Below are 126438 nucleotides of genomic sequence, written 5' to 3'. Positions count from 1 at the left end.
TAGCATCATATACATGTCACTGTGAGGCAAACCCAACCATTGAGTATCATACAACTGTATGTAATAAAAGTGTCATATTATTGTGGTTTAATATCCGCTTGGTTCCAGACAGGCTTACTATTGCAGCATAAGTATATTACCCAGATGAGTGATGTGAATGTTTTTTACCGGATAAGCTATCTATTGTGTGATAAGTACATTTATTAGAAAAAAATTATGTGAATGCTTTGTTAATGAAAAATGTCTGTAGTTTACACTTAAAATCGACTGTGTCAGGTTCTCGAACGTCTTTTTGGTAAATCATTCCAGAGATAAGGGGCTAAGCAGGAAAAGGATCGACCACCTTTAGGCATTTTTGATATAATGATCTCAGAATGGTCCCCATACAACAGATATTTAGGTCTGTTTCTACACTCATATTATATGTAATTTTCAAAAAATGTACAACTTAGTGGTAGAATACTGCGTTAGCAGTGCAAAAGGTCAAGGGTTCGAGCCCAGGCAGTGCCGGTCTTTCCTATACGCAAACTACGCAATTTGCATAGGGCCCCGCACCACTAGAGGGCCCCCTTGATTTCAGAATTATTTAAAACCATTATATCAAAGAAAAAATATTATTATGTTTAATGAAAACAAGATGCTATAATTTAAATAATTTGCAAACTTTCGAATTTATGCGGGTTTTTAAAAATACTTGATGATTTCTTAAATCAGTGATATACTCGGACAACATGCAGGCAGTTTCTCAATCCGAAGGCTGCAGCCTTTAGAGGTCACATCTGTAGGCTGCATATGCGTCATAAAAACGTATTTCAGAATATTAACAATTATAATGTTGACTATTATTCTTAGTTAATGGTTAATTGTTATATTATGTTTATGACTTGCAAATGAAATGCTTATTTAACTTAAATAAATCAGGCTTGATGACGTATGCAGCGCGCATATGCGACATCCGGAGGCTGCAGCCTTCAAATTTAGAAACGGCTGCGTGCATGACGCAGAAGGGTGATTTGGTAACGATGCGCATATTATATGCTCACCATTGATTTAAAACAAAGCTATCCGTCTGGGGCAGAATAAAGGGGAAAAAACGTGAAGCAAGGGAACAAGATAAAGGATTTGCGCGAGCAGATTACATACAAAGTCAATGCAAAGACGCATCCAGACGCGTCCTCGCACGGGGCGATGCAAATGACGCGAATTGGGCGACGCAATTGCCGCGAAAACACACGCTTTTCCCTTTGAACTTCAAGAACGCGCTCTGGCGCAGGATACTTTGACATCATGAGAGAGAGAGAGAGAGAGAGGGAGAGACGGAGGGAGAGAGAGAGAGAGAGAGGTAAGAATGGTGCCCACGTCGAGAAAACTTATTAGAAGACTTGAAATTTGTAAAGGATTAAAGTATATGTCCCTCGTTTAATTACAGTATGTTAACTTGATAACACTGGATATAAATCATTTTATAGTTTAATAAAATAATGTATTTTGATTAAACAAATCAAACCTAAATATATGAATGTTTTATCTGCTGACCAGAATAGGGAATCTGGTTAATTTATAAGACATGTTGCTGATACAGTACTGTTTGTTGTACCTTATCTTGTTAATTGAGTCTTTTTGGGCATCTTATGACTAGAATTATTTAAGGAGATTGATTCTTTTAACTTCCTTTAAAGTTTGATCAATTGTGCATAATGACATGTGCAACAAATGGATATAGAGTGTCAAACTCATAGATTTGCAATATTTAAAATCAGACACTATTTTTAAAATATTTGGGGTCAACCTCTGTGACAGCTTTAAAGGGACACTTCACCCATTTGTATTAAGCTGTGTATAGTTAGAACTCCAGTCATGTTTTTGAATGGTCATGCATAATTTCCTCAGTTGTCGCTGATACAGGAGAAATACAGATTTCAGTGTTGCACTTCCTTCTTTCAATGATGCAAAAAATCATCATTTTGCATCATTGTAAGCAGGAATTGCAATGTCTTTGTTGAGGGAGTGAGACTACACACACTCATTTTCTCTGTAAAATAGGCACCAAACTCTAAATGTATGTTACATTTCGACTACAAATATGACACACTTTTAAATAAAGATTAATGTTTCTACGGGTGAAATGCTCTAAAGCTGAAACTTATCAAATCCTATCAGAGGTCCAGAATGTCATTGAAACACACCAGTGGCTTTGCTGTCATCAGTATTGAACATGTTACCCCTCGAAGTACCCCTCCCCACAGAGCCCCCCCCCCCACATAACAAATCCCAATTTAACCCCTGTGTATTAACAGTATGTATTAATATTTTTTTATTCATTTAGATCAGGTTAATTTTTTAGTGCTTCTCATAACACATTTTAAATCAAAACAACTTATCAGCAAATGCATGTTTCATGTTATAATCAGCAAGTTTATCAGTCAGGGTTTCAAAGTAATGTGCATATGGGAATAATATACAGCTATAAGATAATACACTATGTGGTTAGTTAACAACTAACTAACAGCAACATTGACTGGGTTTTACCTAGATAGCACAGGTACGTCTGTAAGATGTCTGGTAAAGATCTGGAATACATCTTGTGTGTAAAAACATCTTATAAAGGAAAAGAGCTGCTTTACATACATTCTAAATCAAAAACGTCTTGCAAACATCTTCAATATGTCTATATGACATCTTTTAGGAGACGTCTCACAGACGTATTGCAGATGAGAAAACAATCTAAATAAGACATCTTGCAGATGTAAACGCAGACATCAAATAGACGTCTCCGAGATGTATGTGTGCTATCAGGGTCTGAATGCACTGACAGAGGGCCCCTCACAAAGCTTTGCTTAGGGCCCCCCAGCATCTAGGACCGGCACTGAGCCCAGGGAACACATGTTGACAAAAAACGTATATCTTGTAATGCACTATAAGTCGCTTTAGATAAAAATAATTACATAAAACAATTCTCATCTTTCATGTCTTTATTGAACACACTCAAACATTCAACATTCAAAATGGCAGTGGAAAAAGGGAAAATAAGTATTTGGCAGATTAGCCTGTTTATCAGTAAGGGGATTTCTAGGTGGGCTATTGAACCCTTAAAATTATGTTGTGGACTTGCTCCAGTGTTTTCATACAATTATTGTCTTGTTGCATCACCCACCTTCTACACAGTTTCATCAGAGTAACAGACATTCTCACATTATCCTGAATAATTGTCTGATATAGTTGGGAATTCATCTTCTCCTCAATGATCGCAAGCTGCAGGCCCTGATGCAGCAAAGCAGGCCCAAATCATGATGTTTCCTCCACCATACTTTACAGTTGGCATGATGTTTTCATGATGATATGCTGTGGCCCGTCTATGCCAGATGTAGAGCTGTGTGTTTTTTTTCCACATAGTTCAATCTTAGTTTCATCAGTCCACAAAACATTTAGCCAAAACCACTGTGGATTGTCAATGTGCTCTTTTGCAAACTTCAGGCGTGCAGTAATGTTCTTTTTAATAAGCAGTGGCTTCCTTTGTGGTGTCCTGCTGTGCATACCCTGTTTGTTCAGTGTTTTACATATTGTAGACTCATAAACACAGATGTTAGCCATGATGTTCTAATGATGCCTTAAAATCTTTGGCTGTCATTCTGGGTTGTTTCTTTACTTCATTGATGAGTCTTTATTGTGCTCTTACTGTCATTACTGTCATCTTACTGACTGGGCGCCCACTTCTTGGTAGAGTCTCAAAGCGTCTCCATTTGTAGATTGTTTGTCTAACTGTAGACTGGTGAATTTCTAAAGTCTTTGAAATAACTTTGTAACCCTTTCCAGCTTTATGTAAAGCAACAATTTTTGATGGTAGCTTCTCTGAAAGCTCTTTTTGCTGAGACATGGCTCACATAAGCGTGTTCTTGTATAGAGCAAACTCCAAAAGTTTGAGGTGTTTTTATCATTCAATGTAGCTGTAGTCCACACCTCCAAATGTAATATCTTAACAAGACTCCAGGTGTGCTAAAACCTGGCTTCATTTAGTTTTTTTGAGGTCATTAACTCATGGTTCACATACTTTTTCCACAAGCACTGTGAGCTTTTTTGGTTGCTCTCAACAAAGACATTAAAAGAACAGAATTTTCTGTGTTATTATTTTTAGACACAGTATGTTTGTCAATACCCTTGACTTAGATGAAGATCAGATCACAAATTCATTCAGAAAATATGAAATTACAAAAGATTCACATACTTTCTCTTGCCACTGTATCTTAAAATAAGTTCAACATGCAGCTTCAATTCAGCAATAAAAGAACTAAAAGCAATGAGAGTTTTCCACATGAATCAAAATACAATCCAATGTGAAATTCTGGTTCAAACATGGTTAAAAATCATAAAGACAATAATTGAACCAATTGCATTATATGGCAGTAAAATATGGAGACCACTAAGAACTCAAGATTTTTCTAAATGGGAAAAAGAGGAAGCAGAAACCCAGCAAATTTGTAAGAGCATCCTAAAAGTAAACAGAGCAACACCAAAGAATTCATGCAGAACTGAATTTGGACGATTCCCTTTATTAATCAGCATTCAAAAAAGAGCTCTGAAATTCTACAATCATCCAGAGATCCAAGTTCATACCAGGTCAAGCCCTGCAGTGTGAAGAGCAAAACCTGCACAGATCCGGTGGCCTTTCACAACTCATGCTGAAACTATATCCAGACCAACAAATCCCAATCTGGCCCTACCAAATTATAAAATTACAAAACAAAATTACATTGTCTATTGCAGTGTTTCCCAACCCTGGTCCTCGGGCACCCCCTCCCAGAAAGTTTTAGATGTCTCCATATTTAACACACCTGATTTAACTCATCAGCTTGTTAGGGACACATGTTTACCATTTTAGAAGGAGGCTGATACGTCGAATCAGGTGTTTTAAATAAGGAGACATCTAAAACTTTCTGGGAGGTGGTGCCCGAGGACCAGGATTGGGAAACACTGCTCTATTGGAAAGATGTCACACAATCAGAAAAAAACATGGAACTACAGTATATTTACAACTGGGAGAGGATTACAGACCAGCATAATACCTGAACTGTGTGAAAGATCATAAACTAACAAAGACACTGACTAAATGATCATTATCTGTCCAGAGAGGATGTCACAAACAGAGATGGCAGCCACGAGAGCAGAGACTTTATTTATTGTGCTCACAGAAAGCTGTAGAAACAGGAGAAAACTTTTTGCTACACTGTGATCACAGAATTTCAGCAAATAATACCATGGTATTGATGGCACTATCAAACCCAGAAAAATGTAAATGTATTATGGGAGATAAATTCAGCCTGATCACAACACCAGCAAAATGTGTAACAGCCTGCCATAAACACAGAGAGTCAGCCAGTGTACAAAACTAAAGTCAGATTTAACATCCTAAAATGTCTGAATATATGTACAAAAATGTACTTATGTATTGCATTTATTTTCTTGTTTTTTTTTTTAGTGGCCATGTATTCTAACCACTATTTTGTTTAATGCTCTTGTAATGGCCAATGCTTTGGCAATACTGTACAAGTGATGCCAATAATGCTTATTTAAAATTTGAGAAAGAGAGAGAGAGAGAAAGAGGTTTAATATATCTTTAATCAGTTACGTTACACATTCTACACAATAATACAAAAAATACTCAGAAATATTTACCAATCAAATATCAAAGAATCATCATCACCAACCGCAAATAAGCCACTATTTGCACACCATTTATATGTAAATTCATCCATATTGTCTGCCGTTTTAAAAAATATATATTCTACCCTTATTCGTTATTCAAACAATGCTTGAACATTTTCAAAACATTAACTGTTCGTTCTTCAATAGCAAGCCTACAAGTCTTCCAAATAGGCAATTTTTGCTTGACCAATTATGAAATTGGCAAAAGTACAATCCCATTTATTTGTTTGCTTTGGAATACTTGTATCCATAAATAAAAATAATTTTGTTAAAAACAAATCCCAACCCTATCAAGATCCCTTCCAACAATTCAGAGAGTGGCTCTATGGCATTTATTAAAAACATGGAACACAGTATCGTGCCCATTACAAAAAGGCAATACATTTGAGTTGAATTTTGAGACAAAAACATTAGTGGTAAACACACAATGTTATATTCTCCACTGTAAATCACCTGAGCGTTTTGGAAGGGTACTTTTGTAAAAAAGCCTTCAGGAAGGAGAAAAATTATCAACAGCTGACAGTTTTTCTCTCCATTTAGTATCCCATCTGTCACATAAATCATTAACGTATTTTACACAGACTTGTAATACTTTTTTTGTCTGCTGTTTGAAAGGGTAAACATTTAAGTCTCTCAAACTTCAACAACTTTCCTTCCTGAATCGCTTTAGGACAAACTTCAGGTGACACAGTTAACTCAGGAAAGGCTAGTACAGGCTCACAGGAATAATTGACAAACTGAAAGAGAGGAGGAAGAAGAGCAGCTTTTAGACCAGACATCAACTGCTCCATCACTCTCACAGACCCCAATTCAACTTGACTAGCAATTTCTTCTACTGATCTCCATTCATTTGTGGCTGGGTTAATCAAATGCCCCACTTTAGTGAGTCCTTTTTCCATGCACGTCTATACTATGTAATCAGACATGCAAATATTTCCTAAAAAGGTGTTAAAACATAAGGGTTCGTCTAAGCCATAACGAAACACAACACCAGCAAAATATGTAACAGCCTGCCATAAACACAGAGAGTCGGCCCGTGTACAAAACTAAAGTCAGATTTAACATCTTAACATGTCTGAATATATATACAAAACATTTAACTTGTTTTGAATTTAATTTCTTAGTTTTTTTTGTTTGTAATTGTCTATGTATTCTAACCACTATTTTGTTTAATGCTCTTGTAATGGCCAATGCTTTGGCAAGTGTATGCTGTACAAGTACAAGTAATGCCAATAAAGCTTATTTGAAAATTGAGAAAGAGAGAGAGAGAGAGAGAGAAAGAGAGAGAGAGATATTTTAGATTTTTCAAGCTGCTTTATATAACAATATTACTCATCGTCAACAGTTTTTACAAAAGTGTTTTAAAAACATATTAAAAAAGAAGTGCACAATTAAGTTCATTGTCAATAACTGAGCACAAAGCTCCTCTGTGACACCATATTCCTTCAAAAACATTTAAAGAGTTCATGATTTTATAAAAACGAACTCAATCAGAAGTCTTGATTTGATCATGGCTGAAAACACCCTTTCCACATTATACTCACTTTTTTGCTCAATTTTATCTCTTCTGCTAATATAAATGGCCATTTTGGCTTTGCCCAAAATAAAATTTAACACGTTACACTCATACTTTCCTCTTTGGACATATTTACAACCCAAGATAAAAGTTTGCACAGAAAACTTCTCATTAAAACAGTTAAAAAGATCTTGCAAACAATCAAACAAAGGCTTAAGCCTTGAACAATACAAAAGGTGTGAAAAAAGTCTCCCTCTGAAAACAAAAAGGACATTCTTTGCCAACATCTGGATTTAAAACAGAAATAAAAGCATTAACAGCAACAATGCCATGTAAAATTAAAGAGAGAGAGAGAGAGAGAGAGAGAGAGAGAGAGAGAGAGAGAGAGAGAGAGAGAGAATTCAAATACCCTGTGTGACACTGAACCACTAAAATACATTGTATAGACCAAAATTACATGTTTATGGCAAAGATCATTCAGATATTAAGTAGCCTAAAGATTATGTTCGATGAAAATATTTTGTAAATTTCTTAATGGTAAATATATCAAAACTTTATTTGTCATTAGGACTTTGAATTGGACAACTTTGAAGGTGATTTTCTCAATATTTAGATTTTTGACACCCGCATATTCCAGATTTTCAAATAGTTGTATCGACCAAATAATGTCCTATCCTAACAAACCATACATCAAAGCTTATTTATATCAATCTCAATTCCAAAAATGTACCATTGTGACTGGTTTGTGATCCAGGGTCAAATAGGTTTATGGGATATAAATGATCAGTAGTTCACTATAACAACAGAGTTAATGAAGGTGCTCATGAAGACTGAAAAAATATCCAGTTGAGACTCCTCCCTCTCAGTGATGTTAATATATCTTGGGACCTCCTTAATCAATGAATATATTCTATGGTTCTTCTAAACTCCAGGAGCAATTTCATTCCCTGACAGCATCTTTTTGATAAAGCGACATGGATCAAACAGAAACAAGGAAATTGCAGAGGCAGAGTTCCTTCACTATCAAAAGTTTACTGCTTCCGTCTAAAACGGACAAGCAGCACATAAAGCCTCCGGAGAAAGCCCAGCTGGCGTCGTCTACCGACTCCCCGGAACCCGACGAGGTGAAGTCCCCAGAGAAAGACAAAATCGCGGAAGAACCCAGTAAAAGCGAAAAGCCAGACAAACCTCCGTTTAGCTACAACGCGTTAATAATGATGGCTATCCGACAAAGCCCCGAGAAGAGACTCACGCTTAACGGAATTTATCAGTTTATTATGAAAAACTTTCCGTTCTACCGAGAGCACAAGCAAGGCTGGCAGAACTCCATCCGTCACAATTTAAGTCTTAATAAATGTTTTGTTAAAGTGCCAAGACATTATGACGACCCAGGAAAAGGCAATTATTGGATGTTAGACCCGTCCAGCGATGATGTTTTTATTGGCGATACGACCGGCAAACTCCGGAGACGCTCGGCTACATCCAGAGGAAAACTCGCTATTAAACGAGGACTTCGGTTTTGCCCGTTGGCACTTGGAATCAACGAGGCGGCAAATACCGATAGCAATAAGGTCCGGGACGGATCCGCAACGGATCCAGACCGGAGCTGTCGGCTTCGGAGCAGATCCGTTGCAGATCCGTTCCGGAGCCTATTGCTATACTGGCAAATATCGCCTTTAATATCCTTACACCATCCGCAGTACAGTGCAACATCGCACGGGTTCATGAATCAAGGTCATGGTTACAGTTCTTTTGTCCCTGGAGTGGAGCATTTGGGCAACAGGGATCTGACACGGCCAATTCTGGGAGGTTCTAGCGGTCCACTCGGGTTGACAAACGCTTACAGGATGAGTTCGTCCTCCGTTGGGTTATTATCTGTCCAGTCCGGATACTTACAGCCACCTGCCATGCAGCAAAACACGGTCACCTCTCAGCAGACATTGCTTAATGACACTTTCAGGATAAATTCATCATCTCTTTCCCCCGCTGTATCCAGTGGTTTACATGGAGTTTTGTCCCATCGCGACACCGCCGCAGATTTATTTTAAATTAAACGGACAGGAAGAATAAACTACTAGAGAAGCGGTGTGTCCTACGTTTGCTATGTAATGCAACAGCTATGGTCTGAAATTACTAAATGTTTTGTCCATAAAATTTCAGGTCACTAAATGCATTATTCATTTTATGTGCTTCAAGAAAAGCAGCGCAAGTATTGTTACTTTTTGCGTCTTGCTATTTAAGACCAGACATGTTACTGTTAGAAGTCCAGTGCTAAGGTTTGTTGATTTGTATTTAATGTCACTGTATCTATTTAAACTAATATCACTGCAACAATCTGCAGGCCTACTACAGTAAAAATATTACAATGTGAACTCGCGATTCTTTTTTGGAAAAGGGTCATCAGAAAACAGCAGAGACACTCAAAGATTTAAATTATATTTAGTATTTTCTCCGGTCCCAGATAGACTTTTTTACCTTTTTCTTATTTTTGTCTTGTTTTCATTGCACATATCTAAAAATTCTTAAATCAAAATGTATTTTTTGATGAGCAAAGTCTAAATAAGTCTACAATTTTTGATGAATGATAAAGAAAAAAGTCAAGATATTTTTTCTTACCCCACTGGCAGATTATTTTGCTTGTTTTTTTAAATTATTATTATTATGATATTTGTACTGAAAACAAGAGAAAAATACTAAGTTAAAAAGTTATGTTTCATGTGTCTGACATTTTTTAAATAGTTTTATGTCAGTGATGATGTCCTTATGCTGGATGGTGAAGCATGACTATGTTAAATATAAAATGACTTAAAATAGGATAAACACGTCGTATTTACTATTTCTTTAAATGTATAATATAAGATTTTGAGATCGAAAAATACATTGCATTCGCCCCGTTAAACCATCTTTTCGACATACATAGGTTTGCTGGGCACAATATTGTCTTTTAAGTTTTGCAACATAAAACAAAAGTAACACTATTTGCATTATTTTCACTATTCCGTTTCCTTCTTACTGTATTTTTGCAACCTAATCTCACGGGAATTTGCAGTCACGTATTTAACTAATAACTTCATACAAAGTGAAAACAAAACATACGGCTTTGCATCGTTTAAAGAGTTTGGTATTTTATCTTTGACTTAAATCAGACTATACTTTATATAAAATAAGACGGGATTAACTGTTTTGATAGTATGTTGAGTTCAGTAAACCTAAATGAATAATTGGCAAGCGTTTTTAAGCGTTTTTGCTAATCTGGGCTATGGACAGGTCTATATAAAAAATCTCATTATATAAAAATAAATAGCACGAAATGTTTAACAAACAAATAAATTACTAACGTCCTTACAGTGATGGAGAAATACCAAGAATATCAGGGGGTTATTTTAGCACTTTTAAAAGTTTATCTAAAACATAGGCGTTGCGTGTTAGTACAGTGGTGTTAAACGCTTGACATTTCTGTCTGCTGGCCTTGTGATGTGGAAGATGAAAACTGACGTTTGATTCTGAGACATCTGTGCTTTGAGACATCTGTGCTCAAATTGACCCAGAGAAGACCAACATCATACATATCTCCAGGAAATCAAGTGCGTCTGTAATTCATATGTACTTGTCTTTACTGCTCTTTATGGGGTACAAATCAGTCATTCATATTTTTTCTTTAAAATCTAATAATTATTGTTTATAAATATCTGTGTTTGAAATAATGAATGCTTTTGGTTTTGGGCCTATGACTTTTTGCATGGCTTTATAGCATGCCTGTAATTTACCAAACTAGGAATGTTTAGTTAGTTTCTTAAATATCCTAATATCTATTTGAATATTAATTTGTGATTGTTCATTGCATCGTGTCAACCAGGGTCAGGGCTTTTTATGTATTTGTATGCTTTTATATTGCTAAAAGCATGACAGCAATTTAAACGTAACCAGATATGTTAATACATTTGAATTTTTTTCTAGATAAAATACGCCCCATAGTCTGTGCATGTCATGAGCAAGCATCTGACTATTTTACACACGTTTGTAGCTATATTTTAACCGGCAATTAAGAAATACTTATTCATTTATTATTAATATCTCCTTATAAATACTTTTAAATTGATTATTATAAACCACAAATTTTAACAAAAATACAAGATAATAATAAATACCCTTAAATAACATTTATGTGAGAGTCTCCCATTTCTAAATAATAATTAGAACTCAAACCGAATTATTCTTAAATCCTGTGATATTGAAATTTATATAACATAGCGTGAACAAATGAGGATGTTATTAAAAGGTGATTATGATATATTATAAAAAGATTAAAGAGATTATGAAAAAAGAGTTTAACTAGTTTTAAGCATATAATTTTACTAAAGGATGGAAAAAAATCTTAAAACCGTTTAAAAATAAATATTTTTATTTATGTCTCGTGTACATTTAAGTAATTACAAAAAAAGGAATAATAATTAATTGACTTGTAAATTATGCCTAAAACAGATTTTCTTTTAGTATTTTAATATTAGCATGACAGTAATGTATTTTTAAAATTATTTTAAACCCGCAAAAAATCGAAATAAATTGAATTAAGAATTCAATTCAAAAGTCATTTGTTGTAGACTATAAATCGCAGAAATCTGGACAAAAACCGCTTAACATAAAAAAATTTATTATACTTGATAAATTAATGATTTAAAAGCTCGGGTAATGTTGTGAATCAGTACATTTAACACTGTATTATTGAAACAATACTTAGTTAATGTATTACATTTTATTAATTAATTTGTATGTTACTATTTATTCTTAATATTTTTTTATTTAAGAAACATTTAAATAATGCTCTACACATCAGGCACATGCAGAGTGGGGTGCTCTGGGGGCTGGAGTCCCTGCCCTTCTCAAAAAATAAGGAAATTATTATATATGTTTATTATATGTTTTAATTGAGCTTTTTCTACACAAGTTAAGTGTTGGCTTCCTTGCCCAGACTGCAGACATTAGCTTAGCTTAGCGTTTAGTAAATTCTGCAAATTCTTTATGTAATGTAAAACTCCTGCTCTCATATATCTTTTAGTTCTTTTAAGGACCATTTCCATAAAATTTTCATTTACATGGAAACCATGAAAATCTCTTCTTTCTCTTGAGACAACTGAAGTAAACTTTACGTTCATGAAAGATTTTGCATGTGTAAAGATGACATGCACATGCTCATTGTGGTTATAATATTTTACCTCAGAATGCCCATAAATATAAAGCAGTCTTGATCAATGACCTATACCCAGCACCTACTAATGCATACACATTATATATACAATTATATTTACAGTTATAACATAAAGCTAATAGTTCACAATTTTCCCATTTTAAAAGGTCTTAAAAACAGCACACATTTATCCCACTAAGCAACGTGTGCTTTGAAAAAAAAAAAAAAAAAATATATATATATATATATATATATATATATATATATATATATATATATACACTTTTTGACAGTACTGGATTAACACTAAATAAATACATATAACCAGTCCAGATAAAAATCAGTCAAAGATCTCAACATGGATAAAACGGTGAAGCTCAGTCTGTACTGTACTGTGTTCTGTTTGTGATATGGGCAGGATTTTAGTTTTGTTTCTTGTTTGTAAATGTTGCATCAAAAAGTTTTGATTCATAACAAGTTTCAGATGTCTAGAGTTCCTGGTGTTCTTCCGGTATAACGGGTGCAAATATTTTACTGAAGAAGACCCACAACTCTATTAAAAACCATTACGAACCATTACCACAAAACCATAAAGCATTGCTGGCTTTAGACCATCAGATTTCCTGCAAGTGATACGAGTGTTTGATCATTTCATGTCTGGATTCTTTCTGTAGACAAACCACCATCCTGTACTAATGCATTATATTTACCTTTGCCTACGCTGTGATGGTCTGCTTGTGATAAAGAATTCTCAGATGTTAAAGCAGAGGTCACATGATCAAGCCATTATCATTTCTCTAAACTTTACCATCTGCCAGGTCCATGCCAACCAAATTACCAGATTGTCATTAACTACTCTTGTGATTTATGTATGCATACTTTTCATATAACTACACTAAACTCAACAACTGAACAATCTTATGGAAAAAAGATTTTGTATTTAGAGCACAACACTGACTGTATATACTGTGGTTTGATGTTAAAGAATTATTCCACTGTTTGTAATGATATTTAAACCGTTTGAAATTCCCTTCATTAACCTTCAATATGTTTAATGAGGGTACAAGTGTAAAAAATGTTGCAAAAACAGCAACATGTTTTTAAAAGCCTCTTTTGTGTGAAACCTAATTTAGCCACGGATGCAGAGCCCAGGATGACAAAAACCTTTAAGCCGTTTGTTTTGAATGTCATAACAGTTTCCCAGACAAGCACAAGCAGACACAGCGCAAGACTGAAAAATGAGAACAGGATATATTTTAAAAACAATTCGGAATAGCTATTATAGTCTGTACTAGATGGGTGAAGATCAGGGTTAAAAGGTTGCATGAGGCATTGTCACTATGCTTTTAAAGATGTGCTCTTAAGAGCAAAGACGGCAGTCTTCTAAAACATTGGTTCTCAAACTGGGGGCCGCGAGATGGTGCCAGGGGGCCCCCAGTTTTATGACATTTCATAAAACATATTAATTTATCATGAATTCTGTGTAATTAAACCTAAAAAAAATAAGGCTACTAACCAACAGCACTACTTTGTATACTTTAATATGTTTTGTCTTATTAAATGTTACGTTTTAGAACAAATTTGTTATAAAAAAAATATGGGGGGCCGCGAAGGAATGCACCATATACAAGAGTCAGTTTAACTTGCATGCACAAAATAAGTGAATAACTATCAGAAATCTGCTTATTTTAGAAACCTGTTTTCATCATTTACTGTTTGCAAATCAATAAAACTGTGTTTATATGGGATTTGGTTGGATTTGTCAGGTTTCTAACAGGCAGTGATCTCACCATCAGTAGTCATAAAAAGTAGGCATAGTCGTTTAAAAAGCTGACGAAAATCTGTCTTAAGCTATATTGTTGTATCTCTTCACATGTCCGCAGAACCACTAATGCTGCATTTACACCAACCGCAGTAGAGGCGGCAAGCGCGAGTGATTTACATGTTAAGTCAATGTGAAGACGCGTTGACGCGCGTCTGGAGGTCCAGACGTTTGGCGCGGAAGATGCGTTTCCGCCTCATTCGCGCGTGTTTGTGCATTTTGTAGGTTTACTCAGATTTGCGGCTGACACCTGAGTTGAAAAATTTTAACTTTGGCGTAATTTCGAGCTGCGTTAACCAATCAGGAGCCTGCTTGCTGCTGTGGTGGCAGCCCCGCCCGGAGTCACCTGGAACTATACAACACAAGTTCTTATTTCTATAGAGGAGACAGGAATTAAAAGGACCTCGCTTGGAAGAATGTCAGTGAGGACATTGGGCAACCTGGTAAGTTGTAATACACATTTCACATTTGAGTCACGTGACGTTTATCGACCCGCGCTGTTTATTTTCCCCCTATAGTAAGGTTACCAAATACAAACTGGTAACTCTCTCGATAAATGCACAATCACCATCAGCCATCTTGCAAACAGACAACCGCATAGCACTTGCCCCTCCCACAAGAAACGGATTTTGCCTCTGACACGTGTCAAATGCTTGCTTTTTCCATGCGTCTACTTCGCTCTACACGCATGAATGCATTCAAACTGTTCAAGCAGCGCGCGAGTTGAAAAATCTGAACTTCGGCAGATTTCCGCGTTGCGTTAACCAATCAGGACCTTGCTGTAGTAGTGACCTGATTACAGGAAGCTAGCGGAGTCTTAGGGGGCGTGCACACCAATGCTTTTACGCCCGTGGCTGGCGCATGTTTTCAATTGTTTCCAATGGAAGCTCTGCGTTTTTCAAATAAGCCACCAGCTAGCGGTTTTCTTCCGCGCTGAAAACCGGCGCTTGGTGGTTTTTCCGTGCTCGGCGCTGAGCCTCGAGAGTTGAAAGAGATTAAACTTTGAATGAAAAGCTCAGCTCGTCATTGTCAGTTCTTAGCGGCCGTCCAATCACAGTGGAGGAGGGGCGGGACAAGTATCAAAGCAACCAACCGTCTCACAGCTGATGTATCAGAGCTACCAAAGCGCTAAGCTGAAAAAGGCTGGAACTCAGCTGAAAAACAGCTTGCATTTGCCGTCCTCCAGGCGTTGTCAGCCACATTTAAAAGTTTTGGTGTGCACAACCCCTTAGCAGAGATGCAGGAGCCCCTCCCATGACGCAGATTTCCGCGTGAATAAAGCGAGTAAACTCAAATGTTCATGCCTCCAACTATGCGCGAATAGGTTGTTTTTGCCGCCTCTACCGTGGCTGGTGTAAAAGCAACATAACACGAGCTTGAATTTTCCACAGTTTCTCTGTCAACTGCTTGACTCAGCGCAGACTTTTATGCATTATATCCGATCGTGACGTTTATCTTTTACACACAAAGACGTGCACATGAACAAAACTGCAAAAAAGCTGCTTAAGGTGTTTACATGTAACACGAAATCGTGTTATGAGCGAAAACGACCTGTGCCGATCAGTTTTTGCTTACGCTGTTTATGGGCTTTTACCAATAAAAGAAAAGCGTTTATGTAATGTTAAATACACTTACAAATATGTCATGTTTATTTAAAAATTAGTTTCTTGCCCAAAATAGTATAATATTGTCCTACTTAAAGGACATCAAATAACCATAGGTCAAAAGTAATCAAAATGTCAAAAAGTGGTGAGATTACATTACACAAAATGTATAAAGAGATTAGGATACAGATTTCAGATTTTGCCATGTAATTTAAAATCAGTAACTGATTACAATTCTCAAGCAGTCTACCCAGCACTGCAGACTGGATAACTTGCTAATGGCTTAAACGCTCTTATCATCAAGGTCAAAATGACTGAAAAACAGACAATCTCCAGACAATACTGGAGAACTTTACTGAAGTATTTACAACCTCAGAAGCGATACACAGTAAATAAGTCGAGGGCAGACGTATGTAGAAACCTGTTATTCATATGTGCCAATGAAGTGTTTCCATCCGATATAAGTCACCAATAGTGGAAAACACAACAAAATGCTGCTCTACATTATCTGTGGAAATGATTTAATGAAATGTTTTTGTCCACACATTTTAATAGCTATTGGTCAAATGTTTTGTGCAGGGAATGACAGATGTTTGTTGTGTAACTATCAGTTTCATAAACTCAAAAGTATTAAAAGATCTCTATGAAACATACATGAAAAGAAAAACTAATGAAAAACATAATACAGCCTTACAGAATAAAGTAAAACCATTCGTAAAGGAAAAAAACGCTCTCTATGGTCCCGCTGAAATAAATAAGCTCAGGGTTTAGCAGTATGATATTGTAATGTGATCTGCTCATAGTCTCTGTTGGTCTGTCGGTGATGGTCTGTGTGGGACTGTATTTAGAGTCCTATAGCCTTGAACGGATGGCATTTGTGTCCCCATCCCAAAGCCCAGCCTCATTCCAGGCACACCACCGGCAGCATTGGGAAAGCCCTGCCTCAGCACACTGGTGTAAGCCGACGTCCCGTAGGCCATCTGAACGTTATAGGGCCGCTGCTGATGGGCCATCGGAAACACGACAGGCTGGACGTGTTTACCCGGAGTGTTGAAGGAGAATTCGGGCGGTGGACTGCTGGGTTTCGCAGGTGTAGAGGTGATGGGGTTCGACTCTTCATGCTGTTTAAACATCGCAGAAGGAAATGCAGCAGAACTGACGTACTCGGACAGATTGAGGGAACCGGTCGGGAGAGCACCGGTCAGAGAGGGCCGGCTCCAGTCGTCTTTGAATATCTGAACAGTAAGTGTGGACACCAGCGTGTTCAAGCGGTTGGTCACGTGGGCCAAAACCATCTGCTCATCAGCGTCCCTGCGAATGCGAACGTGGACGGAGCCCGCCTGTAAACATACACAGAAATAAATGTAGATGGCACCGAGTTAAACAAGATCAATCTGTGTAATTAATACTATTTATTATATTCTATATACTATACATTTAATAAAATAAGCCTTTTATACTGTGTAGATAAAAAAACTGTGACTGGAGAGAGATAGATTGTAAAGATTTTAAAACGACCGTAGATCACATTCAAACTTGGGTCTTTTGTGAGTACTTAGACCTGAATATAATGTGAATGTGTCAGTCTCATGCATTACAGAGACCCCTAAAGTGTGCTTCAGTTTCTTCATTTGTACTTTCATTATTTGTAATCTAGTTGCAATTTTAGTGATCTGGCAACTGTTTACTATGTCTTGTCCACAGAAGAATTTCAATTACTGACTAATAAACCTTTCATTGGCATTAAAGTGGAATTAATGAATCTAAACATAAGAGCCTGATAATAAATTTAGACAGACACAGACAGACAGAAAGACTTGGTATTAAGGTGGGAAAGTCCTGGCTTACAGATGGTTATCAATGAATAGAAAAACATCTACACACCAGAGAGCCAAAGCCAATGGTCCAGAAATGCTCGTTTCTGACTTCAAGAACGCCATCCAGTGTGGAGACCTGAAAAATCAATAATCACTCCATCAAAAGATCAGCTGAGAGTAATAAAATAACTTTACATAAGAGCGACCAGGTACAATAAATGACTAATCAATAATAAATCAGACCGACTGTAATAAAGGTAGACTGGCTCACCTCTCTGAGAAGTTTATCCAGCTGGCCAATCACATGAGAGGGTGTGGTCTGTAGAAAAGATAACCATGTAATGATATCATTTGCATTAAAGCTAGAACACTAAAGGTAATCTCTTCTGGCTAGTTATCACAGGCAGTGAGGATGAATGTATGTGATGAAACACACCTGAAGCAGAACCTTCCCACTGTACACGCTCATGGGATACATGGTGCCGAAGGTCATGAGAGCGATTGCGACTGCAGAGGCCGTATCCATCGCATTATAGTTACTACACAACATCAACACAACAACTGTGAATTCAATGCATCATTATAAAGACACTTTCATCATGAATACAACGGGTCAATTACAATACTAAGATGTTATTACATAGTTTTCGTTTTTAGTTTCTTGTTTCTAATCTGACCTAAACCACACTGTGAAAAGCACTATAAAAATCAACTAAAGATGTGCACTAACTATTTTTGTGGATGTCTACTATTTTTGTGAGAAATAAGACATTGTGAATATCTAAACACATCACAAATGTACAGTATTGTATCTTAACCTGCTGATTTTTGACCGGTCCATTGTTTTGAAACCTTTAATGTGCTGCGCTGTGCTCAACGTGGTAAAATGTAATGCTCATGAAGATGACAATAAGAAAAGGTCCCATGTCAGTCTAGTGCAGTTTTACTCGTAATCCTCCTGCGGCTCGCCAATATTTAATTTGTGGCTTGTAAATAATACGGTGAAATAATCATCATCAGTCATGCATCATTTCTGTTCTGGACAGATAGCTTTGTTAGAAAACCATACCCATTATATCAAGATGCATATCGATAAACGTGCTCAACTGCATACAGCGCTTGCACAAAGAAATTGTCCTATGACAATAAGAGTACCGTGAGATCAGACTGTTTCTTATGCTTTTGAGTTTTGCACGTGACACAGTGATGTATCACACACCAATCAATCTGTGCAGCCCCACATAAAATTAAGAGCAGAAGGAGGGCACTGCGTACGCACATTATAACAATGCTAAGCATGAAAGGAAATCATTTTGCCTTAGAAATTCGACTGGTAAATGATAAAGAATGACACACCTTTTATATTTAATGATATTGTATGTTCAGGAATAACAGGTTAATAAGCGGACATGATTTTTATGGCTGGATGTAACTTCGGATACTTTGCGGTAAATTTGTCTCGTCTATTGACTTTGTCCTATCATTGTGGCACTGCACTGGCTCTTATGAAAAAAATAGTGAGGACCACTGGACTACTGCATGTATTCATAAACTAAAAACACTGTGCAGTATATATGAAGAGTTTGGTTCCAAAACGCAATAAATCCATTTTGACAAATTTCGGTAAAAACCTGTTTTCTATAACAAGAAAGTTGTCAGGGTCCGGCCATTGTATCCTGTTTAAATATTGTGTCTTGTCATTATGGCTGGGTTCTGACAGTCCCATGTCTTATGTGAAGGCTCATGATCTTGTGTTTAGAGTCATGTGCCTTCGGTGTCTTGTCTCCTGACCCCGCCCCCTTGTTCTCCCTGTTAATTGTTTAATCATTAGTTAATCCCCATCACCTGTTCCTCCCTTGTTATCTTGTTTAGTTTTTGCTATTTAAATCCCTTTGTGTCTATGGTCCTGTGCTGATTCATTTTGTACTGTTTGTGTATTCCAGTTGTGTATTATTAGAGTCAAGTATCTAGTCTAGTCTAGTTTTCATGTCAAGCCTAGTGTTAAGTCTCTGTCGTACGTTGTTTAATGCTGTTTGCCCCCACGTGGGCTTTGTTTTGTCTTATTGTTCATTAAAGTCTTTTGTTTAACCCTTCATCGTCTGCTATTGGGTTCATCTGTCCAAATCCTGACAAAAGTGACAAGATGAAAACCACTATTTTCTGTTACAAACTTTCATAAAGCATCTTTAGGGCCCTATTTTAAAGATCTAAGCGCATTGTCTAAAGCGCACAGCGCAACGTCTAAATGGGCGTGTCCGAATCCACTTTTGCTAATTTAACGACGGGAAAAATGTTTTTTGCGCCGAGCGCATGGTCGAAAAGGGTAGGTCCTATTGTAATGGGAGTAGTTTGGGCGTAACGTGCAGTAAACCAATGAGAGTCACAGCTCTCATTCCCTTTAAAAGCAAGTTGCGCTGGCGCTATGTCTAATCCCTATTTAGATGACGAACTTTGTAAACTGAAAAACTAAGCGGAGGTAGAAGATCCCTAGTTTAAGATTAATGTTAAATAATTGTGTTGTTTTTCACTTGTATTGAAATTGTTATTTTTTTATTAAAACCTTTAAAACCCGTTTTCTTTTAGTCATGGAAGTAAAAAGCAGGCTTGTAATTGCTTTAAATGTATGGCTATCCAATATCATCAAAAATTAATTTACAAGTATGTAAGAAAATGTTCGTACTCTAAAAATACTTTATTTGTAACAAACAGGAGATAAAGAATTTACAAACGGCTCTCCTCACGTTTCAGCACTTTGGACAGCGTTTTTTTTAGCAAAAAGTTTTTTTTAAGCATACTTAAAATGTTTCTCATCTCACCATATCCACAGCTACATCATATACAATAAATCCGTGAGGTAGCATTAAAAAAAAACATTTAAAAACAGATGCATTTGTTTAAAGCAAGCATTTATTTACTTACCAGGCTGCAGGTGAAGCAGCTCTTTGTACCTTCTAACGTCTCATAATTAGTCCTCATTTATGTACAAGAGACTCAATAATAATCTTTTACATTCAATCCTTTAATCTTTCATATTTAAAAGCATTTTTGTGCTGCTGCGCATTCATGTACTTTGTGATAAGCAAACACACGTTGTCCTCCCGTTTATAGGCGCATATTACTAATGCGCTCTTTAAATAACATAAAACATATTGCGCCATTGACTTTAGACTTTAGAGCAGGTTTTTGTTGGTCAATGGCGTAGTCTATTTTAGTTGCCTCAAAATAGCAACGCGCCAACAATGCGCCTGAACACACCTCATTTTCAGACCAGAACGCCCATGGGCGCAAAAGGGGGCGCAAATGCATTTGCTATTTAAACAACGCGGCGCTAAACGTGAAAATTAGGGTGGAAACTAGCGAAAGACACTTGCGTTGCGCATTGCGCTGCATTGCGCCGGGTGTAAGATAGAGCCCTTAGGTTATAAAAACATAAAAAATTCAAATCCATAACTTGATTTTCAAAGATTTATTATAAAAACGAATAATTTTTTCCACAAAATGCAATAAATCCATGACAGTTTTTGTTTCAAAATGCTAGAAATCTATTGAATTCAATGTACAAATGTGCATTCATCTTTGCCATTTTATGTTCATTTAGTTGACTAGTTGTACACACTGACTAAAAAAATAAACATTAATGTCATTAATAAAAACACTTACTTTGTCATATTAAGATCACTGTCATTCCTGCGGTTATACTTGACGCCGTTGCTTAGCATTTTTCACAGCGATCAGCTGTAAAATGTTTTGGACCTGCTCGATTTTCGTAGCCTGGTAATACCATCCTCTGCTATTTTGCTTCGCTTCATAGACAGAGTCTGGCTGGGCATAATTGACAATCGTTTTCCTTCTCGTGGGAGGGGCTTGTCTGAAGTTTAAAATCATTGGTCTAAACGTAAGCCAATTACACATAACATTTGGATATGATGTGCTTTATGCGCCGGATCAGCCGCATCGAATCTCTGCTGTAAAATACACGTATGATGTGAAAACAAACCCCGTCGAGCGAAATACCAGAGTTAACATGGCTATGAACGACTTTTGCAGATTATGTAAAGTAAATCGGGCCATAGCTAGTTGAACACTATCCTTACGGTGGCTTTCCACTCACGTCTAACGGGAGGAAAGCCCCTCTCTCCTCTCAAACTCTTCCACCAGACAACCATAACCATATGTAAATTAAATCTCCCTACCTTATTTTCTGGTTAATCAGGAATGTCACCAAAGAATGCTTGCCCACGCGTCCTCCACCATTAACTGTGAACAATATAATTCCCTTCCATGATTTCTCGATCGTTGTGCACGTCAAGCTGTGCTGCACACAGTTTCTCGCTGACGATCGGTAAAGTTGATAAATTAAACTTTTCCAAAAACTTGTCGGGAACAGGGCAACAACATAATCTCCATTCAAATGTTTAACAAACACTTTTCTTGTTCGGGTTTAAGTTGGCAAGTGCCGGTTCTCCACAACAGAGCTCTCTGTGTCTCCATGTCCACAACAGACTACAACCGTGATTCGGCGTTTAGCGTCTACGTCACGGCTCTCAGCCCGCCCTCTGTTCGTTGATTGGACGGTCGTTTTGAGACCGGTGGAAAGCGGTTTGAATGGGAGGTATCTCAGACTGAGTACAGAAACGTAATGAAATTTAGCGGAAGTACGAAGTCTGACGTAGTCAGGCTACGATTTTCGTTGACTTTGAGTAAAATAATGTAAAGTTATTCATAAGATCCCCTGGGGTCAATGTGTTAGCATGAGAAACTTGATGCTGTCGGGAGATAAGCACCAGTCTCCCGAGTGCTTCGATTAAATTATTAGATGTTGATGACAATCTTTCCCGTCACAGAAAACAACCACAGGTTTATCAATGCCATTAAAGTATTATTTTGTTTTTGTTTGTAGATCACGAAGCACAAAGCAAATAAGGAAAACCAGGACTCCGCCCACTCAGCGCGCCGCCATTGTTTGTTAACATTGCGTGAACAGTGGGCTGTAATTTCTGGAATGGATTCATTGCGTTCTGCAAAAAAGGAGGAGTGGCGTTTATCGCATTTTGGGAAAAAAGGGAGAAAAGATGACAGAATATCACGGCGGATATTGGATTTTGCGTAAAATTAATTATTTACTTTTAAATACTGACCTGATATAATACTGATTTTGGCAGTAACTCATTTTTTTCAAAAACGGCGTTTATCGCGTTTTGAAACCAAACTCTTCATATATATATAAATCTACTTACTTGATTTCAATGAGCACATACGTGATGCCCAGAGCAAACGCTCCAGCGAGGTTTATCAGCACAAAGGGATTCATTCTGGGCAATAAAACGCTGCTCAGAGCTGGGATGAGTCCACATAGACTACACAACAACACAAACACACTTTTATACACTGACACTTGTGTGACGATAAAAAAAAATTAATGTCCGTGTTTGATAAAAGACACCCTGTACCTTCGGCTCAGATCAGCCACATGTTCCTGAAGCCAGCTGGTGCTCGCAGCTAAAGACACAAAGACACAAACTATTACACTGACAAACAGATGGACTTCTATCATGCATCTCTGGAAATAACATTTAACACAACAGATGAGTGTTTTAAACAGATAAAATCATGATGATTTTGAGTGCGCGTCTTTACGGGATCTTTATGTAATGTGTGTGAATGCACGCACAGATTCTGGAAAATCATTGGCAGTGTGAATGAATGACGCATTTTCCATGTATTTTCTGTAATCTCTGTGTGAAAAGGGCTCTACACATTCATGTGAACAGGTAAAATGATATAAAATTCAAACATACAATAAGCTAAATCTGCGATCATTTTTAGTTCTCTTTATCAGCGCTTTTTTATTAATCTGAATGTTGTACTACAATCATCTGCTTGAAGATCAAACAAATTATCCTGAAGCTTGTGTTGAATCACTCAACAACACAGATCAAATAAAGCCCAGGGACACCACATGTATTACACAGAGGTGAATTAAAGTACAAACCTGCTGAGGATAACAAAGAAGATCTTACCTTCAGATACAAAGACAAAAGGCTTGTTCTTGACGGACAGTAAAGTAAAGAGATTAAAAAACAGAGCCACCAATGTTCCCACCAGCAAACGACCACTGGAGAAACAAAACAACAACATCTCACAAAATAATACATCTGAAATACCAACAGCCAAACTGTAGCATGTCATCTAATGTTTTACAACCTTGTTCCTGGAAAGGCACATCAACACTGCAAATTCTAAATGTCTCCATCTTGGAGTATCTACTAATGAGCTGATAAAAAAATGTGTAGTGTTGGTTTGCCTCCAGGAAAATTTTTTGAAAACACTGATATAATGTAATATAGACGACAACAACATAAACAAACGGCTTTCGTGGCCCAAACTTAACATCTGGTAGACTTCCGCATAGAATCAATAACAATGTCCTTCTAGAGCAAATTATTTCTGATAACAAGGAAAATATATGACCTTAGTTCAGATCATAGCTAAAGTGATTTATCCATTACCCTTAGCTAACGTTACTGTGTAAAATTAATGTAAACCATGTTAACTAAAGGTCCTTAAATTCTTGCCTGGCTGCCATATTGCCTAACCTCAGTGATCTATGCCCGCCGTCTCCCCTTGTCTTTAGCAAACCAAAACATTTTATTTTCCACAAGGTATTTGTTCCAGAGGTCAGTTTAGTTACTTGCTAGACTGATAAACAAGCACAGATCGGAAATTAACTTTTGGGCCAGGCGCTTAACCCTGACAACGTGTGTGTCTGATGAAACAGTCTATATGACAAAAAATGACCAATGTGTGTGTATGTGTTGTACTCACGTGTGAACCTCTGGCTGCTCCATAAATCGCTGAACACTGAGAAAAACAACATTGTGTTCAGTCACTGCACAGCCAGAAAGACAAAATACAACAACAACTACTGTACAAAATAACATGAATGTGTATGAAATAACTGAGAGGCTCTTTACGCTTGGCATAAAGATGCATTTTGTATCACAAGTGGAGGAGAGAGACGCATTCATCTTTACACCTGGTGTTTTAATCCATCTCTTTTTGTCCACTTTCCACCACTTATGTCCTGATTACTTTGAGAGGATGATCTGTGGAGTCTGCACAGTGTTTTGTACATGTATATGTAAGAGGCTTCTCTGATATTTCGGCACAATTGATGAAATAAGCTCGCGCAACTTTCACATGCTCGCAAAATGAAACAAATGAAAAAAGTGGAGAGCAGCCGCTTTGGTTTTATCAATGAAAGCCTAAGAAAAACATGTTATGTTGCTCCTCTGAATGTGGTCAAAAGTGGATGAGCTCAAAACGTTTTACACCCAATTTACACCTATATTTAGCGTCCACTTGTGATCTAATCGACCAAAATGCATCTTAATAGAAGGTGTACACAGCATCTAAGACACTTTGTGATAACACATTATTGTCTTTGATATACATCTAATGAGGATTAAATTTTTGTAAACCGAATACATTGTTTGATTTCAAACCTACAGGGCTCTATCTTACACCCGGCGCAATGCGCGACGCAAGTGTCATTGGCTATTTTCCATCCTGCGCAATTATAATTTTCACGTTTAGCGCCACGTTGTTTAAATAGCAAATGCATTTGCGCCCCCTTTTGCGCCCATGGGCATTCTGATCTCTGAACGAGGTGTGTTCAGGCGCATTGTTGGCGCTTTGCTATTTTGAGGCAACTTAAATAGACTACACCATTGACCACAAAAAACCTGGTCTAAAGTCTAAAGTCAATGGCGCAATATGTTTTTTTTGTTATTTAAAGAGCGCATTAGTAATATGCGCCTAAACAAAACGACAACGTGGGTTTGCTTATCACATACATGAATGCGCAGCAGCACAAAAACGCTTTTAAATATGAAAGATTAAAGGAATGAATGTAAAAGATTATTATTGAGTCTCTTGGACATAAATGAGGACCGATTATGAGACGTTAGAAGGCGCAAAGAGCTGCTTCACCTGTAGCCTGGTAAGTAAATAAATGCTTTGCTTTAAACAAATGCATCTGTTTTTAAATGTTTTTTTTAAATGCTACCTCACGGATTTATTGTATATGATGACTCTGTACCTGTGGATATGGTGAGATGAGAAACATTTTTAAGTAATGCTTAAAAAATCTTGTGACTGATCCTGTCCAAGTCCTGAAAGGAGAGCCGTTTGTAAATTCTTTATCTCCTGTTTGTTACAAATAAAGTATTTTTAGAGTACAAACCTTTTCTTACATACGTGTAATTTTTTTTTTGATGATATTGGATAGCCATACATTTAAAGCAATTAAAAGCCTGCTTTTTTACTTCCATGACTAAAAGAAAACGATTTTTTACGTTTTAATAAAAAAATAACAATTTCAATAAAAGTGAAAAAAAGTGGATTTGGACACGCCCATTTAGACGTTGCGCTGTGCGCTTTAGACAATGCGCTTAGATCGTTAAAATAGGGCCCACAGACTGTTATTTTCACAGTTAGTATTGCTTATCTCCATGTATTTTATATTTTCGTAAGCCTCCACTGTAAAGTGAATGTAAGTTAGTGGAGTCACACTACAGCTGGGTGTTTTGTAAACATATCACTGCTTAAGGTGCAGTACACACCAAACCGAATTATATAGAAAAAAATATGAAGTCTTAGATCATTTCTATTTATTTGCCTTTCTATTTATATACATAAATACCAAATAAAGGCTTCTTTCACATATTTTTTTATATTGCTTATAATGCCCACAGTGAGGTGACAAGCACTGTTTAACATTCCCACAGCAGTAAAATACAGATTTCACCTTTCTTTCAGGATGAAGAGAGCACCCAGCTGAACCAGCACAGTAGAGGCAAACACGGCCAACACTTCAAACCTCTCGAATCCAAGACCACAAAACACACAAACAAACACTACATCACTGTCTGAATAATACGACTTCACTGGTGTTAAAGTTCAGCATTTATGTTGAAGTCATACAATGCAAGATTATTTTCCTAGCACAGCCAGCCTATTGTTATAGAAAAATCACTGTCATCTGATCCACAGAAGTATTAAGAAGAACTATTAAAAACGAACAACAAACAACTTAATATCAATACAGATAGCTGCTCATCCTGATATCATTTTATCTGATGATGACACACACAAAACTGTTGATTTTGTGCATAGAAAAGAAAAAGAGTCAACATTAGATATCATCACAACTGGATCAACTCTTATTTTAAAGAGTTTACTAGTACATGGCCATCAGATACAATAAACTTCAACAAACACCAACGTTCTGATGAAATGAATGAGGTTATTTATGTTACTTTAACCAGTGTATCCTTATACTAAAATAAAATCTAAGAACCTGCTTAATGTCAACACATTCATAAAGATAAAGTGTATAAAATGATCCTTACCCAAAAGTGTAGATCTGACTGGGCTTCTTTGTGGTCACCCAAAAACTTAGCAAACAGGTGATTAGACTGTAGACAAGAGATTAAATGATTTACTACTAAACTGTGATTGAACATATTATAAAGAAAGACAGAAATCAAGTAAGAAAATATACAGTAGATTCTAAACATCACTGAACACGAGTGTTTAATATGAACATGAGTGAAGGCAAAGTAAGTTACAGTGAATAGATGTTGTATTTTCTTCTTGGTTCGGTTGGCTTTCACATGGCCAAGTCTAAGAAATGGACCAAAATGTGCTTAAAAAAATCAGATGACATTAGTGCTGCATTACAACTAATCCCAACTAATCGTTTGCAGAATAAAAGTTTTTGTTTACATTATGTGTGTGTGAACTGTGTATAAAAATTATGTATATCTAAACACATACACATGCATGTATATACTTAAGAAATATATACATGTGTATATACTTTTTGATATGTATATCCAATATCTATCTATATATATCTAATATATATATATATATATATATATATATATATATATATATATATATATATATATATATATATATATATATATAAATATACATACTTAAAGGTATTGCGGAGGATTTTCTTTTTCCGGGTGGATCATCAAGACTATTGGTTTTCCCAGTTGTCAACCAGGGCCCGGTTCCCCGATAACCCTCACTCTTAGCGCTTAGAAGACATTTAAAAAGATATATCTTACCAAAGTTATTTATGTTCCTAAGTGTGTTCCCCAAAGTGTCCCTTAGGAAGCTTCTTAACACGCTGCCTCTAAGTTCGACGTAACAATGGCGCTGTCCCAAGTGACGTGCTGAATTATTTGCGATTGATTGCTCAGGGATCGATTTTCCACTTCACGCGAAGGTGCATTACGGTGTTAAGAAAGACAACACTTTATATACAAATGGAACATTACTCAAACTATTCCAGTACCCTTATTTTAACATAGTTTAAGTTATCCGTAAAATATAGACTATTAATTAAAGAATCAAATTGCCAGTAATACAAGTAGACGAACCGGGTATCCCTCTCTAGTCATCCACCATCCTTATCCCGTCGTGCCACTTGTGCCGCTTCTTGACATGGGTTTAACGACTTAAAAAAATGATAAAATACACTTTTATACTAATGGTAAGGTACTTTACAATCAGAATTGATTGGCAAGCAGCTGCAGTTACTTTTGTTTAATGCGGTATTGCTTGCCATTAATGTTTTCAATAAAAAGCAACCTATCTACAATAAAGTTAGATAGAGAATACGGTCTGAGAAGATCCAGCAGCTCCATAATGAGTTGTCTTGGAAGGCGAATTTTTTTAATTTAGCCACGTCAGGCAAAATGTCAAAAGGGTTGCCGAATAAAAAAATTGTCATGGACTAAACGGCTCCGTGGCCAGTGTTGTGTGGAAGTCTGTTCCCCCTATGTTTCCCTTTAGTGTAGTGTTTTTATAGTATTTTTATCATATTATACGTTTATTCTTTATACACATTGAAAGTTTTAATAGCCACTGAGATGTATATGTGTGCATTTATGTAATGTATCTTGATTGTTCTTGATTGTAAGTCAATTATTTTTACAGTATGGATCATATTATATGTATAATGTATATTTATTATGCATGCAAACATAGCTTTTTAAAACAAACAGTAGAGAAAAAAAAGACAGGCAATGTGTTAAAAGACATAAAACTGTCAAATGTATGACATATTTAATAAATTGTATAATAGAATACATGATATTATTGCTTTTTAGTATAACCAATTCAATCTTTAATCTTTCTAAATAAATTATAAATGTAACGTGATGAAAACGGTATAAGAAACATAGAGGGAACAAACTTCGACACAACACTGGTGCCGTCTTTGATTCATTAGTTCAAATACCAAATAAAGTCAACTGCATAAATAGTCTTGTATCCATTGCAAACATATTTTATTATAAGTCTTAAAATGTCCATAACATAAAATCATTGTCAGCATACCATAGTTTGACTTGTACTGCGCTGCGCTGATTTCTAAAGACTGTGGCGATAGCGCTTTGCGCTCAAACAACGCTAAGAGAGAGCTTATGAATGGTCCAGACCAACCTTACGAAAGTATGACTTACAGAAGATATACTTAGCGTACGAACGTTTTGGGAATCGTGCCATAGAGTTAAGGGAGAGGTTAAGGAATAGGTTAAGAACTACTTAGCGTTTCGGGGAACCGGGCCCAGGAGTGTAGTGCAATTGCATTTTTTTAAAAAGTGGAGAAGGCGATTCTTTTCTAAAATTCAAGAAAATCCTCCAGTACACCTTTAATATATACACATATTCTTTTGACTTCTATAGCATTTGTTTTTCGTAAGTCAATGAGTACCATCAATTCTATGGTTACCATCATTTATCAAAATATCTTCATTTGTGTTTAAGAGAAGAAACTCATACAGGTTTAGAACAACATGATGGTGAGTGAATGACATAATTTTTGCGTGAACTATCACTTTAACGTTCATAGTAACTATTTTGTGTTGTCAGGCAATCTTTTTATTTTTTGAATGAAAAAGCAAAGTAGGGAAGAGAGTTTGGCACAACCATCTTTTTTACACAATCAAAAAACACATTTCTGCTACAAATGAACACTTAATGTTTGTTTGTGGGGCCTACCATTATCATTCAATTACACTGAAAGCAACATGAGTGCAAATGTTACCCCATAGGTGGGGTTAATTGTAACAAACACCTGCTAGAAAATTTTATTGAAACACAAATAATACAATAAAATTCTGTTTATATACTGAAGGTGGATATTGTTTATATATCTGCCTAAAATAGATAGACTTCCACACATGCATCCATCCATGATCCTTCATCTAATCATCCTGGTATTATGCAGCAATGCATATCAATAGATTTTTTAAAAGGGCTGCACAATTAAGCCAAAAAACATAATTGTGAATTATTTCCGCTGATATTGTATTTACAGTTATCATTTTGATTATCATTGTATACCTCATTACCATGTACAGAAATCTTATTATTCATTTATGCCTAGGTAAATACAGTTTTACATTCTATGGCACCTTTAATTGTAACACTGTGTCACAACTAACCCCGCTGTGTACATTTTTTTTCAATCCCAGCTATCAGTTTTCTAGGAGTTGCAAATGTTTCAAAATGGTGATATATTTTAGGTAACAAGACAGTGATTAAAATAATATAAGGTTAGATTTGCTCTGGATTTGGAGACTTTAGTGACCTAACCCTAACCCAACTCAGAAAAAAAATGATGCCTCCAAATCACTCTTCAAAACTTTTCACAATATCACAGAAGATCATCTCCTGACAGTAAGAAAAAAAAGACCAAAAGCACAGATTGCTTAGTCCTGTATAAATATCTAAAGTAGATGTGTTACAATTAACCCTGCGTTAGTTTGTGCCCCGCTCCCCCCCCATTTCCTAGGACCTATAGTACTCGCTCCATTATAACACATAAGCGGTGAATTAATATAACACGTAACAACACGACATAACGCAAAGTAATAAAATAAAACACGCAGCAGGATAATAATATAGCCCTGAGTGATTCTATTTATTGGTGACAGAGTGCATTCAGCTGTCTTTCTGGTGGAAACATGAGCCGGTAATGAGGTCTGGCCGAACGTTCGCTCCAGCTACAGTACTGACAGGGAGTCAGTCAGCCCCAGTGAAAAACAGACTCTCAATCCCCCACCCCTCCCCTCTCCACTCCATAATGCCCATTTTAATAGCACAGTAAACAGTCAGAATCTTAATGGGGTGGTTTCCCGGACAGGGATTAGCTTAAACCAGGACTAGGCCTTAGTTAAATTAGGATATTTATGGCATTTTTAAGCATAATTTATAAATAAACATTACTGGTGTGCATCTTAAGACACAACACTCGCAATGATATATTTTTGAGATGTCAGAGCACGTTGTTTTTGATCAACACTAACATTAAAGTTAGTCTGGGACTAACATTAAGCCCTGTCTGGGAAACCGCCCCTCTGTGTTTAGACATGACAGACTGATGTCTTTCACTACAAAAGTAACTTTAGTTAGAAAGTGTGTTGTGTGTTAAAAATAAAATAAAACTCTAAATATAATACACAATATATAATAACTGGTACTCACCTAAAGAGATCGAAGATAGTGAGGTATGTGTACGCAGTTAATGCTGAAAAATAAGAGGTTTCAAATCAGTATTATCTCACTCCAAGACATCTGTAATACAACACAATAAGGTTAGGCGATGACCAAAATCTTATATCACAGAATTCATATTATTTTATGATAAAGATATGTATCACGGTAGGGTTTTCTTTTATTAAGGTCTTTATGTTATTAAAAACCTTTAATGCCATAGAATTTTCATAATTCTCACAATCAACTTATACAAGCATTAAAGGAACAGTATGTAAGAAATTGATATCAATAAATCATAAAATGGCCCTGATATGTCACTAGACATTAAGAAATCATTTTCATTTCAAATACTTATATCACTCACAACAGTGGTCTGGCCAGGATATTGTCATTTAAAAAGTGGAGTTGCAGCCCTCAACTGATGTTTATGTTGTCATGTTGTGTATTGGCCACCAGTTGTGAGATTGCAGTACCAGTTTTGACCACAATCCTACATACTGTTCCTTTAAAAGACATAAAATACCTCAAGCTCACTGAAGATAAACAGTCAGTGATGAAATAAGGATAATAAATAATAATGTATACAGTGGCATGAAAAAGTATGTGAACCCCTTGGAAGGAACTTGTTTTCTACAGTGATTTGCCATTTAGATTTATTGTTTGTGTTTCAATGGCTTAAAATCACGTGATTTAAAACTGCGGTGCTTAAAGGAATAGTCTACTCATTTTCAATATTAAAATATGTTATTAGCTTAACTAAGAATTGTTGATACATCCCTCTATCATCTGTGTGCGTGCACGTAAGCGCTGGAGCGCGATGCGACGCTCGATAGCATTTAGCTTAGCCCCATTCATTCAATGGTACCATTTAGAGATAAAGTTAGAAGTGACCAAACACATCAACGTTTTTCCTATTTAAGACGAGTAGTTATACGAGCAAGTTTGGTGGTACAAAATAAAACGTAGCGCTTTTCTAAGCGGATTTAAAAGAGGAACTATATTGTATGGCGTAATATCACTTTTGGTAGTATTTCGACTCGGCGCAGTAACACCCTCCCTCTCCCATTATGAGAGTGAGAAGGGGAGCGGACTTTTCAGGCGAGTCGAAGTACTCCCAAAAGTGCTATTACGCCATAAAATATAGTTCCTCTCTTAAATCCGCTTAGAGAAGCGCTACGTTTTATTTTGTACCACCAAACTTGCTGGTATAACTACTCGTCTTAAATAGGAAAAACGTTGATGTGTTTGGTCACTTCTAACTTTATCTCTAAATGGTACCATTGAATGAATGGGGCTAAGCTAAATGCTATCGACCGTCGCAGCGCGCTCCAGCGCTTACGTGCACACACACAGATGATAGAGGGATGTATCAACAGTTCTTAGTTAAGGTAATAACATATTTTAATATTGAAAATGAGTAGACTATTCCTTTAAATACATGTACAAAACTTCTGGGTGTGTTTGGTTCACCTTGTGTTCTGATTTGTGTTTGTTTTGTACCAAAATGTCTGCTTGTGGATCAATAATGTGCCATGTGTCTATCTTGACTAGATCCTTGACTAGGAGATATATTTTGTTTAAACCTTATTAAACAGTACTTCAAAAACGTAAGCAAAACAAACAAATAAAAACAGTAAAGACTTTGTCAGAATCAATATGTGGGCTTGGGTGAAAGGATGAGGTAATGATACTTAAATCCCATTTGTAAAAGACAGATAGGGCAATGCATGCATAAATCAAAGAGCAACGACAGCAAAGCAACAAAGATGCGTGTAGTGTTACTGTGTGTGCAGATTAAGGTGACTTGTGTGTATGTTTACAGACCTAATCAATGAAAAAGAAGAGAAGATGAAGACGCAGCGGTAAACCAAGCCTGGATCTTTAGTTGAATATTTAATAACATCTACAGGCTGGAGCATCAAAACACATCTGATCGTCCTCGTATCCTGACCTTCAGCCATCTCTGTTCAACCCCCACGAGAACACAGCGCCATTAAAGACACTAAGTGCTGACTGGTTACTCGAAACATAAGCAAAAACGTTCAAGAGCCTTCGAGCGAAGCTGTAGTCACAGCGGCCCACAGTGAGTATCGCCTTTCCCTGCTGCCCGGTATTTTCGGTAAGAAAGATTTGCAAACCGCAGCGCTCAGCCGTCATCAAGTTCTGGAACAAGCATCGAGCGGCTCGGCTCGGGTGTCTGTCAACGCGGCATATTAAAATAACAATTGATCGCTCCATATGTAAACTAAAAGCTTTATTGACAAACTACAAACCAACACCTGGAAGGGAGGAAGTGATAGGATGCAGGGGGCGGCTGGCACGACCCGACCCAAACTGACCTGATCCGGCAGGTAAACCGAGAACACTGCTGATCTCAAAGACTTCGAGAAATCACAGTGGGGTGGTACGGTAAAAAACATTTCACAGTATGACACATAAGTTTGTATATACAGAATATTAAAAAACTTCATTGCATTTGATGCTTTTGATGATTTGGTCTTTTGATTTGGAAGTAACGTGAAGGAGACTGCAGGCCAGGGTCAGTGAATCTCTGGTGTTTGACGGCATTTATGCATCAAGTCACTTTTGTCCTGTCTGCTATCAGTTTACATAGGTTTAGATTGCTCTGTAAATCTGTTGGTACACAGTTAAACTGGATCTGCACATACATACACACCAAACAAACACATAGATGAAAATTCATAGCGTAGCGTTATCACTGCACATACACAGAAGCACATCTAGAAATGGCTTTAACACAGTTTACATGAGCAGTGCAACACATTGTTAAAAACAAATATTAAGAAAATATTAACGAAAATTGCAAATGATAATTAAAGATTTCAACGTAGGCTGGAAGAAGGTGCATAGTAGCTTATTTCTCCTTCTGTGGACTTAATGAAGTCTATGCGTATAAATTAAAGGCGGAGTCCATGATTTTTGAAAGCCAATGTTGATATTTAAAATCACCTAAACAAACACGCCCCTACCCCAATAGAATCTTCTGTTGATAGACCCGCCCCACACATAAGCAACCCGGCAAGGATGTCGGTTAGTAGACACGCTCCTTACTGCTGATTGGCTGTAAGTGTGTTTTGGTAGTCGACCCGTCTCCTTTTCCAAAGCGTTTTTCAAACATCGTGGACTCCGCCTTTAAACTTTCTTATACTGTTTTACAACAAAACTTAACGCCATTTTTTATTCTTGAAGTGATCTATTTACTGTATGATGATGAGATTAACTGTGTTCGATTGGACTGCCGGCTGAAACTTGAAAACCCAACATGCAATCGTGTGTGCACCCAACAAAAGCGCATGTGCACAAAGCTAAATGAGTTCATGTTTTTTGGTTTATGGAAAAATACACATAAAAATGTCTCAAAACAGCTGTCTTAGGGAATGTCATAGTAAAAAAATGATTATCTTATCCGAATGTAAACATTTTATTCTGGTCTTATAGACATTCATATTGAAATCTCTGTCATTAAAGGGATAGTTCAGCCAAAAATAAAACTTCACTCTTATGTTGTTACAAACCTGTAAAATTTCTTTGTTCTCATGAACACAAAGATAGATATTTTGATGAATGTTTGTAATCAAACCGATCAAAAGCCCCATTTACTTCCATAGTAGGAGAAAATAATACTATTGAAGTGAATGGGGCTCAGGAACTTTTGGTAACAAACATTCCTCAAAATATCTTACTTTGTGTTCATCAGAACAAAGAAATGTATACATGTTTGTAACAACATGAGAGTGAGAAAATGATTACAGAATTTTTATTTTTGGGGGAACTATAAGTTAACTAAACAAGAACAGAAGAAGAAGAAGAGAAAATCACTCACATGGTATGACTGGCTATCTGTATCTTTATAAGAAAGATGAATCCTTATTTTAAATTATAAATCCTTTTTTGCCAAATGTTTATCATGAGTTTAGATTTCCTGAACAACTTTTACGAAAGTTAACATGAGATTAGTGCTGCACAATTAATCGCATCGCAATCACAATCGCGATGTCAGCCTGTGCGATTATATGACAGCAAAATGTTGCAATTATATTAAATAAATTAATGTGTGGACTTGTTAACACATACTTTCTGATAACAGTTTGATGATTTTCCTTGCTGTTTAAAAAAAGAAAGAAAAACAAACAAAAAAGGCAGTGCACGTGTGGCATGCACGTGTGTGGTGTGCGTCGTCACTTATACCAGAGCGAAGATGGATGCAGAGGAGGTTGACAGTGATCTGGTAGCTAAAAAAAAAAACTCTACGTCTGTTGTATGGCGGTATTTTGGATTTAGGATTACTGACACTGAGCAGTTGCTACATCACGTGGCAATACGAAAACATTTCTAGTTTTACAAATACACATTTTAGCTAAACTGTGTGTGGATTTTCCTTAAAACCCATCAAGTTGACTCATGATACCATTTAGTATAATCGCAATCGCACATCGCAATATTAGCATCAATAACTGCAATGGGAAAAATGACCCAAATCGTGCAGCCCTACATGAGATCTTTTATTTCATTAACAGACAGTAAATCAGATGTGAGAAATAGAAAGGTTTAAAATTCAGCCTTGCATTTTGTTTACATCTGTGCCAGTAATCCATGCAGTCAGTGCATTAGCCTATAGGAATTTACATACACATCCTTTTCTTTCATAGACTATGGACCCCCTAAAGTAGCCTTGGCCACCCCCATCTGCCACTGTTTGTATATAGATCTAACCTTACACTGTATTTAAACTTTTAAAAAAATGTTTTTTTATTATACCTTCTAAAATGAAAATCCTAGAATCACCCCTGTTCTCCGCTATTGACTAGTTAATTAAGAGAAACGCTTCCCTGCCAGCAATCCGTATTTCCGCTATTATCCACCAGGTGGTGCGCTTACCCAACTTACAAAACACAGAAGTATCCCCTTTAGGTCAACCAGTTCAAACTCTGTGTATGTTTTGATAATCGCTCTGTGTATTTTAAAAATCGCTGTGAATTTAGGAAAAATGTAATGCATATATTAAACAATGAACGTGCTTTTTGACCTTGCATGCATGTAAACCTTTCCCTCAGAAACACATATTAACCTTTCTAATAATGTTGAGTCTCATAAAAGCCAATAGTGACAGCATATTTTTATACAAATCTTTATTTATGTTTGTCTGAAAGAAGTACTCTGGAATGACACGAGGGTGAGTAAATAGAATTGTAACTTTTGGGTGAACATTGAATAAACTGTCCTGCATTGCACATGTGTAGTGTTTATGTGACAGAGGGTATACTGGGTAAATGCATCAGATTTCAACTTACCCATACTGTTAGTGGAACTGCACCACATCAGCAGACAGGCTGTACACATCAGATTTAATACACCAAACAGAAGAATCCTCCAGGACTGAAACACAAGATATAAGACAGAAATCAACAATCAATCATTTGACTTAACTAACAAATGCAACGTTAAAGTCTAACATTTATTAATCAATAATGTTCTCCTCTCTCTCTCTCTTTCTCTCTCTCTCACAGTGTGTGTAAACACTGACCTCTACTGTATGACACAACACATCTGATCTTAATCCTCACTCAGATCATTATTAAAACATTACAATAATAGACACAACAATAACTCTGAAAAGTAGTCATAACCTAATAATCACTGCTGGTTACTTCACTTTATACTGTGACCAGTTTATAAAACCAGTCCATTTTTTCTTTTAATAATATTTATTAATTGTAATTTAGTGATCACTGATGACCGGAGGTAATAAGAGACACAATAAAGAGATTGTTTGTCCTTACATCAGCTTGTTCTGAACTCATGAGATGAACCATGCAACTGTTCACATTAAATCACTTTGTCTGAAGTTTAGTTTTTATATAATATTCCTTGACTTTTTTATGTCATAACTTATTTGGACTTTTATATTTTTATATGTTTAGTCCCTAGAGTACAGTTGTGTACATGACTTTTCAGTCTTTTCAGTCACTTTTCAGTTTTTTACTACATCCTTGTTGTGTTAATGTAGTCTAATGCCGCCCTCATTTCAACCAACGTTACAGTACAGTACGATTCAGGATGGTAAACCCTTCACAAATAGTCCACCGCCAAACAGTACCCTTACTTGACAGTATGGGTCAACGTCATTCTCACTCGAAGACAAAAACAACAGTTGTTAAATTTACTGACTGACCAGTAATTCTGCAAAATAAATAACTAAAACTAAAAAACAGTGTTTCCCATAGACTAGACTGGTGCTGATCCCCACAGCCCACCCATTCAGAGGGCCAATATATTTGTTTGGTTTTTCGGCACTTAAAAACGAGGTTCCCATTGATTTACTCTTTAATACCTGGTCCTATGTAATTTCACAGCTGGACCGCCAATATCATGTTTGGTCATATTATGTTGAAAAATATCCGAAAAATGTATTCTTAACTGAAAACATATTGTGGATGTGGCATTAGATGAAAATGCAGTCATGCACGAAATATATTTTGTTTCCTTTTTGATAGTGAATCACAGCCCCCCCATACAGTAGTTTAGTCCATTGTTCAATATTTCCAGTTATATGATTATATTCAGGTTTGTACTCAAACACAGTAAAAGTTTGTGTTTATCCACAAAGTGTGTGTGTCTGTGCATGTGTATGATGGTACAGTGAGAAGAAATCTTATATTTGTACACAACACGTTCATATGGGAAGCAGCTTCCAGGTTAATAAACCTTGCGAAGCAGTTTTCTCTTTGTTTCTGCAGTTAAAAAGACAGCCAGAAATCCTGGCTATACTTGCATTATTTTAATAGTTTCTTTATTTTTATTTTATTTATAGATCACTCAGGTTTATCTAATTTAACTACTTGTGTTTTGTTCCCCTGCACTTCAGGCATTTTACACACACATGTTCTGCACCTTGTTACTTGATTCTGACTTAATTTTATTTTTTATAAAAGTAAATTCTGATCTAGTTTAGGTCTGTAAATGTTGGAATGCTTTTCGTTGTAACACTGTCGTGCTGTTGCGTGGTGGCACATGCACTTTAGCTGAAAGCGCCAAATGCTCTGGGTGTCATATTTAAGAGTTCATCAAACTAAACGTCAAAAACAGATTTTTTCAACAGTTATACATTTTAAAATGCATTTAAAACAGGGTGTTTATCTTGTCAAAACTTGAGCTATGTTTCTTTAAATATTGGTGATGACACAAAAAGTATTTGCACCGAACCTATATTTGACACGATTGTCTCTTTTGTAAATTAATATTATGGTTGGTGTTCACTTTCAAATGATAGGAAGGAGATTCCTGAAACAAATGTTATAAGAATCATCAGGTATTTCTGTACCTAAAGTGAATACAGAGATGACCAAAGTCAAAGTAAGCAAGCAGGTATTTCTGTGCAAAATAATAAAGCTTTGGGTCTATAAAATCATTAATTTCAGTATTTTCCGTTAAATGAATTGTATATAAAGCTTTTATAATAATTTACTTTAACAATCACAAATTATATGTCATTTGTGTTTTTTATCATAAATACTTTGAAGCACTAAATCTCAAAATTAAATAAGTTCACTAAATTGGCTTCACATTTGTTATTTTTTGAGGTTTAGTTATTAAAAATATTTTTTTGTTAATTCTTTGTGTGATGATGTTCTGTACATTGTGGCTTTAAAATGTTATGAGGAATCATTTAACAAATGTTTATACTGCCTTTCATTTTAATTTAAAAAAGATGAAAATGCATCGTCAGTTTCGTCTTCGTTCATTACTTGAAAGGCGGTTTTGGTCACTTTATCAGAAAGTTGTGTTGTTCATCTTTCCTTAGCTTTAACTAAATAAATGAATACATTGACACACTTACCCGTCTGTCAGAGGCGACCAACCTACACTCCTGGGAAAATTTTCCCAAGATGGAGCGATGAGTTTTCCGGAAAGGATGTATGGTGCCCTACAGATGAGGAAATACATCATTAATAAGATCAGATTGAACAAAAGCTTTACAACAGACTGCAAGACTTCAGTGCTTACAAAACTTTAGTAAAAGCATACACAATATATTCACACATATGAAAAAAAACTGCATTCACAGCTACAAAAATGTACGGTATGTAAGGAATATTTGAGGACGGGCCTTTGAATTATTAGAAAAATAATGCACACACTTATTTTTCAATAATTTATAGGCCCGGAGTAAATTATTCTGCTTATACTACGGTTACCACACCTCAAGACATCGATCACATGATATATTTAAAGGGATTCGTCCGTTTTTTGTACTTTAATCGCTATTGTGATTAGGACTATTTCTTCCGCGTCTCATCCAACTGCTCTTTTGCTTTTTCCAAAACATCATTTAAAAGCTGGCAATGGAGGCTTGAGCTGTTGATAGCATTCTTCTAATGCAGTTATTAATGAAGTTATTAAAAAGAGAGCGAGATCGACAGAGACACACACAGAGAGAGAGAGAGAGAGAAAGAAAGAAAGAAAGAAAGAAAGAAAGAGAGAGAGTGAGAGAGAGAGAGAGAGAGAGAGAGAGAGAGAGAGAGAGAGAGAGAGAGAGAGCGAGAGAAAGAGAGATTGTGTGAACAAGGCGACCTCTGTGCATATCTAAACAGCTGTGTTATTGCCCTTAGAAAATCGTATGTCATGTTGTTTTTGTTAGCCTGTTATTACAGTTAACTATGCAAATTGATATGGACCTGTAATGCGGTCAAGAGAGCTGCCTGGAACTGTTCCACGTGCGTTTCCCAGAAAAAACTGCACACCTTAGAACGTTCATCAGCCAATAAGATTCAAGCATTTAACGGACCCGTAGTATAAGTGGAAAATAATGTGTTATGAACCAACGGCAACACATTGTATTATACCAGATACACAAAATAACATTGTTTTTAGCAATGAAATAGGTGTACTTTAAGGTTACATTGGTCAAAAACAATAAAGACAATAATCAGACCTGTTTTATTTTAGTAAAAATCTGAACCACTGGCCTGACCGGGCCATTAGAAAAAACCCTTACCGTTAGGCCCTGTTGGATGGTTTGGTTCATGGGGTACAATGCTTTATTACAAAATTATGGGAAGAATTAACTGGAATAATACTTTAAGGCCTCTTAAAAAGTGGACATCTAGAATTTGTGCTGTAACACATACGATCAAACTGAAAATAAAGTTACCGTCTAACATTTCCTCGTCCTGGCCATGCAGACTACATTATGTCAGAAAGTGGCAGAACAAGTTTTTCAGTTACTATTACAAAGTTACCAATCTTAGACATTACCGTAAACATCTGTCAGTCTCTATAAGTTGGATGCTGCTTACATTCACAATTATAAATCAAATCTTACCAGCAGTACATAAGTGTCTGATGATTCATGTTTCTTCCTGTGCACTGGAACATCTGTACATGAAAATAAAACACATTCTTATCTTACTGAAAGCCTAGAAGAGGTTAACGTTAGCTGATAGTAACCGAAATATACACTGTTAGAAACATGAACTTTTAATAACAGTTACACAGAAACGAAACTTGATTTCATTATTGACGGCATTTCGTGATTTGCATTGAACATTTGTACATGACTGACTGTGAGTAAACAGTGACTGACCAGAGTCTTTTATATGAATGACATCCAGCGCCATCATATCAGGTCTGTCTGAAGGAGACATCTTTCTCTCGGTCACTCCTGAGGGCACTACATCAGGTGTACTGCTCACTTTTCTGCTGTAATAATCCGACATATGACTGTGATATGTGTTACTGTGAGCCATCATCACAGACGTGGACGAGCCGTCCAACGCCATTCCTGCTGCTTACGTCACTTCCGACGTGAACTGCGCGTTCCAATCTTTAAAAGAAAAGTCACTTCATTTCCACCTTAATTTTCGTTATTATTTTTTGTTATTGTATGGTTTTTGTTTTATGTATATAATCTGGCAATATTGGAGGTACACACAAAAAGTTCATTTAAAATGAAAATTGATTTTAGTCATATAACACCAAATCAAATCCACTTAAATTACTTTTATTTTGACACTGGGATAATATTTACACCGGAATAGATTGCCTCCCGACAACGCGAATGCCCATGCGCGTCACTGCCCTCTGTCCTCTGTTTCACATAGCAGAGCTGTAGCAACACAAGAGCGAGGCAGAAATCGTGGATTTTAATAAACTTAAAAGTATAATTAACGTTATAAAATAGGCAGATTGAAAATGGCTGGAACTCTAGCACGTAAAGCTGTTGATCATCTCCGCAGTAAAGAGTTCAGAGAATATCTTATGAGGTCAGTCACTGTTTCTCATTGCTGTTACTTGTCAAAATCTATGCAACACGATACTAGTGTTCCTGTGACGTTTTGATTTTATACAGTCTTGTGTGTCAGTATATTAATTGTAAGAAACTAAACATATGAATGTTTCGCCACTGTGAAGGGCATGAGTTGTTTTACCGGCTATGACCTGCACGGGACAGTATAATGTTTACAAACTGTTACAAGGTCCAGAATAACCTTTGACTGTAAAAAAATCAAATGCTTCTCATGCGCTACTTTAATCAAACTGTATTTTGAATTATTTGCGTTGTTGTGTGATACGCCGCTTTTAAACTGAATTAGAATTCCGAAATAAAAAGTCACGATTTTATTTTTTTTGATTTTTAATACAAATGTTTGTCTTTTGTAACCTATAAACTAGTGTGAATCGAAACATCGACTAAATTCCGATTTTATAGATGTAATCATTTTAAAACTTAAAGACTCACATCGACCAATACGGATGAAGGATTTTATGACGTCATTCTGCACTTTCGTGGCACCTTGAACAAAACTAAAAAGTTGCAGAGCAAGTTTTCAGTTGACAAAACCTAATTATTCCAAAACGGGTCTCTCTCTCTCTCTCTCTCTCTCTCTCTCTCTCTCTCTCTCTCTCTCTCTCTCTCTCTCTCTCTCTCTCTCTCTCTGAGAATAAAACTTATTGAGAACTTATAAGCCCAACATTTTATATGTCATTATATTTAATAAATGTGTACATTTATTATTAATAAAATATGTCAAATCTAAAGTGAACTATTAAAAGATTAAAGTGAAAAGGATTTGAGTAATTCTTTACAATAGATATTCAACATGAACTCCTTGAAGTTTTCTTCTTATCACATTTGCGTCACATTATCAACACCTCAACCAGGAATTTTTTACCGTTTCTAACAATATTCTAGTTTTTGTTATTTAATTACTTACAGACATTAAACAGAGATGATTGTTGTGTATTGTCTTAATAGTTTTATTTTGTAAAGTTGTGTGTAGATTGATTACAAACAAGTTGTAACATGATGATTTTATTTTTCTGTCATATGTTGGTCTTCTCTTCCTGTTGGACCTCAGTACAGTAAGTTCTTCTTCTTATTATTTTTTATCTGATTCCATCTGTACTGATAACTCATTACCCATTGATCGCAGATATCAGTCGTTGTTTACTGGGATTAAAGTGGTCTTGATTTTTCCAGCATTTCTGGGGTCCAGTGGCAAACTGGGGTCTGCCTATTGCTGCCATCGCTGATATGAAGAAGAGTCCAGAAATTATCAGCGGCAGAATGACCTTCGCTCAGTGATAACAGCAGCTTGTGTAATAGTCTGGTTGTTGTTGGCAATGTGATGTGAGGTAAAAGATTATTTAAGGTGTTTTGTTTTTGTCATCAGCTCTCACCTGCTATTCGCTGCTGTTCATGAGGTTTGCCTACAAGGTCCAGCCCCGAAACTGGCTTCTGTTTGCCTGTCACTTAACCAATGAAACGGCACAGCTCATTCAGGGCAGCAGACTTATCAAATACAAGTAAGAGAGTTTCTGCTTTATCTCTTTATGAAAGATTTGTGATCAACATTCACCACAAACAGAACAGTCTTTGCTGGAAATATGTCTGTTTTTAATAGATCATGTTCAGGTTTAATGTGATGTTCATTTTAGATTGAAATGTGGTCAGTTTTTGTAATGTTATGATGTAAATCCACATTTTCTTTTTTCTTCCTTAGCATGGAAAAGAAGATGGCCAAGTAGATTCTGCCTTTATGAAGATCAGTCAATCTGTATCGTCACATGTTTTGCCTACATCTGACAGATTTTAACACAAACCAACCATGTTTTTCTTATATAGATTATATAGATAAAATTGATTTCATGCAAATCTTCTCACAGATTCTGTGTCTGTTACATGCATAACTGTTAACTCATACTGTGAGTTCGGATAGTTTGTGATTTAGATTTATTAGATTAATTTATTTCTGGACTATAATGCAATGCACTGTGTATGTTTAAATAAAAATAAATGTACTAGTGTTAAACTTGCTGATTTATGTTGCTTTTAGAAATGCAATCACCGGTAGAAACATTTCCAGGTAATCCAGGATTGCCTGTAGAAGTCATTGAGCTTTCTAAATACAAACAGAGAGAGAGAGAGAGACTAAATATATTTGATAGACATTGTCTTCACTCCATTGTCTTCACATTTCAGCCCAAGAGCCTTTAATCTACGAATATATTTATAGTTACACTGCAAAAAAAAATTATTGGTATTTTTGTCTTGTTTTCAGTAAAAATATCTAGGGGTTCTTGAATTGGGGTGCTTTTTCTTGATAAGCAAAACGACTCAAAAAAATAAGTCTAGTTTTTACAAAAAATATCAAATTTAAGTGATTTTGTGCATAAAACAAGCAAAAAATATCTGACAATGAGGTAATTTTTTTTGCTTATTTTATGCACAAAATCACTTTAATTTGATATTTTTGGTCTAAAAACTAGACTGGGTCGTTTTGCTCATCAAGAAAAAGCATCCCAATTCAAGAACCTCCAGATATTTTTACTGAAAACAAAAATACACAATTTTTTTTTTATTGAAATTCATTTTTTTGCAGTGTAATAATTTACTTATCAGTAATTAATCGTTTTTAAAGTATTCAAGTGTTACTGATAAAGTGAAACAAAAAAGATTAATAATTTTCACTTTGCGCACAGTGTTTTGATTGGAACACACCGGAATACATTACTTCCGGTCGGCTTGTCACCTTCAGTGTCATCTGCAGTGTAGAAGCTCGAATTGGACTAGATAAATACGCACTCACAAATGGTTGGCAACCCACTCATTTGTCATGTACAGTGTAAAAGTAGCCACGCTAATTTTAAATCAGACTATAACCGTTTCTCAATCCGAAGACTGCAGCCTCCGGAGGTTGCATTTCTAGGCTGCATGCGTCATTAAGTTTTATTTCAGAATATTTACAGTTATAAAGTTGATTATTATTCTTAGTTAATCATAAATTGTTGTAATATACTTATTATTTGTGAATGTAATGCTCAGTTAACTTGAACTTGATGACGTATGCAATTTGCATATGGGACCTCCGGAGGCTGCAGGCTTCCGATTGATAAACGACCAAAGATGACCAGAGGCCGGATAAAAATTATTGGAGCGCACTTGGCCCGGAGGCCACCAGTTTACTGGCACTGTAGCATTACTGCAATCACATAGTTAAATGGTCACAGAATTTGCCGTTATACCAGCATGTATAGTTGAAAACCACAGTCAAGGCAGTGGCATAAACTTTTATGACAAACTTTTAATAATGAGAACACCGCTTTAATTTAGTTTGCAAGTCCATTAAAGTGATAAGTAGAAACTAACAGTGGTAAATAATATAACTCTGTCAGGATAATAATCTGTTTGGATTGCCATGAAATGAAACATTATCAATTAATACAGCTTTATAGTTATGACAACATTCTCTCCGTTTATCGGCATAAATATATTTTTCAGATCAGTTTAGTACAGAACTTAAGAATTGACAGAATTTTCTATGAGACATACATATAAAAACACAAGAGGTTAATAAACTATGCGCAAATCCAAAATGTTCAAGATTGTTTAAGGCAAGTGCAGGAAAATGGGACTTTATGAGAAATTGACAGCAAGAGGGATCATTCACAAAAACATGAGTGCAACGTGTACGCAAGACATTATCTTCAAGTATTAAACAATGTGTTTTTGATCAGTTTTATAAGTCATCGCTTGTGATGATGAGACCATTAGCTGTTTGGTTTTCCAGGATCAAATCATCATCATCCTCCTGCAAAGAATAGAAACCATTATAAACGTCAAACAGTAGACTGATCCATCTTAAATTTCAAATCAAGTTACCGTCTGAAGAGTTCATGAGTCTGTCATGTGTCAAGGGCAGTACTCACCTCATCTTTCTTTTTATAATCTTTCTCTGTTCCTCTGTATGACACCACATGGATGAGAGTGTATACTCTGTAATGAGAAGACATCAGATTAACAACATTAAATGACCCGAGATTGTGTCAATATATTACTGGTTTAACTGTTGAAGGATCTGTGTACCTGTGGTAAAGCATAGCTAAGAACTGAACGATCAGAAGAACGGCAAATGACAGCAGGAACATCAAACTCAAAGGCTCCACCTTCATGGGGTCATCCGACAATGTACCGTTAGGAAAATATTTTGGAATCTTGATGCTTAGTAGGTCACTGCCCATTGCTTGAAGGAAGAACGTTGCAACAACCCAGAGGACATTGATTATGAAGTACAAAAATACTGCCTGCAAAAGAAAAAGCACAAGTGTTCAAAAGACAGAATTAATGGCCAGACAAGACAAATACTTTTACCACAAACATTACCTTGTTACGTAGAGACTTGAGTTCACGTGTCACTTCTTTCTTGTGAGCTTCGTCCTCTGCTATGGGTTTTAGATAGCGCTCTAACAGCTTTTCCCAGAAGTCTTCTTCATCCTGGTAAAGTTTAAAAACAGTTTTCTTTATTCGTACAGTATGTGATCTTTAGCAGACACTGTAATGTTTGTGTCTGAAAGATGTATTTACAGTTCCATGTGCAGTGGATAAATTCATGACATCTACATTTTTACTTGCTAAAAGTGAAGCTGTATAGATGATCCGACAAGAGTCTAACCTTAAATCTAACATGAACATACCTCTAAAACCCAAGGACAATGATTTATTCAAAAGAATGTCATTTCTTTCCTATAAACCCCAAACATTGGGTAACACTACTTTAAAATCACAGAAATTTTGCTATCTCGCACATCATTGTTGGTCCTGGAATAACTTTCCTGTCGAGCAGTTTAATTTTAAGAATAGGAACTAGGAAGGATTTTGGCCTTGGGCTATGCTTAGGTGTTTGAACAAATTTCTTAACCACCTTTTTAGGTGTCAATGTTTCGCCTAACAAAACATCGTCTGAGAACCAACAAAAAATGCTGATATAGAAACTCTCTTGAAAAAGTCACATTTGCCTTCTAAAATCGGATTATTTGATGGTGATATGTTGTGATGTCAACAAAAGATGTTGATCCGTGAAACACGTCCCACCTAAGTCAAAATCAAGTTACACGCAAGCCTTTCACAAAACTTGACCTCAGAGAGTCTCTCAATCTGCGGAGCCACGAGCGTCCTCTCAATGCCCCGCTTGATGCGACGCTCCAGTCTCTCCATCCGGTTGGTCTTTAGGATGCGTCTGGCTGCTTCGTTCAGGGCATCCTGCAGTTCCTCAAGCTGACCTACAGTCAGTATGTCTTCAGGACCCACTTTATCCCGCAGTTCTTCATTCAGGGTGTCTGTAAGCATCAAGACCAGCTCCTCACACAGATCCTCCTGGTTCTTGTTCCTCAAAGTGTAACGTATCTGCTCCTGAAGGTTTCTCTTCAGGTTTGCATAGGTCAGTTTTTTCAGGAACACTTTCTTCACAGGTATCACCCAGTCTGTCCATTTAAAGAAGTGTAGATATTTCAGTGTCACAGTTTTTAAAGGGCTTTAAGGCAGCCTTAAAAATTACAACTTAGAAATGCAGCAAGACGTGTGTGTCTTTGTGGTTTATGTAAATGTAAGATGAGACTTTAACTCTTACCACTCTCAGGCACGACCTCTTTTGCCATCCCAGGATTAATGTAACCATCAATATAATCATCGTCTTCGTCGTCTGTGTCATCGTTAGATGAATCCATTTTTTTCTCACAGCTTTTGGAGCTCACACTGTAATGGATTTTGGAAAATATTTTTTTTTTGAGCAACCATCAATCAAAATGTAATGCATCAAAATGTGATTCTAATCCAGATACATTTTTATCTTCTTTACCTGCTTTGGGAATCTGTGTCACCATCCTTTTTGTTCAACAGATTTTTTTTGTGCTCATCCTTGTTATGCGTCACCTGCTTGTTATGGTCTAAGATTTGTTTGTCTGTGTTCACGACATTCAGGTGGTCTTGTATGGTCGGAGATGTGGGCTCAGGTTTTGCAGCAGCAGGTGCGCTCGGATTGACAGCCTGTTGAATTTGCTGAAGCATTAGATTTTCCGTCTCTTGGGTGACTTCGATTTTCACATCCCAGCAGCAAAGTTTGCAATCTCGATTGCAAACCACACCCACTTTCTTTTTATTATCCTCGCCCTTGTTGGATTCTCGAGTTCCCCAAGAAACAATGTGCATGTTGACCAGGGAATATATGGTGAGGAGCAGATATCCACTGGGAATGCAGATGAAGTACATGAGACCGTAGATGACCAGCGTGCACTCCTGAGGGTGCAGGATGGCCGTCACCATGTACATGATGGCACCGGACACCAGGAAGAGTCCGGTGGGAGTTATAAATGTTCCTTGTTTAACCATGTCACCTACAACAAGATCAGTATCTGATTGGTATTGCCAAAATAAATTCTAATGCAATTGAACAGAAAAACAAATAATGCATGAAAAATAGTTTATTACCGATAATGGAAAAGAAAGACGCAGTCATCAGGAATGCATAGATGACGCTCAGAATAGCAGCTATTGTAATTTGGAAGTTGGATTTGGCTACAAAACATATGATCATATAAACAACCGGAGGTATAACAGCTATTATTATAGAAAGAGTGCCTGGAACTCCAAACACGAACTGGAAAGCTCCTAAAATGAAAAAAAAAGGGGGGAAGTTACGATGATTGTTTATCAGCGTTCACAGAACAATAATACTGATATTGCCTTATATTCTGATAATTGAACAAAATTTGCCTGTATTAGCATCAACCTATTTTAATGAGTTTCAGGGCTTGACATTTACACCCGTTAAGCAGCCAAATAGGGGTAGATTTCAACTTTGGCAAGAAAAACAGCCAACTCCCACTAGCCACTTTGGGAGGTTGAATAATTTTTTTAATTAAAAATGATTTTACATTTTCTTAAAAGCCATGTAAAATAATAAAGATCCGCGATTGCATTGAAGGCATTTAAAGTGTATGCCCTTTAGTCATATACCAGGTATAATCCAACTGATATATGCAGTCATAAATTTGAGTGCATTTGAAAGGGTTTTAACTTTAGCTAAATCAAGTAAAATGACTCTAAATCAAGTTATTTCAGCATGCCAAAGTCGAGTTTAATCATATAAAAATATCAAAATTGTGGCCAGTAAAAATGCTTAGTGGCTAGTATCTTTGGAAAACCACTAACCACTGTGGCCGGTGAGGAAGAAAGTTAATGTCAAGCCCTGGTGAGCCTTATTATAGTTCATAAGAGAAAATTAAGGTAGCTGTAATAAGGACTTATTCAGCTAGACTCATGTAAATGATGTAAATCATAAAACACAGATAACTCATGACAACAAATACAGATTACAAGTACTTTTAACGTCCATGGTTATACAGCATATTTAATATAAAGCCTATTGGTTAACCAGTTTAAGCAGGGGTTTTTTTTGTCATGGTTAACCAGCTCAACCCTGGATCTCAGGGTCTTTGAATGTTTACCTGCTATCATGAGAGTGACAGATGCAGGACCCAGGATCGAGGATGACACGGTAAAGATCTGATATAAGATGTAGATAAAAGATATGGAGGTGTTCCTCTTGACTGTTTCTGTGCCACTGTGAAGCAGGTCCAGAGTGTTGGCCAGTGTTGAAGGACCCCATCGACGTCTTTGATTGTAAAACTCTTTGAACTCTTGAGGTGAGTTGGTGTAGGCATCTGAAGCGGCATTGTACTCCACACGCCAGCCCTGCTGCAGGAGAAGAGTACACAGCCAACGATCCTCACCTAAATATCAACAACACACACACACCATCTTTTATTCATCAGGAATAAATTACCAAACCTTGTTTTGTTTCTTTACTAAAAATGTGTGTCTCTAAAGAGAGATACTGCATGAGAGAGGGTTGGTTGGGGAGGTCATTTACAGTCTTGACATTGCAGGATGATATGGATAGATGATGGAAACAAGGATTTACCTTGATCATACTGCACATATTCGGATGCTCGTGTGGCTTTGGTGGTATATCGTTTAAGAACGTTGTCATCCATTAGTGCAGATCCTCTGAACAGACTGAAACAGCCTGGACTGCAAAGAACCGAGCCAAACACATGTTCAGCTGTCTTCTGAAGCCAATGACCCACAGCATACTCAAATTTCTGATACCATACCATCGGCCCTAAAACATCAGATCGGCAAGATCAAAAACAACGTATTGCTCTTTAGAGCGAATGTACAGTAGGGCTCGAGTTTCTGTTTTGTAATGATAATTATCATTGTATAGGTCATACAGCATAATAAGTGTAATAAACGCTGACGGAATTTTTATGTTCTGGGTTTGTCCCTTAAGTTAACCACCATTATCACATTATCAAAGGTCTTATGATTAAATTATCAGAAACATCTTGAATCATCTGCTGTTGAGATTGTTTAAGTGAATAGATTCATGTAAATGCACTTTGTACTTGTAATATAAATAGCAGACATAGGGAAGGATCATCACAAAGTAAATACAATACAATATTACAGATATTTGTCCTATTTTTTTAATACAGGCTGTGAAAACAAACACCAAACTGCAGGAGATAAAATCCATAGGCTGATGTTAGACGTTTTGTGGATCAGTTTTGAAATAACTTGCATATCAGTAAAGCTTTATTTCGACATATTTCTCAAATGTTATATTTCCCAGTGTTGTGCGTAAGTGTTGTTTTTACCCATTCCAGTGGGGTGAATTCGCCCGCAGGCCGCACCCACATTATCATACATTCTCAGTCGATCAACAAGCAATATCAGAGCAGCGGGGTGGAAATCTGTATCTCCATCCAAGGCCATAACATATGTGTTGTCATCAGATATATGTCTCCTCTTGCTGTCATTATCATGAGCAGGGAGTAGATAACTTTCCCCATCCAATGATACCAGACTGGCACGATTTACGTTGTTCTGTCTTGTAAAACGCACACAAAAGCACACAATTAGCTTAATGCAGTATGTCGTACACTAATATTGGATGTTTAATGTTTTTTGTGTGAAGATAATGTGAGTGTTTGTTCAGTGTTAGGATGTTCTGACCAATGCTGCGGCAGTGTTACGGGGCGGTGTCTATAGAGTGTCCTGTTTGTTTTTTATCTGGTTGTTCACTGGCTCAAGTTAAAAAGCCCAACACTCCTGAAAGCCACACATATGTGTCCCAGCATGCAATATCCATAATTTCACCGTCTAGGTTAACTATAGACCCAATATAGTCCGGCTTTGAGTAACCCACTTCCAGCCCAAATAAACTTGAATTTGGTTACATGTCATCTTGCCAAACAAACTCATGAGAAGTATGATAAAAGAATTGATAGTGATGCCTTAGGTGCAGTGTTTTGCAACTCCAGTCCTCGCGACCCACCTCCCAAAATGTTTTAGATATATATCCCTATATAAAACACTTGATTTAGCTCATCCGCTTGATACTTCATGTTTTGTTCGACTTCAGCAGTGCTGCACAGACCGTTCGGGGTGTGACAGACAGCCGCCCGATAATGATTAGATCAGGGATGGGCTTTGGGCTTCAGTCCTGGAGGGCCGTTGTTCTGCAGAGTTTAGCTCCAACCATAATTAAACACACCTGAAGCAGCCAATTAAGGTCTTAGGGGCCAGTCACACCAAAAGTGCTTTAAACACTTGCAAACGCAAGGCGCGACGCACTGCCTTTTTAAAAAAAAAGAGCAGTGCGACGCAGCTTTTCATATTGCTAAGCAACCACCGAGTCAGCTGTCTTGTCAATCAAATATTGAAGCGTGAGCGCTCTTTTGCTGTTAACTGTCATATTAGCAGAAATTTTTAAAAGAGGGCGCTTGCTCTGACCTTGTTTGAGGGTGAGAGATGCATAAATACGCAGGAGAGAGTGAGCGAGTGGAGTCCGGTTCTTCAAAGCAACTGTAAACTTCACTCACCACAACGTAAGGCCCGCCTCTCCCCTCATTCGATTGGACAATGCAAAGACGCGGATGACGTCGGGCGCTTCTCCGCTCTCAGCGCTCCTTCAAAAATTCAAAAACCCGCAAGACGCTCGGCGCGCATAAACAGCGCGCAAACGCGCCCTGCCCATAGAATATCATTCAAAAAAGGTGCCTGCAACTGCCATAAACGCTTTTGGTGTGACTGGCCCCTTACTAGGCATACTAGAAACTTTTAGGCAGGTGTGCTGAGGCTGGAGCTAAACTCTGCAGGACACCGGGCCATCTCTGGATTAGAGGGTAGAGGACTTTTTATGCCAACCCTGCTCCTGGTGAGCAACGGTCCTGCAGATTTTAGCTCCAACTCCAATCAAACACAGCTGATGCAGCTTATCATGGTGTTCAGGGTTGCTTGATAATTACAGACAGGGGTTGGAGCTGGGTTGGAACTGAAGTTTGCAGGATTTTAGCTCACCATAAGCAGGGTTTGAGACGCATTTAAATCGCTCTCTTGGGACTGCGATGTCACACGCTGACCATTCTGTGTGGCACACCATTAAGTCGAACAAACCTTTTATGGAAGTTTTTATATAAAGAGACAGTGACAAGGTTTGGGGAGGTGACTCACAAGGACTGGAGCTGAGAAAAACTGCCCTCAAATTTTTTTAAAACACAACAAGAACTTACTGTAATTTTCATAGGATTTTTGACATTATATCCTTTCCAACCGAGCAGGTAGTACATGTACATAATCTGAAAATACAAATGTGTTGAGTTACCCCAGGCTTGCGCAAACTCTGAAATATTTCTTGTCATATAAATGGTATGAGTAGCTGAAGTTTACCTGTGACCATCTCTTTTTGTTTCGAATCAGGTTTTTATCTTTCAGGTGAACATAAAGCATGTTTCCTTCTGGCATTACAAACACAAGACGACCACCGTACGGCGTTTCGATGATAGAAACTTCATCTGGCTCCTTATTTGTAAATACCCTGTGGTCAAACAAAGACAAATAAGGCTTATGAATTGTTCTGTCACATACTATACGCTGATAAATATACAAAGCAGGTAACCTCAGGTGTCCTACCTGTAAACCTCCATGACAACATGTATGAGGTCTTCAACGTATGAGTTGACGAGCCTCATTCCTGTTTCCTTTTCTTTCATAAAGGCATCATCGACATATATATGACACTCAAAGTCGAAACAGTCTTTGTGTTCTTCCTTTGGATCCCCTCGGTATCTGTCCAATCTGAAAACAAGCAACAAACGAGTACAATTCAAACACGACAGAGCCGTGATCCGTTCATAATGTATTTTTACTGTTAAAAAAATACCTGAACATTGATGTCAAGATTTTCAACATCTCATCATATGTTTCGTGCCACATTGTTGCACAAAGGTAAATGACGCAGTTTTCCACCTCTTCATTAACGCTGTACATAAGAAAAAGAAAATGTTGCAAGAGGTATGATTCAGGTTGATGCCCTTGACTGTATTGTATAACACACATATAGTGACTTTATTTCTGTACCTCTCCTTGTTTCGTGAACGGATGACTTTCATCTTGGTATTCAGCAGCAGAGAGAGGTCAATGAAAGCAGATTCATACAGGCGACGCACGAAAAGCTGAGACGTACGTTCAATTCTTTGCACCTTTAACTTCCACACGTAATATGTGCACGAGACGAGCCCGAGCCACATGCAGACACCCTCCAGCGCCAGCATAGAGAACGGCCACAAGGCGTACGGGCTGTTGAGGGTCGTCTGACAGATACTGTTGGAAATCTCTACCATAACCACTGATGTGCTATTTTTGTCCTTGATATTTGCAAGTTGGGAGCAAAATGCCCAGAAAGGATTTTCAATCGTAAAATTTGGGAAGGAAGTAATAATATTATGGTCAGTGTTATCAACTTGAATCAAGAAAAGCGTTATGCCCAGGATTAGCGTAGCCGGACCACAGAATGAAACAGGCAGAGCAAAACCAAACTTCACTGCGTGGATTTTGCATGCAACGACTCCGAACCAATGGCACGCGGCAGAGCAGAACGCTTGCAGGAAAAAGACCACGAGACCGATATCTACCGCGCTTTTGGCTTTGCTGAATGCTCCCCAGTCAATTCCAGGCTCACTAAGGCCATAATACAGGAAGTAGATTGCCACGGTGATGCCGATTCTAAGGACGCTGGTGACAAGATACACAGTGTCTCTGAAGCCATCTAATTCATTAAGCATCTCCTGAATGTTGCTGCTGGCTCGAAAAGGATTCTCCCACCAGTTTAGAGAAATAAGCAGGGATGCAAAGATCGCAATGCCGATATACAAGTATCCTTCCGCCTCTTGGAACGGGACAAAAGAGGAAACTCTCACGTAGTACTCGACCGCCACGAGAATGTAACCGCTGATCACCAGGATGAGGGAACATATGGGGTAGATGATCATCCATCTGTCCCGCTGCAAGCGGAAGACAATCTGGAGCACGGATGAGAGGATGCAGGTTCCTCCAGGGATGCAGAGGTTTGTGAGAATATCAAACTGAGGCATCACAATCAGCACTAAGATGGCAGTCCCCACGGCAACCAGGCTCTCGATCACACACATCTGCAGGAACATTCACAGCAATCTCTTAAGACTTTGCATTGACATCTGGACATGTCAGGTGGACATTCATAATCTTTATATTATCAATGTTGGTCTAGAAGATTTATCTTCTGGACTACTCGTGGACTACCAGCCAACCTGACTATAGCCGGTAAAGTTAACGGCTTTAAACGCAACATTTTAGTTGTGAAGTTTAAAAAAAACAGTTGGCTCACATTAAGAGCTACCACTACAATGTTTTGGTAAAGCGATGTGTCTTCTTGCAGTGTTTTGTCCTTTAAACTTTTGTATAGTGATAGTTTAAATGCAGGTTTTTTTATATTCAAACCATTATTGAAACATTCTATCTGATGTTTTTTGCCATGTCACTTGGAATAAAGAAATATACAATTATTGCATTATTACTGTGTCTGTTGTAAATTAACTCACAATTCCCATTGTCTTTGCGTTGGGAGGGACGTAGCTCTTGAAAGCACATTTCCAGAGTGACTTGAAGAACACCAGAAGGTTTGGTGTCACTAGGACACACATCAGCAGCAGTGTGTAGAACTGACGATCTGCAGGGTCTCTCAAAGACTTTGGACTGGATAGAGTGGTCAGAACCAGCAGAGAACCCTATCATACAGATCAACAGTCGTCAGTATGACTGAATCACCTCACTAACACAAAACCATCAGCTCAAGATGATCTCAAACTAAGGCTTGAATGTGAATACAACCATTTGAATAGTTTTTTAATAGTGAATGGGTGTTATTCAATTGCACATTTAGACATTGATGTTTGTGTCAATTCAGGGCTCTTGCTGATAAAGTGGGAATGATTCTCACCCACAGGTCTACTGTAGATGGCACAATTCCAACAATGTTTATGGTAGTATCTAGTAAATTATCCAAAGTGGGCTTTCATTTTTGGAGACCAGAATTCCTAGCCGTGTACTCGACTTTTAGACCAGTGTGATTCTCAGTTCTGGGGCTTCATTTATAAAAATGCTGCATAGAGACCATCTTAAATTTGATCTTACGATCATTTCTCAAAAGCACGTATGTGTGATTAATAGAATGAATGTAAGGCAAACGCCTCACTTTCAGATGTAAAATCTATAAATTGCAAATACTTTGTTTAGTAGCAGTTTTCGATCTTTAAACAATGCCTAATTAATGCAATTGACATATCAAAGCACACTTGTCAATATTTAAATCCTTTTTAAGCAGCTCGAATAGCTTATATTACCAAAACCTGCAGCAATCAGATAAGCAAAGTGTGTAGGCCTACCACATGCGTACCACTTTTCCACATCAAAGACAGTTTTTATAAATATGAACATTGACGTGTATTTTTGCTTATACGCACAGATTGTTTTGTAGAGTGTGCATATGCATAAATCCATGGCAACTTGTCTATATTTATGAAAACGGTCTTTGACGTGGAAAAGTGCTTAGCACACACTTTATAAATGAGGCCTCTGTTCCTGGTGATTCATGGCTCTGTACATTTTGAATGTCTCTCTTTTTTAACACACCTGACACTGATCATCAGATCATTAGGTCAGAAACCCGTAAACTGAACTAAGTGTGTTAGATAAGAAAAAAATACAGAGCACTGGATCACCAGGAACGGACTGAGAACAATTGCATTTAAATTGTCATAATATTCTTGGTCAATCTCTAAATTTTAAGTTTTGCAAATGCTACTCATGTCATGACTACTACACACAAAATTTATTGGGTTTATCTATCGCCGGCCACACCCTTAGTAAGATTACGGCTATTCTGTGTGATGAGAACTTTCAATGCCAGTTTCCACAAACATCACCATGGTGATTGAGATCAAACTTGAGTAAACAGTAATAAGTGCCCTGATAATATTTATTGTCGTAAAGAGTAATAGTGTAATGATTGACCTTGCTCATGACTGCGCTGGCCAACACCAGCACACCCACAATAACAGCAACCAGGTTCTGTAGAAGTATAAAACATGTTCTCTTTTCCTCTTTCTCAGCCCCGATCGGGTTCAACTGGAACGGATCCCATGTGTCCCTGTAAAGACGTTCATTGTGAAAGGCAATAAAAACAAAAAATATATGTGGAAATATACATCTGTCAATTTTAGGGGGTATTTCTCCCTGATCTGATCTTTTAAACTGACTTTTTCTGCTGTACGATAATGAATCTTGGCTGAGGCAGTCAAAGTACAGATTTTTTTTAATATTTAGAAATATTTGGCTTATAATTAAATGATTTATTAACTGAAGCAGATTGATTGATAATATATTTTGTAAGGAACATTTGATGACGGGCCGTTGAATTGTTCGAAAATAATGCACACCCAAGGTGGTAGTGCGCAGCGTGACGCGAAGCGGAGTGCCATTACACCTTGGGTGTGCACTATATTTTTAAACAATTAAAAGGACTGGAGTCAATTATTCCTCTTAATTTAAATTAAAACTTCAATTTAAGTCTAAACTTAATACATTCTTCTTTAACAAAGCATTCACATAAAATGTCCAGTAAATGTACTTATCCCGCAATAATTAGTTTGTCTAGGACAAAGCACACACATACCTCATATGGGTAATATACTATTGTCGCAATAGTTAGCCTGTCTGGAACCGAGCGGATTTTAAACCACAATACTGTATGACACTTGCATTACATGCGAATGGCCCCTACGCTAATAGAATTCTGTTTTTCTCTCCCTGTCTCGTCCTCGACCCCGAGGACAATGAGACAAACAGTCCCAGTTCCTGCTGCTGGGAAGGTCATCACACCACTGATCTACTGGCTGTCCTTCAACATGATGCCCAGCCGATGCCTGACCAACGACCACCGGCTGAACCAGTTTAATCCGCTTACCCGCTTCCTATCCCTACCGTGTTTATATATATAAATATATATGTATCTCCCTCAAGGGTTTTCCTCCTCCTAGGAGTTTTCCCCGAGGGGTTTTTCTCCTAGGGGTTTTTTCATCCCCGGGAGCGTCAGCCACCTTTGGCTTAACTTAGCACTTTACTGTATACGTTACATTATTACTACGCTCGCATGTACGGTTTATTCTTAGCCGCTGTATTCTACTTCTTATATTATCTATTGATTTTCTGTGTTCCCCCCTACATCTACTCATGTAAAGCTGCTTTGAAACAATTAAAAATTGTGAAAAGCGGTATATTAATAAAATTGAATTGAATTGAATTATACCACGGTCACCACAAACATTGCACTGGTGGTTATTTTAAGACATTTGACAGGTCAGGTGTGCGGTTAACAGAAAAATAATCAACACCTGTTTAACATTTTTCAACCAATCAGAATAAAGCATTTAACATAAGTTTATTTACTGTATAAAATACAGTTTATAAACATAGAAATGGATGTAAAGAAAAAAAGACTCTAAATGTGTTATTAAAAATGAGTGATCTCAAAACTGCTGCTCAAGTCTGCTGCCTCTTTCACTAAGTGTACTAAGAGTTTTATAGCATGATATTAAAATTGAGATTTAAAGTGTACTAAGAGTTTTATAGCATGAGATTGAAATTGAGATTTTATGGGGCTGTTTCACGGACAGGGCTTATACTAATCCCAGACAAAAATGCATGTTTCAGCTGCTTTAATTTCAAAACACCTTGCACTGACATATTTTAACATTTAACATCTGTTTTTTTGTAAGGTTTGTTTGTAAAAACTACTTAAATGTCTTAAAATAATGAAGGCCTAGTCCTGGATTAATCTAAACCCTGTCCGAACCACCCCAAAAGTGTACTAAGAGTTGATCTAAATCAAAATAAAGCTGTAATAATGAATGATGGAGAGTAACTAACGTACAGTAAGATCACCTGATGTGGCAGTGGTAAAATCTGTTCCAATAACAATTCATTATTTAAAACAACAAGTAGAGTTGTAGTGTGATGTGCCCTGCCGTGATAAATATATAGTCCTTACTAATGTTTAAAACATTTTACATAACAGAAATGTTACTTTTTAGGATGTATTTTTAGTTTCATAATTTAAGAGGTCTATTTCGGTCAACGTCATCTAAAACCTTGTCCTTACTATCTACTTTTAATGACTGACAATGTACATTTAAAGCAGGGTCGCCAGATCATTAAATAGTGTAAATCTGTATGATCCACTGGTTTGTTTGAATAAGTTCTGTTGTCCTTTGATAAGAAGGACTGTTTAAATATAGACATAAACATCCAACGCTCTTTGTTTTTCATCAAATATTTCTAATGCAATATAAAACTGTGTGATTGCGTATGGGTTACCTGTGTCGCCCCTCTCTCTTGCGTCCCCTCTGCTTTAGGTCCTCCATTTAGAAACCCTGTCACGTTACTCCATGAACAGCAGAAGACAGGTATACAGTGGCTAACATAGAGAGCTGAATCAAAAGATCTCTGTTCATGGTTATAAAAGAGTTCAAAGATCTCTTTAAGGTCTCAACATCCTTATTACGCCCCTGATAGGAAAGCCGTTCTCAACCTGTTCCAAAGTTCAATCACACTTATAACACCAATGTAAAATATCTTAATATAGTTAAAGAAAATAGATAGAATGGGTAAAAATGGGTACATTTTTACATTTTTAAGAGGACAGCTGTCATATGACATTCAGAATAGGATGAGAACAAACTCCAGTGTAACCTGCTGAGTATTAACTAAGATGAAGAACAGCTGAATGTGTTCAGCTCATAAATGTACAATAATGGTGGTAATAAAACAAACACTAAATATTTCAACATAAACCAGGAGGTAATACAGTTGTTCAATTGAGTTTTTAAAAAAGAAAAAAAATCTTCAAATACAAACCCTCACGCTGTTCTTGATCTCACAAATTATGTGAAATAGTCACAAAATGTTTTGCAAATTTTTTCGTGTCATTGTCACATATTGCCACCATTTTATGTGTCTGTGCCCTGACTTTCTTTTTTCGTGTCAGTTTCATGTATTGGTTACTCAACTGTTTTTCCTATTTTTTAAACTATTTTCGGTTTGGGGTTAGATTTGCTGTTTGCGATATTGGTTTCGGATGCTTTTTAAACCATTGTTGCCTGATGTTAGGGTTAGAGTTGGGTTTGGGTAAGGATGTCATTTTAGGTAACAGAAACTCCTTCTAACCCCAAACCGAACGACAACAATGGTAAGAAAATAGGAAAAACAGTTGAGTAACCAATACGTGAAACTGACAGGAAAAGAAAGTCATGGCACGGACACAATGGCGGAAATACGTGACAATGACACAGTAAAATCCGCAAAATATTTTCTGTGACTAACTTCTATGATCAGGTTGGATATTGTACAGTTTTGTCTATGTAAAAACTTAAATTGGTTTTAATTGACAAAACTTAACTAATGATCTATTCAAAGCTCGACCACAGAATCTTCCTGGTATTATCTCCTCTCAGGGAGGGTTGTGAGTTATAAGTACATGGGCACTCTGTCTCAACTAACCTTTAAGCTACATATTGATTATTCATATATATATATATATATATATATATATATATATATATATATATATATATATATATATATATATATATATATATATATATATATATATAGGCCCAGTACATTATTTAATTTACTTCCATCTTATTTGTCTCTTAGCTCTTCAAATGTAAATGTACAAACTCCTTTCAAGTACATCTAAAGGTCTTTACACACCGGGACGTTTTTCAAGTACACCTTAGAGTTCATCTGGTTCAACCGGAGCTTTTAGATATAATGCTTTTTCTGCTTGGAATAATTTACAAAACATCATAAAGCTGACCATGCTTTAAATGAGTTTAAATTATTTTTAACAAATGATGTGTTTTGTCCTTTGGCAAGATGTTGTTGTGTGATTTTTTATTTGTGTTATTGTGATCTTTGTTTTTGTGTTGGTTAAATTTGTACAATTGTTTCTTGTTGCTGCCTTTTCTGGCCAGGACACTCTTTTACAAGAGATTTTAATCTTAATGAGTTTTTAAACCTGGTTAAATACAGAAATAAACGAATAATCGTTAATTATACCTTTGTTTATTAAACTGCACAGTACAGCAGTGTCATAAAACACACAGATTGAAGAATGGCTTCGTAATTAAAGACCACCCCAAATATAATGAATAGGGTAAAATAAAAAATGAACCAACATATTCTCACTAGGAATGTAAATGAGTTATATGAACATGCTCTTGTTGTCAGGTCCAAGGTTGAAGATGATCTACAGTTTTATCACCACTTCATGCTTATGAGAAATGACACACTGTTTATAACACAGTCACTGCACCTGAAATAGATACTAATTTTCAACTGATAAGAAACCACTGTATGTTATGTTTACATTTCCCAGCAAGGAATAAACTGTCGCCCTTTAGCGGGATTTGGATGGCATACTGCCAGCAGTTTGCTGTAGTCTGTCCACTGTTCACAGACTAATTGAAAACAATCACTCATTGATCTGCTTGCATTTCTGGAGCACCATATCGCTATAAAGTCTAAGTGCTTTATTACAATCCCCTTTACATTTAAAATATAGACCTGTTACACTTTCTGTCTGTTTCCCCTGTTTTCTCCATTCACCCCCCTCCGAACTTCAATTCCCATCATCCTCCACAATCCCTCACCTGTCAGCTATCAAGATGTGTGTGTGTGTGTGTGTGTGTGTGTGTGTGTGTGTGTGTGTGTGTGTGTGTGTGTGTGTGTGTGTGTGTGTGTGTTTTAGTCCCTGCCTATGTTCCAGTTATAAGGACCTGCTCAAACATTCTAACCAGGCCAAAAGCATGCCATATGTGTTTCTCTGACCTTTTGTTTAGATTATATTATTTGTGCTTGATTGAGATCACAAACACACACCTGTATATGTGGTTTGCACAGACTTCACATAGATGTAATTAAAAGTCCTAGACTAAAATATTGATTTGATGATTGTTTAAGTTCAAGTTTACTGTCATTTCTCCTACTGGTAGTCAGTGGAAAGATACAAGGAAAGGTGTTCAGTAGTCCAGTAGAAATAACCATGGCCTGAACAAGACATTGTGCTCCAGGCTCAGTCAGATAGGGCCTGATCTTTCTGATTTATAGTGTAAATCTGCAAGACAGTATTGTCTCTGTGATGTGTGAAAGTGACAAGCATGTAACACATACTCAAAATGTGACCTCTGCATTTAACCCATCCCATTGAGTAGTTAAAACACACATCCAGAGCAGTGGGCAGCTATCCCATGGTTTCAAGCCCAACTCTCTAACCACTAGGCTACAACTGCCCCTTGTATGTAGTGAGGGTCCGCTGTCATCAAAGACTACATCAAGGTTTCTGGCTGTTCTAGGTGGTTTTATGATTGCAGTACCAAGCTGGATGGTGAAGTTGTGTACTATAGCACTGTAGTGTGGGGTGGTATGAAAGACAATACCCACACAGCAGGAGACTCCTATGCGGATCCGCGTTCAATTGACTGTCACATTCGTTTTGGAGCCGCAGAGAGGCCGCAAGAGTAAATTCTTCCGTCAAACAGCAGATCCTGAACGGACCCATGTCGGATCCTTGGACGTGCGCTGACGGGTTAACTAGCACACCTGTCAATCGAGACTGTGGGTTAACTACGCACACCTGTCAATCGAGACTGGAACACGGTTGAGCTGAACCCTCTATTGAGTAAGTATTGATTTATTGCGGCAGTAAACGTTTTTTTAACCATCATGTATAGGCTACTAATGATTGGAACGTTGTTTAATATTAGAAAACTTTAGCATCACCCGTGTATACTATCTAGTTCACGAATGTTGTCATTTGCTTTATTAAACTAATGTAGAAGAAATGCAAATGTAAAACTAACTTAAATGATAGCAAAACATTTAAATACAGGTAATCATTGATGAGACCTTCAATGTTCTTTTTGTGTCCTTTTAAACGGCACTTTATTAAGTTATAGTAATGTTTATGTAAATTAAATATAAAATATGATTACGTCATACTTGGCATTTCTTTATGTACATCTGTAATTATTTAACAAACATTATTGTACACTCGTTCATAAAATATATGTATACACGTCCAAATTCATAATTGCAAGTGTACCTTAATGCTTTTTTGTATTATGTTTATGACCTTCTTTACTTTATTTATATTTAATAAACATTTTTTTGTGAAATAATTAAAAATAATTACTAATAGAAGTAGGCCTATTTTATTTAAATAAGTACTAAATAAACATTTGAAATATATCTGTCTGTGTGCAATGAATGAATATAATATACAAGTTTCACTTTTTGAATGGAATTAGTTATAAAGCAACTTTTGGATCAGATTCTAATTATATGAGCAGCACCTGTATACAAATTGATTTATTTGCCAGGCTATGGCTGAATCCCAAACCGCCTACTTCCATACTATATAGTAGGCAAAGTAGCGCTTTTTACATACTATATAGTATGGAAGTAGGCGGTTTGGGATTCAGCCTAAGAGTGGCATGCACCTCCGACTTGTGGTTATTAATGGCAGCTTAATGTCCGGCTTTATTGGCAGGTATATGGTCGGCTGCCACTGGCAGCTTCTTCCTGCTGCCAGCTGCTGATTTTTCGCTAAACCCCCTCTCATGACATAATATTCTTCCAAATCAAATGCAGTGTTTGAAATCACAAGGCCTATTACACATTAAACAAATATTAGGTCTTCCTATGAAATGAATACCAACTTTTTAGATACTTTCTTTATTGTTAAATGATTACCAACTTAATATAATTATTTTCAAACAAAGTAAATGTCAAGGCCAAGCAGATAGACCACGAAAAAGTAATAGTTGTAAGTAATAGATTCATTTTCGATGTCAATCTACACCTATTCATGGGGCCAAATCAATAAATGCATTCCAAATATTCAATGTTGCTCTAATTTTATGTTGTTGTATAGTTTATAACAATAAAACAGACAACAACACCATTCAACAATGTAATTATTTAAATACAAAAGTAGAAACAATTATAGATTTTACACACCTGATTCTTCACTGACAAAAATGATTAATTCAATTTACCCAATTTTTTTAAGGTAAGTGGTTGCAATCAATTTATTTAAGCTACATTTAAACAATAGTTTTTTGTTTTGTTTTGCCTTTCTATTTATGTAGCTTAAATAAATTGATTATATAAAAAAAATTCAGTGCAAAACCTGCAACCTGTCTTTCTTGACATTTCTCATTTACAGCAAAAATGAATAGAAAGACCTTGCCTGTCTCCTTGTCAACCTTAAGGAGAAGGACACGTGTAGACGTTCAAAAAAGGCTTCATCAAATTAGGACAGACATGATTGACATGTCTGATATGACAGGAATACCAGCAAATGACAGAGTTCTTTCTGAGAACACTGCCCCACACTCCTCAGCTGCACATGCAATGGCAGAGGTGCAAGATTTTACTGAAGAGGACATGGAATTGGAGGCAGATTTTGATAATGTGTATTTTGATGTGGATGGAACATCAGGTTCGGTTCGGAAAATGATGATGACTTAACATCACTTTCCGATAACATTGCCAACTGGGCAGTGAGTTTTGACATTTCTCTCGTTGCCCTGAATGCACTGTTGAGTATACTCCATATAACCCATCCCAATCTGCCAAAGGATGGTAGGACCCTTCTCAAGACAAAAACAGATTATGCTATTCAGGAGAAGGCTGGCGGGAACTACCATCACTTTGGCATTCTTTCCTCCTTGAAGGCCACTATAAGCAAATATGCCAAAACACTTGCAGAGGGCATGACATTGGGGCTGCAGATTAATATAGATGGTCTACCTTTATTTAAAAGTTCATCTGTAAAGCTGTGGCCCATCCTTGGCTTACTGGTTACCATACCCATGAAGGAACCTGTGGTCATTGGGGCATACTGTGGACCCAAAAAACCTAATTCGGCCACAGAATTCCTATCTGATTTTGTCGACGAACTACAGGAGCTAGAGGCTGGGTTTTGCTTTGGAGATAAGAACATTAAAATAAAGCTTCACACGGTAATCTGTGACGCCCCTGCACGGTCCTTTGTGAAAAACACAAAGGGCCATAATGCTTACCATGGGTGTGATAAGTGCCTACACCTGGGGCAATACCAAAACCGCCAAATGACATTCCCTGGATCAGAACACCCCCAGAGAACTGACAACTCATTCAATCTGATGGCTGATGAACTACACCACCACAAGGGGCCACAACCATTTAAAAATGTTAAGGTTGGCATGGTATCGCAGTTTCCTTTGGATTATATGCATCTAGTCTGTTTGGGCATCGTAAGGAAACTGCTCCAGACCTGGCTCCGGGGTCCATTAACAATAAGACTGCCGGCATCAATAGTAGACAGGATGTCTGACAAACTCCAGTCAATGAGGCCCTACGTGCCAATTGAGTTTGCCAGGAAACCACGGTCGCTTAGGGAATTGGACTGTTGGAAGGCGACTGAATTCCGACAGTTTTTACTGTACACTGGCCCTGTGGTGTTGGTGGGATTTCTGGAGCGGAACATGTACAACAATTTCATGCTCCTGTCAACTGCTATATCCATTTTGGTGAGCCCTGAACATCTCAGCCTTGCTGACTATGCTGGACAAATGCTGAAATCTTTTGTAAACCATTTTGGTGAGCTGTATGGGACAGACCAGATTGTGTACAATGTCCACTGTCTGGTCCACCTAGCAGACGATGTAAAGAGGCATGGCTGTCTGGACTCTTTTTCAGCGTTCCCATATGAGAACCACCTCTGGAAAATAAAAAAACGAATTAGAAAACCTGAGTTCCCTTTAGCTCAACTCATTCGCCGCCTTTCGGAGGTTACAGCTACAAAATTGGATGCTGACGTAGACATTGCCCTGAAAAAGCAGCATTTTGTGGGCCCAATTGTTGGTGGCATGGGAGTTAATGCGCAATATGGGGAAATGCAAGGTGAAAGGTGGACCATCAAATGTACAACAGGGGACAACATATTTCTGGTGGGGGATAAAGTCTGCCTTATCAAAAACATTGTGCAAAATGATAATGGTGTGTACGCTATTTACACTGAATTTTCCCAGCAGTCTCCATTCTATACCTACCCCTTCAACTCCGACAGAATGAAAATATTTGTTGTAAATGATTCATCTGACGATCTGAAGTCAGTTGAGGTGTCTGCGCTGGGACAGAAATGTGTAGCCTTGCCATACAGATATGGTTTTGTGGCCATACCCCTCCTCCACTAAATGGCAAAAAAACTCAGTAAAAACAAATCAGTTCAATCAATTACTTTAATCAATTCAAGTGAAACACTCTAATAATTTAGTTGACTACTGACTTTTGACTATGACTTCCATTACTCTGGATGAAAATGTGCTGTAAGTATTTCACAAAGTTTTTATTTTCAATACACTACACCCATATTTCAACATATGAGATGACATGTTATCCCTCAAAATGCCAGGGGAAATTATATTTTAGGCTGAATTTAACATGCAATTTGATACATGTCTCACCTTTCTCAATACTATGGCCTGTACATAATCCACTACATTACTTAATTACGAATTACTTGCTAATTTGTTTACACTGTACACTTGTGCATGCTTTAGTCCATGTTATTTCTTTTTTGATGATTAATAAATACTCCTTTTCTTTCTTTCTACATTAAGGATGCCTTTTCATCTAGTAGAATTTCAAGCGAGCAAGGACATTGCTGTTGTGCCAATTGACTGGTATGATGATGGGATGGTGTACTGGCCCAGCTTTAAGAGCACAGAACGTGTGAAAAGGGCAGCTGCTAATGAGGAGAAGCATGAGCCAAACTGGCCAAGATATGATGTAAAGGTTGTCAGAACTTGTGGTACGCAAGAAAAAATGTAATGGTTTGTTCTCCTGCTTTAAATAACATATTATTTGTATGTATATGTCTCTCCAACCTGGTTAAATAAAGATGACAATAATAATAATTGTAATCATCATCAATAATAATAATAATAATAACAATACAGCTAATTTGAAAGTTATGTTAATTTTAATGTTTTCAATTTTAGAGTACTACAAAGACGCCATTAGGCTTATGACTCAATATCAGAAAGGCTGCAACACCTCTGACCTACAGTCTGAGGCAGAGCAAGAGGGTGAGCTGCCAGAGAAAAGAGTCAGAAAGCCAGTGTAAGTGTGTTCTGTCTTGTTTCCGTTCTGTTTCTACAGTAATAGGAAAGTTATTTTCCGTAGCATTCAAAAATTAACCAGAGATGCTTGTACTATATATTTGGCAATTTGGGAATTGCAATAACCATACTGGTTACTTAACAGCCATCGTTTTGGGGACTCTGATGAGAGTGACGAAGACCCAGAAAATAGTGACACTGCATCTATGAGGATGCCAGGACCTTCCAGCTTGCCTGGTTTGTCAGCTAAAGCCTTAGGGCCAAGCTAATTGCACTGGCAGCGTAAGGAATAATGTCTTACCATCGAAATATAATCATAATATTAATATCAGAGATATGGTTAACATTCTTCGTGCTAAAGTTATTCCCCTCTCCCTGTATCCATTCCTCCAGCACCACCATCTCACCGAGTGCCAGGCAGCAGCGTACCTACTCCCTAATGTGTAGGTAAAGACTGTTCTCCAAAATAATATTGAATTAACACAGCAATGGTCACTCTGTTTCAAATCAAAAGATTGCATCTGCATTATCATCTCAGATTTTCAAGGTGAATCCATTAATGGGGTTGAAATAGGTAGTGTAGAAGTATACCAACATTTTGAAACATACAAATTCATATTTAGCATGACCAGACTTTATTTGGCATTGTTTGTCCCTTCAGCTTGCATGCCTCGCAGCCTACCATGTGACCTACAATGGTCACAACCATTTAATACCAATTCCTCTCCCTTAGCACCTGATCATAGGCCAGGACAGCAACACCCTCCACCACCTCAACACCCTGCACCTGCATTTAACATGCAGAAAGTTACTCAAGGTAGGGACTGATTTCTGAAGTATTCGTTAATAGAAAGGCCCCATGTATAATATCAGTCATGGTTAACAGATGAGTACAATTTAATAACAAATGTCCCCCTCTTATACAACTACCACCTCACTATGGGCCAGGAACGGCAGTCCCTCCCCAACTCCCTCCACCCCCCGCACCAGCCCTCAACATGCGGCGAACAGAGGAGCCCTGTTCAAGCATGACCTACAGACCAACATGGCGAGGGGGAAGAATGAACGATACAATTCCCTGCTCTGGTGAGTAACAACTAACAAATACTGAAAGGAGATTCTGTGCCACAGATTTACGGCAAAATTCCCATAATCATCACATATTTTTTTGGAAACTTTCTCAATAACTTTTGTCATTAACTAATGTCAATAACTAATGTCCATATTATGAGTAATAACGATAAACACTGAAACGTGATATATTTTATACATTACATTTTAGCTATATTTCATGTTTGTCAACAGCGGCTGAGGTCCACATCCTTAGCTTGCTGGAAACCATCAAACAGCAGCAAGACCAGCTTGTGGCAAGGTGAACTACCTCTGCAGCAGACTGAACCCCACCCCAGGGCCAGATGTTGAGATGCCTGATAATATCCAGTTCCCCCTGGAACAATTGAAGGCAGTGGAGGGATTTGAAATGTTTTTAAAGGATCCGTCAAATGGCCCAGCTAGACAGAAAGTGGTGAGTTTGCTTATTTCATATGAAGTGCAATTAGGGTTGTTGATTGTCCATGATGATTGCAAATATTCAATTAAAGCAGTGTTAAGATTTTGTCAGTGAATGACAATCTCCCTGGTTTTACATTGTGTGTGGTGCCATGGGTCTATGAGGTTCTTATTTTACCTTGCTGTCTATTTAAAAAGATGTATTTGCCTTTTTAGATTTGTTCTTTGGCCACCATTGGAGGCCAGGATGTGAAGAGGGTGACCTGGAACATCCTGGGCAGGCTCTTCACAGATGAGGTGGCTCATCAGATTAACTGGAAGGGTGTTCATAACAAAAAGCCCTTCAGTAGGATGGCAACGAAGACCTTGCTTTTTAGTAAGTATAGAATTTAAAGTAATATTATATAAGTTCAATTATCTGTCCGTGTAATGTAACCAAGGTTCTAGTGGAGACTACATGCAAGTAAATGGAGTTTACCCCCCGCTCAAATGTCAGAAATAGAGTTTGGCCACCTGTTAAGAGTTTTCCTCCAACTAGAATGTTAGAGGACCCCAACAGACCTAGAACATTACAAAACCACACTGATGTCTCCACATACAATATGTGCTCTGATCAAGGAACCATTTAATACAACTAATATTGTTTGAACATTTTGGATGTCTTTTTAAACATAAGATAGCGAAAGGCACCCCACCATGATCATGAATTCATGGTTTACCCACCTCTTATTTTAACCACCACAAACCTGTTTTATAACCTTGTAATTCATGTTTCTTTTTACATTTAATCTCCTTAATACCTCTCCCATATATATTGTATTGTGTAAGCATACTTGGCTTTGGATGCTTCATACCAAACATTAACATCTGTCTTTTGATTACAGGTGCTGTGAGAAAAAACACTGTGACCCAGTCAGCCACGGACGCAGAGGTCACCAAGCATGCAATCAGGTGGTTCAACCTGGCAGCAGATCGGTCTGCCAGGAGACGTGTCCCGCCTTCCTCCACACAAAATGATGAATGAGTAATGGGAGAAAATGTTCAAAAATTAAACCATGCTTTTTGTTGAACAACTTGTCTTTCTCCAGTTATTCCTTTTCAGATAATTTAGCTGTGCATACTGCAGCATTTCATTGAAGTTGTAGCCTAATAAATCAATTTTTTTTGTTTGCACTGACCTGGGCCTATAAAGCACTAAATTAGGTTTTGAACAGAAAAATAATATTTTTAACAAAAACATAATATGCCATAACCTATAAATGTCCATAAATGTAAATGGCAATTTTATATTTCCATTGAGTACTAATTACTTTTGTACACTACATTGATATCTTTAGTGAAACTTTTCTGTTTACAATATTGTTAGGTTAAAAATACAAGGCAATGCAGATTTAAGGTTCTATATTGCTGTAGTAGCCAGGCCTAGTGATAGTTTGGTTTTATCCTTTGGTTTAGTTCGTCCTATTTTATCCTACAGCAAGAACAGAAGGGATATTGAAAGTAAGACAAACTGGTCCAAAACGGACCCGACCCTGATAGAAATAAGCTCCGGGGTGGATCCGTAACGGACCCGCCCCGAAGTCAATATTCCGCTCTGGATCCGTTGCAGATCCGCCCCGGAGCTTTTAATGAGTCCGTTGCGGGTCCGCGGCGGATATATGAATGAATTTGCACCACGGATGCGGAGCGGATGCAGCGCAAGGCCACGGCGGGTCTGCGATCCGCCTTCATTGCGGATCCGTCACTGCGCGCAAGTGGACACCGACACGGGTCCTTTTGCTATGTGGGTAAGTTTAGTATTAGCTAGAGTTGCAGATAATGTTTTCTCATCCATGCTGAGATGTCTTTCAGTCAGTCTGGAATACTAGATTCTACAGTGGAATTGTTAGGTTGCAGAAAATCTGTTGATCGTTAGCATAACAGTGGTAATAGAAACCATGTGGTTGTATAATAGGTCCTATGAATATTGTATAAATATATATAAAAATATATATATAAATCCTGAGAATCGACATAATGTTAGGGATCAGACAGAGACCGGAATCACATGCAAGTAATATTTATTGAAGTCACAATAAAGGGAATTCACAGTAACAGTTCTCGATCAACTCTCGATGGAAGAATCACTGGGTTAGTCGAAGATATACTATTGAAATTAGAAGTCGACCGATTTATCATCTGGGCCAATAATTTGGCTGTTTTTTAGCATATTAAAAAAAAGATTTTGCCGCAAAATTAGGCTGATTAATAGGCAGGCGTATCTGCGGGTACCTAAGCATTGTTGTAGAACTCGTGATGCCGCTTCTTGTTGCCTGCAAGCAGATCTCTCCCTGAGGCTGCCTGTGTGACTGCAGCCGTGTCTCCTTCACAAACAGCTTTAGTAAACAATGGCATGATTGCAGGAATTTAAAGCAGCCAGTACAACAACGAGATGGGCTTATGTCTCGTGATGCACCGTCCGTGCCGTCACAAAGATTGAACTTATTTTATGTGATAAATGAGAGATGATCTTTTGTTGCGTGACAGAGAATGAGCAGAACCGAGTCTCTAAACTGTTTCTCTCTGCTCTCCCTCATGCATATTCCACAAAACAAAGCTGACACAATGGCGAAAGGTCAGAAGAAGAAATGTTTTCAATGTTGTTACAGTAACACTTTGTTATAGTTTTGCGTTGCCCAACCTGGATTAGCACACAACGCTGCCGATTCAGGAAATGACTCCTTTGAACCGATTTGTTTGAATGAACCGTTGAAACAACAGCTCTGTCCAACACTGAACCCACAAGACGTCACTGTCAGCACAATCCATCATTCACAGCACCTCAAAAATGAGAATGTAAATATGCTTTGAGAGTGTTTAGAAAGATTTGCCATAAATAACAGTCTAAACACAAAAAAATAAGTGTACTATGTTAACTTTATGATGATTAAATAATTGTAGGATTTTATCCTACAAAGCAATAAAAGCCATAGTATAAAAAACAGAAAAAAGAGCAAGAAATGATGACAGCAGAGTGTCAGGTAATATCTTTGTCTGATAAATGCATGGTGTCTGTGTCTGATAAATCTTTGGCTTAAATAGTGACATTTTTACATTTAAAATATCTGCTAATGATGAGGACATTTTGATTATTATGTACAAGAAAATCGGCATCACATATCGGCCATCAGCTGCCTTGATTTCTAAATATCGGAATCGGCATTGGCCAGAGAAAAAAAACATATCGGTTGACCTCTAGTGTGAAGTCATTGAAACCACAAGGGCTCACAGATAACAAGAAACAGGTATGGAAAGACAAGTACGATAACTAGGAGGGAGGAGTCATCCAGAGCAGCGTGCACATATGAAGCTGTCAAACACAAAGGTAAACAAACACAGAAGCAACCGATCAAACTGGAGTTATGACAATATCCCCCCTTAAGACCGACACCAGCTGGATACAGGGGGGGGCTTACCTTGTCGCAGACGAAGATCCTCGATCAGTCCAGGGTCCAAGATATCCTGGGCCAGTACCCAGCTCCTCTCCTCTGGACCGTAACTCTGCCCCGACAACGGACATCTAGTCCAATCGTTTTCCAATCTGAGCGAAATTTCTTATGAAATGCCGATAAAAGTTGCAGAAGCCCAGAAATCATTTTAACCCCTTACGGGTGTCAGGTACTGGCCATTTGGCGACCGCTTTAACTTTAGCGGGATCGAGACGTATCTCGCCAGTGGCAATAACAAAACCCAGGAACGAAACCGACTCTTTATGGAATTCGCACTTCTCCACCTTAACAAACAACAGATTTTCCAAAAGGCGTTGCTAGACTTGGTGAATGTGTTGGGTGTGTACCTGTATAGAGGGGGAGAAGATGAGAATATCATCAAGGTACACAAAGACAAAGTTGTTAATCATGTCTCCCAACACGTCATTGACCAAAGCCTGGAAAACAGCTGGTGCGTTCGAGAGGCCGAACGGTAGAAGGGACTATTCAAAATGCCCAGAGGGTGTATTAAACGCTGTCTTCCAATCATCCCCCTCTCTGATTCGCACCAAATGATAAGCATTGCAAAGGTCTAACTTTGTGAAGACACGAGCTCCCTGTAATAGTTCAAAGGCGGTAGACATTAAAGGTAAGGGATACCTGTTCTTGGTAGTAATGTTGTTTAAACCTCTGTAATCTATACAGGGATGTAGGGAGCGTCCTTCTTCTTTACATAGAAAAACCCCACCCAGCTGGGGAGGTAAAGTGACGGATAAGACCTGCACTAAGCGCATCATTAATGTATTTGTCCATTGTCTCTCTTTCAGGACCAGATAGAGAATAAAGATGACCCTTAGGCGGAGAAGTACCTGAGAGCAGTGTTGGGAAAGTTCACTTTCTACATGAACTAGTTCAGTTCACAGTTCACAAATTTTAAAATGAACTAGTTCAGTTCATAGTTCATATTTCATAATTTTGAACTTATTTTGAACTTATTTATAGTTCTTTTTTTGGCATATTATTTAAAAAAAAATTACAATTATAGCCCATATAGAACCACAGACAGCAATTATTTTATCAGTTTTAACACTGAAGCTAAATGCGTAAGGTTTCATCTTCATATCCAACTTTAAATCCTTATCCAACCAGGGTTTACATTAGCATTGACTGTCTTTTAATTTTTGTATTTGGTTGCACATACTCTGGAGAGATCGGCAGCAGGAACCTGAAAGACAGAACAGACAGAACCAGAAGAGGCAGGACCAAGACATGAAACATGACAAGACGGACTACACGACAAGACAACATTATTATGCCAATTTTTTTACCTTTATTTTTACATGCAAGTCATTAAGAACAGGTTCTTATTTACAATGGCGGCCTGACAAGTGAAATAACCACTTAGGGAAAGGGAAGTAGGACTAAATTAAATACAAAACATTCAAAATACATACAGGTTAACAATTACAAATAGATTTAAAAACAAGATTAGGTAAAGAAACAAATGCATATGTCTGTGAACAAATTTGATATAATAATTTTAAAGGATGAAATTGAAATTAGTTTATCCAGTTTAAGAATATTTTTTGTTCATGATTCTCCTGTATATTTTTGTAAAGGTTCAATAAACAGATTTAAAAAAAAGAATATTTTGCAGAGCTTTCCAGTCGCAAGTGGCAGTGGATTTAAAAGATCCAAGACCAAACGCAGAGTTGATTTTAGGAATGCTTAATTGAAAATTAAGTGAGGACCGGGTGTTATATGTGACAGGGTTTAGCTGCAGCAAGTGACCTAGGTAAGGAGCAAGTGGGCGAGAAGTGTCTTATAAATGAAAGTGAACCAGTGAATTTTATGACAATTGTGAATGGAGGGCCAGTTAAATAACGTGAGGGTTGTGTTGTACCAACCAATTATGCCCCAAAATGAAAGAGGAAAGAGAAGATAGCAGTAGGTACAACACAATCTCCTCACAATGATTGCCACACACAAAAAGACTTACAGGAGGTGTGCAATGGGTGATCAGAGCCATGTGTTGCCCCTTTAACATCCAAGTGGACAAAGGTTGGTTTAGCGGCTGAGCAGGTCTGAGCGAGCGAGGAGTTGATGAAACTTCCCTCAGCACCAGAATTCAGTAACGCTTGAGAGGTGTGCTCCATATTATTGAAACGTAAAATTACTGGTATCTGAGTGCAGGATCCAGGGGAGAGTACGATAGAGGATGTGCCCACCAGGACTCCCGGATTCACCACTGGGCAGCACCTTTAAATAGCCACATGACCTGGTTTGCCACAGTATAAACATTATCCATTTACCAAAAAATTTTGTTACTCCTTTTTAGAAAGACGAAGACGTCCCATTTGCATCGGCGATTGTTTGCTATCGAGAATGGACAAATCAAACATTGTCGGGTGGCCTTTGGGGTTGAATTCTGAGGTTATTGCAATTTTGGAGCATCTCAGAAAACCATCCCGAATAAGTGCCATGAGGCTGGGTGAATAGGCATAACTTTGAATGCAGAAGTGATGTCTACTGTAGCCAGCCACGCACCGTGACCTACATTTGAGTAAATGTATCCTTAAAAATCACTTTTAAAGTACTAGTTACCCAAAACTGTAAATGGAACTCGTTACACACCTCTGGTTAAATCACACTGTTAACAGACGCTCAAAATAACAGACGAGAAGATTGTCTTTACCAACCACACAGTCACTCTGACTGACACCTGCATTCATTTAGTCACTGATTAGGTCACATGACATCTTGCAGTGTGACCGTGAGTCTGAACCGAGTCAAACAATGATTAAATTGCCAAAGATCAATTTTCATTATAAAGAAGATGGCAGATACACTACACCAAAATTGCCAACATGTAAACTTAATAATGCACAGCTAGGGCTAAACCATTATCCACGAGTGAACATGCTAAAGTTTTCCTAATATCAACGTCATTCCAATCATTAGTATACAGGATGGTTAAAAACAATGTTTACTACCACAATTATATCAATAAATCAATACCTTTTCAAAAGAGAGTTCAGCTCAACCGTGTCCCAGCAAAGAAAGTCTCGATTGACAGGTGTGCATCGGTTCAGTAAAGGCGCGTCCGAGAATCTGACATGGGTCCGTTCAGGATCCGCTGTTTGACATTAGAATTTACGGCGCTGCTGGAGGCGGAGCTGATCCTCTGTGCGGCTCCAAAACGAATGTAACAGTCACGTGGGTTTGGCGACTTGAACGCGGATCTGCATAGGAGTCTCCTGCTGTGTGGGTTGGTCTATGTCATGATAGAGCAAAGAATATTCCTCGCTGGGTATAAGGCTATTTATGCTGGAGACCGGGCAGTTATGTGGAGCAGTGTTAATTTTGACAGCAAATTCTGATAAAGTCTTAGGGCCCTATCTTCCACCCAGCGCAATTGACTTTGTCAGTGACGCATGTATCATTTCGTATTTTGCACTGGCGCACAGCGGGTTTTTCCCTCCACAGACGCACGTCGGCAAACTAGGGAATGAACTTGCGCTCCCTGGGCGGTTCAGCGCAAAAAAGGAGGCGTGCTCCGGCGCAAACCATCCCTGATGCTATTTTGCAGTTTCAAAAAACAATTGCGCTACTAACAAAAAAAAAACTAGTCTAAAGTCAGTGGCGCGTTGCGCGTGGTTCATTATGCTATTTTAAGGGCGCATGCTTAACCATAATGTATAGCGTGCACAACGCGCATTGCTTATCTAATCTACACAGATGCAACAGTTATTTTTGCAAATCATAAATTGTTACAATAAAAAATATAAGATAAGGGAAATCATTAAATCATAAATTGTTACAACAAAAAATATTACTACATGAGATAAGGGAAATCATCGAGCATTGTGGTGATAGTTTTTATATATTTTGTGTGGCAGCGTTAAACAATTATCATGCAAATAACGATTAAAATATTTTCATAAGTTTGTTGTGTGGCTGTATTACGTTTATTTAATCTAAATAATAATTAAAATGTTTTCATAAGAAACCTTAATGTATGTGAACTTGATTTGTAAGTGTACTTTGCGGTTGGACCTTATTTGCGTTTCTTGTGTCCGATTTCAAAGCCCCCAAACCCTTTCAGTGGTGAAGGTGGACGCAGCGATGTCCTCCTGTGTGCCCGGCGTGCCCGTTTTATGCTGGCAAGCTTGGGATCCCCCCGTTTCCTGACATCATTGTAGTGCTTGGCGCAGCTGATGAGACAAGTGCGGCTATTTCCTCTCACGCCTGTTTAACCGACGCTGATTTGGGCGGGTTTCTCCCATCCCCATACAAAACAACTTCTCTGTCTTTGACTGCTCTTACAAGAACGTCGGTCTCCTCGGCTGTGAACCGCTCCTGGCGTGCGCCTGTCAAATCCGTCATAATAATAGCAACCCGCCATTGAACTTGCGCCCTTGCGTTTAAAGGGAATGTTGGATAGCGTTCTGATTGGTTTATTTGACGTTACGCCCAAACCACACCTATGAATAATGAACCTACTTCAGACCAACCCCTTATTGATTTGCGCCCGGCGCAAGACTTATTTCTCCCGCCGGGAAAATAGCAACAGCGCCCAAGATCCGCCCACAAAGTCACTTGCGCTTCGCGCTTCGAACTTGCGTTTCAGATCGTTAAAATAGGGCCCTTAGTCTTATTTTAGTCATCTGAAATCTTTTAGTCTTAGTCTAGTTTTAGTCAACTAAGGGGTGGTTTCCCGGACAGGGATTATCTTAAACCAGGACTAGGCCTTTAGTTTAATTAGGAAATATAACTAGTTTTAACAAAAATGCCTTACTAAAAATTACTTGTGTGCATTTTGAGGCAATGCAAAGGGCACTGATATATTTTAAAATATGTCAGTGCAAGTTGTTGTCAGTTTGGACAATTACATTTATTTTAGTCTAAGACTAGTCTAAATATCATAAGAGTTTAGTCTTAGTCTAATCTTAAATTTTTTAATCATTGGAAGTATCCTCAGTCTGTTATGGAATGGTAAGGTTTGCATATGCAATACAGACACAGACTTAAGAATGTTTAAATATTTTTTACTGAAAACAAGACAAAAACACTAAGTAAGAAAGTCATTTTTTGCAGTGTGGGAATTGATGGTACAGTTCTTCAATGGTTCCAGACTTAACTTTCAAAAGTAAGGTTTTCTGAATGTATAATTATTCATCCTTGGTGGCTCCGCTAACATGTGGTGTCCCTCAGGACTCAATTTTAGCACCAGTATTGTTTTCATTATATTTGCTTCCCATTGGCTCTATATTTAGTACATTTTGGGTGTCATTTCACTGCTAAGCGAATGAGACCCGATGGCTATGGTAAAGAAGAGACGACAGTGGCCGGACCCAGGAACAGTGGAACACCCTGCCTCTTTCTGTTCTGCCTTGATGTTACCTGTGTTTAAGTCTATGTTTAAAAATATATTTGTTTATTATAGACATAAGTAATAGACATAAGTTTACTTCAAGCATAGCATACTCGCTTTGTACAGTAGAAACACCGTCTATTGTTTAGTGGCTTAATAACACATTCTTCTGTTTACCAATGGACCGTAAAAAAAGTTTGTAAATTTAAGAGTAAAATACAGTATTGTGCTAAATGATAAAACCGATTTTCACAAAACCTGTGATAACCATAAAATGTAAAGTGAAAACTGTAGAGTAAGATCTTAAATTTAACAGTTAAAACATGAAAATATGGTTTATTGTAGTAAAATTAATAATATACTGTTTAACTGTCTGTTTAAAAAAAGGAAAAAAAACATGCGTTATGGATGTGACAAAATTTTTTTAGTACTTTGAATTAAAATGCACAAACCAGAAGCAATAACAGGCTACCCAACAAATGAAAGGATGCTCTTCACAGAGAATCCAATTTTTACTTTATTTTAATTTTCTAGTGCCCATTCACGAGGAATATATACCGTTATGGATGTGACAATCCTGAAAATGGCACTTACCTGACAACTGAAAACCTAAAAACAAATGCTTTAAAAACTTCACCATGAGCTCACAAGATCATCATAATGTGGTCACAATGTGTGGCTCAATGATCTAAAAGTGTAAGCACACTGCACACTCACTGTGTGTTCATATGAAGGTCACAATATGAGGTCACTTCACTCTTACTGTGAGCTTAAACTACCCAAAATGTTGCTCAGAAAGCTAATATGCTAGCGTTTGCTAATTGATAAAATGTCATCACTTCCTGCCAGCTGTGGTTACAAACAACCTAGTCAACATATGGAATCACACGATCACAGTGACATCACACCAATCAGACATTCTCACAGTGCACTCAAATCATGGTCACTATGTGAGATCATGGCACACTTATTGTGCACTCATACCGTGAACTCAACATTCTGAATTCACAATAAGCTTGCATATTACTCACAATGTGAGAATCTCACAATATGAGAATGGTGTTAACCCTTGTGCATTGTTCCAATTCACTACCCTTTTGTGTTGTTAAACAGCTGTAAAATGTATTAGATTAATATTTTTTCAATTTTTTCACATAAATCTGTTAATCAAACACAGTACTGATCAAAACTACCAAATGTTTACAAAAATGTCATGATTTTTTTGATTGCTCTTTAAAAACACATCATTACTGATTTTCAATATAAAAAGTGATTGTGGACTGGATTTTTCACCTTTTTCACAGTTTTGGGCTTGCCAAAGATCAGTAAAACATTGGCTTTGATGCATTTTTAGTTTTGTACAGCATAAAAGGGTAGTAAATTTGCCCACAATACATTGTTGAGTATTTTTTATTCAAAGCATTTTCTTAAAATATGTGTAAATATAAGATTTGTCAACAAAAATCATTTCATTTGCTGAAACACAGAGAAAGTTGTGGCAAAATAAAGAATATAAAAGGCCAAAAATGGCCCCAACAACACATAAGGGTTAAGTCACTGTGATCATCACGTGATCTCATGTGTTTGAACCACCAGATGTTGTCTGTGTTATGGTAAAAACTAAAGATTGAGAGATATACCTGTTTTCTGATATTTCCCCAGATTTTTAAGCATTTCCCCATTATCGGATATTGGTTTTGTAATATTGGATTGACAGTTTTGAGAATTGCGTGCTGGACGCCACAGCATCTGAGGAGAGGAGTTAAGAACAACAACAGCATGCACAGCAAATCTGACGGCGGAGTGACGCAACTTCATTAAAAGGACTTTGAGTACTTGTAGCGTTAGACATCTCTGCAGCAGTCTCGCGTGTCACAGTTACCAAAGTGATTAACTTATTTACGGGAGAAAAATCAGATAGACCACCATCGTCTCTTTACTCTGGAACAACTGACAACAGAACTTTATTTTCTGCGCATGCTTAAAACAATACAGTGCACGCAGGCACGCACATTCTACTGACGTCACTGCGTAGACTATTTAACATGGCTTTGCCACTTATACTGTAAAATATATGCTTAACAATACTTACTTTGCTTTAATTCATTAACTTATTTAACATAACAGACATTAATGCACATGGGATGTGTTATAAATGCCTGATATGCAATGTATGCAGCTTGGCTAAGAAATAGAGATCAACTCACAGAGTCACATAGACTGATCAATTAAATTCTGTCCCAATAATGAAGTAGCTTTAAATGAATAAGACACCAGTGAATAAATTAATGCTTGGTGGAATTAAAAATGCTGAATTATTTTTTTTTTGTTATTTATGCTTATTAATTATTTATAAACTCCGCGAGCTGTCACAGTTTGATACAGTTAATTTGTGAGTAAAAGCATAGATAAACAGCGCTTTGGCAACAGCCATTTCATAAACTATAACAACAAAATATTAATTATTCATAAAATAACAGTTAAGAAATGACATATAAGGTGTGTTGTTTGTTACTTTCCTAACAATGTATTATTCCAGTGATATTATTTATTAAATTAATTTTATTCTTCACTCTTTCAGACCCCTATTTATTACTTTGTATGAAAAGAGGGAGCGACTGATATTAATAAGGGTTTGTTCAGTTAGGTAGTGTTGTAGTAATTGTATCAAAAACAGAAGTATAACAGTAAATTAAAGTTGGTTCAGCATATCGGTTATCGGGCACATAATCCAAATACCTGTATTTGGTATTGTATCGGTTTTAAAAACACCTTAAGGTGTTTACATATCATTTCCTATGTGCCAGCGCCAGTGTCGCAATGTCAAATCACTCGCTCATTTAAAGGAAAATGTGTTGTGACAGGATGTGACCATATGTTTACTGTAAGGTTAACGTTTACATCCCACATGTCCAGGTAACAGAGACAGTGTTCCCTGGAAAGTCTAAGGGATCTTTATAAGGAGTCTCTTAAAAACTGAACCTTTAGTTACAGGCCCTACAGAGAGATTTAGTGAGACTGATGAAGGTAAAGTTCATCTTTCAATGACCTGTTTCTCAGAAATACTTTTCTTTTCTATTTGAAATTACATCAGCTATCAACTAATATTGTTAAAGAGATGCAGAGCATACATGAACTATGACAGACACCACTTTGAATAAATTGAGTGGATTTTTAAAAAGTGATTTAGCATTACAGATGAGGACATTGGTAGAGTATGTGATGTTATGAATGAATAAGATATATTTACCATTAGTTATGAAGGATTCATGAAAACCAATTTTTCAAGAACAAAGGCTTTTAAAAACCAAATCACTTTTTTACCTTATTCACTTCAGCTGTGACCATGTACACAAGCTGCTGTAGGGTTTTCAGCAAACATTACATTTTTTTGGACCACTTTTGCTTTTATTGGATAGAAAGTAATTAAGGAGATGACAGGAAAGTATAGGGTTAAGAGAGGGGTATGGGATTGGCAAAATACCTCAAGCCGGGATTTGAACTCGGTCGCCAGAAGTGCATCTGCACCCTGTGTCGGAGCACCGTCCACTACACCATCGGCTCCAACAGCAAACACTACAAATTTAAGTAGGTTTGTAACCCTAATCATTTAAATACACTATAAATAATAGTGGACCCAAGATCGACCCCTGAGGAACTCCACAAGTGATCTCTCTTCATTTTGATCTGTAGACTCCCATTTGGACAAACTGTAATCTATTTTTATAACTTTTAACCAATCCAGAGCAACCCCTGTAATACCATGCACTTGAATTTCCAAAACCTGTTCTCTTGTGGAAAAAGTTGAAGTGCACACTCTGCAGGCAAACATTTATTTATTATTCTTTTAATCTCAAATACTTGAATGTGCAAACATCTATTTGTGATGGTAAATTTAGATTTTGTGGTGGACTGACAAATAAATGAATGTATGAGAAACACTGCATTCCAACAATGCTGGCTCTCACTTTTTGTATGATGTCACAGCAGTAGGCAGCGCTAATAAAATGACTCGCCTATAATCCCTCCCACTCTGAAGTGGTACTTAACTCAATGAAAAAGCAAACCAAGCCAAAGTAAGGTGAGCTGACATGACCTGACCCGTGGCCATTAGAGCTCTTCCATTCCCTCCCCCTTTTATAACTGTTAATGTCTTGTATTTATATATGTCTTATGTATATTTTTGGCACTACACATTTGCACAAATTTGTTTGTTTACATTTGTTTTTTTTTTGTGGTTTTATTTAATAAAAAAAAATCAAAGATGTTCTCACTTTTTTCTTTTTAAAAGATTTTATTTCAAGCCAAATGTTTTGTACAATTGGAATAATATGCTAATTGAAAAAGCATGTTTAATACAAAATGTAAGGGAGACAAACACAATATACTTTGAAATATTTGCCACAAACTGAAAAGAAAACACAGGTATGGTGTTCCTGATTCTTAGCCTTTGGATGTTTTTGGGAACTTAAAACAAAGCACATGACAACAGGTTTGCTTGAGACAGCGCAAGCACGAAGGTAAAGCTAATCTTGCGTTAGCAATGACAATTCTCTCAGACCAATCAGTGATCTGCAGTGTTTTCACTTCACGTTTTAGTATCAGCTCAGCTCGTTTGGAACCCCAACCGAGGTGGTACTAAAAAGTATTGGGTACGTACAGTACCCAGTGGAAAAGCCCCCAAAAGTAAGCCAACCCAAACCGTGGGGTACTTTGCAATGGAAAAGCACCATAAGTATGCTAACTTGTTGGTAGCTGGGCAAAGAGGAAGCACTAACAACTAAGTGAGAGTTTGTGGTTGATATTTAACTTCAAGAAGGGGCATGCGCTGGGATTGACCAGAGTTGAGCAGGGTAGAGTTTTTTGTCCTCTCAACAGCTAATTTACAATTTTATGGTCTCATGGCACATTCGGAAAATATCAGTATTGTAGTAATTTTTACACAGGCACCAATTAATGTAGTGTTTATCAAACGGGGCACCTGTTGGGTAGTATGTAGTGATGTTACGTTCGTGAACGAATCGTTCTTTTTGAACGAATCTTTTAGGTGAACGAATCGTTCCCGTTCACGCCATCCATTGACTCATATTTCTCGTTCACTGCAATTTCCCTCCCTTCTTGAGGAGCACGGACAAATGAAGCGCAGCTTTCTTTCCGCCTTCAAAGAGTGACAAAACTACGAGCCAATGGCAATCGAGTATAAGCTGTGGCCGAGCATATGATTGGCTCAACTTACTGAACGAATACGCCCTTCACTGACCGAGCCGCTGTTTTGAGTCTGAACGAACGAGAGAGAGATCGCGTTCTTAAACAAACTGAATGACTGGTACAAGTTACAACCTAATGAATGAGAGGGATCGTATAGAAAGCGAGTGCAACGTAAACAATCTTGTAAAAGAATCATGTGGTTTTATTTTAGTAAAGTTATAGTAACCATGCATGTTTAGGCGGACTATTTACCTTAATACAAATGATGAAAAATTTGGTATTTCTGTTTAATATAGTTTTATATATATAGTTTAATCCACCCTTTCACTGAACTTAAATCAGTCATCTGTGTCTGAACGAAGTCATGAACGACATGAATTATATGATTCTTGAACGAGGATCTGATGACTTACCGAACCAGAGGAGGCATGCACGGGAGTCTTTATTTACAACAAATCCAGATTAGATGTACTATAAATGTACGTGTGTCTTAATGTATTCTGTAGCTTGATAAAATTATGCTTAGTATTTCACAATTTGAGCTTTATTAAAAACTAATGAGTTTTTGCAAAAAGTCTTTCATTGTCTTATAACACATAATGACACACATCTTCGACACCTATTGGCGTATTTATGTAAAATTAAGAAAAGGTCACAGAACGAATCAGTGAACGAGTCTGAACGAATCATTTTGGTGAACGAACTGAAAATGAACGAGTCACCTAAATGAACGAAAATTTCCATCACTAGTAGTATGTCATACACAGGACACCAGAGTTGAGTTTCTCCTTGAAAGTGTAAGCGTCTGTGTGTCAGATGACCACTTCCTCCTTTACCTTGGGGCACCAGCTAAATAATTTCACTTTAACAATAAGAATGATATAAATGGATCATTCAACAAATTAGAAAATATGTAAATTGGATAGAGTTTGTCATCTAATTTATCTGAAACATTTTGTAAAATTCTGGCAAACTTGCAATACAGGCCGCAACAGAAACCGCGACTGAATTAGAAACTCCTAATTTTGCAGCAACTACAGATTCTTAGGCAACCGATCCTGCTTGCTGGGGTGAAATTGATGAGAGTGTGCATACTTACTGGGTGCGAAAAGGTCCCGAGTCCTGTCGAAATAAGGTAGCTAATGTCAGCTTCTAAACACCACTACAAACACCAGAAAAGACTGTTTTCCAAGAGTCATTTCAAACGCAAACGCTGAAATTATTGCAGAAGTGAAAGTGGCCAAGTACTTTTCTATTACCATTGATTCAACTCCCGACATGACGCACACTGATAAGCTTACATTTATCATAGGTATGTTTCACCCGAGGGCCTCATTGAAGAGAGATTTCTAAAATTTCTACCTGTAGCAAGCCACACAGGGAAGGCACTTTGTGATGCAGTGCTCACAGTTTTACATGAACTGGACATTAACATTAATAACTGCCGAGGTCAGAGCTATGACAATGCTGCAAACATGTCAGGAGTGTACAATGGGCTGCAAGCTCGTATCAAAGACATTAATCCTCTAGTAGAGTGGGTGCCGTGTGTTGCGCACAAAATCTAAATCTTGTAGGAGTCAATAGTGTAAACTGCTGATTTTTTTTAGCTTTGCACAAACTTTGTTTAACTTCTGCTCTAAATCCACAGATAGATGAATGGTGGTAACTGCAGGTTTGCAGCCTAATTAAAACCAACGCATTAAGACACTCTCTCTGACACCAGGTGGGATGCACAGGCCACTAAGGCACTTTGCAGAAATTATACCAATATTCAAGAGTCATTGATGCGAAATTGCAGAAGACAGCACACAGAATCTGACAGTGCAAAATAATGCAAGGTCACTGCATAAAAAATGAACAAACTTGAGACTGCTTTTTTTTGCAATATGTGGAATCATATTCTTTAACGTTTTCAGGGGACAAGTGCTGCACTACAAGCTTTGGATCTTGACCTGTGCAATGCTGTTGATTTGGTGAGATCACTGCAGGATTATTTGGTGAGATTGTTTTTGTGAGATCACTTTTGTGAAAATCACAAAAAATGCTGGGGGGCAACTTTTTTAAAAGGCTGGTGGGGAATGAGTTAACACTTGTCATCTAAATGTTTTTTTTACTAAGGCTCAGGTTTAGGTCATTTTGTAGAGTATGAAGGGCCAGAAAATGACAGCAGAGATGGGGACTCGAGTTTGAGACTCGGACTCGAGTGCGACCATAGTCGCACACACAGTGACTTCAGACTCGACTTGAGACTCAACCCTCAAAGACTTCAGACTCGACTCGGACTCAAGCCGCGCGACTCGTGAACAATGTTTATTTTTAGGAAACGTCTGATGAGCTCGCTGTCATAGCTCCCTCCGTTACCTACAACCTGCCCACGACGTAACACGTGACGTATCTGCTCCGCTCGCGCGCCCGCAAACACACATGTCGACTGCACCTGCATCTGAAGCTTTGGGTAGTGCTGTGACGGATCCGCGGTTCGGCTCGCATGCGATTTGCGGATTAATATGCAAATTAAATAGGGTAAGTTTATCATTGTTTCTAAGGCTTGCAATTGTTTAAATAGTTAAACAGTTTAACCGCAAAAAGGCACTCAAGTGAGCAGATTTCTGTACGCACATGCGGTTAAGTGTGTCCGGTCCAGCTCCAGTCAGGTCCAGAGTTGCGCTACTTTGTGTCATACTGTAGTGTAGTACATTAACATACATTTGCTGAATAGAGCAATGAAAAACAACGTAACGTTTTTATGTGAAGCGACTGCTGCATCTTCTTCCTGAAGCGCTCCGCCTGTGTTTGAGCACGCGTTTAGTGCCCTCAGTAGTGTACATACAGGGAGAAGTGTTTCAAAAGTTAAGCCAACATAAAATCTTTCTTTTCTGGACAAGGCACATACATACACGCAAAATGATCTCACAGTATTCTTTTTCTGATAAACATTTTTGTTTATGTCTTAAGAAACCAGTCAGAAACCAGTCTGGGCTTATTTGTTCTAAATAAAAAGACAGTAACCTCAATTAACCTACTTAAGTCTGTGTCATTTATGTTAATCAAACAACCCAAGACAAACAGAAAATCACTTCTATTGCTCAATAATAATAATAATAATATTTAATTTGTACAATAAAGACAGTGTTATTATCCATTTAATTTAATTTCTGTACATAATGCTAATTTTAGACCTTACTTAATGTGCAACTATGTTCTTTTTTATAAATGTTTATAATTTCTTTATTTGTTGTTATTAGAGTTTTATTTGTTACAACGAGACTTGAGACTTGACTTGGACTCGAGCCCAGAGACTTCAGACTTGACTTGGACTCAAGCTCAAAGACTTCAGACTTGACTTGGACTCGAGCTCAAAGACTTCAGACTTGACTCGGACTCGAGCTCAGAGACTTGTGAACATCTCTGTCTGACAGTGAATGCGCGAGACTTGAGAGCCCTGTATATCTTTTTTTCCCAATATACGTTTTTGAGTATCAAAGCATTTGTTTAATTTATAATTACTAAGTTATGGATCTGTTAATTGAATAAGTTAATAAAATATAGTTCCTCCAAAAGTTTATTTTTTTGTGGTCTCAGTCACACTTTGTCTGCCTATGTTTATTAATGTCATAGCTGTGCCCACTAAACACAGGACGTCGGATAGACGTGCAGATCATGTCTATATTGGGTCCGTCGGTCCATGACCAATTCTGGACATCTATTTAACGTCCAAACTAGGTCCACTATTTAGACGTCCAACCATGACCCTACTTGGATGTCATATTTACGGGCAACATTTGACGTTTGAACTGGGTAATTTTTTGGACATCATTTGGACGTCATATTTACGGCAACATTTGACGTTTGAACTGGGTAATTTTTTGGACGTTATTTGGACGTCATATTTACGGCAACATTTGACGTTTGAACTGGGTGATTCTTTGGACGTCATTTGGACGTCTATGACAGGTTTATGTCTATATTATATGATTAGGCCTATAAAAATTGGTTTATTTACAAATATCAGGATTGTTGTACCAACATAATTAATACTTACGAATAGTCTATATTATTTATACAGCACTGTTTTTTCTGCTTTCTTGAATTATATACAAATTCATCTAAATGTACAATTAAAAATCTGTAATTAAATGTGTAGTTTGTTATATTAATAGTATATGATATGGCCGTGTGGCCAAGTGGTTAGTGAGACTTGCTTGTAATCCAGAGATCAATAGTTCGAATCCCACGGCTGGCACAAAATGACTAAAGTGTTTCAGTGTTGCAATAGATGGGTGAACTGCAGAGACAATTATCTCTTTTCATTTTTTTCATGTCTATTTTCCTTACACGGAGGTCCTATGGATGTCAACCTTTAGACGTGCAGAAGACGTCGAAAAAAAGACGTCGCCTGGCGTTACAAAAAACGTCTCGGTTACGGATGTAACCCTCGTTCCCTGAAGGAGGGAACGGAGACGTCACGTCGTGACCGACGAATTGGGAGCTCGCTTAGAGAGACCAATCTGCTTCGAATACTACTAAAACGCCAATGAACTTGGCATTGAGATATTTGCATAATGCTGGCGCCGCCCCGCCAGGTGCGTATATAAGGCGCACGTGCAAATAGGGAAATCAGCTTCTGTTCGCTGAGAAAGCCGGAAGGTGACCGGCCTAAACAGCAGGTGGCAGCACCTGTGGCGACGGGACGTGACGTCTCCGTTCCCTCCTTCAGGGAACGAGGGTTACATCCGTAACCGAGACGTTCCCTTTCAGTCGGTCACTACGACGTCACGTCGTGACCGACGAATTGGGAAACCCTACTAAAACGCCACTAGGGGCTGACCTCTTCCAGTGTCTGCATAAAGCCCTCCGGTTCCACTTAAGGATAGGAGAATTAGGTTTTAAGGCAGAAGGCCGGGCACTAGATGTTCCTTTAACCCCACAGTAGTGCCAGCGACTGGGAAGCGCCCTAACTGAGCGGTATAGGGACGCTGCGGAAGCCACCGCCCCGTTAAGGGCTAATGGTGGAGGAAAGTCAACCGTAGTTGAGGTAAAAATGACAGCCGTGGCTGTGTAAGCAAAGCAGTGCTCTGCTAAGGGAAACGTGGGCTGGTAGGATTAACCCCACGGAATAATACTCACAAAGGAACCCGATGGGACACAATGTGGGGCCCTGGCCAAACACGTAGGTTCGTAAGAATACAACTAGTGAAAGGCTGACAGCCAATGCTCCGCAACAAAGGCTGTCAAGGCAGTGGAGAGAGCAAATCAAACCATTACGCATTTTTGCTCTGTTAGCCTTCCATACTGAAACTCAATTTGGAGCCTCAGTCGGAGGCTGCAAGCCGACTTGCGAGTCTGCTCTCCGTGTCCTCCCTGGTGAGGACAGAACACGAGAGGATACAGGCTCGATACGAACATTGTAGAATCTAATGAACGTATTAGGTGTCGCCCAACCAGCAGCTCTACAAATGTCTGTTAGCGAGGAACCACGAGCTAATGCCCAAGATGAGGCAACACTCCGAGTGGAGTGCGCTCTCAAATTAAAGGGGCAAGGAATGCCCTGCAAATTGTAAGCTAGGGCGATAGTATCAACTATCCAATGAGACATCCTCTGCTTAGTGACAGCTTTCCCTTTCTGCTGGCCACCATAACAAACAAAGAGCTGGTCTGAGGTCCTGAAGCTTTGTGTGCGGTCCACGTAGAATCGCAGTGCGCGTACGGGGCACAACAAAGCCTCGGTTGGGTTTGCCTGCTCCAAAGGCAATGCTTGCAAGCTCACCACTTGATCTCTAAAGGGAGTAGTGGGAACTTTGGGCACGTAGCCTGGTCTGGGTCTCAAGGTCACGCTCGAGACAGAAGGACCAAACTGAGGCACGAATCGTCAACAGAGAATGCATGTAAATCCCCTATTCTCTTCACCGAGGCCAATGCTAGTAGGGTCAAAGCCTTCATGGATAGAAGCTTCAGACTCGCAGACTGCAAAGGCTCGAACGGAGGACTCTGTAGCGCTTTCAGCACCATGGACAGATCCCAGGGAGGAATAGAAGGAGGGCGCGAGGGGTTTAGCCTGCGAGCGCCTCTCAGGAATCTAATAACCAAATCATGCTGGCCCACTGATCTGCCGTTAATAAGTGAGTGATGCGCAGATATAGCGGCGATATCAACTTTAATAGTGGACGGTGACAGCCTACCATCTAATCTATGTTGAAGATATAAAAGCACAATGTTAATAGGGCATTCTCTGGGGTCCTCGCGTTGCGAAGAGCACCAGGTGACGAAAAGGTTCCATTTTAACGCGTAAGCCCGTCTCGTAGACGGAGCTCGTGCCGCGTCAATCGTGTTAGATACCGCCTGGGGTAAATCACTTAAACCTTGCGCGCGCTCAACGACCAAACGTGGAGATTCCACAGGTCGGGGCGCGGGTGCCATAATGTGCCCCCTCCTTGAGAAAGAAGGTCCTTCCTCAGGGGAATCCGCCAGGGAGGGGCTGTCGCGAGGAGCATTAATTCCGGAAACCAATTCCTGGTCGTCCAATATGGGGCGATCATTAAAAGGCTCTCCTCGTCCTGCCTGACTTTGCACAGTATCTGTGCTATTAAACTCACTGGGGGGAACGCATATTTGCGCATACCCCGCGGCCAGCTGTGTGCCAACGCATCCACGCCGAGGCTGCCCTCGGTTAGTGAATAAAACAGGCGACAATGGGTATTGTCCGGTGACGCAAATAGGTCTATCTGCGCTCGACCGAATTTCCTCCAAATCAGCTGGACCGTCTGGGGGTGGAGTCGCCATTCGCCGGGGCGCGCCGCTCGGGAAAGCGCGTCTGCCGCTGTATTGAGCGAGCCCGGAATGTAAATGGCACGAAGGGACCTCAGATGCTTCTGACTCCAAAGGAGGAGATGACGAGCGAGATGCGATAGGTGACGAGAGCGCAAACCGCCTTGACGGTTGATATACGCTACAGTCGCAGTGTTGTCTGAGCGCACTAGTACATCCTTCCCTCGCAGCTCCTGAGCGAAGCGTACGAGTCCCAGATATACTGCCCATAACTCGCGGCAATTGATATGCCAATGCAACTGGGGTGCTGTCCACACCCCCGAAGCCGTGAGCTCGTCGTACGTGGCTCCCCAGCCCGTGTCGGAGGCATCTGTGTGCACAACAGCATGCCGGGAGACCTGTCTCATGGACACGCCGGCCCTGAGAAACGCGGGGTCTGACCACGGGGGGAATGTTAAGCGGCACGCCGGTGTAATGGTTACACGATGGATGCCAGCGCGCCACGCTCTCCTCGGGACTCGATCGTGAAGCCAACGCTGAAGCGGTCTCATATGGAGCAGCCCGAGCGGTGTCACGGCCGCTGCTGCTGCCATACGCCCCAGGAGTCTCTGAAACTGTTTCAGAGGGACCGCATTCTTCCCTCGGAATGAACCGAGGCAAGTCAGAATTGATTGGACGCGCTCTTCTGTTAAACGCGCCGATAAATCGATCGAGTCCAGTTCCATACCGAGAAAAGAGATCCTCTGCGTAGGGCAGAGTTTGCTCTTTTCCCAGTTGACCCGAAGACCCAAACGGGCGAGATGTTGAAGTGTTAGATCTCTGTGTTCGCACAGCGTCCGCCGAGAATGCGCTATTATAAGCCAATCGTCGAGGTAAGCCAGAATGCGAACACCGCTCTCTCTGAGGGGCTTTAGCGCCGCCTCTACTACTTTCGTGAACACACGGGGAGAGAGAGACAGCCCGAATGGTAAAACTTTGTACTGATATGCCCGTCCCTCGAACGCAAACCGGAGAAACGGTCTGTGACGAGGGAGAATGGACACATGAAAGTACGCGTCTTTCAGGTCTATCGCTGCAAACCAATCTTGGGGGCGTATTGCACTGAAAATTTGTTTCGGTGTAATCATCCTGAAAGACCTCTTCTGAAGAGATTTGTTCAGGACACGCAAATCCAAAATCGGTCGTAACACGCCGCCTTTCTTGGGTACTATGAAATACGGGCTGTAAAAACCCGATCTCATCTCGGTAAGAGGGATCGGCTCGATCGCGTCCTTCGCCAGCAGGACTAAGAAATCTGAACGCAGTACATGTGCAACGGACGCTTTCACCGTGGTGAAACGTATGCCCGCAAATTTGGGAGTGTGCCGATTGAATTGAATTTCGTAACCGAGGCGGATCGTGCGTAAACCCCAACGAGACGGACTGGGAAGCTGAAGCCAAGCCCCCAGGGACCGTACGAGAGGAATTAACGGCACTACCGGTGTACCCGTGGCGGGGCAGCGAGGCGGGACAGGCGGGACTGCCGGTGCGTCTGCCGTGACAGCATAAGCATCTACAGTATGTGTGTGTGTGACACTGACCTGAGCCCGCTGAGGGAAACGGTCGTCCGGTCTCCTCAGCTGAGGACGCAGACTCCGAAGGGGTTGCTGGTGGTCCGGTCTCCGTAGGGGAGCGCTCGAACTCCTCAGAACACCCACTGGCGACAGAGGAGAGGGAGGAAGAGCATCTGACTGCCCGCTCACATCTCTCTCGATCCTCTGGAGACCTGTAGAAGGAATAGGAATGCACTCATTTTGTGGTTTTGTGGGTGCCGGCTGAGAAGCCGGCGGAACAGAAACAAAACGAAACAAAAGATTTTCCAGCCGGCCCTCTACCGGTGGAAGGAGCGGTGCCATCACCGTCTCCCGTAGAGTGATCCCATCCAACTCCAGGTCGCCCGTCTCAGGGCCGCTTCGATTTCCGTTTGCCACGGGAAGCGGGTGGTGCGGGCGGGGCGGGCTGCCGACGGCTGTTCCCTCTCCGTGGTCTAGAAGACGTTCTAGCAGGGGGGGGGCGGAGGCAGCCGCCGGAGGGCGCCCTCGGCGAGGAGCAGACGGGGCCGCCGGCGCTGGGGGGCGAGATGCAGGTCGCTTGCGCCGGGGCATGATCTGAGCGATCGCTTCCGTCTGCTTCTGGGCGGCGGAGAACTGCTGGGCAAACGACTCCACCGACTCGCCGAACAGGCCTGCCTGGGATACGGGCGCATCCAAGAACTTGTTCTTTTCAGCATCCGCCATGTCGGCCAGACAGAGCCACAGATGGCGTTCCTGGACCACCATCGTGGACATCGCACGACCAATCGCCTGTGCCGTGACCTTCGTAGCACGGAGGGCCAGATCCGTAGCGGCCCGGAGCTCCGAAAGCACAGGCGAGTCGTGTCCTCCCTCGTGCAGATCTCTCAAGGCCTTGGCCTGGTGGACCTGCAGCAACGCCATAGCGTGCAGGGCTGAAGCCGCCTCTCCACATGCATGATAGGCAGCCCCCGTTAAACCGGAAGACTGTCTGCAAGCACGGGAGGGGAGGGCTGGGCGATCCTTCCAAGTGGAAGCGGTGGCCGGACACAGTTGCATCACAACCGCACGCTCCACGGGGGGGATCCCCGTATAACCCTTAGCGGCTCCATCGGTGAGGGAGGTGAGGGGGGAGGGCTGAAACGGCCGTAAACGGGTAGAATACGGCGAGCTCCAGGTCCTGGTCAGCTCCTCGTGCACCTCGGGGAAGAAAGGTACCGGCGGAGAGGGTTGTGAAACCCGGGCAGCTCCAAAGAACCAATCATCCAGGCGGGACGGTTCGGGCTGTGGGGGGTGAACCCACTCCAACCCGACGGTCTCCGCCGCTCGAGAGAGCACGGCCACCATCTCTGGATCGAAATCCGGCGTCACGACCCGTCCGGAAGGGGGGAGGACATCCAGATCCTCAGAGGTAGAGGGCCCACCCTCGGATGCTGCGGTCTCCGTGGACCCGGAGGGAGGCACGACAGATCCAACAGACATCGTAGAACACGACTCTGAAGTTTCCATCGGCGCATCAACCGGCTGTGGATGAGGAGGCTGAGAGGCGGAGGACGAATCCCCCGCCCGGTTCAGCACAGTGATGCGGAGATCATCCTTCGAGAGCTTCACAGCCGCACCTTGGCGGCGATCAGAGCTCGTCGGACGTGGGTTGCGTTTTTCCCGGAGGAAAGACAACCGTCTCCGCAAATCCACAAGGGACATGTTCTCGCAGTGAGAACACTTACCCCCAGCGGACGCTGCCTCAGCGTGCTCGATGCCCAAGCACGAAAGACAACGCTCGTGACCGTCCTTCGGACCCATATACTTCCCGCATCCAAGATCGCACGGACAAAAAGACATCCTGAAAAGGACGCTAATCTCCGGATATACGAGAGAGTGGCTGCCTTTAACAAGGCACAAAGCTCTCTCGTATCACTCTTTTAGGGAAATTCACTCAGATGCTCAGTTGATGATGCGCACAGGGAAAGGCAACGCACACACTAAACTCAAAACAAAAAAGATGCAGAGCCTGTGGAATTCTGCGAAGCATCCGCTGTGGTACTGCCAGTCCAACCAACTTCCGCAATCGATCCCAACAGAGTGAAGTAGCTTCTCAGTAGCAGATACTGCCGGCTTTCGAAGCGATAAAAAGCTGATTTCCCTATTTGCACGTGCGCCTTATATACGCACCTGGCGGGGCGGCGCCAGCATTATGCAAATATCTCAATGCCAAGTTCATTGGCGTTTTAGTAGTATTCGAAGCAGATTGGTCTCTCTAAGCGAGCTCCCAATTCGTCGGTCATGACTTGACGTCGTAGTGACCGACTGAAAGGGAACAACCCCTTTTATGGACCGGATTCGGACGTTCAAAAATTACATGAAAAAGACGCCATTCCAACGTCACTTTGCGCAGTGGGTGTATTCACAGAGGTGTAAAAAGTACTCAAAAATGTTACTCAAGTGAAAGTGTAAGAATCTGGCCAGAATCATACTTGAGTAAAAGTAAAAAAGTACCACATTAAAATTGTACTTGAGTATTAAAAAAGTAAAAGTAACAGGAAAAATTAAAACTAGAGATTGTTGTTTAAGCTTTTAATCTCTAAAAACATGAAGTGAATGCACCATACTAGGTTTTATCCTGGTTTACAACAGTTTGTATTTAATTGTATGTAATTATCAAACTATAAAACGACCTAATTTCAGTATGCAACATGCTACTCAAAGTTGTGAAACCTCGAATTTAACTAAAGCAAAAGCTGATTTTCAAAATTGAGTATCAAGCATCTCACAGGCAGGCAGTGCAGAAAGAGTTGTATTAGACCTTGTTTACACTGTCAGTCCAAGTCTGATTTTGGTGCATATTCGATTGGAATCCAATCACATTTAGAACGTGTGAACGGCCAAAAAGCACATGAAATCTGTTTTTTTTTCTTCCGTTTCAAGCTATATCCAGAGGTGGTTTGAAATACTTTTCAAATCACATTTCCAGAAATACATTTAAGTCTGACCGCTCTGATCGCATTTGTTTAGCTTTTCAGTTACGTTATGCTGTCGCGTCATGTAAAACGTAAACACGATTGTTGTGCCAGTGTGACATCATTGCCATAGAAACAGTGCAGATAATCCAGAAAATGGCAAAACCATACAGGACGCACAGATCGGATCTAAACAGTCACAAAAAAATCTTCATCCGACGAGCCCACTCGCGAGTCTCTAGCAGTTTCCCGGGCCCTCTCGGGTAGGATAAGGGACACGAAGGGCGAACGCCCTGGACTTAAGGTGCCTGAGCTACGACCATATGAATTTCAGGGAGTGGCACGCTGTATCTTGGCCAAGGAAAATAAATATATTTATAAAATAAATATGCCTCGGACCTAAGGCGACCGAGCCACGGACGTTTGAAATTCAGTAGACCGTCGGCCACAGAAAGGGTTTGAGAGTCGGGGTTGGCTCGTTGAAAACGCCCTCTCGGGTAGGATTAGGGACACGAAGGGCGAACGATCCGGACTTAAGGTGCCTGAGCTACGACCGTATGAATTTCAGGGAGTGGCACGCTGTATCTCGGCCAAGGAAAATAACTAACATTTAAATTAAACTGGTTGTCAGCACAATTCAATTGGTTAGGTAAGAGTAAGGGAAAATAGAATAAAGTGATCTCTAAAAAATAAATACTTTTTGACTGTAAATAAAATTGTAAGGAGTAAAAAGTACTTTTTTTCTAAAAACATATAATTAAGTAAAAGTACTGATTTTAAATTGTGCTCAAGTAAAGTAAAAATCCCCAAAAATAATACTTAAGTACAGTAATCAAGTTGAATTAATCAACTAATCAAAGTAATCAGTAATCAATCAATTGAAACTCCGCGAATACTCGTCACACAAACATGATACACATATCCAAAGGAAGCCTGAAATGTTTATATAATCTGCATTGAAGTAAAGAAAGTACTGTTTTTCTTGGCTTACTTCATTATCTTTAATTTGGTCACGCCCACAGGCGGTACACGCTGTTGACATGGTAATGAACAGACGAGCAGTTCAAACCATAACAACCAAAGCGTAAAGTTTTATCAGTTTTACAGACTTTACTGCATGTTTGGATGATACAATTTACACACACGTGAGGAATATCTTCATTTGTGTGTGGACATTGAGGAAGAGAAGTGTTTATCTTTAACGTTACCTATAAAAGAAAGAACAATGGAAGACGCAATGGAGGAGGATATATTCCTGATGAAACTGTAAGTAATTTATCTTCATTTATATTTGCTATTATGGCTTGTGCAGTTCAGCCTACACAAGCGAGCGACCTCAGCAGACTGCACGCTTCGGATTGAAAAACTTTCGCATTGTTTACAAACGAGGACGCGATTGTCACGTAATGGCGGATCTACATGCTGTGTTAGACACAGTTATTCACTTTCGTTTTCTTCATGGAAACTTTCAGTGAGCCTGCAATGCAAGATCTTTTAAGTGTGTGCTGTAATATGATTCCATACATTGTTTACAATTCCATCCATTGCGCTTTACACGCAACACCGTTTTCATGAGTGCCGCGTTGTTTAGGCGGAGACGCAAGCTCGCGTACATGGACGCCATATGCGATGTGTTTTTAAAGTTCATACACGCTGACAGAAACGCGTTATAAACAAAAGGTAGATGATTGATGGGCATCTTAAAAAACAGTCATCTGAAAACAGCTTTTTATAAAACTAATCACTGCTAGGGGTGTCACGATTCTCCAAATCCTCGATTCGATTACATTTTCGATTCTAAGGTCACGATTCGATCCGATTCTCGATTTTTACATATTTTTTATATGGCATATAATTTAGACAAAAATTATATGCCATTATTTATTATTATTATTATTATTATTATTATAATACTTTAACATTAACATGCACATTGCAAAACTCGCATGGGGGTTTGTGGGCTTCACTTAACGCGAGAGCTTGTAGAGAGAGGATTCCTTCTTGCACGCACATGACTATGCGCGGTTGGCTTAATGGATCGGGCGGATGACGTGACGAAAAATAATATTTTAATTAAATTCGGGCGGGTGCCGGATCGACTGCTTGTTATTAGCTCTGTCCTTCTAAGCATGCGACATCTCTGTCTTTCATAGTGGCAGCCTCAGAAGTTCAAGAAAAGAACTGAAATAAGACGGTCTAGCCTTCTGTGGACCCAAAATTTGCGTCACCTGCTGCACACGCCCCCAGTAGCCCCCACCGCGCCTGTCACCAGAAAACAGCGGAGACATTTCTGACTTATTAAAATAAATATGTAATCAGAAAAATATTAATTTATTTCAGAACATATGACACATTGATTTAGATTAATCTATTTAACAGCATCTCAAATAATCAACCTAGAAATATACGCAACATAAACAGAATAATATTAAAACATAACTTATAATACTAAAACAGTGACAAGAAAAAGTTTTCTAATAAATACACACTTTTATTTAATAAAGCTTTTAATTGTTTGGGAAATCCTCGGCTGTTAAGGATCCATTCGTTCTATCATTAACAGCGCGGAGAAATGAGGACGCATTTTGACACAGCTCTTATCAACGCTGGCGAAGGAGGTACGTGGCAAACTCAAAATTAAAAACAAAGGAAATAGAATGTGAGAAAGGGTTGCCTGGAATAAGTTTTCCAACGTGGTAAATTAGGATGACACCAGTGCAGGCTATGAAATAATAGTCCATCCGCGCATCTCTAACATGGACTTAATGCGCGTGTCTTGGACTCATAGCATCTGAAATAAATCCAGCATAATAAGCAGCTGCGCTTCTCTCTGTCTCACGTGCACGTGCTCGCATCTGTCCGACGTCTGAACATAAACTAAAGTACTAGTAACCCTTACGTATTTGTTCAGTTTTATGCGTTTCATGCAAGCTGAGGCAAACTATCCTTTTGTTTAATATAACCCGCTGCATCTTTGCGCCTCCCTCGCTATCGCGCACGTGCAGAGAGCTGCGCTCTGTCCAAAGTCAGATCACTGGTAATCCTGTTTATGATATGCATTTCAAGGAGTTGTAGCATCCCTCGTCTTTAAAATATGATCGCGTTCCGCTGGACAGATGTTTTTAAAGGCATCTCTGAGAGTTTTTTTCCTCGCTTGGCAAGCCGACCGGACGTGAAATGGGGGCGTGGCAGCATCGACGATCCCATTTTTTAATTCGAAGTTCGAAGCTGTGATTTAATTTCGATCGATTTCGATTTAAAATCGAAATCGTGACACCCCTAATCACTGCAGATGTTTATCTGAGATGTTCTGAATTTAGTTTATGTACATAGATTTTATCTGAATGTACTATCAGTAAAATTTACCCATCAGTTATATATGTAAGGGTATTTCTGTGGACAATTTATGCTAACAGCTGTTTATAACTCTCTTACAGGTCTGCATCCCTCTCATCAGTACAAAACTATGAAGTGGAAAAACATATTCACACTTGTTGGACATAAAGTTATATCATAAAGTTATATGGTAACAACATGAAGTTTACAGCTCTGTTGTGTATCAGTTTCTTAGTTTATACAAGTTTTTGAATAGGGTTTGTTTCCAAATAATCTGAAAATGTCCTACTGACCTTCATTTCTATTTTGATTATATTGTTAACTTCTTAATAAACCTCAAACAAACATGTAAACATTTGTCCTCACATTCTTTACTGTAGTTCATTCTCACATTCCTGCCTCATTATGCAGCTTATTATGCGAGTCTTTTGTTGCTCAGCTGTCAATCAATCCTTCTCGCATACGGCCCCTCTAACCAAAAAGTGTCTTACAACTTCTAAATCAATATATTGTTATGTGAATAAGTAGGCAGGATGATTTTCACATCATTTTAAAGAAAAAAACTCTAGACTACTGGATTCTGTTTAGAAAAGTCTTGTTAAAACATGTTTAGTATGGGTTTTGTGGACTTATATCAGTGACTTAAAAATGTTGCTTTTTAAAAACCACGCATAAACATTATTCTCTCAAAAATACAAACATGCACATACATGTAGCTCATATAATATTTTAGCCCAGTTTGTGCTGAACACAGTGTTATGAGACACTTGCCATTATTATGTTTTAAAGCAACTGAAAAAAGACCAAATGTAAGAGCATGTCACAACCTCTGACAGTGTCCCAAAATGATTGGACCCCAGAGGGTTAAAGCTTGAACAGTTTAAAGTCATTATGCCAATGGAAAGTCTCAATAACCTATAGAATCTTAACGTGTGTATGTATGTGTGTCCATGCATGTGAGCTTGTGCGTTTGTGTTTTGTGTGTTTTTGAAGGACAGTTCCTTTTTAATCTTATGTTTCATTCCAATTACTTATCAACACCATCATCAAGCATAACATTACACTATTTTCAATACAAAGGATCAGGGACTGTACACTATTTAGTGGTTTAAACGTATATGCCACATAATTAGTTAGTTTAGTGTTGGCCTATCTATTTGTAAAGAGTGACGGTTGGCTAACTTAGTTCGGCTACACAGTTATTGTTAGCCCAAATCTTTAAACAAAAAGCATGCACATCTTACGCAAACAAACATAATTTTGTATTATTGTGATTAACTCTAAATATTAAATACTATCATAGACTGTTAAAACATAAAAAGTATTAAACTTACGGTAAGATCGAGCGTTCCTACTTATAAAAACCGCAGAAGTTGGCTACAAGTCACGTCACTTGCACAGGAAGCGCAAGAGTCTGAGATTGCAAGTGCAACTGCTGCAGCCAGACCCTTCTCACTCAAGGACATCAGTCCACTGCAGCTGGTTATGCTGGATGTCGCTGACAAGCTGGGTCAACCCGAAGGAAGTTAACGTAGGCTTGGGTGAATAATCCCTTCTTAAGGTATTCTTTCACCTATAAAATTTAAATATAATTTTATAATAGGTCAAAATAGGTATAATAGATTGTTTGCTTCGATCAGAAACTAAAGTATCCTGTAGTGAGGCGAGTGTCCTGTTTGAACCCCAGCATCCAGACCATGTTATGGTGCTGTCCTAAGGTCACCGGTTTTTAGTCTTACTGACAGGATCATGACAGTCCCATGTTTTGTGTGAAGGCACTGGCTTTGTTTTTTCAGGCCATGTGCCTTCTGCCTCGTCTTCTGACCCCACCCCCTTGTCTCCCTTTAATCACCTTGTTGCTCCCCTATTTAATGCCCTTGTGTTTCCTGGCCTGTGCTCTGTCAAGTTAGTCATAGTTATGTTTAAAAGTCAAGTGTTCTGTGTCATCTTTTGTCTAAGTCTAGTCAGTTTGGTGTCCTGTTTATGGTATTGATGTTTTTCCCCCTAGTGGGATTTTGCTTTCCTGAGTTTTATGTTCAATAAAGTATATTTAGTGTTCACCTTAGCCTGTGCCTGGGTTCTCTCTCCAATTGTGGAGATTCATGACAGACCGGTACAAGAGCAGTATGACAAAACTGGTGCAGATGTTTTTGCGAGCCCAACAGTTGTCAGGAGGTGTCTCTGTTCAGATTGTTCAGATATAGCAATGTGCATTAAGTGCATAGTAATAATAATTTAATATCAATAAGTTAATTTAATTTTCCCATACTGTTGTTTTTAGCAGGTGATGTGATAATCCAGCAGTTTAGTGACTTCTTATTGAAAATGAGACCTTGAACTCATACTGACCCACAGAGACCAGCCTAGATACATTTCTGCATGGTGTCCTTGCCCAATGCTACAGTAAAGAGAGGATTCTTTGTACATAAATACATGGAGACCTTCAAAATACAGGAGAAGACTATGGTCACCCGTCGATTGATATGTAATTGTCAACATTTGTTTTGGCCTCCCCTCAGTGCCCCTTTCTCTAAGGAGTTACTGCCCTCTGCTGCATCTGCTAGGTCTAGATACAGAATGCGCCTTGATCCGCAGAAAACCAGGAAAATCACAGATGTCCACATAAAAAACGGAAAGCTTTAGAAGAAAACATAGAGACCTGAAAAAGATCATTCTGGTCCAAGGGCCTCATTTATCAACAGTGCATAGAAAATGTTCTATATTTTGACCTATAAATGAAATTTAGTACAAAAAAATCGGGATTTATCAAACATGTGCACGTGGTTCATATGCACATCAGTAAGTAATCATAGTTGATAAATCCCACATGTTCTTAAGAACCATGCGCATTCACGGTCATTTGCATTCCGAAACGCCTCCAATTAACCATATATGGTGACAACACCTCGCTTTATAAGTCACCTGGTTGTGCTTTTTCCCTCACCGCAATAATGGCAAAGAAAGCAAAAAAGCGAAACTTTATCGACACAGAAATGGAGGTACTTGTGGATGAGGTTGAATCCAATCAACACATACTGTTTGGTTCAATTAATGCGGGAGGAATTACCAACAAAAGGAAACATTCAGTATGGGAACATGTCACCAGTGCAGTTAATTCCGTGGGGTCTGAGGAGAGGACAGTTCCAGAAATAAGAAAAGAAGTGGTTTGCGTTAAATTATTGGCCAATAAACGCATCACAGCACACCGGCGTGAAATCAGTGCAACTGGAGGAGGACAGACCACAAGTGAAATTTCTCCCTTGGACAGCCGCATAGCCAGCATCATTGGCGACACAGCTCTGTCCGGAATTATTCGTGATGGGGACACTGATGCTTTTGTGCCAGAACAACAATGCAAGGTAAAGCAACCCAACTGGAATACAATGTATTTGTAAACATTTTATTTTAAGTGTAACACAATTGAATTAATGCGTTTAAATAATTATGACCATGTGTCCTTAGTAGGGGTGGAACGGTACACAGAAGTCCCGGTTCGGTTCGTACCTCGGTTCAGGCGCCACGGTTCGATTCACTTTCGGTACAATGGAGGGAAAAGCAAAACAAAAATGAAGAAGGCATTTTTTTTAGTACTTAAACTAATCTTAAAAACATAGGTGTCCTTATCAGTGTTATTTTGAGATGTCATGAATATGAACTGAAATGCATTTAACATACTATCTCGTATTTCAAAAATGTATACCACTTTAAGTAATCTTGTACTCATCTTTCATACAAATATGGGTTCAAATGTATTACAAGTGTTACCTAAATACATTTTAAAATTACATTTTGGCCATATTTCACATTTATGTACTAAAGAACAAAAAAATAGGCTTGTAGGATGAATTAATTGGGGTGTACGGCTTCACGAGGCGCTGCAAGAAACGACAAGTGGATGACGTCAGAGTAACGCGAGAGCGATTTGAAATCAGCCTCCTCCGCAAGATATCTCGTGGTACTCTGACACTGATGGCGCTGCGTAAAGTTGAGCACGCTTAAAAAACTGAAAGCAGCTGAACTCGACAGAACTGCCCTGCGTATGCCTGTTGTATATAGCAGGACAATTTATCTCCTACTTCTCAGCGTGAGAAATACAAAGTGTGGCGTTTGAACTGACTGAAATGCGTGTGTGTCAAGGTAAATGCGTGAGACTTGAGAGCCCTGATTAGATGTATTTCCACTCACATACCTAACAACTGCTGAACAACGCCGATGCAAGGTCCTCGTCTTTTCCACCAATCTCTCGTCTGTACTATTGTAACTGACTGGAAAACTGAAGTTTTGCCAAACTTGCGATCTTAAAGAGGCTGGCGGAGCGTCTCTTGTGGAAAACCACTTGCCATCCTCGCTATCGCTGCTCACTAACTGACTGGACCGGCGTCGACGTGACAAAAAAATGCAGAGTGCCAGAAAATGTAAACGGGCTCTGATAGAGCGCATACATAGGCGGAGCTCGGCTGCATCGGCGCCAATCAGAGCTTCAGAGCTAAAGCGGGGCAACAGATTAGCTGTCCATAAAGAACCCGCGTATCTAACAGTAGTTCCGCATTACATTAATTATTTTGCACGCAATTTTTTTTTATTTTCATACCGTGTATTCTCCGTTTAAATTCATGCACCGAACCGTGACCCCCGTACCGATTCGGTTCGAAACGAATACATGTATTGTTCCACCCCTAGTCCTTAGTAACACCCATGGTTCCAGAGGAGCCAGTAGAGCCGATAGAGGCGTTACAGCCGGGACTGTTCGTTGCCCCTTCCATGTGCCGTCCACCAAGAGTGCTGACTGAGGTGGTGCTGCAAAATCAAGAGGACACAACCAAAGTCATTAATGAGTAAAAGGAACCACTGAGCAACATAACCAATGTATTGTTGCAAATTAACGTGTCTCCTAAACAGATTGCCTATTGAGCAAATGAAAAGGCAAATAATCCATAAAGCATTGACTCTTTTTCCATACTGCTAAACAAGTTCAAATAAATGTGTAAAAATGTGTTATGTTTCTGAACCCGGCCAATGGCCAGACTTGCCTAAAATGTCTGTATGATCCTCTGTCTTGCCTGAATTGGCAGTGGCAAGCCCATGATAATTTTGCACACTTTTTCTGGCCGATACCTGCTCCGTCCTGGCTTCCTGCTCTGCCGGCTCCGTCCCGGCATCCTAGTCCTCTGCCACTACATGGACCTGGCCCGCCAGTGACTTAAAATTTTTGCTTTTTTATAAACCACGCATAAACCTTTTTCTCTCAAAAATACAAACATGTACATACATGTAGCTCATATAATATGTTAGCCCAATTTGTGCTGAACACAGTGGTATGAGACACTTGCCATTATTATGTTTTAAAGCAACTGAAAAAAGATCAAATGTAAGAGCATGTCAGAACCTCTGACAGTGTCCCAAAATGGTCGGACCCCAGAGGGTTAACTTGCTTTTATCTCTCAGAAATAAAGCAGTGTCATCTGCCAATTGAGACATTTTAATTTCCCTATCAAATATTTTCAGTCCCAGAATGTTATGATTATTCAAAATGTAAATAGAAAGAAGTTCAGACACTAATAAGAACAAAAAGGGAGAGATTTGACCGTCTTGCCGTATGCCAAAACGGATCCCAAGTCTTTTAATGGTTCCCATATTAAGAATAAAAGAGCTATTTAAATCTTTATAAAACATTTCTTCAATATCAATGAAATTATTGCTAAAACCAAAGAACATTCAGTGAATGGAGTAAGAATCTGTGTTCTATGATGTCAAAGGCTTTACATACATCTAACAACACAATAAGAGCCCCAAAATCAATTTGATCAGAATAGTCTAGAAGGTCAAATATAAGGCGAATGTTATTAATAATGTGTCTATCTTTCATGAAACCTGTTTGAGTCTCATTAATGATTTCATTTAATTCAGATTTTAATCTTTTGCATATACTAGTGCAAACAATTTATAGTCTATATTTAATAAAATGATAGGTCTCCAATTATCTATATTATGGGCATCTTTATCTGGTTTATGAGTCAGGGAAATAATCCTTGCTTCATAGTTGTGACCAAATTCTTGTTTTATGCATTCATTAAACAACAAGAAAATGGGATTTTCCAATACCTTCCAGAAGTTTTGGTAAAATTCAACAGAAAGCCCATCTGGACCCGGACTCCTATCCCTTTCATATATCCTTAATTCCTCCGTCTTAAGGTCGGAGTCACAAAGCTTTCTGAAGTCATTACTGATTAATGGGATAAAATCTTGAATATCATTAGTAAATTATTTACAAAAGTCATGATTAAAGTTAGACTGATGATGTTTTTCATAAAAGGAGCTGACAAAATCTGAAATTATTTTGGGATCCTTGCATAAGGTGTTGTTAATATATAGTGCAGACAAACAATTTCTCTTAAAATTCCTTTTTTTTCCAATGGCAAAAGGCTGTATTCCTCTCTCTCCCTTTTCTATCCATCTAGCTCTCAAACGCACAAAAGCTCCAGTAGCCTTGCTAATATACAAGTCTTAAAGTTTTAGTTTTAAGGACTGGAGCACTTTCCTGTGTTTAAGAAAGTGCCTGAATTTTCCAAAGAGTATCAATTTTGTTTAATATATCTGTTTCTTTACAATCTTTTTTAATTCCTTACTTCTCCTAATAGCCAATTATCTAGATTTGACTTATAACTCCCAAGACGCATAATCTGATTTCTCTGAATAAAAAATATTGGTGGCTAACGTTTCAATTTTTTGTAAAAATGTTATCCTCTAAGATAGAGTTGTTTAGTTTCCAATATTCACAAAGGCAGCTGGGTTTATGAACAGGCTGTAAAGACAGCTCTATCAGAAGGTGATGTTTCATACAGTTTATGTTATGTTAGACTCTCTTTTAGGGATACTTGTGATAATTGATTATTATTGGTGCTAATTGATGATTGTGATAATTGGAGTCAGCTGATGGCTTCCGATTCCTTGTCTTTCTAAAAAGAGGGTGTTTGTTTGTTGCATATTGAGGACTGAGGATACCAATCTGCTGAAACGTTTGCTCATGTTCCTCTGTTTTTAAATCACACTTTGCACTTTATTGCACTATGCATTTCAATATCTTTTGTACTTTCTAAACCTTTTCAGTCTTTTTGGATTCAGTGTGCGGCCAGCCATCTTTTCTGTTTTTTTCCCTGCATGATTTAAAACTCTCTGTAGTGTCTTTATAGCTGATCATGTTTCTAACTGTATTTCACAACAAGTGTGGAACAAAAGATTATGGGTGTCATTGATCAAACCAAACCACCAATCACAGTGTGAAGCCCAATGTCTCAAAAGTCAACTTGACAATCGAGTGAATGTTGTGCAGTTGCGAGAGCATAGAGAGAGTCAAGCAAGGGCTCATCCCAGCACTTGCATGTGTGATTGCATTTGTGGGCGCTGAGCAGAGCTGTGCTTTCGCGTGGAGTCTTTTTGGACCATGAAATGGAATGAAAAAAGAACAAGAAAAAATACAACCTACCTATACAACCCCTGCTGTGCTTCTACAAGTCTTGTCTCGAAATGCTTTCTAACAGAAGACATTTCCAGCTTCCGGCTATCAATGGCAAAACTTTATGCAACTCCTGCAATGCTCGCTCCAACAAGGCTATGAGAAGCATCAACAAAGGTCACGCACTGTCGCAGTGGTGGTGACGTGATGGGTCAAATGTTGCGCTTGTAATGGTAATTTAGACATACAAATATTGCACATAGTTTCATTAGCGCTTCTACCCACCCGCACAGAGTTAATTATCCACCCGCATCCCAGCCCGTGAATTTTAGGAATGTCACAATCCACCCGTTTTAGACACTTATATATATATATATATATTAGATGGTGTGTAACCGCTGCCTGGGCTGCTGTCATGTCATCTGGGAAGTGTAACAGCGCCTTCACTATTTTTGCAGTTGGTTTCTTCTGTTTGATAGCTTGATGCAGACTATCTGGTGGTAGCATCTTAGCTACATGCACCATAATGGGATGTTAACACTCAATCACATACATTGGGACCTGTATGATGGCCTTGTGTCCTATTTGTGCTAGGAGAGGGACGAGAGTGTCTTTGTTGGGGACCTGTTTGCATTCATGTGCATCAGGAACATCAAACAGTTCATCTGAGTCAACAGAGTCAAAGCTTTTAGAAGCACTCATAAGGACAGCACTTTCTTGTTCAGATACACACAGCAAAAGGGAATTCGGGATACTTGCTGAGTGGGAGGACGCTGGTGCTGTCTGTTCGTCGCTTCCCCAGTCAACTTAAACTGTATAACTTTTTACTGTTCGTGCCACCGACATGTGGACCTTTTAAACTGCGTTTTACGTTTTACTTTTCACTTTTTAAACTTCACTTAAAAACTACATTTACTTTCCGCGCCACCCAACAGTGGACTTTCCTGGATAGTATCTGGTAGTTTTTGAGTCTAGCGGTGGCCTACCTGTTGCCGCTACTTCAGCTGGAAAAGTGGACACTGGATAACCTGAACACACCTGGGAAGTCTGAAATCAGCCATCGCCATCGCTGCCTTCACCGCAGACCTGGAAGTCTTTGTAGCAAGCATCCCGGCTATGCGGCTAAAAAAAATCACTATGCTAAGTTACACCGTCAACCAGCTGATGAATCTCAGCAGTTTTTTCACTCCACCATGCACTGCAGTGATTAAACAACTTGGACTTCTCCGCCGGCCGCGTTACATCCATAGAAGTTCCCGCAGAAAGTTTGTATGCTCAAAGACACGTCCTACCATCCCGGCTCTCTGGTCAGTAACGAGAAATGTCGCTCTACGCATACGTCATCAGAGCGCTGCCTCATACGGAATAAGTAGTGTCGACATCTCCATGGCAACACCTTTCAGTGAGCTGAATAGAAAACGTGGGGTAGATTTTAATTTTAGTTTGCTACGGCCAGTGCAAAGGCTTGTAGCATCGTCAAGCAGCAAAATTGAACTCCTAAATGCACAGTCGATTACAAATAAATCCTGCATCATTAACGACCACATCCTTGATAAAAGTCTGGATTATATGTGCATTACAGAGACCTGGCACCCACCAAATACTTTTCTCTTTTTAAATGAGAGCTGTCCCGTGGGATATAGTTACCTCCAGAAAGCTCGCAGCACAGGGCGCGGTGGTGGTTATCTATGCAACCATTACCTGAACTTTTTTCATTTGAATGCCTTGCATTTAAATGTAAATCCCCTTCCCCTGTGCTGTTCCTCCTCATTTATCGACCACCAAAACCAAACCCATTATTTATCACTGAAATGTCAACTCTTTTTACAACTTTCTGCACATCCTCTGCCAATGGTATAATTTTAGGTGATATGAACATCCATGTTGACACCCCCTCATCCCCTTTTGCAGTTGAATTTCTTCAACTGTTGGACTGTTTTAATTTAAAACAAATTGTTGATGTCCCCACACATGCGAGGGGCCACACATTGGACCTTGTCATTACAAACTCTGCCCCTCTTACCAACCTGCAGGTGTATGATTTAGGTGTGTCTGATCACAAGGCCATTTCTGTGGATCTGCAATCTCCATCCATCCTACCTAAGCCGAAGCGGAATATCCGGTTTAGAAATCTAAAAAATATAAATCCAGAACTTCTGGCACTGGACTTTCAACAACTTTCCACACACTTCATCACCCGACGAAGCAGTGGACTACTATAACAGCCATCTGAGCAGCCTCCTGGACCACCACGCTCCTGTTAAAAACAAAACAGTCAGCTTCACTCGCTCTGCTCCTTGGTATACAGATGGGCTTCGTAAGATGAAGACAGAAGGGCGGGTCCTTGAGCGGCGCTTTAAAGCCTCTGATCTCACTGTCCACAAACAAATGTACCAGATGCACCAACAAAAATATGCACAGGCCCTCAAAGTTGCAAGGTCACAGTTTTATTCTGATGTCGTCAGAAACAGCCCAGGAAATTCCAAGCAGCGTTTCTCCACTGTCAATCACCTTCTAAAACCACTACCCCCTCCACTTACTGCCACTACAGAAGAGCAGTGCAATAAATTCATGGATTTTTTTCACGTCAAAAATTGCACATATTCGCTCTGCCCTTTCTAATCCTCCCACCATAACTGTTCCTCCAACGTTTACAGCCTCCCAACCACTAAGCTGCTTTCCCGAGGTCTCATCAGAAGAGGTGCATAACATCGTTAGGAAGATGAAAACCTCCACCTGTCCCCTCGACCCCCTCCCAACCTCCCTGGTGAAAACCCATATCACTGTCCTAACCCCTCTCATCACCGCTGTTATAAATCATTCCCTCCAAACTGGACACGTCCCACCTGCCTTAAAAAATGCCATAATTAGACAATTGCTCAAAAAACCCACTCTTGATCCTGAAATTCTATCTAACTACAGGCCCATCTCAAATCTACCTTTCTTATCGAAAGTCCTTGAGGAAGTAGTTGCCACCCACCTTCAGCCTCTTTGAAAAATTTCAGTCTGGTTTCCGCTCCACCCACAGTACAGAGACTGCCCTCGTCAGAGTCACAAACGACCTTCTTATATCATCTGATGGCGGGTCTCCCTCCCTCCTCATCCTCCTGAACCTTTCTGCTGCATTTGATACTGTCGATCATGATATTCTTTTAAACCGGCTCCACTGCACCATTGGACTCACTGACACTGCTCTCAGCTGGTTCAAATCATACCTCACAAACTGGACTGAATACATCTCTTTGGGTCACTCCAAATCAAAACCTCATGCAGTCACCTGTGGTGTTCCCAAGGGGTCAGTTCTTGGCCCCATCCTCTTCATCCTCTACCTCACCCCCCTTGGCCAAATCATTAGCCGTCACAACATTTCATTTCACTGCTATGTTGATGACACACAGCTCTATGTAAAGGCCACAGCTGCAACCCCATCCTCACAGTCATCACCCTCTAAACTAACCATCTGTCTAGAGGAGATAAACGTATGAATGGTGCATACTTTCCTCCAACTAAACAGCTCCAAAACCGAAGCCATCCTGATCGGCACTCCTCACCAGACAAAATCCCCACCCATAACCAGCATAACCTTTTCTGGCTCAAACATCCCCCTCTCATCAACAGTCACAAATCTTGGTCTAAAAATGGACTCTCAACTTTCATTTGAAGCCCATATAAATCACCTCTGCAAGACCTCCTTCTTCCAACTCCGCAACATTTCCAAACTCCGCCGCATTCTCTCCCTCCCTGACGCTGAAAAGCTGATTCATGCTTTTATCTCCACCAGATTGGACTACTGTAACGCACTTTTCATTGGGATCCCTTCCAAGAATCTGCAGAGGCTTCAGTACATCCAAAACTCTGCAGCTAGGATCCTGATGAGAGTGCGGAAACATGAACATATTACTCCCATTCTCCACTCACTCCACTGGCTTCCCGTCTCCTCCAGGATTGAGTACAAGGTTTCTCTCCTCATACACCAATGCATCCATGGACATGCCCCCCTACCTCAAAGAACTTATCAACCCACAACACAAATCACGTTCCCTTCGCTCCACTCATTCCAACCTCCTTCACATACCCAGCACTAGACTCCGGACTATGGGTGATAAGGCTTTCTGTGCTGCTGCCCCACGTCTATGGAATGCCCTCCCTGACACTCTTAGGGCGCCGCAATCCACTGACTGTTTTAAAAAAGGTCTTAAGACATTTCTTTTTAACAAAGCTTTTAGTTCTCTTTAGAGGTTTTTTTTAACTGTTTCTTCTCATTTTTATTGTTTTTATCCTGTAGCACTTTGAGATCAGTGATGAAAAGTGCATTATAAATAAAATGTATTATTTATTTTTAAGCTACTGATTATAGTGCCATATAGTACTTTATCAGGAAAGGTGTTGCCAGATTCAATGGTAAATATCTAGCTTGCTTCCATCCAACCACTCTTGCTACTGCTTGCCACTCTTCACATATATAATCATGTCTGATAAAGAACACTTTTACAGTACATCCATCCCAGAGTGCAGCTGTTATAAAAAAAGCACCAAACCTTTCCATTACCAACATCTGGATTTTTAAAAGCACTAATTAGGTCAGTGAGACATTGTCCTCTCCTCACAATCAGTGTCTCAACAGAAGGTTGTGGTTCATGACCTATTTGAGCTGGAACATCATTGTCTCCTAACAAAGTTTCTTTCATAGAGACAGACTACATTTTATTCATGAATGGAGAAGTCAGAACAACTTCTCTTGTTGAAATGAGGGCTTTGGGATTTGATTCATCTAGTGGTCAATCTTTATAGCCATTCTCACTGACAAAAATGACTGTTTCAGGAGCAAGGAATGGTTCTTCAATTATTTGATGTTGAAAATGATCCCATGGTGTCATTGAGTTGCACAGTTTCACTTTCAAAAGCTCCAAAAGTTATTTTAGAGTTGACTGTTGACACTGAATTGATGAAGTCTTCCTTTTCACAGTCATTGAGATCGCTAAAACTGCAGTAACAGCTTCATCCTTGGCTCTGGACTGCTCTACTGATTTCATTTTGGTAGATACAGTCTGAGTATTTTGACTTTGCTTTCCCTGTACAACTGCTTTATTGTTTTGGGCATTTTATCATCTGAGAGCACTTAATATCAGTTGTGTAGAGGGAAAGTTTTCAGTCACTGTAGATAAAGCTCTTATCGTTGGTGATTTTAATATCCATGTGGATAATCCAAAAGATGCATTAGGACGTGCGTTTATGGATGTTCTAAATTCTCTCGGCATTAAACAAAACGTGTCGGGGCCCACGCATACTCGTAATCACACACTAGACTTAATTCTGTCACTCGGACTCAATATTAATGACATCGAAATATCACCCCAGAGCGATGCCGTTTCAGACCATTGCCTTCTGTCATACACAATACTTCCAGATAGGACCGCTCGGTCTACAACATGCTACAGATTAGCCAGAACAATAATATCCACCACTAAAGATAGCTTTAATAGCACTCTTCCAGACCTGTCTCAAATGAAACATGTAGCAGATAACCGTGAAGATCTAGATATTATAATAGAAAACCTGAACAACGTCTGCTCTAGCACGTTGGATGCCGTTGCTCCCATTCGAAAAAAGAGAATCAAAGAAAAACCACCAGCTCCATGGTATGACCATCATACTGCAGCCCTTAAAAAAGTATCTAGAAAAATGGAAAGAAACTACCGAAGCACAAAGTTAGAGGTATTGCGTTCAGCATGGAAAGAGATTGTTCAACACTACAGACAGGCTATTAAAACTGCCAGATCTACCTATCTCAGTACGCTTATTAAAGAAAATCATAACAACCCTCGTTTCCTATTTAGCACAGTTCAAAACTGACTAGAAACAAAGAACAAACAGAAACCAATAGTAAACTCCAACACAATAGTGATGACTTCATGAACTTCTTTACTAACAAAATTATGTTTATTAGGGAAAACATAGAAACTACGCAAGCAGCCATCACTCTACCCAATAGTACATTTTCCACTAGATTACCAAACGAACATCTTGAGTCATTTAATCCTACTACAATAGAAGAGCTCTCTAAACTAGTAACGTCATCCAAATCATCGTCCTGTATACTAGACCCCGTTCCCACAAAATTACTAAAAGAGGTATTTCATGTAGTGTCAGACACGGTACTTAATATCTTTAACTCATCTCTAGAATTAGGATACGTTCCAACAGCTTTCAAACTAGCAGTTATTAGACCGCTCATTAAAAAACCAAACCTTGACCAGGGAGATCTTAATAACTTTAGACCAATCTCAAATCTACCTTTTCTTTCTAAAATATTAGAAAAAGTATTGGCAAGCCAGCTACGCACATTCGTAGAAAATAATAATACATATGAAAAGTTCCAATCATGATTCAGGCCCCACCATAGCACAGAGACAGCGCTGCTTAGAGTTACAAATGACCTCCTGTTAACATCCGATCGTGGTGAAATCTCAATCCTTATATTACTAGACCTTAGTGCAGCCTTTGACACAATAGATCACACAATCTTACTCAATAGACTAGAAAACTATGTTGGCATCAGTGGTCAGGCGTTAGCCTGGTTCAGATCGTATCTTACCAATCGATATCACTTTGCTTATGTAAATGAGGAAGAGTCATATCACTCCCCCGTTAAATACGGCGTACCTCAGGGATCAGTTCTAGGCCCTATCCTATTTACGTTATATATGTTACCTCTAGGAGACATTATCAGGAAACATAACATAAGTTTTCACTGCTATACGGATGATACCCAGCTTTACATCTCGTCGCATCCTAGCGAAACCCACCAGTTTTCTAAGCTAACAGACTGCATTAGTGATATTAGGGACTGGATGGCACATAACTTTCTTATGCTAAACTTCAATAAGACAGAGATACTTATTATTAAACCGAATCGCTACAAACATAATATGTCAGATTACAAGTTGCCCATAGATGGCTGCACGGTGGTGCCATCTTCCACGGTTAAGAATCTAGGCGTAATGTTCGACAGCAATCTATCTTTCGATAGTCATATCGCCAACGTCGGCCGCACAGCATTCTTCCATCTTAGAAATATCTCAAAAATACGCCATATGCTGTCTGCATCAGACGCAGAAAAGCTTATCCATGCTTTTATGACCTCTAGAATAGACTATTGTAACTCGTTACTCGGGGGATGCCATGCAAATCAGGTAAACAAGCTACAGCTGGTTCAAAACGCAGCCGCAAGAGTGCTTACTCGATCTAAAAAGTATGACACATCAGTCCAATTCTGGCATCTTTACATTGGCTACCAGTTAAATAGCGCATACAATTTAAAATATTACTAATCACCTACAAAGCCTTAAATAGCCTAGCGCCTCGTATATTAAAGAACTACTATTAGAATACAATCCATCACGTAAACTGCGCTCACAAAATTCTGGTCACTTAATTATCCCTAGAATATCAAAAGTGTCTAAAGGTGGTAGATCCTTTTCCTACTTAGCCCCTAAGCTCTGGAATGATTTACCAAATAATGTTCGAGTATCAGACACAGTCGATCAATTTAAATCTAAACTTAAGACATTCTTCTTTAACAAAGCATTCACATAAAATATCCAGTACATGTACTTTTCCCGCAGTATTTAGTTTGTCTAGAACAAAGCACTCACATACCTCATATGGGTAATATACTATTGCCGCAATAGTTAGCCTGTCTGGAACCGAGCTGACTTGAACCACTATAATGTTTGACACTTGCATTACATGCGAACAGCCCCTACGCTAATAGAAATTCTGTTTTTCTCTCCCTGTCTCGTCTTCCACCACGAGGACAATGAGACAAACAGACCCAGTTCCTGTTGCTGTGAAGATCATCGCATCACTGATACACTGGCTGTCCTTCACCGTGATGACCAGCCGATGCCCGACCAACGACCACCGGCTAAACCAGCTTAATTCGCTTACCCGCCTCCTATCCCTACCGTATCTATATATATATATTGTCAGAACCTCTGCCAGTGTCCCAAAATGGTCGAACCCCAGAGGGTTAAAGAAGTTGTGTTTACCTTCAAATCTCATGCACCACATATGAATTAGTGGACCTATTTTTCTAATACCACTGGGATAATGATTTATCATGCTTTGGAATGAGATGCTTTTCAAGAAACAGACTTGAAAAGATTATGATGATTAAAAATTAAATGCTTCAAAAATAGGTCATACCATCTGTTACAGTTTGTGAAAATATGTTCGCAATTTGAATCAAAAGTAGTATCAAATTCCAATAACCATTGTCTCGGTAAAAAAAAAATCCAAAAATCAAAGGGGTATTGCGCAGGAGGCATCACGACTGAATGGCATTAACTAGCCTGGTCCAACCAGACTCTCGTACATTCATTTAATTTGTACAGAGAGTCTGGCCACACTCCTTTGCAAAGCATTACTTCCGTTAAGGAGGGTCCTCTGTTGAAGTTTAAAATTATTGGATCTGCCCAGAGTCACTGAGGATCTGCCATAGCCAATCCCTAAAGTGTGGTCGTGACATATATCATGCGCTGAAACCAGCCGGAAACAACAAGTCCGTATGATCAGACCAACAAAACTTAGCAAACATTGTTCTTGCTCCGGCGTTAACTTCTGTATATTCTGCAGTTTTGCAACAACGAACCGAATAGCTTTTCTCGCGTCTTTCTCCTGCTGCCATTACTGAACTACAACTCAAACTGATGCACGACCTCAACGTCATCGTTCTAAGCCACCCCCCTCTGTTCGCTGATTGGACCTGCAGATTTTTGCAGAAGAAAACTAAATTCTACTTAGCAATCCCAGACGTAGTACTGAAGTGAAATGAAAATTAAGCGGAAGCACGTAGGAGGGCAGAGCCAGGCTAATTAAGTCAAAGATCCTTGTTCCCATCTTCAACTTTTACTTCACTTGGCCTGTTCTTTCTCTCACTGTACCGTAAGGCTGTTTAGAGAAATGCAGTCTGCAACTAGGTACTGAAATAGGAGCTTTAACTCATACTGTACAACCCCTTCAAGTAAATTATTCATAATGTCAACAGCAAAATTGTCTGAAGAATAAAAAAACCGCAATGAATTGAGAGGGCAAGTCCTCCTAACACAACAAAAACTGAACCAAGAGTGGGATCTTTTGCCAGAGCATTGTAATGTTCTGAATAGAGTTCCTTTGTGCGGAGAACCAAGTCTGGATCATCCTATACAAGTCCATGTATAGCTAAATTATCACCAGTAACCTGAATAACAGAACCCTTTAATGCAGCATCTGAAAAGGGTATGCGGATCCCCTCTCTCTCAAGAATTTTTAGATCATCAATGAGAGACTGGAGGATTGAACCAAAGCCATATTTTTTTAAGTCCTCTGAATGAAAAAGAGCCACAAGGTGAATGTTCATTAAAACAGAATTGAGCTTGGGGGCAAATTTCTTAAAACAAAGTAAACACAGCCAAGTTTATGTATTCCTTTCTTTGATCTGCGCAGATTAGCGGTTTTAAAATCATTGTATTAGAGTTGTATCTGAAGGGCTCTGTAAATGCCATCTTAATGAATCTTTACCTGCTGGAAACAGTGGCAACGTTCAGAGTTGGTGAACAGAGATTCAGGAGTTCTTGGGCTATTTTGAAAATCCAGTTGCGGGAAAAATTACGGAGCCGCGGGTTGCTGTTTTTGGGCTACTTTTATACATTTTCTGCAAAAATGTTTGTCTGTAGTTATGAATATAGATAATTGTTCAGTTCTCTAATGTAGATTTATCCCAAGAAGGAGTACCTTGCAACCAAAGGACCGCCGTAGCGTCAGCAAGTCAGGGTGAGACAGGATTGGAAGAATGCGTTTGATATTGGTTTAATGTCAGGTCACAACCTAATACGTAAAATCACACGTGCGTTATACTGGAGGGGGATTTTGAGACGGTGGTTGAGTCCGCGGATGTAATGGCAGGTAAATGGGGAAATACTGGAAAAAATATTGCAAGGAATGGGAGATGAAAAAGGATTAATGGAGTGGATGTGTAGTGCTCCAAATGACGATAAAAAAACATTCTGCAAATATTGCAAAAGTGAAATGCATAGTTCTGAACTGATAGCACATGGTGTTACAGAAAAGCCCAGAAAAAATGCAGCTCCTTTCTCAAATGCCATAACATTATTTGACACAGGCGGTTCATTTTTAAGAACAAATGTTGCAGTGAAAGAAGCAGAGCTGCAGCTGGCTGTTCATGTTGCTTGCCACTCAAGCACCTTAACAATTGATAATTTGGGAAGCCTTGTGGAAGAAATGTCCAAGAAAGGTATCAGTTTATACCAAACTAAGTGCACAGCACTAATTAATTCAGTTGTAGGACCAGTATTGCATGAAGACCTTTTGGAAGATATAGGAAGTGGACCATATTCTCTTATTCTCGCCGAAAGCACTGATGTCACAACTAGACAACAACTATGCATAGTCATAAGGTATTATAGTAAGAAGCTCTCACAAATCATTAGCACTTTTGCAGGAATGATACACATAGCAGCTGGTGATTCACTGACTTAAGCAAATGCTTTGTTCAAATTCATGGATGACAACAAACTGTCCATTATAAATTGCATTGGTCTTGCAACAGATGGTTGTAACACAATGTGTGGACAACATAACTCAACATAAAAATTCTGTGACCGTAATCCCCATATTGTGTACATAAAATGTGTGTGCCATTTTCTTAAGCTCTGTGCATCAAAAGCTGTTAATTAAATTGAGGGAGGAGACAATGTGTGGTGTTGTGCTCGTGCGTGTGCACTCAATGTTGCGTTAATTGGAATGTACAAAGAGAATGTACGTGAAATCCTGCGTACGCAGAGATTCATAGATCTGATTTTTTTGGTGCGTACGCACATTTACAGCTTTTTCTCTACGCAATGTTTTAGTATGAATTCAACGCAAGCCTTTGTACATCAGGCCCCAGGTGGCTCGCTATTAGTGAATGTGTCTGAGCCGTATCCTTTCACAGTATGAGGAGCTTAAGTTGCATTGACAGTGAGAGAAGCTATGCTGCAGAATTGCTGTACCAAATGCAAGGCTTTGAACCAGATTTTTTCCCCAATTGGTTTGTTCCGAACAGAAACAGTATTTTAACATTTCTGGTTTTCGGTTCAACCCTAAAATTGACGTTCTTGAATAAGTTAGAACAAAAAAATTAAGTTCCCGAACCGGTTAATAACTTTCCATGTCAGTCATGGAACATACAAGTAAGTAGACGGGTCATTAGGACATTAAACTTAAATTATTAGCCTACATTATTTTCCTTACGTCTCTATCTTGTCATCAAACATTAAAAACAGCTACATTATGTAAGCAAATTCCAAACGGCACTTCAGGAAGAAGATGCAGCATAAACAGTCACTCCACATAAAGTGAAAATTACATTGTTTTTAGTGCTTTATTCGCCAAATATATTTTAATGGACTACAGTATGAGACACAGTAGCACAACTCTCTCTCTCAAGTTTATACATCAAGAGTTCTGATCTTTGAAGGGCATAGGGATAACCACATTTGATTGGAGTTGGACTGGACACATTCAACCGCATGTGCGTCTGTGCGTACAGAAAATTGCTTACTTTAGGGCCTTTTTGCAGTTAAATTGTTTAAAATCACTTAAGTGTTAACATTTGCAAGTCTTTGAAACATGTGCAAATGATCAACTTTCACCCTATTTAAATTTGCGCTGATGTCACCGGGTGACTATGATAGGGCGGAACCAAAAGTGGCGGAGAAAGGTTCCGCCTAAAGATGGTTTCCGCCAGGGCACGATTTTTTAAAGTACCTTTCACTTTCTAGTCTCCCTAGCAACGCAAATCAGGAGAAAACGAGCAACAGGTGTGGCGAATGAAGCTGGCAATCCACGATTGGAGGAGAGGAAAAGCCAAGACGCATAAAAAGGCCAAAAGAAGCACAGCGAGGAGAGTTGTTTTCGGGCACGCGCTCCTTTACTGCCTAGGGCAGACCCAAACACACGCTCCGTCCTTGGAGGAGCCGGAGGGTGCGGTTGATCCATGGAGCGCTTATAGCGAGAGGAAAGAGTGCGGCAGCCAAGAGAGGCGAAAAGGACGGAGCTGTGACATTTAAAGGAGCACTGCACCGGAGTGTGCTTCTCAAAGAGTCAGTTTTTGGCTGAAGTTTGCATGGTTGTGAGGACATCATGAACCTTAAAGGTTGAAGAGTGAACGGAACACGTTGTAAACCGAGACAAAACAAAAGGAGCCGAAAACGGCATTGATGTGAGTACATACCTGTGGGAAAATTGTGAGTTACCGGAAGTCGCAGTATAAACCCGGTCGGGGAAAGAGTCGCCCTGTTAGTGTGGTTGGAGTGTTTACAGCGTCAACTGAAGCAGAGAATAGTGGGACGAAGAAATTGCAACAGTTGTGAGTACCAATATTCAATTGAAAACGTATTGTATAATAACCTGCCTTTATACCAGATACCTCCAGGAGAGGGAGGGCGGCCCTACCCCTAAGATAGCATGGTGGGTGAGCCGAAGGAACATTAACTGAAGCAGTCACAGCGACGAAACTATCAACTGTCCAGTGTTCGATCGCCCAACAGTAGCGAAAAGAGGGCAGTACTCGGCCCGGCGAGACGGTGCGACGTTTCACCCCTCTGCAACCATCGAGCTTGTCGAGAGGGTTCGCCCCCGACGCCACATAGGAACTGCTTACCCCATCTGACACATCGTAAAGACAAATTGTCGTAAGTCCGCCACCTTGTTATATTGAATACCAAACTCTTTAAGCCCGTTGATTGACAGAGACGGAGGACGCACTGTACACGATCGGCACGTGAGGAGCACCACGAGAGGAACCACCGTTGTCAACCCTGTACTTACGGTACGCTGCGTCCAGCAGAGAGGTGAGAGCCATTCAAATCCAATTAACTGCGCCTTTGTGTCCCAGTCGCTGCCTGTGGAGAAAGAAAGAGAGAGAGTGAATGACACGAGAAGGAACTGAGTGAACCCTGTACTTACGGTACGCTGTGTCCAGCAGAGAGGTGAGAGACATTCAAATCCAATTAACTGCGCCTTTGTGTCCCAGTCGCTGCCTGTGGGGAAAGAAAGAGAGAGAGAGTGAATGACACGAGAAGGAACTGAGTGAACCCTGTACTTACGGCACGCTGTGTCCAGCAGAGAGGTGAGAGCCATTCAAATCCAATTAACTGCGCCTTTGTGTCCCAGTCGTTGCCTGTGGAGAAAGAAAGAGAGTGAGCACCACGAAAACGAGCCGTGTGGATCCTGTACTTACCGTGAGCTGTAGTCAGCGAAGAGGTGAGAGCGAACCAAGTCCAATTGACTGTGCCTCTGTGTCCTAGTTGTTGCCTGTGGAGGAAGAGAGAGGAAGAGTGACACGACAAGGAACTGTGCGAGCACGTGCGGAGAAGTCCCCGTAAGAAGAACAAAGGTACGCAGAAAGGACATTAACCCCAACACACATCTTGCTTTGATTTCTGCCTCCAGGAGGAAAAGGAGGGCGCCACGGACAGTAAAGACCAGGCAGGAGCCTGAGTCCCACACCCCCCTGGTCTACAGTGCCCCGGACCCCCCCCCGTTGCCCCCCCTTCTTCCTGTTACTCTCTTGGCCGCAGCCTACCTGGAGGGCAGAGCCAGATACATTAGTTTTAATTTCCCCTTCCCCATTTCCCAAGTTCATTTTAAATATTTAAATAAATAAAGATTGTTTTATACTTACCTGTCCTCGTTGTTGTCTGGTCATTGGGTTGGCTTTGAAGACCTCCTCGAGGTGGAAGTTGAAAAGGGGCGTGGCTTTAGCCAACTAGCAGCCAGCCCCTGGGTGTGACACTATTATTCTGCGAATCGAACTGTGGGTCGTGATTTGTATGGATCACGGATCAACTGCGATCCGTTACACCACTAATTAGTATTAAAAAAACTAACATCTTGAGATACTTGGTAGCCTTCAATATCTACCTCTTATGAATGAGCATTAGAGCCTTGGGCTTGAGTAGGCTACTTGCTTGTGGCAAGCGTCTCATTTCTCTGATGAGTCAACGACGACCGGAAGTGAACTTCACCGAGTCATACTGCACAGAAATGTTGTCAAAGAATGAAAAAAAAGTAACGGTATTAACCCGTTACTATTATTTTAAATAAACATTTCTGTTCCGGAACATATACTTTTTCAAAGTTTCTGGTTTCATTTCTGTTACTTGCAAAACATCAAAAGTTTCTGGTTTTCGTTTTCGTTCCGTAAACTGGTCCAAAGCCTTGACCAAATGTACAGTGATGATATAAATATGGTCAACCAAAAATTCCTCCAACCAATTGTATCAGAGTTAAACAGGCTTAACTCTTTCGCCGCCAGCGTTTTTAAAAAAAGTTGCCAGCCAGCACCAGCATTTTTCATGATTTTCACAAAAGTTTAATGCCTTCCAACAAATGTTGTTCTTCTAAATATATAAACATACAATATACCAAATGAAAGAACAGACCCTCTGCTTTCAAACAAAAAAAAACGTTTCATCCTACCTTCAGTAGTTCTTTTGTAATCAGCTTTTGAATATGGGTAGGTTTCTGCAAAAACACCACATTTTGAGCAAAAGCAGAAATAATTCCATTTTTGTGACACACTTTTCATAGAGATCCCATTCAGAGCAATCTTTAAAACAGACACGGACATGCAGCCGCTTGCCATAGGGCAATAGTTCCGGGTATAAAAAGTTGCACCTGGTGGATAATAGCAGTATTGCGTAAAGCCGGAAATACTCGTCATTGGCAGGGAAGCGTTTTCTCTTGATTGACGAGATATCTCGTCAATGGCGGTGAAAGAGTTAATAAAGTCTTTCAACTTGACAAACCCAATCCTGCAAAACTCCTAAATGAACTTTTGGCATTTTATCAGTCCCTTCTTGAGCATATTGGATTGCCAAAGGCACTTCAGAACTGGCAAGTTGTTATGGAGTTTAACCTTTCTGATGAGAACCTTTTGCCCACTGATGCTGTAGACTTTAGGGTGCAGTTCCGTATTGCTCTGCTTGAATCAAAGGGAATAAGTGACCAAGCACTACAGGATATCAAGCACAGGTGCAGGGACTATATGCTGGAGTTATCCAGGGAGATTAGGAAGAGACTTCCAGATAATAGAAACAGTTAGATACTCTCAAACTCCTGTCGCCAAGTCCTTTTTTCTATCTCTTCAAAGAAGATTGGGGTAGGAAAAGCAGAACAACAGTGGAGAGTCATTCACACACTAGAATGGGAAAATAGAGAAGACAGCAAAACTGAGGACTTCTGGGTAGAAGTTTCTGCATATACAGATACTGCAGGTGATAAAAACTTTGAAGAACTTGGCAATTTTGCATTGTGTCTTCTTGCTTTACCATTCAGCAATGCAGCAGTTGAGCGTTCATTTTCACAAACGTCACTAATAAACAAGCTAAGGGTGTATTCACACCTGCCTTGTTTGGTTCGATTGAATCGAACTCAAGTTCGTTTCCCCTCTTGGTGCGGACCTTTTGGGCAGGTGTGAATACAGCAATCGAACTCTGGTGCGGACCAAACAACCGCACCGAGACCCAGCTGAAGAGGTGGTCTCGGTCCGGTTCCAAACGAACTCTGGTACGGTTCGTTTAAGGTGTGAACATGTATCGACCTCGATTCGCACCAAATGCATTATATTATTGTTATTCTGCTAGTGGGAGACTCGCTATCAAGAAGTTTATCTCGTGCATATACTGTACGGCAATGAATTTGAATACCTTTATTGAAATAATAAACTTTTTATTTCTTTGCTTAACTTAGGTGAGTTTGTCCATGTTTATATTGTTGTAGTTTTATATTCATTAGGAAATGCAAGCCAATAATTTGCTTCGAAAAATCTAAGGATCTTAAGATTTATTAATGTTCTAAGGCGGGTAAATTTTTTTCCGTCTATTCGTTTTGTTAAATATAAGCGAGTAATTTTACTAATTTATTGTTGTTCTGTTTTAATACAAATAAGAATAAACACATTAAGCATTAGTAATGGAAAATTATGAGACGCGCTATCAAGCAGTTTATGTCATGCATATACTGTACGGCAATGATTTTAATACCTTTATTGTAATAGCAGAATATTATAAACAGCGCATCTAAATCCGCGTAATTTAACTTTTCCGCGATCACGGAAGAAATGTCTTGCCAACCTGCATTATTTATTTCATGGCAAAATAATAGCAGTAATTTAAAATGTCTTATTATATTTTTTATAAAATTATCTAATATTCTTTGATACAGAGTTAGACAACTTGGTAAACATTTCTGGCTTTATTTTACTTCAATCTCTCTCCAGCACCCTGCTCCCCTTCACCAGCAACACCGTGCCCCACAAACAACAGTCAATCAAAATCTCCTGTGCACATATTCATACATTTTTATTTTATTTATTATTTATATAATTATATCATTTTATTTAAGTTTTTAATTGTTATCTAGTTTAATAAATTATTTTAATGAGGATACATACGTGAAAGGTCTGTGTGAGCTGTGTGTCCAAGGTGTGTCACACCTGCTGTCTCACATAAATGACAAAAACTGGGTGAAGCAATGTCATAATGCGATCAATTTACGTTTTTTTAGTCCTTATATTAAGTTGTTGGAAACTTGGGACACAAAAGAAAGGCATCTGTCCACTACCATCTCAATCTCAGCGTTAGCAAACTTGTGCATGTTGTCAGCGCGTGAGGACCGATCTTTTTCCTTTCAGGCTTTGAACTTGAACGGTCCGGTCACATAAACGCATAATAATAACACACAAAGTAAACACACATTATAGGGAAAATGTAGTTTTGGACTTGTGGCTATTGTGCATTACTGTAGGTAAGTAATTTTCAAACTTTTTAAAAAGCAACTGTAAAAAACCAAGATTACGCAACGCACCTCTCTCAGTGTTGGCGATAAGAATTGATTCATATGTTCTTATTAATATCAAGCATTTATCAAATATTTATGCGGCTGAAGTGGTTAATTATTTTAATAACATTTTCCTTAAATCATCTTGGCAAACCACTGTATAACAGCTGTATAGGTTAATCAAAAAACAAACAGTAGCCTATCTGTATCTTGAGGTTGTATTTATTTTTCATTTTGTTTCTCTGTTCTTATTATATCACTGACTGTTTACTTAATTATTTAATTACTTGAGAACTTCTAATTTAATATTATACAAGCATTGGTCTCGTAATTAGAGAGAAAAATATATATATATTTGCGCAAATTTCTAGAAATTTCTGCCGCAAAATTACCGTCATTTTGATCGCAAAAATCACAAAAATAAATCGCGAAATCCTGGAGGGACTGAAATAATTGTGTTTGAACAATCTGAATAGCTATATTTGTATGAATAATGAAAGCCGCGTATACAGCGCATCTCTCTCTGCGGCGCAAAAGCCTGATAACTTTTTACCTTATACATCTTCTGCACAGCGCAACTGTCAGAACATGCTGTCTTTGCAAAATATATATAATGTTTAATAATATAATATCGTTTAGATGACACTAAATTGTGTGCTTCTCAATATAGTGTTGGCATTTTGGTTTAGCTGCTGATAATACCAAATCAGTAACAGAACAAATATTGCATTATGAATTATCTCTATTATTTTGCTCTTCCTGCTTTCCCCCACCTGATAATTTCTGTCCAATGAATGAATGACCTTAATACACATGTGGTTCTGTTTACAAATTTTGGTTCACTTGCAAAAAGGGCAGTGTGAATGTGAACCGCACCAAAAAATAAAAAAATAAAAAACATTTGGTCCGGACCAAAGCAAGTGAACTAGCGAACTTTCCTGGTGTGAATACACCCTAAGAAACAGTTTAGAGCAGACATCTTTGCTAAATATTATTAGTATCCGAGCCTACATGCAAAGAAGAAAAATATTCTGCCATGAATTTAAACCATCACCACATATTCTTTCCCTCTTTACTGCTAAAATGTATTCAGCATCAGTTGAGGATGGGGAAGCAAGCACAAATGTCTAACAAAAAACAGCCCTAAAAGATTGTAGATAGTTCTTCTTCAAATCTGTATTCAAAGGCCGCACAGTTTGGTCACATAGTTCAACAAAAGAGTTCTGAAAAGAGAAGAAAAAGCAAAACCAGAAACAATGTTCAAGTTCAAGTAAGCATATTGTCATTTACCTTAAATTGAGTGTAATGTATGTTAAGTAAGGTTTTCCATTGTAGGTTAAATGGATTTTCAAGCTGCTGAAAACACTCTTCAACTTTGTCAAGGGTTTGCCTAGGTGCCTCTGATGAAATGCAGTTAAGAACAGCATTTCTTGCTTGAGCATGAACATAATTTACAAGTTCCTCCATAGAACCAATTAAACATTGAACAGTACTTTCAGAAACTCCAGAGGCCTCATTTATAAAATGTAGCGTATAAATCTTCTTAAATTTGATGTAAGATCATTTCTGAAATTTGAGTATGTGTGATTCAGTGAAAACAGACGTACGCACGTTTACGTCTGTAAAAAAAAACGTGCGTACGCCTCTTTACCCAGATGTGAGATGTATAAATCGCAAATGATCTTAAAATTGAGCGCAGCTGAACAGTTTTAGATCTCCGCCTTCTAAACGCCTCCTAATTAATATCATTACAATATAAAAGAGCACAGGTCTGTGTCCGATTTCCTATGTTGAAAATGATGAGTACAAAGAATTTTTTTTTACTGAGCCTGAAATTGATGTCCTGCTGGCGGAGGTCAAGGCTTGTGCGGGGACGCTTTTTGAAAGCCTGTCCAGTGGGATTTCAAACAAAACCTAGTATGTGGCATGGCAATGTGTAGCGCAGGCTGTGAACGAGATAGGGGGGCAACAAAGGTCCCTAAAAGAAATTTAAAAAAATGGTCTGACTTAAAACTAAATTCCAAAAAGCGTGTTGCTCGTCACAGAAGAAATGTGCAGGCTACGGGAGGTGGAAGTGGCACTTTAGCCCTCACACCGGAGGATAACCGAATAACTGGTGAGAGTTATGTTGTTGGCGTTTTTGCAGAAGATGATACAGATCTTTTGTCTGCACAAGCTTCAGAAGGTATGCTATGTGATAAGTTATAGAATATCAAAACTGAGTGTTTTTTTTATTGATTGAACTTTATTGTTGTAGATGAAGATGAACAAATACAAAGAAAAACCGCTGCTGGAAGATCTGTCTCCCAAGTTGCGACTGCGACAGCAACAAGCAAAACTCCTGTTCAGGAAGAATCTCCCATGCCTTCAACATCAAGCTTTCCTAGCCAGGAGAGAGTGCTATCTTCGGCCGTCCTGCAATTACAAAAAGAGCTGAATCAGTCAGTTTCCGAGGTTGTGACTGAACTGCGGCAAGTGCGTCAGTCTTTAGTTGAAATAAACCAAACTCTGTTCGGTCTGGTTGATTGTTTGAAAAAACGGTGTGTGTGAATAAAGTATTTAAAACTTAAAATTCTCAAAGTTTGATTCTCTACTGCTTCATGTAATTCACATAGCTGTATAGAAAAACATAAACTAGTATAATAGAAAACATGAACAATGAAATGGCCTAGCTACTGCATGGTGTGGTGTTATAAAAAATGATTTTAGTCTTACCTGTTGAAATAGCCTGTGGATTACCCGCCGTCTTCTCATTATTGCAACAGCATGTGCGTTCCAATTAGCGGGTAGTGGAGGGGGATCTTCTGGTACATCCATGCACATTTCCTCTTCTGGCAGTTTAACCCCATAACCCAAGCAGATATTGTGCAGAGCACAACAAGCCAAAATAATTTTACACACTTTACTTGGATCATGTAGTAATCTCCCACCCGATGCGTCCAGACATCGCCACCTTCCCTTCAATAGCCCAATTGTGCGCTCCACGACCGACTGGGCACAGGCATGGGCCATGTTATAGTGGACCTCTTCAGCTGTATGTGGCTGCGCTAGAGAGGTGAGAAGCCATGGCTTCAGAGGATAACCTCTGTCACCTATAATTACAGATAATTATTTCTGAACATGAAAATGGAATAACCGCCAAACACAGTTATTTAGCCTACCTAGAAGCCATCCATCTCTACCTGCTCCTGCCTCCAAACGATTTCCCACGCTACTATTGCGCACAATGAAGGAGTTGTGCATCGACCCTGGCCATCTTGCAACTGCATTAATAATTGCCATACGAGCATTGCAAATTAGCTGGACATTAATTGAATGGTAGTTTTTCCTATTAACATACACACATTCTTGCGCCTAAGGTGCTCGTATGGCAACGTGAGTGCAGTCTACTACACCCAACACATTTGGGAATCCTGTTTGGCGCATGAAATCACCCATAACCTGTTGCTGCTCCACGGCTGTGTATGGGAACTTTATGTAGCGAGCGGACAATCGGATAATGCCTTGAAGCACAGCTGGCATAAGTCTGCTTACAGAGGGCTGGGATATTCCTGATCGGTCACCAATCTCTCTTTGAAATGTTCCCGTGGCAAGGAACACAAGAACGGAGAGCACCTGTATCTCCACAGGTAAGGCATGTTTGCAGTTGGTACGTCTTTGTATATTAGGGCTTATCTGTCCACAAAAATGTAACAGTGCAGCCCTTGGCAAACGGTACCTGCTTATCAGCCACTCATCGTCATATGCTAAGAAATCTACCCGACCTCTAAAAACGTGTTGTCTTCTCATTGCGCAGTTTGCAATATCTTTAAGAAGCGCCAACGCTGCCATTCTGCTTCTTGCAAATAGCCTACTTCATTATAGGTCGTTTTATAGGTCATAGATGCTTAGAAATGATTAACACGTGTGGATCCAAATTATTTAATGTGTAGCCTAACCTGATGAACAACCAGGTTCGCCACATTTCAAACGCAATGACTGCCCTGGGTACAAACCATGATGAAACTTCAGATCCTAAAATAAAGCAGAACAACTTCTGTGGTGTACCTTGCAAATATAACATGAGAACATGTTTCAGGAACCAGTATTCAAATTTCGGTGTTGTGAATTCTTCTTAGGATTTCCTTGAATCTTGGACTCTCCATGGCACTGCCCACATTAATGCCATACACAGTTGTTTGAATGAAAGTGAAGAAGTTGCACAATGTCTCATCGTAGGATACAGCAAACACAAACTGTGCCTTAAAGAGTTTGTCAAAGGCTGCAACAGCTGTCTGCGTTGTGTAGGTTATGGCCTTACTGTCCAGAATGATGTAAGACTTCTGGATACTACTCCTCTTTTCTCCAACACAAAGGAGGAAGGGCTGTGTTGATTTAACTTGGTCAAGGAATGTCTCAAAGCTTGTTCCCACCTAAGACAGGAAAAATATGAAACTTGTTTTCAGCCCAACAGACAGGTATTACATTTTCAACTTCAAATATATTTTCATCTTCAGTTGCAAGGGTGTAACAATTTAAATAAATATAAATGAAAAATATTTTCAAGTTGATATACTTTGACTAGCAATTACAATGTTGTGGCAATACTCATTTTGGCATCAATGCACAACAAAAGATAAAAATTACCTCATAATTTACTTACTCTCATTTTTTTACAAACTTGAATATTTATTTGTTCTGATGAACACGAAGAAGGATATTTTGAGGAATGTTTGTAACCAAACCGATCATGAACCCCATTCACTTCCATAGTATAATTTTTTCCTACTATCTCTTTCGCCGCCATTGACGAGATATCTCGTCAATCAAGAGAAAACGCTTCCCTGCCAATGACGAGTATTTCCGTCTTTCCGCAATACATTAAACTTTTGTGAAAATCATGAAAAACGCTGACGCTGGCTGGCAACTTTTTTTAAAAATGCTGGTGGTGAAAGAGCTATGGATGTCAATAGGGCCTCTGATCGTTTGGTTACAAACATTCCTCAAAATATCTTCCTTTGTGTTCAACAGAACAAAGAAATTCATGAGCAAATCATGGGTTAATTTTCATTTTTCACTGGAGTATCCCTCTAAGCGCTTCATCGACTAATCATGAAAAGAGAAATGACAAAGAGCGGCGGCAGTATGGAATATAAACTTTCTAGAACCAGTAAAGTCCTTCAATGACAAACACACTTATATCAAACGAGAAAAGGATTTTGTTGGGCAGAAGCTCTGTAATGTTCCTGTCAATCTTTGCATCATCTCTCTTACTCTGCTCGCGTTTCACATTGATCGAACAAGCACTCGCCCGTCCGCTTTTGTTGCAAAAGCTAAAAGTACGCTACAGGCTGTACTCATACTGTACTTTTTTTATCATACTGCCCACCCCTAATGGTAATCTCTTTAAAAAACCATGTCAGTTAACTAAATTCTCACATAACCAGATTTTGGCCTTTAAATTGGGGAAGAGTGTCACTATTCCAAGTGCATATGTGATGTGTATATCGACTGGTGGGATCCCTCCTGTAAGATAAAGACTGAAAACAAGATTTGTTTGAAATGTTATTTAATTATATTCTAAATGATTGGCTTATATGTATATTAGTTTTTAAATTTATATTAATTGACATTCATTCAACTTTTAGGGCCCAAGCACTGAGGTAGGTGCAAAGCCCTATTGTTTTCCTAAGGATTTTTTTCAATTGTTCAGTGCATTCTGGGGCCCTTAAAATGCTGATAGCCCACTCTTGCAAAAAG

General features: G+C 39.0%; 5 protein-coding genes across 6 annotated transcripts; 3 read left to right on the top strand and 2 right to left on the bottom strand.

The window, feature by feature from the left end:
• The first annotated feature begins 8186 nt into the window (after positions 1 to 8186).
• On the top strand, positions 8187 to 9264 carry foxg1d (forkhead box G1d). The gene has a single exon (XM_055170703.2). It carries the CDS (start codon positions 8191 to 8193, stop codon positions 9262 to 9264), a length of 1074 nt encoding a protein of 357 aa, XP_055026678.2. The 5' UTR covers positions 8187 to 8190.
• A 7067-nt stretch (positions 9265 to 16331) lies between these two features.
• slc30a6 (solute carrier family 30 member 6) lies at positions 16332 to 41072 on the bottom strand. Its single transcript, XM_073872878.1, has 15 exons — positions 40833 to 41072; positions 40572 to 40624; positions 39087 to 39173; positions 36541 to 36625; positions 31217 to 31259; positions 27062 to 27123; positions 26454 to 26538; positions 24470 to 24505; positions 23665 to 23759; positions 23095 to 23143; positions 22882 to 23001; positions 18081 to 18183; positions 17916 to 17963; positions 17712 to 17780; positions 16332 to 17167 (listed from the first exon to the last, which is right to left on the bottom strand). The coding sequence occupies exons 1-15, from the start codon at positions 41026 to 41028 to the stop codon at positions 16625 to 16627; spliced, it is 1674 nt and encodes a 557-aa protein (XP_073728979.1). The 5' UTR covers positions 41029 to 41072; the 3' UTR covers positions 16332 to 16624.
• Positions 41073 to 41316: 244 nt separating this feature from the next.
• On the top strand, positions 41317 to 43560 carry mpc1 (mitochondrial pyruvate carrier 1). The gene is made up of 4 exons (XM_073872879.1): positions 41317 to 41515; positions 42729 to 42828; positions 42925 to 43054; positions 43252 to 43560. The coding sequence occupies exons 1-4, from the start codon at positions 41441 to 41443 to the stop codon at positions 43274 to 43276; spliced, it is 330 nt and encodes a 109-aa protein (XP_073728980.1). The 5' UTR covers positions 41317 to 41440; the 3' UTR covers positions 43277 to 43560.
• A 1257-nt stretch (positions 43561 to 44817) lies between these two features.
• Positions 44818 to 58497, bottom strand: chs1 (chitin synthase 1). The gene is made up of 19 exons (XM_073872877.1): positions 58341 to 58497; positions 55980 to 56115; positions 54509 to 54694; positions 53010 to 54079; positions 52813 to 52911; positions 52563 to 52727; positions 52320 to 52467; positions 52168 to 52228; positions 50246 to 50485; positions 49507 to 49707; positions 49031 to 49315; positions 48012 to 48191; positions 47383 to 47917; positions 47155 to 47279; positions 46665 to 47008; positions 45912 to 46022; positions 45615 to 45832; positions 45458 to 45524; positions 44818 to 45339 (listed from the first exon to the last, which is right to left on the bottom strand). The coding sequence occupies exons 1-19, from the start codon at positions 58385 to 58387 to the stop codon at positions 45268 to 45270; spliced, it is 4290 nt and encodes a 1429-aa protein (XP_073728978.1). The 5' UTR covers positions 58388 to 58497; the 3' UTR covers positions 44818 to 45267.
• Positions 58498 to 63199: 4702 nt separating this feature from the next.
• Positions 63200 to 68753, top strand: LOC129416400 (uncharacterized). 2 transcript variants are annotated; one of them, XM_073873647.1, is made up of 7 exons: positions 63200 to 65886; positions 66077 to 66197; positions 66342 to 67013; positions 67145 to 67282; positions 67502 to 67721; positions 67922 to 68081; positions 68590 to 68753. In XM_073873647.1, exon 1 carries the CDS (start codon positions 63806 to 63808, stop codon positions 65267 to 65269), a length of 1464 nt encoding a protein of 487 aa, XP_073729748.1. In that variant the 5' UTR covers positions 63200 to 63805; the 3' UTR covers positions 65270 to 65886; positions 66077 to 66197; positions 66342 to 67013; positions 67145 to 67282; positions 67502 to 67721; positions 67922 to 68081; positions 68590 to 68753. Both variants share the same exon structure in this region, with proteins under 2 accessions (XP_073729748.1, XP_073729749.1).
• Positions 68754 to 126438: the final 57685 nt, after the last annotated feature.

Source organism: Misgurnus anguillicaudatus, chromosome 11 (genome assembly GCF_027580225.2).
Source record: "Misgurnus anguillicaudatus chromosome 11, ASM2758022v2, whole genome shotgun sequence".
Classification (NCBI taxonomy): Eukaryota; Metazoa; Chordata; class Actinopteri; order Cypriniformes; family Cobitidae; genus Misgurnus; species Misgurnus anguillicaudatus.
Note: the sequence above shows the minus strand (reverse complement) of the source record. Positions and strands in the feature narration are given on the sequence as shown.

Bases quoted from the DNA above. Each gene is read 5' to 3' on its own strand.
- foxg1d (XM_055170703.2), top strand. From the start codon at position 8,191: ATGGATCAAACAGAAACAAGGAAATTGCAGAGGCAGAGTTCCTTCACT.
- slc30a6 (XM_073872878.1), bottom strand. From the start codon at position 41,028: ATGGCGTTGGACGGCTCGTCCACGTCTGTGATGATGGCTCACAGTAAC. The intron at 23,144-23,664 runs GTAAGATCTTCT...TTGTGTCTTTAG, and splicing joins TTTTGTCTTTGTATCTGAAG to CTGCGAGCACCAGCTGGCTT. The intron at 17,781-17,915 runs GTGAGCCAGTCT...TTGATTTTTCAG, and splicing joins TGGATAAACTTCTCAGAGAG to GTCTCCACACTGGATGGCGT.
- mpc1 (XM_073872879.1), top strand. From the start codon at position 41,441: ATGGCTGGAACTCTAGCACGTAAAGCTGTTGATCATCTCCGCAGTAAA. The intron at 42,829-42,924 runs AGTGATAACAGC...TGTCATCAGCTC, and splicing joins CGGCAGAATGACCTTCGCTC to TCACCTGCTATTCGCTGCTG. The intron at 43,055-43,251 runs GTAAGAGAGTTT...TTTCTTCCTTAG, and splicing joins AGCAGACTTATCAAATACAA to CATGGAAAAGAAGATGGCCA.
- chs1 (XM_073872877.1), bottom strand. From the start codon at position 58,387: ATGGAGGACCTAAAGCAGAGGGGACGCAAGAGAGAGGGGCGACACAG. The intron at 52,229-52,319 runs GTAAACTTCAGC...TTGTATTTTCAG, and splicing joins ACAAAAAGAGATGGTCACAG to ATTATGTACATGTACTACCT. The intron at 47,009-47,154 runs GTAAGAGTTAAA...TTAAATGGACAG, and splicing joins AGAGGTCGTGCCTGAGAGTG to ACTGGGTGATACCTGTGAAG.
- LOC129416400 (XM_073873647.1), top strand. From the start codon at position 63,806: ATGACATTGGGGCTGCAGATTAATATAGATGGTCTACCTTTATTTAAA.